At 35.4% G+C, this 127,406-nt stretch overlaps 5 protein-coding genes across 9 annotated transcripts; 2 read left to right on the forward strand and 3 right to left on the reverse strand.

Annotated features, from left to right (window-relative positions):
• Positions 1–4,235: 4,235 nt before the first annotated feature.
• On the reverse strand, positions 4,236–10,926 carry LOC146168295 (uncharacterized). Its single transcript, XM_083389071.1, has 5 exons — positions 10,472–10,926; positions 6,577–6,770; positions 6,413–6,498; positions 5,928–6,209; positions 4,236–5,171 (listed from the first exon to the last, which is right to left on the reverse strand). The coding sequence occupies exons 1-5, from the start codon at positions 10,764–10,766 to the stop codon at positions 5,129–5,131; spliced, it is 900 nt and encodes a 299-aa protein (XP_083245197.1). The 5' UTR covers positions 10,767–10,926; the 3' UTR covers positions 4,236–5,128.
• A 2,704-nt stretch (positions 10,927–13,630) lies between these two features.
• On the reverse strand, positions 13,631–65,824 carry LOC146168296 (uncharacterized). Of its 5 annotated transcripts, none has more exons than XM_083389226.1 (43): positions 65,698–65,824; positions 58,164–58,303; positions 57,725–57,788; positions 56,699–57,087; positions 55,553–55,682; positions 55,197–55,273; positions 52,694–52,823; positions 52,066–52,131; positions 51,620–51,816; positions 51,359–51,457; positions 51,199–51,268; positions 48,590–48,702; positions 48,069–48,189; positions 45,142–45,209; positions 44,702–44,786; positions 44,359–44,450; positions 42,794–42,911; positions 42,065–42,174; positions 41,808–41,930; positions 41,561–41,675; positions 41,407–41,492; positions 38,949–39,195; positions 38,302–38,408; positions 38,127–38,237; positions 37,865–38,045; positions 37,696–37,781; positions 37,527–37,637; positions 33,497–33,599; positions 31,510–31,616; positions 31,150–31,260; positions 30,888–31,068; positions 30,719–30,804; positions 30,548–30,658; positions 30,056–30,158; positions 24,839–24,927; positions 24,486–24,633; positions 21,107–21,200; positions 20,986–21,020; positions 20,801–20,896; positions 19,085–19,249; positions 18,679–18,737; positions 17,296–17,365; positions 13,631–15,972 (listed from the first exon to the last, which is right to left on the reverse strand). In XM_083389226.1, exons 5-43 carry the CDS (start codon positions 55,664–55,666, stop codon positions 15,793–15,795), a joined length of 4,365 nt encoding a protein of 1,454 aa, XP_083245352.1. In that variant the 5' UTR covers positions 55,667–55,682; positions 56,699–57,087; positions 57,725–57,788; positions 58,164–58,303; positions 65,698–65,824; the 3' UTR covers positions 13,631–15,792. The 5 variants fall into 5 exon arrangements, 4 of the variants coding, with proteins under 4 accessions (XP_083245352.1, XP_083245351.1, XP_083245353.1 ...); XM_083389225.1 differs by lacking the exon at positions 65,698–65,824 and adding an exon at positions 59,982–60,119; XM_083389227.1 differs by lacking the exons at positions 37,527–37,637; positions 65,698–65,824 and adding an exon at positions 59,982–60,119.
• Positions 61,396–98,145, forward strand: LOC146168297 (arrestin domain-containing protein 2-like). The gene is made up of 10 exons (XM_083386248.1): positions 61,396–61,401; positions 62,842–62,903; positions 73,391–73,470; positions 83,745–83,867; positions 88,344–88,436; positions 89,318–89,454; positions 93,854–94,008; positions 95,444–95,699; positions 95,822–95,942; positions 96,226–98,145. Exons 1-10 carry the CDS (start codon positions 61,396–61,398, stop codon positions 96,438–96,440), a joined length of 1,248 nt encoding a protein of 415 aa, XP_083242374.1. The 3' UTR covers positions 96,441–98,145.
• Positions 98,146–102,574: 4,429 nt separating this feature from the next.
• LOC146168298 (large ribosomal subunit protein eL34-like) lies at positions 102,575–106,809 on the reverse strand. Its single transcript, XM_083389016.1, has 2 exons — positions 106,699–106,809; positions 102,575–102,940 (listed from the first exon to the last, which is right to left on the reverse strand). The coding sequence occupies exons 1-2, from the start codon at positions 106,775–106,777 to the stop codon at positions 102,684–102,686; spliced, it is 336 nt and encodes a 111-aa protein (XP_083245142.1). The 5' UTR covers positions 106,778–106,809; the 3' UTR covers positions 102,575–102,683.
• Positions 106,810–109,685: 2,876 nt separating this feature from the next.
• LOC146168299 (lysophosphatidic acid phosphatase type 6-like) lies at positions 109,686–117,322 on the forward strand. The gene is made up of 7 exons (XM_083386249.1): positions 109,686–109,920; positions 111,346–111,531; positions 111,640–111,746; positions 112,377–112,564; positions 112,981–113,163; positions 116,965–117,050; positions 117,174–117,322. Exons 1-7 carry the CDS (start codon positions 109,686–109,688, stop codon positions 117,320–117,322), a joined length of 1,134 nt encoding a protein of 377 aa, XP_083242375.1.
• Positions 117,323–127,406: the final 10,084 nt, after the last annotated feature.

Raw genomic sequence — 127,406 nt, forward strand, 5'->3', positions numbered from 1 at the left:
CATACTGATCAGTAAAAATGAGCACATTTTAATTTAAATAACTGTGAAACCAAAAACAGGTTATTTCTCTAACCAATGTTTCTTCCTTTATCTAAGGACAAGTTTGCAGAAAGAAATGATGTTTCCAATAGTTGCAGTGCAAACCTCTTCTGCTCCTAAACAGGTTCTCAACCTGCAGCTGCCTTGACAAATCAGCCGCAGACGAACAACAAACAACCGCTAACAACGTTCGTAGTTCATTCTTCAAAACTCTTCAGCCTTTGTTAGATATCTCAAATGACGAATTTTTATCGACACAACCGACGTCTCGTCAACAAATCGAAATCTTATGATCTACTGCTAAGACTGTTCGAACTACTTTGGCGACATGCAACTTAAGTCAACCTATTTTCTAGAGGTACTTATAGTCTATATCTTTTTCATCTTGCCTTATCAATAATTGTATCATACGGTAGTTGATTTAAAACAGGGAGTCGAACCGGAACCGAACCGGAACTTTATGAACCGGTTTTGGGTCAATTTTTTCCGAACCGTAACCGAACCTGAACCGTTTTTTGTAAGATTTTAAGGAGCCGAACCGGAACTGAACCGAATAATTTGAAAGTACCTGAACCTTAACCGAACCCGATCCTGTAAATAAAAGCGGTTCGCTCCTGCATGACGTCACAACTTCTATTTTACAGAGTCAAGTTACGCCATATTCGAAATTTATGAAAAAAATATGAATATTGAATGAAAAAATCTTTTATTTTTTATTTTTTAGATATTTTTATAATGAGTTGCTGTTTTTTTAATACGTCACGTAACTTAGATTAAATGACTTACAATTCAAACATTATTCTCTACATTTATCGACCCACATTTTGAGATATAACGCAAATTATATTGTATCTGAACCGGAACTTTATGAACCGGTTTTGAAATAGCGATGGTCGAACCGGAGCTGAACCGGAACTTTTAAATTCCTCCGAACCGAAACCGGAACTGAACCGAATTTCGAAAAAATCCTTGAACCCGAACCGAACCTGAACCGGAAAAGTCAAACGGTTCGACTCCCTGATTTAAAACCGCATCCTACCTCTATTTCAACGTTCTGTAAGTTGCAAAATGGGGCCCCTTTTTGTTGAGTTTAAGGTGTAAATAAATTACTTAGGGGACTGTACAATACATCTCTCCTAAAAACTAATCGCTTTGCCAATAAACAGATAGAACTTATATCTCCTACTTACAGAAGTTGCGCCTTGCCTTTTTGCGGCTAACCTGTCCTCTGGTCGTATGGGTCACGGAAAATTGATCAAAGACATCACATCGAGGAGTGACCGTTTTGTTTAAACTCCGGGCAACGAACCCGATGATTTTATGAAGGTTACTCGATGCTTGTTTACCGTATAGATAGCTGAGATATCGTCACATGACCATGTTGAGTTACAAGCTTGCATTGTGTAACTTTTTTCATTTAACATTTTCAACAATGGTAAAAGGTTTGTCATTTTAGGGATTACTTCAATATGGAAGGCGTTGAATTTATCTATGCCCGACAACGATACACGTGCAAGGCTCGCCATACTTCTCGTCATAAAGCTACAACTAGACTTCTCTTGGAGGTCCGCAAGCAACGCGAGTAACGTGCTATTTTTGGAAGTCCAAATTAAGTATTACTATTTGTTAATTGTAATAAGTATTTCTGTTATAGTGGATTTTACAAACAAGTAAACCCGGCCTGTAAAAGAGTTGTCAAATTTTCTTTTTCTTTTTGACTGATCACTTTTTTATGTGTACTTTCAATGTTTGAGTGAAAGCAGCAAAACAGCAACAATGCAAATTTACAATATGAGGTAAACTAGTTAAATGCCAGTGTTATATCAAAAACACATTTTTGTCACAATGAAATTAATAAAAAAAACTAAACACCGCAAGAAAATTTACTGCTCGCATCAGGGTTACCATCTGCTCAGACCAAAAAATAAGCACGCTACAGATGACCATGGGAAGATCCAGGATTCCGGGGGTGGAAACCAAGCTTTTAAGAATAACGTCATAAAGTAAAATAAAAACTTAAAAAACACCTATTTTTGTATGCAAAAATCGTAGCCTAAAAAGCGCGAAAAAATGCGTTTATTTGATCGAAATTGTTAAAACCATTTATTTAAGAGACCCTGGCGCCTTTAGGCCATTTTGCTTGTAATAAACTTAGGCCAGAGACAATTTGCTTTTTAACAAAGTTTTGCTTGTAATAAAATTATTCATTGAATGATTTGCTGTAATGCTTCTAGCAAACTTTGTAACTTGTCGTAACATTGTGGGCACTAACTGAAATGCCCATCATTCAAAGTTGAATATTCATACAAAAGATTGCGCACATTGCTGGATAAAGTGACATTTATCAGTACTTTAAATGATTGTAAGGCCATTGCCCCCAAAGAATTATGACTCCACAGAAATTCTGTAAAGAGTTGGCGTGCCAGTGCGTTTATTTTTATAATCATTAGTTGGAAGGTGGTGCTAACGTTAGCATATTCTAAAGACGGTAAAATTGTATAATTATGCTAATACGTTGCACAGATTGCATTTTAAATGTGAATAAGGACGGACGGCATACCCTTGATGTTACGTCACATTTAACCGACGCAATGTACTTGCACATTTGCGGCAAAATACAGCCAAATATAGACTATATACGTCGGTGAAACTTTCATTGCTCAGAGTTTCGTAGTATGCGTGGCGCCTTTAGCCTGAAAAGATTTTCTACGCAATATACCAGAAAGTCAAGTAAGACTTTTTTCTTTGATATTCCAACTCAACTTGGTCAATTTATTGACGGTAAACGTTGACAATGCTGCTTAAAGTTTTATATTTCAAAGTTAAACAATTTTAAGCTAAACGTAATTTTTTTCGCTGCTCTAAAAGTAAGCAGGTCGCGAACCACATACTTATTTTCGCTCGGCGGGCCACATGTTGCACCCTGCTTTAATGGACCAACAATGCATCAAGTTTCTCACAGAAAAACGAAGTGCCTTGTTCATTTATCATTGGAAATCTAGCACCAACTTCTGGACTTCAGCGCGTACACGTGGATATCAGCGGCGTTCGTTTCCTATCGAAAGGAATTTCGGCAGCCAAGTAGCTCTACATAACCGGAGGCAGTTTAAATACCTCATCAGAAACTTGTGAACTTGAGTATGCTTTTTATTGCATTGTCCGTTTTGCGTTCATAAAAATATGCCTTAAAAGGACTAGAATTTTCGTCGCAACTGTTGGTCAAACTCACCCAGCTCGTTGGTGTTGTATATGAGCAGAACTTACACAAGCCAACGGTCTGTGGAGTGTATTCATTTAAAAAGTATTTAAATGGCACCAATAGACGGACTAAACCTAACAAAGGAATTGTCGTTAATTCTTCTAGAATTCGATCTCAGGCTAAACATGACTAAAAAGCGTCAACAAGGGGGTTAGTTTGCGGAAAAATTATTACCTTTCCTAGTGATTTTATTCCGCACACAATCGTCTGAGTTGAGTCAACAGAATTTCTAAAGTACTTTAAAATTCTTTATAACCCACTGTCTAGGAAGTGCAATGGTAATTTTGACATATAATTTGCCTGCTTAAATTGTGAATGTATATTTTGATTCGCAAAAATGTTTACGTATCCACGTAATCCTTCGTTTGAGCACTGGCAAATTAACTGCACGGCCACGCTAAGCATGCTGAAACGAAATTCAAGCTTGTCACTTCAGTGTTACCTACTCACGGTTTCTTTAGAGTGTTACTAAGGCTAAGTTTTGTACAACAACACTTTATTTGTTATTTCTGTGCAATACTTTATGGAGCTAGGATTAATGTGTGCCGCAGAAGCTACCACCAGTTGTAGATTCTATTGACATTTTAAAGGTCTATCTATAAAATGCGCATTCATAGCTTGCTAATCGACAGGCCTATCACGTTGAGCAGGCCTCGTAGAAAGGTCATCGTGCATTTGCCATAATGTTTTACGAATTAAATATCAACTTAGTATTGAGAGTATACCTTATTTACATTTAAAAAATGTACCCCATAACCAGGCAAACGAGGTTTTCGTATTCGTTTTCTGACCTAGTTTAGTGGCGTCAATCCTATAAATATTCTCAAAATAAATATCCTGGATATGTCCCTGATTCCTGGGCCGGTTCTCTTTATGACGGTGCTTGCGGCACTGCTGTACGTAGCCTACAAATCAAGTAAATACAATATTTTTTATGGAGACATATTTTCGATAAATGGAGACACAGAACAATAAATATTAAATAACATAGTAGTAGAGTTGTTCACAAAACAGCAAAAGATGGAACTTCCACATTATAAATATATTGAACACAAAACATAAATATCAAGAAAACATATTATATAAGAAAGGCAATATATGCAGTGTAGTGCTAAAAATGATTTATACATAATGTAACTACATCAAAACGTGTTGTGTCTTATGTGTACGAGGCAGGACTTCGGATTGTATCTTGTATGGAGCATTATGATTTACTGAATACAATGTGTACGATAAAGAAATAAGATTTATACTGGAAATTTGTTTGAAGCCATTTTCAGTTTTGTCCAAGTAACGTCAACATATTGTAGTTTGTATTTACAGCAAACATAGATTTATTTATAGCAAATATATGAATGCTGTTAATTGTTCGATTGACATTAAAACAATGCTATTATCAAGCGTCAAAACTCAAACAGGCTTTCGCTAGACCACCAACGATGACACTTATTTGGGGTTGACTAAAGGTTGTCAGGTGTATGTTAAGTGTTGACAAAAAGTATGCTGATACAATTCAATGAAAAATAGTACATAATTTTATACCAGAAGACAATTGTGGTGGTATTGTATAACTTTGCTTATTTCATACGTAACGTTTACCGTAATAATACGTAAAACGTCACTGCAATCAGAAGCAAACACAATTTCTTTTTATACAATTTGTCTTTTTCTCAGCTATTTAACAAAAGCTTAAACTTTTATGAAACAATATTTTGATTTTGTATACTCCGCATTGTGTAGATGTCCGCTTTTGCAGAAACTCGGCAGATGCAGCCTCTTACGACCTCTCTTTATCAAATTCGCATGAAAAGGTGGCATTTATATGGAACTTCAGCGACGCTTCCAACGCCGCCGATTGGACGAAGGTATGCACCTAACAATAGAAACAAAACAACTCGTTTATGTTTACAGCTAAACACATTTCCATATTTTGTTTATGTTAAACAGTAACATAAATAAATAAATTAGGATTTTGTAGAAAATAAACGTTATTGGTTTTTGTGATATTTCGTAATCCAAACATATTATTATTTTTGCATTCTTTTTTTGGAATTAAAACAATTAAAGTGTTGTTGAAACTTTTAGGCCTTAGCTGTCACGATATTCGTAATAAGTAGGCTAAAGTAGAAAGGGCTTAGTCAGAAAAGTGTTTTAATAAGGATTAAACTAAATTATCCCTTTTCACAATACGTTTTAAAAACCACGATGCCATATGCGTATTTACTCTGTTTTGTTTCGATGTTAAATGCACCCCATTGGCTTTTTACATAACATGTATGAGTATAGCATATATTCTATAGGCTGTATGGGAGTCCAGGCATTTTGTTGGTCGTTGAAAGGGTAAAGGAAAATAATAAAGCGAAGTTTACTTTAATCTAAACTAAAAACTATCGAATATTGTTCTGTAAAATAAATAAATATGCAAGTGATTTATAACTAGTTAACCAATTTGACCATCGTATATAAAATTTTAAAGTAACTTAAGTTCTAATGGTCCTACCTCGTAAATTACTCCCACTATAACGTTATAAAATTGAAAGAAGATTTTTACATCTATAGGTCTCGTTCAAAATCCAATTACAGAAACGATTTTCGTTTTTTTACAGAAAAAAGTAAGTAAAAAGCTTACGTGCAGCTCTTCGGATTGAATTCGGCACGTTTGCGTTTGCAAATGTTCCTGCTGTGGTGCGCCCTCCTGCACGCGCAGATACAAGTGCTGTGATCCTGTTCAAAGCGCACCAGTAACGTTCTATCGGGGTGACATTGCTTGCACTCGCATCGACATCTGTGGCGATTCCACCGTTGCATGGGACCGCATTCTTGTGGTATGCATCGTGACTCACAGCGACATCGATCAACGTTCCAACGTTCGTCGTGCGCACATATTCTCGGTATACATGGGTTGATTGGGCTGAAAGGTTAAACTCGCGCTCGAATAAAATGAAAAAGATGCTTCGGGCCAGGACACAAACTACTAATACAAACTATAGACTATTTTGTATTTTAAATTAACCATAGTTTATTGTTTTCGTCCAAGAATTAACTCTCCGTTAATTCCACCAATTAAAGTGTTGTTTTATCGCCGAAGTGCTACGAAGTAATTTATGTAACAACCTTAAACAAGCACACTGAGCATGTTCGGTGAAGTTCAACGTGATGTAATCAACGCGCAGCTTCCCCGTGGTATGCTGCCGGGACACCTTAAACAAGCAAAACACAATTGTGTAAATGCATGGTCAAACAGTATCATGAGAAAACAAATTAAAGACCGTACTCACATCTATTTCAGTGATGTATATTTCGATCGGCATACAAACGTGTCTGTCGTTGTCGCAACAGCCAGAGCATCGCTGTAGTTTGACACAAGGCGGTCGAAGTTTGACGTCCGATCTAATAGTTGGATGTATTTTTCTGATGTCTAGGATTTCCTCGCGAACCGCACATTTTGTATTGCTCAATGCTGTCTCGAGGTCTGTGACACACAAGAAATAACGATATTAATAAATATATCTACAACCACCGGACCACGTCACAAGCTGAATTCATAAAACGGTTCATTGGTTTGCATTTGGCTTTTTATCAGCAGGGAACCTGGAAATTATATGGATACGCGATTCTGAGTAAATGGAAGGGTTTAGTTAAACAGTGAACTAAAAACATTGAGTAATGCTATAATAACACTAGTATCATTTTAACCAGAGGATCACAATAGACTGTGGTATGAAGGTTGATTTAATTTTTCCACATGCAACAATTTAAATACTATAATTCATCGGCGTTTGATTTGATTTTAATCAACAAGTCTAAGGTTTTTAGTTAGGGTGTCCATCTTTTACATGTTGAAATAATAATATCCTAAGTGCGATAGGAAGAAATTGTAAATTAAATGCCTGAATTTGTCATTGTAAGAGGTTCAAAATTTGTATGCCAATTTCAAAGTATGAAAGGCAACGACTTAGCGATGTTTCTATTGTGTGTGATATGGCGGTTCATGGCGTCTAGACGACCATTTGTTTGGGCCTTAGGCGATTGCACGAACGAGTCGAAGTCAACATGTAGCAGATTTACAGTATTCTGCTACACATTGAGTTGGCTACCGCAGCAAGTCTTAACCGCAACATACGTACAAGATTAAACTCGTTGACGATTAACCCGGTACATTACGATAAGGACAACAACTACGTTCAGTTATAGCAAGTCGGAATAAATCCAAAATAACTAACAAAACAATATTAGATGCAATCCAAACGAATAAAATCGCCATAATCCAATAAAATATATATATATATATATATATATGTATATATATTTCGTCTGATACTCTTCTTTACATTCCATTTGCCTAAGCTGTAAAGAGGATATGACGAGAAAGGCGTTGAACCATAAAATTCTTACGACGGCGAGGGCACTCACGCTATTGTGTCAAGGTGTATGCGTTGTTGCTCTCATACATGACTAGGGTCGTAAGTAGGGCTTACAGCTACCAAGTTATGCATTTTTTAGATGTTACTTTACTTTATTCACGAAATCACATAGCCAGAAAAATACGACCAACCATCCGCCGTTTATTACAATTTTCGGATTTGCGTGAAATTCCATCATTATTTGACGCATGCGGCATAACAATCGCGTAATTGATAGGTGTAGTCCTGGTAATTTGTGACTTAAACTCTTGGCATAAGATACCTCTTCGCGGCAATCCTTAACCTTCTAAAGTTGAACGACATCATTCGAAAGAGTCTGACTGCGCAAACTCAAGCACTATAGCTATTACCCTATAATCGCTTAACACTATAAAAGTACCTAACATCTTAAACCGGGTGTGTAAAAGTATAATGTGATGGACAACATTAAATAATTTAACTGTATTTTTTAACACACTTATAATATTTGAATGGTTGGAAAAATAATGTTCAACCGAAATCAAAACAAATTTTTATTAACTATCAAAAAAATATATATTCTATCTTAATCTGATTGTTACGAACAGTAGTGTAATATATACAAAAATGTGACGCGCCCTTTAGTGATACACATAAAGAGATTGTGTCGTAATACACACGAGACTTCGATTACAAGGCAGCAAATAAAATTCTTTACAATCATCATCTTTTTGTTATGTACAATCAAATATATTAGCAGAAGTATTTTTTAGTAATTATAGTTTGGACCTGTTAAGTTAGATAACTCTTAAGTTGTTTCCAAGATATAACACATTAAACTAATAGTTTTTATTTTCTTAATATTAAGTCTTTGTCATTAAATTTACTTCTCAAAAGTTTATAGCAATCTTACGATAACACAAATAAAAAATGGCGTATACAAGTATAGTTTTCCAAACAAGGAAAAAGTCAACCCGTACCAAGAAACAATTTTTTTATTTAGGTTGAATATAGCACCATAAACAGGTAAGGATTCAATTTGCTTAATATGTATAATAAAGTTTTGACGTGTACAACAATATCTAAGAAAATCGTTTGATCAAATTCTCCCTATGTTTTACGTAATTTATCCAGTAATTTTCCACAAGAAAATTCGCAGATATTTGAATATCATTCGCTTTATGTAGTTAACTCCGCTATCGGCAATTTATTTGACTTATTACAGTATGCTAGATCAGATCAAGATAAAATAATAATGCCTTGCGCTACCTATGAAATGCAATTTTATAAGATGTAGCGTTTAATTACCACGCTTCTCAGCATAGAATTACATCAAAATGAGATATGGTTGTTGAAGTTTGTATTGAATGACATGGCGGTAAATACAACTGATACAATAACATTTTTGAGTAAGTATTAATTACTAGTATTCACTACAACGAGAGTTGCATAGACGGATCGACAGAAGGTTGACGCCTCACTTGAAATACATTGTAATCTCACGACTTGTGGTCAACGGACCTTCAGGAGAAAACTTAATCATACACCATAAAGATGTAATTTAAACTTTGTCGTTTAAAAGATGGAGAGTAAGAGTGTTAATTGTGTTGTGATATTAATTTGATCGGTAAAAAATAAATTATTGTTGATATTGAATCGTGTCGCCGTAATGTCGTCGCGGTATCAGCAATACTTATGATAAGGCATTACACCGGCGACAGATATATGTGCGTTGGCGACCCTTGGGGCCGTGTTGACATTTTGTCCTTGACAGCTATTTGCAACTTCGATGAGGGAAAATGACCTAAATGATATTTTCTGAAATGTGACAACAGTTTTCTAAGCTCAATGGTGAGAGAAGAAATGACGATCAAAAGGGGAATTTTATTTGAATTGAAGCTAATATAAGGAAGAGTTGATTTCTAAAACAGACCCTAACTTAGAATATATAATATGCTCACATCTGGTGCATCATAATGTTCTTTCATTATAATGTGTATCGAATGGTACACGTAATGTGTGAACAACAACGTTTCAGGAAGGAATACCCCAGCATGACTGATTACTTTGTATGATACTGGTTGCTTTGGCCATCTGTGTATTGCTATAGTTGCGAAACACTTTGGTAAAACTTTTAAAGGCACATGGTTATATAGCACGCACTTTACTTTTAATGGGTGACAATTTTAACAAAATTACAATATTGAAAAATTTTACCAAAATGTTAAAGGCGTTACAATATATTCGAAAGGTTGTAGAACTACAATGTTACAAACGCGCAAATTCAATAGTTACTTCTGGGATGTATAGCCTACATTGTTTTTATACGTATACCCACAAATTTTGGCTATTGACGATATGCATGAAAACTTATCGTAATAGACTATAACTACTGTTAGAAACACGAAAAATATTTAAAGTGTTAACGCAAGGTATAGTTTTCTTTTGTTGTAAAAGAGTTTCACTGCCAGTGTGTCGTCTACGGCGTGGAATGGGTACGCCTAAATTCGATGTTTACCTGATACACACACCCGCCAATGTCAGTAAACCAAGGGTCTTTTATGCGGTCTACGGAAACTGATCGACTTTCATGAGGCGCGTGGTTACACAAAAGCCTATAATATGTGGACAAAACAAGCGACGACAAATTCCTGGGTGGCAAAGGGGTCTGTATTTTGTGGCTATAAATATATTTTTACACTTTAAACAAAGTGTTATTACTTGTTACTACTAAGTTTACACTTTGACCTAATTAAAAAAAAATAATTTGCCAAAAAACGGTATTGTTTACCTTGTCGACTGTGGTTGTGTAGTGTCTTTCCTGATGCAAGAGGTATGCAAAACGCTGATATAACCAAAGTCATACTGATCAATGTTAAAAAGCCGACAGCATCCGAATAACTCCAAGATTTAGTGTATTGACATTCCACGGAGTTTGACCCCGACACAAGGCATCTTGACAATACGTTACTACACTTTGAAGATGAAAAGTGTAAATCCAACTTGAATATGTGAGGAATAATATCTTTCCATTGAGCGTCATAACTGTTCTTTCGTGCACCTTCAAATTGCTTTGACAAATCCATTGTCCCTGATAGGTTAATAAGTGAAGTACAATTTTTTCAAGAAGTACTCAGTTTTTACTTGGTAATCGTGCGTTGTTGTAGTAGTAATAATATTGTTTATGAGTTGTCTACGCCTGAACAAATGGATTAACTGTAATGATGAGTAACATTGATATATCAACTCAACAAACAATTCAATAATGAATTCTATAGGAGTCTTTAAATTTAAGGACTGGCGTAAGCGGTACCTTTCCCTTATCACTGTCCTAAGGCTGTCTCGCCATCCGAGTGGTGAAAAAATTCGCTGCGAGCGTTTTTTTATGATCGTAGGAAAAAGTACTCTCCAATGAGCTCGTCACAGACAAAATGGAAGTGACGCACGCCACCAACGTAACCTTGCTATATTACTATGGCGCGACTATTAGGTTACAATCTGCTGAATCTACTATAGACAATTGTTTTTAAAATCTGTATGGTAAAACAAAAATTACCAAACAACTTCCCAAATACCTTTTACTACAACGTTAAATAGCACAGTAAAATTGACCCTAGAATCTTACATATATTTAGAATGAAGGTTGCTTGTAATTCACTTATTTACTCTGCTCGTTTAAGGTATAACGCGTATTTTGTGAATTCTAGTTAGTTTAACTGCCTTCTTTTTTTAATAAACTAACTTACCTTACAAAACTGGGTATCACACAATGAGACGCCAAACATAAGGTGGTTGACACGTGCAAAGGGCACTGACCCACAGTAACCTGTAAGGATACAGCTGTGAATAACCCGTACCTAGCTATAAATTAAGCGAACGGGTAAGTCAGCTATATCGAAAAACGATGTGGTCACTCAGCCGTGTTACGTTTGTCACCATCCAGATTACTCGGATGGAAAGGTGTTTGAATTTTGTAACAGTTAGTGTGTAATAACTCTCCACTTCTACATACGTTTATCTCTATCTTTCTTACGGGTGTTTCACAGGTTTCGGTTAATATTACAAAAAGCCTTTGTTTAAGATTTAACGTCTGTCAGACAACAGACACGACTCAAGTGGTTTAAATTTATTTTCCACATAACAGCTTATCTGTCTGCAAACAAACAAAATATGATGTGCAAGAGCTAGACCACTGAGTTTTTTTAATTGTTTAACAACTATCCTTTATTACAGAAAAGCGTACATATTTTTCGTTTTTGTATTTTCCTTTTTTTATTCTTGGACCGAGAAAGAATTTTAACTATTATATATACTAAAACTTTTTTAAATCAATTCAATTGCGTTCAAACATCATTTAAGAATTTGTTAAAATAATTCCGAATTAACTATTGAAATATAGTTACTAATATCGTTCGACTGCTTTCGTACAAAAATATGATTTATCAATGCATGCAAATAATAATCTAAGTGAAGCGCATTGCGAATGTATGAAACATTAGTCGCGAAATGTTAAATCGAATAAATAATTTATGTTTAGAAGACAACAAATGGATTATTCCAAATCGAATTATTATCGAATATACGCTACGAAACAGATGCGTTTTATCGCCCTTTCCTTAAACATATTTGAAGTGACATGCGTTTACAAAAAAATACTTAAAATGAAAATATTTCGTTCCCTAATCCAGTTATGTATGGAGATTAGAGAATTGCACGAAGATCCCAAGGACTAAGTTATCAATTATGTCGATATAGCAATTGGGAGAAGGTAATACATTCTAGGTACCAATTGAAAGATTGTGGTTAGGCAAACTTCCGCAAAAAGCACTTCAAACGTGAATTTTAGTTGATCATAATAGGCATTCGTCGTTATTTCTCGATTATCACGTCTTTTTGGCGAGTTGTATTCCGTTTTATGTAATGTTCAAATCTGTATTTACGAAATTACTAGGGTTTGAGTTGTTGTAAAAGCCAAGTGTAAGCATAAATTAACAGCCGATGCAGAGAAATGGCGACTATGCAATTAGTCTACGAAGACGTGACAACGAGTAACCGCGCCAGAATGACTTGATCGCACGTGGGCGGCGGCAAGAAGAGACGTATACCATCCCCCATCACAGCAGAGGCAGACGGAGAGGGCGATCCCCAGTCTACACCAACCGAATCACGCCAGCAGATTGGGGCGTGACGGTTTCGTTACACGCGTAGGCTTACTGATCATGCCACGGGGTTAAAAGAAAGCCGCAGCCGAAATGCATTTCGATTCACTTTTCCTGTATTTCTGGTCGACATTTGCATGCCGTTTTTCGCTTCTCTTTCTACATTTCTATTCTTTTATAAATAACTTTTAGTATTTATAACTATAGTTGACCCTTTCTAGTAGAATGTTTGCTCACATCAATTACGTTTCGTGAAAATGCTCTCGACCATTATTTTCACGTATAATATTGTTTTAATCTTTTTTCGATTTCGTCAACAGTAGTAACTCCCGACAAACTGTTTCAATTTTACGGTAAATGTTGTTCGAAAATCAACAGATTAACTTGAGGAAGAGGTGTTACTGTGTAGTTCAGTTTTAACAACGTCAAACGCTTGACTGGCATCAAATCATAACAAACGCAGTGAAATACTACGAACGACCGTCTCGTGCCCTCGCCAACTTTCGCCGATCAATTGAACTTGATCAAACTTGCCCACTGAGGCGCGTCACTAAGTGCCCTAGCGTATTGTCAGTGCCGATTCGTTGACCCGCAGAGTGTAGGCAAGCCCAAACTTAACGTTCCCCTCGGAGATTAGGAATTTTGATTTCCCAACAAGGGGTGACGCAACATTGCAAGACGAAACGCGTTACCGGTTAAAATTAGATGCTTTGTGTTTGTTCATTTGATCGATAACTTTGATTATTTTGCTTGCAAAAAGATTTGTTAGTAATATTACTTTTACTCGCATTTCTGCATATTAGTGCAAAAAAATCAAGATTTTTAAAATAACACTCAGTTGACAGTAACTTTAAAAATGACGTCAATAAAATGACAAATGTTGAAAGGAAAGACATATTTTTACAAATTTGAGACATGTTAAAAATACATATATTTAAACAAAGTAAATTGTTGTTTAAACGAAAAGTTATTTTACCCTGAAGAATATGAAATGTCGAACTAAAAATAAAAGAAATTACCTAAAAGACATTTTCTTATAAATTTGAGACATGTTAAAAATGCATATATTTAAACAAAGTATGTAGGACTAAATAAGTGTGGGGTCGTCAGTCACGCTTTCGGTACAGCACAACTGTTTATTACATTTGTCAGAAAATTAAAGATATGCGACTACATAAGGCAACAACGAAATGACGAGCAGAACTTAAAAAGACTACGAACTAGTTGATAAAACAGACAAATACATACGGCGCAACGTAACCTTTATGTTACCACCAAAGAGAATTTCGTAAATAATTTTTACTTGAAATTGATTTAGACAACTTTTGACCTAGTTTGGCCTTTTTAAAGTTAAAAACAATTGTCTTGCTTGTTATATTTAGCATTATATTATTAGGAGCATGTTAAAAGCTGATGTTTTAAGATATCAGCCTACAGTACACCGTATGAGATTGTGCTTCGGTTCAAAGTCCAAGTATGTTCGAAATGGAAATACCAGGAAACGTTTTCGTTAACTGTAATCTCACATGACTTTAGTTTCGAAGCTTGGTAGGAAAATTTACTTAAACGCTTTCCATTGTTGAAAAATTCGGGGATTGCCAACTTCACGAAAATCTAGTAGTAGGCATATTTATGTTGCCCTAGAGGCCCAACCTAGTGAATTTCGAAGACATATCATATATACCTTAACTTAACCGATACGCTAATTGTTAACATCCCACGTATAATTTCGACCATGTTTTGTATTACTAAAAAAGACATAAGTTTCCATCTAATTGTGCAAAGAAACGCGTTATCGCTTCCGCCTTGATCAAAAGTAATGTGTGTTAACAAAAATCTGATTTAGAAAAATCCCTTTGTTAACGTTTCCCAAAAAGTATTAAAGTGGAATTAAAATGTCGTTGGTAAGTAGACTCCGCTTTAAATATCCATGTTCGTAAGAGAGCTTAAAACTAAAGTTTTAATCATTGGTGTTAGACATCGCTATAGTTTCTACTGCAATTTTGCTTTGATAGCCAGGGTTTAAAGATAAGATCATATGATGTATATCAAATTCATATGGGGAAGTTTAGATCGAAGAGATAATAGCAGACTTATTTATATGGCCTACTTTTTATGAAAAATACGCATTAATTTGTTAGGTACATCGTTTATCATTGGTATACTTTTATAAATGTGTAATTTATTACATGATATGGCCTACTTGAAATATGTTGCTTGATATATCTAGACGACTGTTTTCTAAAAAGGTTATAGTCACGCCTCTTGACACAGCCGACTGTTGTTAATTTCTGTATGTTTACGCCCCGGGCTATCAAACATCGTCGACAAAAACACAAACCACAACTAAAAATTTTCGTGTTATTTTCAATTTTACAAGTGGAATTAAATTCACTTGATGTTGGTACACCGCAAGTAGTTTTTCCAAGTCACGTAGCATTTTTTTCGATTTTGTCAACCCATACGGCCTGCCTGGCTGTGTAACATTGGGCCTAATTCCAAATTTAAGAAACCAATATAATGACATTTTGAAGGGTATTTTAAAATTTTTTCACACGTTATATCGTAAAGTCATAAAAAACTGAAGTAAACATGTTAAACACAGTTAATCTCGTGCGCGGACGATGGACGTGCAATTAATATGGTGTTCCTCAATACAATCGGAATATTTTTGCCGAAGGCCTTTAATGACAAAATTTATAGGAAGGAGATTTACGTTGTCAAATCTTCATGACGCATTGGGTACTATAGAGACTCGCTCATAGTCTAAACATGCCAGGAAGTATAAATGTTTTGCGATAAGTACAACAAAGCGATAAATTAGAAGACGACAAAATAAATAAAAACGATAGTTGTATAAAGTCTTTTACATTCGATTTTTTTCTGTTTTTTTAAGTTTAGAACTTTATATAAGCAAGCAGAACACATAAACAAGCAATTGCTTTAAATAAGATCACCCGGAATCCTCAATGGAAATATGTATTCCTGGCTGATAGAACGATTTAGTTAGGTTTTTCACGAAATGAATCTTTTGAGTGGATGTTTCGATGAGTTTCTTTTCTTCTACGAGCCTTGCGTTCTCACAACGTAATATTTTAACTTCCTTGGCAATTTGAACGCATGTTTCACAATTCTGAAACAGTTTAAACGTTGAACGTGTTAAATTACAGAATACATCCCATTTACAAATCTATACGTATTTTACGATATCGCAGGATACCCAGACCTAGTATATTCAGTTGACTAAAATTTATCAGGGGACCATATTCATGACATTTTATTTCGTCAGAGGTTTTACCTTTTAGACTATTGCTGTTATCATTATCAATATTGTCATCTAATGCGACTTTCGTTTGTATTTTGGTTCTTTTATTCGTGTAACCCGCTGTTTTAGTTTTCGGAACCCGACCCTTAATTTTCTACCAAAACAGATAATAATTTTCTTTCCGGAACCCATGAAAATATTCAGAGACTCTGATAAAACTGCTGGCGATGATCGGTCCTGGGCGCACATATGCAATTGAAACATTAGAGGTCAACATGCACAACCGGCAGACTGCGCTCCGTATATTTGGACCTCCCTCCCCCCAAATGTTTTAGAAAAGTAAAGAAAATGAATTTATCACAGGATGTTTTCCAGGAAATCTTAGCCCATTTTAAAGGATTTTTTAAAGGCCTTCTACATATCATAAGGCATATTTTTGCCCAGTTAAAAATATGATTGTTATGAAAAAGAGATAACTGTAATGTACTCCTTTGTATTCTCACATATTTACAGGTGTAAAAAAGTAGACATTAAGTTCAGTGTGCAATAAATTGTGAAGAAAATATATATTTTTGAAGCCTGGGACTCTAAATCTATGATTAAACGGTTAAATGCTTAACGGCAATCGATATAAACTGTTGCTACCAGCCAGAAAGTCAAACAAAAATAAATCTTCTGGTTATTGTATTTACGTATTGAAATTTTGACGTACTACAAGTGGTCCTCAACAGAATGTTACCATATACGGGTTAACAAAGGCACATATGAAAGGAGTCGAACTACGGCCGATCGTTTCATTGGTGAGGACACCACTTATAAGGTGGCTGCCTGAAACGTCTCATTTGTAATTCATTGCACATTGCATAACAGCCTAGTACGTTAAACATCAAAACGTTTTGCTTCAGCTTAAACCAATTATCGTCGTTAACAGTTTGGCTTAAAATTTATTGCTTAATGAGCAACTCTTTTTCTAAAATATGTTTTTCTGAAATCTCTTTTTTTCAAAATATACTTATATTCAAACCTAAAAGGTTAACCTACAATTGTTGTTAAGTTTGTTTAACACGTTGTACATAAAACGACAAAATTGCCAATTTTGCTTGGCAAATTACATCATTGCATCTTCCAAGAATGACTTTCTCAATTATTTAGGTAAAAAAGTAATTACTCGGTTCAAATTAAGGGACATACCTTATGTTTGTGTTTCTTCAAGTGTTCCTGGTGCGACGACAAATCTCTTTCCGAGATATCTGAAGTTGATCTTTAAAAATATATAATCCGGGACTAGATGAAATACGCACATCAGCATTAACAAAGTTTATCATAGACATTTATTTTTTGAACTTGGGATAATAAATTTTATCTGTGTTGTACCACAAAATGTAGAATACATGACCATGTCATATTTGGTCGAATGTGTGGTTAATGGCGTAATAAACCTGTGGCTACTAAAATTGTGGACACAACGAGGAAAATTACGACACTTTAATGTAGTTTTATGAACTGTACTGCAACACTTGATTTCTATGAAAATAATGTCCGAAATGGTGTGTATGCGTTCGAATTTTTTTTTTCGAAGGTTAAGTCTATAATCTTTAACAGTCACGGAAATAATGCAATGTTTTAAAATATCCCCATTTGCCACAACTTGGTAGGCTACTAAATAGATTTTAGTTAAACGAAGTGCCATACTGATCAGTGGATGTTGGTACTTAGTTAGTGAATCCCCCTTTTATATTGCTATTTATGTCAATGCTGATTGTTGTCGTCCGCCATATATTTCCCGTTTTGTATTGGTAAATAGAGTTTATCTTGATGCCTGTACATAACTAACAATAGAGGAAAGGAATTAAGCCTAAGTATAACACTTAGTCATGCCAAACATCGTCTTTTCGTACTGGTTGCCTTAAATCTGCAAGGCCTTGATTACTTGAGTAATTGACTTCACTTTAGTCTACTTAAAGTTACTGTTTTACCTCTTAAATTGACGTAAGTTTTTTAAGTAAGATGGCCGGACTTTATACAAATGACAGGACTTCGGCATAAGTATTTTAGTGTTTTAATTTAATTCATTTTTGCTAAAACGTAACGGTATTTAGTAAACTTTTACGCACAAAACAGTTTGGCTGATATTTATTTTGTTTTCAGTGATTGTATTGTGATGATATAATTCTAAAGGTGGAATGTGTTTATCAATTTATTAGATTAAAACATTTATTTTTATAATTAATGACCTGACCTAGGTTTGAGCTGCCATAGCAATGAATTAAAATGAGACTTGACTTGTGTTAGTTAACGTTTTGACTAGAACAGACGTGGTTTCGACCCCCAGGTTTGTAACCAGTGTTCTAGTATGATAGGTAAAATTAAGGCTTATTCAAATGTATAAATATTTAGAAATATTTAGAAATATTGCATTATAAAGCCAAATAAAAATGAGTCCGACAGCACAATAAAAAATGTTAATTAGTGTATGCTGAGAGGCGTTGGATTTGGGAGCAATTACTTGACATTTCTATAGGTAATCCTCACCCAATCTAGTTTTATATTTATCCAGCCTGTGCAAAACATTACCTCAAAACGCTTATCCGTTGTTGTAAGAAAGACGATTCCAGGCCGCTCTCGTCTATTTCCTAAAATAACGCTGTTATGAAACGCAATTTAAGGGTTTTTGAATTTCAATAAAAAGAAAACGGTAATAACATCGACTTTTTCTGTTTTCAAACATGTCAGCATCAGTGTTAAAGTGAATATAACACATGCGATTTGCAAGTTAACTCTACTCATACAATGGTGAACATTATATTCTTACCGATATATTCTATGCGTTTCGTTTAAAATGTGTTTCCGAGAGTTTGCTTTTTCCTAAAGCATGATATATATATATTCCGTATTCTAAATTCTCTAGCAAAGCTAAGCGGCTACAAGGTTTTTTAATTAAACCTATCGAGCAAAACAAAGAGTTTTGTTTGTTGCTTACTTTTGATTTCTCTTGTTTTTCTCGCAACTCTTTTTCTTTTGCGAATAAATCTAGTGCATTGGATTGATGGACTGCATCACTTTCATAAGTTTCGACTTGTTTTTTGTACGTTGTTACCAGCGCTTCATACGATGATACGCGTGTCTCGTATTCTTCTATTGCCTTCTGCATGGATATAATTGGTGACATGGTTTAAATATTGATGATGACCAGGGGCGCCGGCAAAAAAATTTCCACGGGGGGAAATCAGGTGGGTAACTAGAAAATCAAAAAGGGGAGTTCTGAGTTTTCAGCTTAGGGAATTTCCCTATTTTTCGTCTGACGTTAATGAATAATGACGTCATAAAATAGTGACAGTATGACGTCATAGAATGGTGATTGCAAGACGTGAGAAAAAAAAACTAATCAGAAACAGCCAAATACGTCCAGCAAAAGCGACCACGTGCGTCGTCGACAATCCTGCCAGGCGCCAGCTGCAAAATCACGCTGTACAATCGTTAACTTCAGGCAAAAAAACTACAAGCACGTCTTTCGCCATCTGCAATACTAAACAAAGAATGTTTTTCCCGGGTGTTATTAGATTAGCGCAACATCTGCGCCGAGCTGTGTGCCAAGTCAGCTAAATTACAAGCTGCGGTTGAGGGGAAATAAGTTGTGTTCATTGCACACTTAGCACGTGGTCTTAGAGCAGGGATGTCCAACCTTTTAGCAGGATAGGCCGCATTGTCACTTTAAAATTTCGATGGGCGGCAAAACCTTTCAAATTAAAGGGGTGACGTCATAAGTTACGTCATAAAACAACCTAACTTATAAACACCCGCTCTTCGAGAGTGAACTCATGCGCAAATATGCAAGTAATCTCGACCTTATTCATTTTTTTTGTTATGGCAAAGCGCGAAAATTTGAGTTTTTACATGTTTGGGCTGATATATTTCCTTAAAACGGTCCGGAAAAACACACATTTAGAAAAATGCACATCTTACTTAGCAATGATGGGTGCACAAAGTGTTCGATGGATGTTGAAATGCGAAATTAGACTCGGTTATAGTTTCAGAAAAAACATAAGATTAGGCCTACATCAAATACTGCGCGTTCTACACGTTTTGATGATAGTCAAAACAATTGTTTTTAATTAAGGCTACTGAAAGTAAGAATAAGTGGTGGGCCGCACGTAAATATCAGGCGGGCCGCAATGCGGCTTGCGGGCCGTAGGTTGGGCAGCCCTATCTTAGAGTATGCTTAAAGAGCATAATTTTGCGTTAACCATCATTACTTAGAAATGGAGACTTTGAAACGCGCACGACAGTCATCAGTATACCTCCTTTTAAGAATCTGCTTCTGTTAAACAAATGTCGCTGTTACACCAACATCGGATATTAGGGCAGAGACCGAATAGCGAGGAACATACTGCGTATAACTCGACGTTAAGAAAGAAAGGTTTGTTTGTTTGACTTAGCGTTGTTAATTGTCCAATGCACACTTGCTAATCAGTCAACTTAAATAAATAACGAAAGAGAAAAACTTCCAGCGTTTACGGTCGACCAAACAAAAGACGAAAAACGGCGTTTTGCGCTCGGCAATTTATGTAACATTTAAGTGTCGTTTTTCGGTGTTGAGGGTCAGTTGTAAGTATATATGACGATATGATTCTATTCTGACATACTTAAGGTAAATAACAAACAAATAAGGTACTAATTTTACGTATATTTTAGGTACCTTGTAATGAGCCAACTCTGTTTCGTGCTCAACTTTCATTTCTCTTACGTTGTTTATAAGGCGTACAACATATTCTTGTAGTTTGTATTTTGATTCCTGTAAGTTAAAATTGAAAACAAGAAAACATAATCTATAAAGGCTAAATAAAAAAGTTATTGTTACAATTTAATGTTTTACTTATTTACCTCAACGTTTTCAATATTCTCTTGATCGTTGGACTCTGTAAAAAACAATTTTTCTTTAGGGATTGATGCTTAGGCCTACTAACAGAAAAGCAAAATAAGAAAATGGGAAAACACTCATTACCTGTAGTTTGTAACTTTTCCAACATTTTTACGCGCTGTTCCAAGTCAGTCAAATGGTCTGAACGACGGTCCGTATTTTCATTGCAAATAAGCGCCTTAAAAAATTTTCACTGTATCAGGGGTTCCAAAGTTTTGAACTAAAGGGACGAATAAGTGTAAAAGCTGGCTATTGTTGGCCAAATTTAGTGTTTTGTTAAAATTTTATTGAGTTGATTATTGCACTGGATCAATAAGCAATGTTTTTATAAGGCACGGAATATGAGAGTCGTTTTTAGATATTCCATTGCCACTAATTTCGAAAAAGCACTTGGTTGTTTGAATTACCTCTAGGCAAAATTATTTCGCACTTTTCGCATCCAATACATTAAACGTCTCCTCGTTAATTGCATGGGCATATGGTGTGAATTGTAAAATAAGCTCCAGCACATTAATGAGAGATAAAATGACTGTAACTGTTTGGTTCTTCACAAACCATTTCCTCACAAAACATTTGTTGAACGTTTATTGACAAAAATGTAACCCTTAGAATATGACATGGCCTATAACTGAGTAACCTATAATAAAAGCGTTAATACGTCTGTTGAGTGTAAAAAACAGAAAAATAAAATTTTGTTACTGGAACCCTGCAGCAGCAACCCTGTGGTTCACGTGGCCCAAAGTCATGTATTTTGGTCAAGTGTTTGTAGTAATTTTCTGATTAATATGTTATTTTTTCGCGTTTTTCCCGATTTAAACGTTTTTTACAATATGGCCATTGTATCGTAACTAACACGGCTGCAACCTAAAACACGCAATGTAAGTTTTTTCCATGTTTTCCATGCAGCTTTCCAGCTGTTTGTACAATTGCCCTCAAAACGTGGTAAATGCAAATATATCGAGCAAGGTGGTAATCTCTTTTCGTGCTCAATGCGTAACGCCCCTTCGTGACTAAATTAAAGTTTTCAATTAAACCATAGCCGCATTTTTCCTTTTCTTTAAACTTCCCATATATCCCAACGAAATGACAGTTTTCTTACGCTTACTTGTTTTATAAAACCACATTATAACCACTTGTGAAAGTAATTTCTAAAATTGCTTTTCAACCAAAAATTCTAAATCCAATTAACTATAGGGCTACCATATCAAACAACACCGAAAAAGAGGACATTGTTTTGCCGGCAAGTAAAACGAATGAAGAATTGTTATGTTTGAGAAAAATGTGCAATATCCACAGGTATTGCATTCAGCTTCGAAATGAATACGTCCTTTTCTGAAACAAGGATACTTCTGGCGCAGCTCGTCAGTAACCAGAGTTTTCCTCTTTAGCATTACAATTTATAGCTCATTTTGCTTTATGGTTGTCTAAATTTAAAGAACAATAAAGAAAAATGAAAGCATCTGCCGAGAACCACCTGTATGCTATAGACCAGTGGTTCTTAACCTTTTTCCAGCCGCGCCTTGGTAATTTTTCTATGCCTTGCGCCCCCTCTCTACGAAAAGCAATTCGGCATTTTCAATTAAATGTCACTAAGACAACTTGTAAATAGTGAGGTTTGTTGTCGGTCGAAAAATTTTTAGTTTAATTGGTTGAATTGGCGCTAAACTGTAAATTCAGGAGGCTTTTCGCATTGTGCACACAACAAATTGCTCGTGCACGAGATGATTTTGACAAACGTTTTGTGAGGGCATTTAATCCACAGTTGGCTGTGATGTCGAGCGCAAATAAAAATGTCAAGCGCAAAAATTTAACGTTGCGTCATCGTGTTTCAAAATATGTGACGGCACACAACACAACGGCAATATTGCAAAAACATTTTTTCGCGCAAAAAGGTTTGAGGCCCCTGTTGCTAGCCTGTTGTCCAATTATATAAAATATGGATAAAAAATAGTTCGAATGGTGGATGACTTTTATCGTTTATCTATAAGTTAGTAAAAAAAATTATAATTAAATAGGGCCGTTATACCTTCGATGACATGAAAACATGCAATGGCACTCAAGAGACTTAGTGCTAAAAGTTAACAAAACTCGAAAACAGAAGATTCACGCGGAGCGCGAAAATTAGTTGCAGTTTTAATGTTAAAGTTGGCCAAAACAGATTTTGTACAGTGGTGTACAACAACCAAAACAAAACCATTCGAATCATTACAAAAAAATGTAAATATTAACTTAGAGCTCGCACCCCCCCAAGAATTGCTTGAAGCCCACCTAGGGGGGCTCGCCCCCGGTTAAGAACCGCTGCTATACACTAACTAGACAAGCTTCTGTAAGAAATAAGAACATAGCCTACCATATAGTTACACTGATAGTAGGCTAGGCCTACAAAACTCACACCTTTGCTTTATTAATGTGCCTTTTTAAATGTGAGGTTCTGTTGCGATTTTTCGGCCTAATGTTTGCAATAACAATCAAGAAGGTAGGGCTGCTAGGGCAATTTGTTGCAAAACCTGTTTTAAACCAGCAATTCAGCATGTTTTATAGCTACAGTATTTTTTTGAAATAAATACAACGTCTCGCCTAAAAGTCTTGTTAAAACTATAAGCAACTAACTCGAAATGCGAATAAAGAGGACATTTGGACATTTTTGAGCGTCCTCGGAGGACCATTCAGTTTCCTTGAGAAAAGAGGACAAATCCTCCTAAAAGAGGACATATGGTAGGCCTACAATTAACCCTTATTCTATTGTGTGTGTTTGAGATTATCGTATTGAACCGGCCCGCCATTTTGTAGCATTTTGTTTCTCGTGCGGCTCCGGATAAAAAACAATTGCTTACCCCTGATTTCAACCATGCACGCTTTTTAAATTGAACACACTTGGTTAAACAACCGTTATAAAGTTTTAGCTGGAGAGAACCGTATGTCTGAGCGCGTTTAAAGTCGTCCAGGTCAAACTACTTATGTTTTTTTAGTTCCCAGCTTTTTTAGTTTTGGACAGTGCTTGGTAATGAGGGTTTGCTTTGCTCTGATGAGCGATGACTGATATTGTAACTAATACTTGAACTAATTAATGTGTTAATTTGTATAAATTCAGGACGATGTGCTTAGTCTGTTTGGATAGATTGCGAGAATCTTCGTTCTTAAACTAAAATAATGTGTTGCGGTTAAAAAAAAAATTAAAAATTAAAAAAAGTAACTTTCTGTAGCCACGCTCCCACGCAACACTATTGTGACTGATAAGGTACAACATTTACATAATTGGCTTGGTGAATCGTTGTGGGTGTGCATTTGTGTTACTTGTAACACGTGTTGACTTTTTAGATGCTCCGTTTTTTCTAGTAATCTGCTCTACACGAGAAGGCGCGGGACCGCTGATCTGTCACTCGCCTTTTTATTTGCTGAGCTTCTACTTTGAGCCGTTAAATTTCGGACGAAGTAACAATCTGAATGGGGCGCCTGTTCTTACCTTGGTCACCGAAGTAGAATTTAAACGATTGTCTATGATTTTCTCTTCCAACATTTTTATTTCATTGATTAGCATTTTTTGTTGATTGCCAAAATCTTGTTTTTGTTTGATTGATGAGGTGATCATCTTCTCAATTTCATCTTTGAGTCTTATTTGAAAAGATATACATATATGTTTAGTGTTAAGTAATTAAGTTAGATTTGAAACGCAAGTCGCCTTCGCTGGAAATTGTCCATCGATTGAAGCTAAAACATGACTGATTTCTTGCGGGGAATGTTGGATTATAAATTTTTATACAATTAAATAATATTGAAACTTATAATTATTGCACACATACGTTTGCACACACTTACCGCGCCACCTCCGAACGACAAACGGAATATTGAGTCTTTAAATTAGCGTTTTCCATTTCTACAATTCGGAACAGTTGTGATTCTTTTCCCTATAAAAAAGAGATGTAAACAATGCCTCCAAAACATTTTGTGAGCCCTAACTATGCCAATGAACCTGACGTAACGATTATTTTTTATGCTGTGACCTCAATTTGAACACTAATAAATTTACGGTTACAGGAGTCATAACATTTACGAGTATCCCACGCAATGTGCTTCAAATCAAAAGTGAAATCTTTACCCTAAACTTTACAACACTTCATTGCACCATCCATCTATAAAATCTTAACACATTTTTGTGCGTCAAAAACTTTGTACAAGCGTTGAATGCATACCCTTCACCGTATCGAAATTGATCAAGCAAATTTAGTGATCATAAAATTGGTATCGGCTTTTCTTTTGTTATTAATTTAAACTATAGATGTCCACAGATAGAAATCGCGCTTTTGGTGTAAACGAAGTATAAACCTAAAAATAGAGTTATTTCTATCTATTGATATGTTGCCTGGTCGAGCTAACTCTATTTATAGATGTCCACGTTAAGCATTAATTATTTCAAGCTGGAAGAAAATTAAAAGACAGTTTGCGAGTTGAGAACCTTTGTTAGATCAAGTTGTACTTTTGGAAGAACACATAATATACAGTAATGTATACAACATGATGCTAAAGCCACATTGGTGTTGCGTTTTAACACAAAAATGGTGTGAAAGATGTCGTAAATGGGCACTTTGATGTATCAGCAGTTGAAGGTCGTTGCTGTTTTTGGCGCAGCAACAGTATTTATCAAAAAATGTTTTATAGCACTGGTACCAATATTTTGGGTGCAAACATGACTTATCGACCTAAATCGGATATCTAAATAATTTTCACCATCCGGATAACTAAAAAATATGATTTAAACAACTACATGCTTTTTGTTTGATATTTGTATGGGCCGAAAATTTATTTTCGGGAAATGTCTTTTTTTTTGGTTTTGTAGCGCACGGCTATTGATCGACTAAGAGATTTTGTGTTTATTGTGCAATTTACGCTGTAACGGCTTATGCCCCAGATTTATTGTCTACTCGCACCAAAGTGTAAATGCTAAATGTGCTGTTCCGCGATTATCTCGGCGGTCAGCAGTTCGATTGTCTGTGGCTACTTAGGCCGCTGTCCGCTTGTAAATGAGACCTCTTCTCAGTTAACGTGTTGTGCGGTTGACAGCGCTGTGCTGTTCACAGCGCTGTGTTGTTAACAGTGTTGATTGTCCGCCTTCTATAGTTTCAACTGGGTGTTTCGCTTATCAGATAATACAATTAATAATCACCAGAGGTATTGTGGTTGGCTAACGAGTTATACGCACGCAACCTTCAAGCAACCTTAAAACGAGAGTCAGAAACTTCAACTTAACAATTAAACTTCGTGCCCCACAACTGGCGACCCGACGTGTCTCCGAACACCAGTTACTGTAGCAATTTTTCGCTACCTTTAAGCGTTAAATTGAGGGTCAAACCGCGTTTATCTGGGTTACCCTAAGGCGGAAAGAAGAGTTCAAGAACATCTGTTTTGCGATTTAGCCGTTTGGTTATGCTCGCAGTACCTTGAACGAGTTGTTTCTTGGCAATTTTCTTAAAACCTGTTCGAATAAGGTTAAGAATTGTCAGAAAAACTACGTCCTGGTATCATCCGCCACGACTACCATTCCAACGCTCGTTGACATCAACTTAAGGACGATACATTTGGTTGGACAAACGAAGTCTTGGACCATAACAAACTTTCCTTTGCACTTGCTGTCATGATTGCGACCTGCAAGGAGCTAGCTTTTGGAGGAACTGATCTCGTCGAAAAATACGTCACGAGACGCTCCATAGCATCGACAAAGCATTTGCTTGAAATACGGAACCCCATTGATGAAGTACGGTGCAAGCTAAAGAAAGCGCCGCCGATGGAGGACAAATCACCACGCGGAATCATGGAGAACGCAATTGCCGTTGAACATGTTTTTCACAAAACTGATTCTGTCGTGTCAACCAGGTGAAAATACTTTTAAAAATATTAAAAAAATATATAAGTTAATATGCCGACCTAAAGGTCCGTAAATATTTTTTTTTTGTGTACGAATTTGAGTTGAAACGCCGATCGCAAGATCTGTTGATAAATTTAAAAAAAAGCTTACTCTTTTGTACTTGGAGCTCAATAGTTTGAAATCAACGCGTTAAACATGTGAATCACGTTTTATTTTTGTTGTGCACGAAATAATTTTGTGTCAAAATTCCAAATTATTTTAAACATTTGGTACGATTTGGGTTTTTAGTTAGGGAAGTCTGAATCAAAGTACGCACAACGCGTCTAGTTAGGTAGATTACAAAAACACGAGACGTCACATTCCTCGTAAAAGCATAATGATTTATCCACGCGCGACACATATGCCTCAATTCGTGCAAGTCCAAACACGAATTTAGGGATAAGCCCATTACCTGCCTTTGTTAAAAGCAATAGTGAATAAGCAGCAATTTTAAATGTATTTTCTTGTGATGCGTCGTTTGTTTAAAAAACTTACGTTGAACGAATTGTGCAAACTAAAAAATTTGTAAATTATAAGGTGATGTTGTTCAATGTTAATAATTAATAGAATGGATTCACGAACAATTTACTGCTCCTTTCTCTTTTATGTTTTCACAGTTCACGTTTTTCATAATGAATGACGGAAGGACGTGGACGAGACAAAGACACCTGTCGTTTGTTGGCTAATCGACAGAAGAATAACATCTTGTTGTTGAACGTGTTGCTAAAAGCTGCAACTCGTGTGACTCATTGCCTTGTTCATGTTCATTTCGTTCTAATTGTCCAAAGCACAAATCTTAATGGGTTGGATAGATATATGTAGCGCACGGCTATTGACCGACTAAGAGATTTTGTGTTTATTGTGCAATTTACGCTGTAACGGCTTATGCCCCAGATTTATTGTCTACTCGCACCAAAGTGTAAATGCTAAATGTGCTGTTCCGCGATTATCTCGGCGGTCAGCAGTTCGATTGTCTGTGGCTACTTAGGCCGCTGTCCGCTTGTAAATGAGACCTCTTCTCAGTTAACGTGTTGTGCGGTTGACAGCGCTGTGCTGTTCACAGCGCTGTGTTGTTAACAGTGTTGATTGTCCGCCTTCTGTAGTTTCAACTGGGTGTTTCGCTTATCAGATAATACAATTAATAATCACCAGAGGTATTGTGGTTGGCTAACGAGTTATACGCACGCAACCTTCAAGCAACCTTAAAACGAGAGTCAGAAGTTCAACCAAACTAATCTCGTGCCCCACAGTTTGCCATGGTTTTCTATTATATGTTTGAAACCGTTATTGTTTTAGAATTTTCAAAATTTCAGTCATAGCGTAGAATGGTATTTAGGTGCATAAAATAGGTTTATGAGACTCTGCACCCCTAGGCGATTGAGGGACATAAAACTAATAGTGTGACGTCATCGTTTTAGTTTTTTACAGCTATCTACTCCTATCTAGCGGTGGCAATATTTCGAATGAGAGATTCTTTCATATTTCCTTATTTATTCTGCTGGCGAAGCAAGGAAGCGACTTGCATCACGCTGAATTTTTTTGTCCCTGGGGAAACAGACGCGGTCATTTCCCAAATACCTCGCCGTATTTGAACCCCTTTCGCATCTAAGCCATAAGTTAAGTGGGGAAATTTTTGGCCCATATCTGTTTTTGCTTGCAGAAACAAGTTAAGGAAACTATAGAACGGGGTGCGCCAAACAATTCTTAGGGGGGTAGCTCTACTCCAATATTGCACTATTTTTAACGATTTTATTGGTTCCACGTTGCGTTTGTTTGTTGTTAATTCTGCTTTAAAGCTGTGCAATACTATACATAAAAATTACACATGGGTAAATAAATACCTGAAGAAAAATAGTCCATGATTTGGGGACTTTTTTGGGCTACTATGTTTTAATAGTTTCTTGAGTTTGGACAATATTTGTTACTTATTACGACCGACTTTGACTGTTTAGTCAGAACAGTATGCTATGGTTGAAGGTGATTTAAATTGTGCACACAGGGTTTGGGCATCCCATCCCCCTCTCCACAAACTGTTTTTTTGCCAACTTTAACAACAAAACTGCGAAAATCTAGCGCGAAGCTATCTTTCATTTATCATAATTGGTTTTTCGCCGGGAAACTTTTTTGCGCGAATTTTTAAGTTATTCGCAGTATGGCCAACGTATTGCGTGTCACACCTTATAAACATTATTAACGTAATGTTCAATTTTTATGTTTATGGTAAGTCTATATGTCACATATAATTTGGTAAACTGCTATTGTAGAACAGATAGTTAGGTTGAGCAGAGCAAGCAGCGTTTTGAATTCGCGTTACGAGATAATTACAAAACGTGATACTTGTAGCCTACCTCGAAAACGTATATTAAATAATGTAAAACAAGAATATTTAAATAAGTTATAACTGGGATGATTTGCCTGTAACTGATTAACACAATACTTAAATAAAAAATAGAGTTAATTTTATTTTAATGCATACGTAGGTAAAAAATTGTCAAAATAATTTAATTGTCAAAATATTTTACAAAATCCTTTTTAGTCGTTTTGCCTAAGTTGCATTCCCGCGTCTGTGATGTCCTTGTTACAAAATAGTTTATAGTTTATCCGGGGTCACCAATTTTTTATAAGGGGTTTACGATTGCGGACAGGGTATAAAATTTTGTATCGAATTGTATTAGTTTGAATATCAAGCAATATAACGCACTATTTAACAAAAACTGTTTCTGTTGGTCAGTTTAGATTTTATCAAAATTTATTCTGGCTGTATCTGGCGCGCGGGCGGTATAGTGTGATGGCAACTGGATTATCGAATTTCTTTCAACTATTATTTTTGTTTTGGTTTACTTTAGATAGTTGGATATACTTAATTTAGACAAAATATCGAACAGTCCTTGCAGTGTACTTTTACGTGTTTATTTGCAATTGGGCGATTTTTTATTTCAAAATATGCTAGGTTAGTATTTTTTGGCGATCATGTAACCCTGTATTTTAACTAAACTGTTGTTTTCTCAGATTTTTTTTAAATGGCACATTTTTTACTAAAAAAACAGTTCCATACAGTAGCTGTTTGTCATTTGCATTATCAACTAAGCACGACAAAAACTAATTTTGTTTTTGCTTAACCTTATACGTTGTACCTTTTGCAATTGTTGCAATTCTTCGTTTTGCTGGCTCAGTTCAAATTTTAACTTAGAAATCTGATTTTGAAATTCCACTATTGCGATTTTGTCGCTTTCCGGTCTACAAAAAAATCAGTTATAGATATTATAAGAAAACTGGTGGTTTTTAATTTTTTCTATTTTATGGCGATTTAATACACAACACCTAAATATCTACCTAAAAAATAAAACAGTACCAACATGGGAAAAACAAAATTAGAGTTGGTGGTAATGGTAGGCTGTGTTGAGGACGTTGCGTTAAAAGTTAGAGAAAAAAAAACTAATTGTTTATCTTTGTTTCAAACAATAAAAATATTCTGTTTTATGCGGATTAGTGAACCCAAATCTTTGCATATTCGTTTTTTTCGGTAAAGTGTATATAGTGTCGCGTCTTCGACCTTGAATTAGGGATCCCTTAGTTGACTTGTTTCTCGAACGCCCACACATAAAACAAAAGTCATCTACCGGTACCTGGTTTCTTTCGCCACAGATTTACATTGTTCCTTGGTTTCTTTGTTCTGTTTGATTTCATTTTCAAGTTCATTGTTAATAGCTTTAAGTTGGTTCACTTCATTTATGTATCTGCAAATTTTATAATATTCGATAGCTCTCTGCATACTAAAAAGTTATATATTGTTTTACCTTGTTTCAGTGTTCGATAACTCTGTTTTGAGACTTTGCTCTGTTCTGTTAAATTGTTCCAATTGTTGTTTCGCTTTATTAAGAGACTAAAATAATTTGTAAAAATTATAGATTTGGGAATAAGTTAAGGTAAAAAAGCGAGATATTCCAATAATTATTAATTTCTTACCAGAACGGCTTGATCCTTATCGAGCATGACAGCATCTTTAATTCGCTCAAGGGCCGCCAAATCTTTTACCAGCTGTGCGTTTTCGTTTTGCATCGCAGTTGTATGGTTTTCATTTTCTTCTAACAAAACTTCAAGGCGCGTTAACTTCGCTTGGCATTTTTGCATGTCTTCCAACTTTGATCTAATAATAATTGTGGTTTGTTGCAATTCAATTAACCATCCAATTAGGATTTGTGCTAAAAGCAAAACAGTATTGTCAAACCTATTCATTTCTGCATCTCTTATTGATTCAGCGGTTTGTTCGTTCATCGCTTCAATTTCTTTTTTTAAAGATATGTTGGAAGCGGTAAGTTGTTTGATTTCGATGATTAATCTGTAACATCAACTTTACGTTTAATGTATTTTTGCGATGGCATTAAACAATGATATAGTTATGCGTAATGAGAACATCAAAGCCCATTCAGAAGTATTATTTTGAACGTTTGGAATAACTCTTTATTAATGTTTAACATAGAGCTCATTTTAACGTTTCGAATAACTCTTTATTCATTTTTAACATAGAGCATATTCGTATAACATCTTACTACAACTTTCAACCATTATACTTCAAAGATATCGTTACATTTTTTCGCGATCCATGAATTCTTTTTGGATTAACGCCAACGAATCTTCAAGAAGCTTTTCTCTTTCAAGACTTTCTTCTAAACTTTTTTGACATGCAGACTGCCTCTAAAACAGTTAAATATATATAAACAGCAGCATTTTTTCAAAACATCCAATGTCTTTTAAAAACTAAAAAAAAAATCAAGCTGTGCAGTTCATAGTATGTTTTTTATGTTAAAGTTAAATATATGCGACAATTAATTTGCCAAGCTGCTGTAAGCCGGTTTAAAATACAATAATTAATTTTACGGTTTTAGGATATTTTGTAGTACAGATAGATAGGTTAGTTGAGCAGAGGAAATAGCGGCCCGGATATAAAATTTTGTGTAGAACTATGTTAATTTGATTACTAAGCAATAAACAAAATCATTTAATATAGTTAGCCTTATGATGTTATTGTTGTTCAATTTAAATTTATTGTTGTAGTTTAATTCAAATTTGATCAAATTTATTCTGGCTTATCAATTGCAATTAATAAGCTAACGAGAATTTTAGTTAAATAACAAAAGAATCAAAATTTTTTTTTTTACCGAAAAAAAAAAAAAAATTTACCGAAATGTGTCCTTTATAATAAAATATATTTAAGAAAATGTAATCACGTGATTACATACTGAAGTTTGGTGAAATTAAAAATTATTTTGAATTGATCGGTTAATTCAACTTATTGTATTACATTTGAAGCGTTATTTTTTCCAAAAAAAAACAAGTAATTTTTTCTACTGTCTTGCATTGTTTTATGGTTTATTTTTTATTTTTATTCAATAAAGGATAAAAAATAAAGGAATGTTTGAAAATAAAAAACGGAAATTCATAACTTTAAAATTACCTAAAAAGTGTGTAAAATTACAGCATATTACTGTAAATTTTACAAGAAGAACTTGTAAATTTTATCACCGTTTTAACAGTAAAATATTTACAATGCTTTCCTGCAAAACTGCTGCACGTGAAAATACTGTAATTTTACAAAATCGTTTTAGGAGTGTTGCCCGCGGGCCTCTTTATGATGGCCACTGGTTTATCGTATTAGTTTTAACTTTAAGCTTGCTTTGGATAGTTGTGTTTATTTAATTAAGACAAATGTTTTGGATAGTTTTCGCCGGTCGTTATTTGGTGTTTATTTGTATTTTTTGTAATTCTTTTAACCCTGTATTTTAACCGGACTGTTTTCTTAGTATTTTGTTAGGACAGCTGGCACATTAAAAAAAAAGTTTTATACAGTAGTTGTTTGTTATTTTTCAAATGATAAAAATATTAACTAAGCACGACAACAAAACCGATTTGCATTCCACCGGTCGTCGGCAAATCACCAAAAAAATATTTTAATAACGTACACTGACGATGCCTAGGCAATAATTCTGTTAATTTCTTACAGAATAATGTGTTGTAAAATCATTGTTTTCTTAATATGTCTAAATTTTGTAAAAAAATATGCCATATTTTTTTAGTCTTCAGGTCAAAATGTTTCATTTTACAATTTAAAATTAACGCCCTATAGTTATAACGATCTATAATCGAATTCTGAACCTAGTACTATTGAATTAATTCGTTTATTACTATAAAAGAACGTTTGTGTTCTATTTACTCGAACTTTTTATTGATTGCTGTGTCACATCATGCGATGCGAATATACAGAAGAATTGGCTATTGAATAGTTCAAGAAGCAAGGTAAATTCATTAAGATTCAAGGCAAATTGATTAAACTATTTATATGGAGTGTCTATAACAGTCTAACTAAGTCTCGTGTTTAAAACAGGCAGTAATATATTTTTCCATTAGGACCTGCGGGTAAGGGTAAGAACCACTGATTTATATATAATAAAGAATTATTCATCCATGTTTGAGAAAACTTTTCGCTAAGAGTCAGTCTAGATAACAAGTAGGTTACCATATTAAATAATACGAATTTCATCCTAAATTTTATTCATGCTGAACCTTATACTTTATACCTTTTGCATTTGTTGCAATTCCTCATTTTGCTGGCTCAGTTTAAGTTTAAACTTAGAAATCTGATTTTCAAATTCCTTTATTGCGATTTTGTCGCTTTCCGATCTACGAAATAAAATCAATTATATAGATGCTAAGAGCAAACTGGTGTTTTTTAATTAATTCTATTACATTGTGATCTTATACCTATTAGATGGTTATTTACTAGAAAAACAATTAGTGTTGATGTTAATCGTGATTACAAAAATTAAACCAACACGTGTGCTATCAAAAGCCCGTTTATATGCACGTTTAAGCCGGATTCGAATCTATTTCGTTAATTCATTCTCTCTCGTTTTGCGCTGGAATGAATTAAGTTCTCTCGTTTCCTAATCGGTCAAAAGGAGTGGTTTTCAATCCGTTCGCCGCTTAATCTGTTCGTTTCGCTTACGGCCAAAATCGAGCGACAAGTTTAATTATTTTTAACTGTTACAACCCGTTTATATGCACCTTTCGCGGGCAGATTAGATTAAGGTTCAATCCGGATTGAAAAGTAATCCGTTCCAGTGTCGTAATTACATGGCGTGAAATTCAAGCCAGCTTGTGTGTACAAACTGCACTGATATGCATTATTACGTAATATTCCAGTAAACCTTTGACGCACAACCAATTTTTCGGCTTAGGCTACTCCTTGCGATAGCAATCTATTGCTGCTTGTTCGTTTTTAAATACCTAAAATGGAAAAAAAACAAGAATTACTTGAGTTTGGTTTGCCGAAGTATGTTTTTGACTGTAAAGTGCTTCAGTTTACCTGGCACACAGAATATAAGTGCAGGAAAGTTAAGCTTATGTGTGCTGGTCAACGCAGAGTGGACAAAAGAAGGTGATGAGATGTACCAAACATGACTAATGAAAACTGTATTTGGCGCTGGCTTAAAATCCTACCACGGCGTTGTGATAATTATTAAAGCAATGTACAATATTTGGGTGAGGGTGGGCCAAGTATTACTATTTAAACCTACCCAAACCCGCATCCTAACACAAATAATGTTTGACTTTGTGGATTCTAGACCAGCCCCTCTGTCACGAATTAGTATCTAACGCAGTGGTTTTCAAACTTTTGTTAAAAAATTACGCAACGGTCCCCAAGCAAATTTTTAATTGCTCACGGTCCTTAAAAATATGCACAAATAAACTCAAAATAACACGTTGTTTTTAATTGTATCAATGGGCGGGTGCACTTGCTTCTCTGCTATCAGTTATGTTAACCTCTAATTAACGAATCACTTTATTTGAGTCTAGCAATCACGAACAGTTTTAAAACCGTGCCCACAGTGGCAGCGCAGCAAGCTGTAAAAACGTAATTCTCACTAGCACAACGCAACACTATGACGTTACAATGGACAATTTAACTTTAAGTGTGCGATAATATTAATGAACAACTAATGAGCTTGGTTTGGAAAAGTAAGTTGCCTGAAAATTTTTTTGCACAAAGATTTTTCTTTTTCAGGAGCGTCGTATTGATTTTTTTTGTTAGGTGTTTCGCGGTCCCAGAAAATTGTCTCGCGGACCCCAGAAGGACCGCGGACCCCAGTTTGAGAACCATTGATCTAACGAGTGTATGTAATATTCTTTCCTTATGCGCTAAACTTGTTGTTTTGTTTACGACTAGCCGTTCGCGTTACTTAATGTAGAATGGAAAAGAATATTACATACACTCGTTAGATACTAACTTGTGAGAGAGAGACGCTGGTCTAGAATCCACAAAATCGAACATTATTTGGGTTAGGATGCGAGTTTGGGTAGGTTTAAATAGTAATACTTGGCCCGCCCTCACCCAAATATTGTGCATTGCTTTAATAATTGTCTCAACGCTGTGGTAGGATTCTAGGCCAGCGCCAAATACATTTTTCATTAGTCATGTTTGGTACATCTTTCAATTTCACCTTCTTTTTTCCACTCTGTCTTGTATAGAGCGTTGACCAGATCACATAAGCCTAACTTTCCTGCACTTACATTCTGCGTGCCAGGTAAACTGTAGCACTATACAGTCAAAAACGTACTTAATCGGCAAACCCAACTCAAGTAATTCTTGTTTTTTTTTAATTTTAGGTTAATATAAACGAAAAATCAGCAATAGATTGCTACCGCAAGGAGTAGCCTAAGCTGAAAAATCGGTTGTGCGTCATAAGTTTACTGGAATATTACGTAATAATGCATATCAGTGCAGCTTTTACACTCAAGCTGGCTTGAATTTTGCGCCATGTAATTACGACGCTGGAACGGATTACTTTTCAATCCGGATTGAACCTTAATCTAATCTGCCCACAAAAGGTGCATATAAACGGGCTTAAAGTTTACAATGACCTAAAGTAGTGCTCCGCAACCGGTATTAGGCTACGCGAAACAATATTGTCAGGTGTGCCGCGACGTCGTCGGAGGTGTGGTATTGTGTTTTTAAGGGAAATTTTAAATCATTAATCAGTCCAATTAACGAGAAAAAGTGTAAATCCCATCAAGGTAGATGTTTTACCTTATGCAATAATCCAGGTGTATTTTTATAAACTTTGTTAAAGCCTATGTTACATTCTATTGCCTAAATAAAATGTAAAAAAATAGTTATTTTAACTGACTTAAATACCAGGAATATAAACATGCAACAATGGTTTGTAAAACTTTACACCAAAGTGGAAAGGAAGATTAGCCATACGCACGAAACACATAAAATACAATTGGGAATATAATATTGTCATTTTGTGATTGTTTAATTAATCTTGGCAGTTGTTTCGAAAACAATTGAGCGAAAAAGTAAAAAGGACTAATGTCAAGTGGACTCCAGCCAAGTGACCGAGATGAGAACAACAAAAACACAGTTCGGAATAAGACCAAAATAGGACTAATATATTATAGTCGAACTACCGTCTAAATCAGAACAAGGCCCACCCCTAAGTACATCACTAACCCCCCTAATAATTTTAACCCTAACCCATTTTCTATCCCCACCCATTACCCAGCAATACCCACAAATAGGGGCAAAACAGCGGTGCGCCTAACGGTGCCGGTCGAACTAGGGCGTCCAAACGTCGACACCAAAAGGGCCGATGCCAGAGCGATGGCGATCGTCCCACACCTTTTACGTATAGCTCCAGACATTTGTTTTAGCTCTGTTGGTGACTTGTTGGTGTGCCGTAAGTGGAAAAAGGTTGCGCAGCACTGATCTAAAGTGATAATCTAACGGCAGGAGCTAATTGTACAGTGCCATAGACTTTGCGTTAAAAGTTAGAGGAAAATTATAAAATAACTAATTGTTTAACTTGGTTTTAAACCAGTGGTTCTCAACCGGGGGTCCGCAAAACGTTTTCAGGGGGTCCGCAAAAACTTATAAATATACCTTTAGTAAAATAATTAACGCTGGGAAACATGCTTAATCACAATTTTGGTAAGTGATAAAATCACACTGTAAAATGTTGTAAATCGCATTGTGACGTAACAAATCGCATTGAGTGTGACGTCACACTGCCATTGTCACGTAACAAAAATAGATTGTTAAATGAATCGCAGGATTATTACAGTTTCCATGTACTGGATTTGGAAAAGCTGACATGTGGGGATCTATTTTAGCATTATCGAAAACACAACCACGCATTTAAAGACTGCCTCGGAGATGCAGCAGCAGAAATCACATTAAAATAAACGTGTAATAAAGTAATTTGGTATTGTCTGTTAATTTATTCAACATAAGGTACACTATAGGCAGATATACTGAATTAATAAAAAGAACTATAAACGCAGATATTCCACTAGAAAAATGCAAGTGGTCCGCGACCATTTGAAAGCATCAAAAAGGGGCCACGGGTACAAAAAGGTTGAGAACCACTGATTTAAACTATAAAATATTTTGTTACACGCGAATTAGTGAACCCAAATCTTTGCATATTCGTTTTTTTTCGGTAAAGTGTATATAGTGCCGTGTCTTCGACCTTATGCTAGGGATCACTTAGTTGGCTTGTTTCTCTAACGCCCACAAATAAAACAAAAGTCATCTACCGGTACCTGGTTTCTTTCGCCACAGATTTACATTGTTTTTTGGTTTCTTTGTTCTGTTTTATTTCATTTTCAAGTTCATTGTTAATAGCTTTAAGTTGGTTCACTTCTTTTATGTATCTGCAAATTTTATACTATTCGATAGCTTTGCATACTAAAAAGTTATATATTGTTTTACCTTCTTTCAGTGTTCGATAACTCTTTTTTGAGACTTTGCTCTGTTCTGTTAAATTGTTCCAATTGTTGTTTCGCTTTATTAAAAGACTGAAATAATTTGTTAAAATTATAGATTTGTGAATAAGTTAAGGTAAAAAAGCGAGATATTCCATTAATTATTAATTTCTTACCAGAACGGCTTGATCCTTATCGAGCATGACAGCATCTTTAATTCGCTCAAGGGCCACCAAATCTTTTACCAGCTGTGCGTTTTCGTTTTGCATCACAGTTGTATGGTTCTCATTTTCTTCTAACAAAACTTCAAGGCGCGTTAACTTTGCTTGGCATTTTTGCATGTCTTCCAACTTTGATCTAATAATAATTGTGGTTTGTTGCAATTCAATTAACCATCCAATTAGGATTTGTGCTAAAAGCAAAACAGTATTGTCAAACCTATTCATTTCTGCATCTCTTATTGATTCAGTGGTTTGTTCGTTCATCGCTTCAATTTCTTTTTTTAAAGATATGTTGGAAGCATTAAGTTTTTTGATTTCGATGATTAATCTGTAACATCAACTCTACGTTTAAAGGTTTTTTTTGCCATGGCATTAAACAATCATATAATTACAGTTTTTCGCGATCTTTGAATTCTTTTTGGATTAACGCCAACGAATCTTCAAGAATCTTTTCTCTTTTAAGACTTTCTTCTAAACTTCTTCCGCATGCAGACAACCGCTAAAATAGTTAAATATATATGAACCGTACTTTCATTGGTAGTCAGATTGAATTAAATTTCATTGGTAGTCAGATTGAATTCAAACCATAAGTAAAAGTTTATTGGGTCCTCGGCCCAGAAGTCATACTAACTCTTTCATGTTTAACGTTAACACTTGTTTTTTTAGTTTCGCTTTTATATTTTCTAACAAGTATCTCCCTATTTACATATATTGAAGGAAAGTCATTTTTGAAGAGTTGAGTGTACCTGAAGTTCGCGATGCTATATTAGCAACGCGTTTAATCGATTTCGAAGAGGACACCAAAAAGCTATTGCAAATAAAAGATGTATTTATCCAATTAGTTAAAATGTGGTTGGAGGAATATTAAGGTGACAGTACTTAGTTAAGTGGTGAAATAATAACCTAAAAATATTGTCGACGGAAAAACGAAAGTAGATTTTTAAAATTAAGTTATTATTATTAACTTAATATGCGTTTTATGTTCGCCAATTTCACTGCCATTTATTTAAAGTTGGCCAGAAAACGCCAAAAATCTCACCAAAGCCTCATCATTTTGTTCCACTTTCATCGATTTATTTCCAATGTTTATACCAATTTGTGTTTCATGATTCATAGCTGTGTGATTTGAAGTTACCGATTCGGATCCCATAAACATTGTCGTGATATTTTCCTGTTTTGTATCTTTTGTCGAAGTATTGACATTTTGAGTTTGCTCCAATACATTTCTTTGGGGTAATTTATTAATTGGTAATGTTTTCTGCCATCTGTTTGCATTTGATGAATTTCTGCCGAAAAATACACGCATGTGAATGGCTCGTATACCAATCAAAAACTCTCAAAATTTCTGTTACGGTAAACTTATACAACGAAAGTTTATATAAAATTCTACTGCATTAGGAAAAAGTCGAAATGATGGAAAAATGCTAGACTACTGGCGATGTCCGGCGATGTAAAGTATCGACTATTGAAATAAACGCGTTATTTTTCGGGGTTAAATGAAATGTAAAAAGGTATGAAGCTGTTGCCTCACTATTATAAGTTTACGTTGAGTTATCCACGTGTAATTAAGTTTGCTTAAGCCTCGTGTTACAAGCGATGATATAAAATGATTGTGCCAAATTAGCGTGTAACTAAAAATTTTATTGGTAGGGTAACATATATGAGCTAAATAATGCGAAAATGTTGTTTAAAATGACAAAACACTATAGTTCGGTAAATATAAATTTTATATCGTGTGATTTTGCGCATTTTGCAGTAATCGACAAACATAAAGCCTATATTATGTAGAACAACATAGGCCGGTCGTTCCGTGACTGTTAGCCGTCGTATGTGTCTGAAATCAGCCAACTAACTACCTCCACACAATAAGAGCAAACCTCTATGAGAATACGGTCCTCGTGGGATCAATCGTGGAATCCAAAAAAACAAATTCATTCGTAATTTGACAATCAATGTTCTCTGTTTTTTCGCAGCGTTAAAACTGTATTACATTCTGAAGCCCATACTTGACATTTGGCAACATGTATTTTGGCCTAAAACTAAATAAAAATGCGTTTATCACAAAATATCTACTGCTATAAAATGATTCGCAATTGACAAACAGACCTTTCTTTAGTTTCACGGTGCTTAACTAAACAGCGTTCAGCCTTACTTTGCCGCCAAAAAAGTTTAGATTAAAAAAGTTCACAAAAGATTTTTTCGTATTACAAAAAAAAGCTTCCTAGTGTTTAGCCATCAAATTAAGGAATATTTTTCTTTATTCTTAGTTTGTATAAATTATACAATAAGCCTTCCTCAGACTAACCGAATTAGTGAACCAATAACAGAAAAAACAAAATAAAACCATGACACCGTTGCTTGCTGAATCTTGTCATTACAAACAACAATCGATCACAGACGAGCGATATCAAAAGCATCGTTTTCGTGTGTTTTTTGCACTTAGCGGTCGAATACGTAAAAGTCCTATACATTTTGGCGTAACAGCGTAACGTTTTTTTTCAAAATTATTTGAATAATCTGCGTGAACGTAGCGTCGTATTAGCGTGGCACACAATGCTCGTCCATGTTAACCGCTAGAAACTGACAAAACCGGCTAGCGTACATTAGCAACAACTTTGTTGGCGATACGGCCGTAGACCGCTAGCATGGAGTAGCCGCAGCTATTTTTCTAAAAAAGGCGTTTTTCCCGTTTGACGCTCTAAACGTGAAGTTGCGACTTTTAAACACACTGTTTTGTTAAAATGTTTTTTAATCCAAATAAACATGTAACCAAATATATAATGTTGTTTAGCGTGTTTGAAATCGACTGGATAAACCGGCTGTAGCGCGCTACAATATAAGCTATAGCTAAGCATGTCGCACATTACCACGTCACACGTACTACCAACTATCCTTTTTTGTCTGAAAAAACTCTCTTCTTGGTTTTTGAATCAAGCCATAATGCTTTTTCCTTCCGTTATAAACATATACATTTGGCGCAATACCTTATTTATTCTGTCAATCTGTTCATCTGTTAAATCACTATTAATTGACCGGGGCTCCTATGGACACAACCATCGGCGAATATCATAAAAACGATAAACACCTTTACTGTTTGCCAACATAGATATACATGTTTTCGAAATAGCATAAATAAAAATTCACATTACACAAAATTCATTTTGGCGAACGTGTAGCGTAATACATTTTAATTAACCACGCAACATTTTGTTTAAGCTTGCAAAAAACGCAGGTATTGCAAAGGTAAAAACTTACTTGGAATAACGTGGCCTACTCCAGTCCATGCAAAATTTAGTTAGATTTGCAACGACCGTTTTTATTGTAACGGAAAATACTTACATCGCCGGAGCAATGTGATTAGGCAATTTTACGACCTGGGCAACTTCGGGTATATTATGAAAAATAACTGTGATGTGATGTGTGCTAAATACGGTTTTCTTAGTTTGACCTTATATGGATAGTAAATAATGCTACAGAAGCGTTTTTCAATACTATACCGTGATATGTTAGGCCTTTCTTCTTGCAATTGTGATCCAACATTCAAATTCGTTTGAGTACTTTTGTTAACTTTTTTCTCAAATAACTAAAGAAGCGTTGTTTAGCATTATTAACCTAATTTAACAGACTTAGAAAAATGAACTAAATATTTACCACTTCGTTTTGCAGTTTTACCATGGTAGTTTCATTAACACTAATTTTGTTTTTTAGTTTCGTGATGACATCTTCCAAGTTTTCAATTGTTTCCCTTGCATTTAGAATATTTTTTCTTGATTCATAAAAAGTATAATAAACAGAAAATATGAATCATTTATATTTTGTTTCAACCTGCACCTTCTATACAATTCATTTATAACACAGATTATATATGTTGTTGTTATGCTTCGTAGATATATGATACCTGTAAGATACCCGTTCGTCCTCCATTTTAATTTGTAAGTTTTTAAAGTTTTCTGTCATATGTTCCAGATGCCTTTGTAGCTCGGTGTTCTCCTTCAAGTGATTATTCATTTCAAGATTCATTCTAAAATCATAGGTATTTTGTTCGAAAAAAACGCAAAAACCTTTCCATTTATTACAGGAGGTTTATATTTTAAATTGGAATATTTATATGGGCCGAAAATTTATTTTCGGGAAATAATCAAACATAACATATACCTTTCTTCAGCAATATCTGCATTTTTCTTCAGGAGATGAATTTCGTCGGTTAACTTCATTTGAAGCGCTTGGTATTCGTTTCTCATATTTAACAAATTGCTGTCTTTTTGCTACATTAAAATTTGGATAAAAATCTCTCAGAGTATGTTTAAGGTAGTAACCTTTTAGGCCGAAGAAAACAAAATGATTATTAACTTTTGATTTTAGTATACAGTATAATTTAATTCAACTGTAATTCTAAGCAGGGCTGCGAAGTCGGTCTGAACGACCCGAGTAGAACTCCGGGCCAACAAAATCAAGTTATGTTCTACTTCCGAGCCCCTAGTCCGCCTTAAGCCAAATTTGCCGACTCCTTCAAAGTCCATTGTCTGGCTCCGACCCCAAACCACTGTATTCTACATCCTCATAAAGCGTAACCAAAAGTGGATATATGTACGATTCCGCATATCAAAGCCAAATTAACAAGGTCTCGTATTTGGCCGACGGGCCGTAATACATTTTTACTATCATTTTTTTATTAAAACGTAGTACAGATCAACATACTAATTTGACGTAGTAGAAAGACGCAATTAATCTATTTTGCGTTATAATTGTTTAGAATGGTCGTGATTCGAGCATGAACGATGATTCTCTTAATTAGCCTGCTGCTATAATGTTGCCACAGCTGCTACATTCGGGAAACCCTGGTCTTATTAAAGTCACTCTAGAAGTCTAGAAGCATCTACTTACCTTAGAGGCATTTTCAAGTTGTTTGATGTATTTTCGTTGGTTTTTCGTTTCCATCTTTAAAGCATTTATCGTTTCTTGTAGAATATTGTTCTTCCCTTCAAGTTGTTCTAACAATACTCTAAAACAAAATTTCCCTTAATTCAATTTACAATGCCAAAGGCTACATTTTCTCCTAACTTATCTGTACGCAGAAAGATGGTGCGTTAATATCATATGATAAGTGTAGGTAACCCGAAAAGCATATACCTTAAATTTGATTTCCTTTCGCAAAATGTGATTTTGTCAAAATGGCAAAAATGTTGGCTTTCCCTGAAAACTTGTTAAGGATTAAATTAATATAGACATTATTGTAGGAAAGACAAAAAATAATTTATTGTTTAGAAAAGGTAAATAAGTTAGTTGGACATAACCTCATGACCCCTCCGTATTAGCCCTCAAAAAGTTATTGTTTTAAACACTCAAAAATGAAAATGATAAAAAAAAAAAAAAAAATCCTCTTTGCTTAATATTCGCCATTGGTGTACTGTAGGTGTAGGTTGTGTTAGATGGAAAGTTTAAAGACAGCGCGATTTTATCAATATAAGGCCTACTAAATGTTTGATTGAAGGCTCACAACAACAATTTCGCTAGGGAAGTAAAACGAACATGTAGGCAACATCACAATGATGCTTTAATAATCGTTATTTCCTAGCAAAATTTTGTAAACTTTTTTTAATGTAACAGATGAAATTGAAGTTGTTTTTAATGTCTATGGCAGCGGTTTCACAACTTTTTTGTTTACGGCGCCCTTTGAAAACCTATCAAATCTCAAGGCGTCGTGATTAATTCAAAATTTGCACAATTCAAGATATATTAAAATAATATTTTAAAATTATGTTTGTTCAAAGCAGGGCTGCGGAGTCGGAGTCGGAATCGGAACCAGTTGGCGACCCTATTAGTTTTTTTTTTGGTACTGCGCATGAGCATGTCGGACTCGGGACTCGAGTAAGACTACGTAAAACTATACCCGAGTCCCGAGTCCGACATGCTCATGCGCAGTAGCCTACCAAAAAACTGATATGGCCGCCAACTGTAAATTGTAAAGGTGGAATAGCATATGGTGGAATATTTTCAAACCATGTATTGTGAGTGAATGAAACGATGTTACGTAAATTGGCGGAATACAGGCTGTAGAGTCAGGGCCGGACTCTGGACTCGACGAAATCCCTCATTTTGCCGGAGTCAGACTCGGGTTTATTTGTTTGGCCGGAGTCGGACTCTGGTGTTTTAACCGACTCCGCAAAACTGGTTCAAAGTGCAAAACAATGAAACGATTGAATGCCTAAGCTAAAAAAAATGCAATCGATAAAAACAAAACACTTTATACGCGAGAGAGGAGAACCGCGAAACACGTAACAATTTTTATATACTTTCACGGCATCCCTGACACAATGTTTTGCGGTGCACAAAACCAAGTTATAATACTGGACAAAACTTAGCGATATCTACATTTTACAAATTTTGAATTCGTTTATCATATTTAATAGCATAAAATATTTAAACGTAACTATCTCTCCTAACACCACCTTTGTTCATTGATCAAACCCTCTTGTCGGGTATACTGAAATTCTTGTTGTTGATATCCTTCAATTTCTTGTTTCAACTGTAATATTGTTTCCTAAACATTAAAAACAATAACATAACAGTAAAAAATATGAAAGCGTGATATATAGAAGTTCTCTATTTTTCAAGTTTGTGACGAGCAATCTGTTAGTAACTAACTCAAAACCAATGTACCTTACGTAAATCTGTATCAGGATTGAATTAAATTTCATTAAATAGGGTTTCCCTAATGGAATTTAATTAAGGAAGTTGTGTATTCATTCATTAACACAAGTTATAGGAACATCTTGCAATTTGGTTACGCACCCGTAAGGATTCGTTCGATGCGTTTTGGTGGTCCAATTCACGATTCAGTCGAGTCAATTCTGATTTTATTTCTGTAATATTTTCCCTAAAAACGCATTTATGTTTGTTTTAAAATATAACCATTACAAGGCGTTGACTAAACATAAACCGAATCGATTAATCTTAAATCTTTTTTTTAGATTATTTAAAAATTTATATGTTTGTATATATGGAATGGTATGATTAAGTCAAATGATTAATTTCGTTTCATCTTCAAGCAGTATCGTAAAACGGACTAATTTAATTAAGTTTAAATTCAGTTTAAATATCAAAAGTATTATTATTTTTTATTGATACCATTTATTTTGTAATTATGAAAAGGGTTATATGCTTTTAGACCAATTACCTTTATCTATAACTTTCTGGTAAAACAAATAATTTGACATTTATAACATTCTTACGATTCTTTTTTCTCTTGGTGATACGAAAGGCTTGAGATTGTTGTATTTTCTTCTTTTACGTTAAGTATCTGTAAAGACGGAGTCGTAATACAAAGAATTGCCTAAACACCTGTTGAAAACTTATAAACACTTAAGGAACCCTAAGCAAACCAAATCAATACTCTTTTGAGTTTTTTAAAAAGGTTTTAAATTATCTTTAATGCCAAAAACTGATTTTCATAAACACTTGAAAAAACATGTAATGCCAACTGTGAGCATTCTGCTCCAAAGATACTTTATCAAATCATTGTAGATGTTGACATTAGCTTACAGCTTTGAGCTTTAAACAGAAGGAAGCGGAAATCGTAATCGACGAACCAGATAAGGGTAACGCCGTGGTGTTATTGAATCGCAGTACGTAGATGTCTAAAATGCTACAAATTATCTTTGATAACAATAAATTTGTTCCTCGAATGATAACATTACAAATATCAAAAGCAGCTTCGACACAAACAAGTGCAGCTTCGACACAAACCATCTTAAGAGGCTTTCAATCCATAAAAGTATGAGTTATTTTACTAAACAATCGCTCGATGACTGATTGTAAAAGGCGTTTAACTTTAATGAGTTCCAAGTGTGATGGACGAATGCATGTCGTGGGAAGGAAAAATATGAACAACAGTAATAAAACCAACGTTTTGGAACTTGGTCTAAATTTTGCCACTGTCCTGCGGTTCGTTCCGAAAGAGCAAATCATTGCTGCATTCGAAAAAGGTATCTCCTCTGTCCGGTGAAGAGGTGATGGTATTGTATGACGTCGTGTCACTTTTTAATAGTGTAAAGTGGAATGGGCGGTGAATATCGCGTCATCCAGAATTTTGGCCGTCTACAGCCTCAAAGACAGGACTTCATGGCTCCAGGTTGATATTGTGACTGGCTTGCGGAATTGCTTACAAGCCTTATTACCATTATTCAGAGGGAAATTTTACCAGCAAGTACAGAGAACAGTTATTTGTTCTCCAGTCTCTGTGGAGGTTGCTAACATGGCCACAGAAGCCCTGGAAGAAAAAGCCCTGACAACAATTGCCAACCCACCATGATCCTGGCGGCGTTATGATAAAGACATATTTGCTGTTATTTCAGGGACTAATGACTTTTGTGCTCACGAGTTTACCGTTGTGTATTCCATCCCCTGTGCGGAATTGCAGACCGGAAGGTCGTTCAAGTTTCGCCGAAAAGAACACCAAAGTGATGTTCTGAACAACGACGCGAAAAAGTCAGCACTTTCGAACCATGCAATTTACAAAAGCCACCATATTTATTTTGATGTCGCATCGATAATAGCACGAGAGTCGGAATACAGAAAAAAACAATTTGGAATCATTCACAAGAAGGGTATCACCATTAACATAAAAACAGACGTAATGTTCTCGGAATGCTACAAACACTTGTTGAAGGACCAGAGGCTACACGTTATCGCTACAAGCTTATCAAACTACAAGCTTTTGATATCATTCACCCTGATGAAGGCGACTTGCATGGGTTGTCGAAACGTTGATTAAAAAAATGTCTCCGCTACGTGAAGAATGTAAAGGCCATAGCGAAGAAGATTATCATCGAGTACATCCAGGCGCTGTTTGTAAGAGCACAGGCCCGAGCTTCTATTTACTTACGTCGACAATATGTTCTTGTGGATTTCTAGCAACGAATTGGAATTGTTTTGGCCGAAACATTTCAATACCTGGACAGCTTTTTGCAATAAACCGCAAAGAACTAAATTATTTTTTGACATGTATGCCTAATAGATCTGTATTATGGCTTGCCGAAAGAGAAGAAATCGAGTCTTAAGATATTTAATTTGATCGCTACAAAGGATTCGCGCGAAGCTATTACATGGCGAAATGTTTATGCTCAACACACCTTCATTTTACGCAATTACCTGTTTCGACTTTACTACAAACGTGATCTAGTCAAAACGCGTCTATCTAAAACAATAGAGAAAAACAAGATTTGATCAGCGTCTGCTTCTTCTCCTACATTATCTTCCTCTTTTTTCGCCCTTCAACTGTTCTGAAGATCTTTTGCCAATGATACAAATTATGTTTTATTTAGTCACAGTGAGTCGAATCGCTTTTTTCAGTGTAGCTTTAGAAATTTATTCAAAATTAGGTTCAGATTGGATTTTAGTTCGGAGCATTCTATCAGACGTCCTGGGTCAGCTCAGGTTAGAGTGAAAAGCGTTTTATATGTTCTGGTAAAATGTTGATAAAAAAAATATAATTGTTGTTACTTGTCACCTAACATGCAGCCTAATAGGTTTGTTTTTGGGGCCAGTGGAGGTTAAATAATACATTAATTTATCCCCAAAAAGATGTTGATATCCCTTTAATTAATCTGAAGGTATTTAGCAAATTTATTCTAGCTAAAGTACATTACGATCTGTTTGTTAATCGTTGTTAAAATTTAGCTCCAAACAGTGCATTTTGTATGTAGAAAGAAGTCTTGGCAAACAATTATTTAAATACCGGTACGGTATATTAAAACAATTTTCTAATAATATATTAATATGCTATAATAACAAAAGTAATCCAAACAAATTCACGAAATATTACATTAGTTAGACAAAACTAACATTAACAAAGTAGAAAATGACATTTTGCAGTTTTACAAAAATGCAGTCAAACATTTTGATGCACTACGTCGGGAGAATTTCAAATTTATTAACGAGTCACTTGTATAGGTTCAATACCAGTATTTCAAATGAGACTCTAGCATTAATTAGTTTCGTTTGGTTGTAAAACAAATGGTTACAACTGACAACGATATTTTAACTTCGTTCACAAGCCGACAAAGATTGTGAGTATATATTCAGAAGATAAAGAAATTTAGTATGAAATAGCATAATCATAAGTAATCAACGCGAACAAATAATAAAAGTAAAGGCTAACTTGTTTTGTGAATTTCTGGTTCTCCATTTGTAGTTTGGCTACGAGTGCAACGGATCGCGAATTGTCGGTTGATAATTTGCGAATTTCTGATTTTGCCCATTCCAATCGATCAGACATGCATCTATCAATTTTAGCATAATAAATGAAATACAACCCAAACAAAAAGCTAATGATTATTTACTTTGTATAAGATTAAACAATTTAGCGCAAAATGTTACTATAAGAATGGCACATTTTCTTCTTGTGAGGTAGGTTATTATATATATTTGTTTAAAAATAAAAACATTTTTGTACATTTTACTAGATTACAACGGAAGGCCGTTTATATTTTAAATTCTTGTTGGTTAATTTTTAAATTCTTGTTTGGTTAATTTCAGGATAGGTTTGTACTCAAAATGCAAAGGTATTAGGGATTTATTCTAAAGTATATAGGTTACTATACCAGCTAAAATTAAACTAACAGACGAGACAAATTAGCATAATCAAGTGACAAACGAAACAATCATATAAACCAAACTTACTTGTAGGTTTCGGTCATAGGAGAAAGGTTAGATGACTGCATTTTTTTTATTTTTATAACTTTATTTCCTTTTTGTTGAGCCGAAAAATGTTTAGCCTCGCTATTCCTGTAAATCTGAAAAGTGTGATAGCAAGTTAGGTTTATGCAGTTAACAAATGTCCTTGTTTCGGGTATTTTGCAGTAATGAAATGACCTTAGAACGCCTTAAACTGACTTTACATGGAGTTAAGTTCTATTGCAGATGACTTAACTGGGAGTGACGTTATCTCAAAATTATACTTGTTTGCAACACAATTTATGTACAAATACTAACGTTAACAACCGGGCGATACAAAAACTAATTTTTACCCCTGAATGCATAATGTTTTTGTGTAATATTTAAAAAAATCTTGAACTATGATTAAACTTCTGTGAATTCTAAATCCCGACATAAAAGTAAAGTATGACTACCCCATGCCCTTAAAACATCTACCTATTAGTACAGGTGTTTCCTTTTAAAAGGTTTATGTTTAACTTATTATGACTTTTGCTTGTGGCATATGAACAAGTGTCATTCCAAAAATAGATTTAACAAATCATCGACAAAATGAATTTCTCTCGTTAAAAGTTTTATTTATCCGAAACATTAAGTGTTATTTATATTATATTTTAAACGCAAGTAAATCTTTAATTTGTAGAACAATTCCAGGAAAATAAATAAGTTTATTAGTTTTCAAAATGCAACATTAAAATAGTTCTTGAATAGATCATTTTTTAAGCGTGCGCTATTTCTTATGACAAAAAGATGAAATTGTAGCTGTCCCTTATGTTTATCGACACACACTTTATTATTGCACCGAACTGGACAGACTAAACGCCCGAGCAAAGGTACAGTGCTTTTGACAAGGAATTACTTGCATTACATCTTTCCATACGACACTTTCGTTAATTTTTAGAGGGTCGGGTGTTTACAGCTTATACAGACCATCACCAGCTAACATCAAAGGTTTCAGCTTCGTGGGCTGCACGTCAGCAGCGTCATTTATTCGTTATCTCTGAGTTTATAGCAGACATTCGTCACATCGAAGGCAAGCTAAATCACGTCGACGATGCGCTCTTCCATCAGTACCGTACGTTACTACTCGACATGGACTACACCGCACTCAAACTGGAAGACATCCAACTGAACCAGTCAGGAACAACGATCATGATTTACGTATCCACCGGACTCCGCGCCGAAGTCGTGACAACGAAAAGTTTTCTACATACAGTTCGCGGACTTTCGCATCCTTCAGTTGGGGCTCCGCGCAAACTAATTGCATCGAAGTTTGTATGGCACGGCCTGCGCCGTCAAGTTGGTTTATGGACAAACAAAGAACCCAGTGTCGTGTATAGGCAGTGGCTGGGCTGCATCATACATAAGAGTGAAAACACCGTAGTGACAGATGTTAAGGCGGTGGCTTGTACACATTCACGTAGTTGCCATGGAAGTTTGTACAAAGCCACTCAATATCCAATGCTGAGGTGGACTTGCCCTCGTGCGTTCAGGCAAGGTTTTTCCGAACAAACGTGGCGAGGTCGTGAGTAATGCTTGGTAAACACAGTTAGCACGTTTTGTAAAAAATGAATTTCCAAGAGTGGGATGATCGAGGCTTTGCTGTTATTGGTAAGCTTCTCGGTGATGTAAGGCTTGCTTGAGATAAGATTTTCCATGACAAGCTCTACCATGTTAAACCTTGCCATCGTCACAATAGTATATTACCGTGAAGTCCGTGCCATCCTGCAAAAGGTTTCTCCAAATGTTGAACTAGGTGTCCTTGCCGATGCTTTAGCCTAGCACTTTACAACCATGCGCGATTGCGCGGTTAACAAGAGGTGCGACGTCTAAGTTGTATCGTTCCCTCCCGAAACGGTCCCCCAAATTTCTCCAGCGGTTTCCCAAATTTTGGACTTGCAACTTTTTGGTATTTAAATGAAACACTTGCGGTCTCTTAAAACTACTTAGCGGTCACCCAAACCAAACCTTAAAAAAAACCCTGAAGCTAACCGAAACAAGTCGATTGACAAAGAAGTGTGTGCAAGCTGTACACATTGGCCCCTAGAAACGGCAGTTTAACGAAGCAACCCGGTGCTTTAATAATATATTGTTGTCGAGGCAGGATATGTTTATACAAAAATACTCTGGCTAACATCAAGTTTTTGCATTGGTGACAACAAAAAAACTTTAAGAGACCGTAACGAACTTCTTATAAATAAACACTACAACTGCTAATTGTTGAGAAAATTTAAAAGCCATTCTAGTTCCCAAAACACCTTAAAACGCAACTGGTTGGTATAAAATATACAGTGGATTTTAGGTTAAATTTAAATATTTAACAAATGTAGGCAAAATAAAGTTAGTATGTACCCATTGTACCGGTCTGTCAAAATAATTTCAAACGATATATTATTTGAAACGTTGCGACGATATATTATTTGAAACGTTGCATTTCAAGCAATGCCATACTGTTAAAACATAGTTTGTGACAGATTGATAACACTTTGGGAATGTACATATCTTACGATTTTTAGAAAAAAGAAATGTTTGTCTACTTTATCAAAAATTAATACTTTTACTTTATTAAAAATTACCTTGTTTTGTACAGCTAATAATTCCTTGTTTAGCATTGCGTTTTCGTTTGAGATTGTTTCTAATTCACCTCTGTGTAATTTGTTAAAATCGTTTAGAGATAAATATCTTATTTTACGTAAGATCACATAAATTGTAAGCATAAAGAAATTTACTACTTACTTTGCCTGGACAAAAAGGATAAGTTCTTTTTCAAGTTTAGTAACTTTGATTTTTAACTGAGAACATTCCGATTTGTAGTGCAGATTTTCCGTATAAAGACTACATTTAAAAATTATCAGAAAGGTTTGCTTCATTTTATAAGTTTGGTGTAAAAATAATATTACTCCATACTCCATTAATTAATACAAATAATCTTTAAAATTGGGTATTAACCTATGTTATTTGTACCGAACGCGAATTTTACAAAAATGAAATACTTACATTTTATTCCTTTCCAATCGTTCGCGACACGTTGTTTCTAACTGCTGGATTTTAAATCGCAGTTCTGATTCATTTCTCTGCGCAAATTCAGTCTGTTTGTCAAGCTCAGTCTTCATTCGTTTTTTCTCTTCTTCTAGACACTCTTTACTTTTGCTCTCCAGGTCGGAGATCCCAGACTTGATGTTTTCCATCTTCATCTGAAACAATACCATTTTTAGTAAAACATATGATTAGCAATGTTGTAAACAAGACTTTTGAAATGTTTTATTTCCTAGTCTACGGCAAGTCAGTTTCAAATTAAGGTATTAGCATACAAATTAAAAGAGTTAAACAAACAAAAATAGAACTCATGCCATCATTAGCACAATTTTTCAAACTAATGTGTAAAAATCGTTAGGAAAACTGCTTTTTATTATATAATACGAACTAAATAACATATAGCCTACCAAAGTAATTTGGAGAAGTCCCTGGTCATTTTCCGATTTTAGAAGTTTCTGTTTTATTTGCTCCTTCTGAATTAAATTATTGCGTTATGTATCAATTTAAAGAGCACATAATCACACAAATGTAAAAGCCAATCTTCACAAAATAACAATTGGCGAAACTTATGATATGTGTCGGTTTCGTCAGCAAAAATATTAAAAAAACTAAAATACATTAAAACAAATTGCTTTTTAAACGGCTGTACTAATACCTATTTTATAATATGTAATATATGTACGTTTACAGAAGTACCTGTTGAAATTAAAACAATTATTATCAATATTTTACAGAACCTAAAAATAAACCTCTTTTGCGATAAATTGTAAAATAGGTTATATTAAAAAAACATAACACAAGTCTTTTTAACACAATAGAGTTTATAATTAACCGCAATCGGGGTTAAGCTTGTCCTGCAACTTCTCCACTAAAATATTCACAAAGGGTATAGGCCTACAATTGTAATATATACACAGCATTAAAAAATATTATAAGGTCGCAGTGTACAATTATTTTTTGTTTTTTACATATGTTGTGAATTTATACAAAAGCCTATAACATAAAATATTTCTTCACAACTTTATTATAAGTTACCTCTTCCTGCAATAAAACGACAGTTTGCTTAAGATCATTAACTTGTGATAGACTCAACTGATATTTTCCCTCTCTTTGTTTAGATATTCGCATCCTCGACTTGTGCCTGGAGAGAGTTTCCTCATATTCTCTTAAAAAAAATTTATCAGATGCAACAATTTTTTTTAAGAGGATTTTTCTACAAGGTGAGGCTATTACAAATCTGATGAACTATCATCTGGGGTGCGTTATTTTTACTTGCTCAAATCGACAAACATAAAAAATTGTGGATCTCCCATTTCTCATGTTTAAAAGTACACTATTTTCTATATATTTTGAAGTGTTTGGTCTTGGCACGATGGCCCTATCGCTCTGCTCTTCCGTTAATAACAGGAAGTCTTGTCAACAAGCGTCTCCCTTCAAAATTAGTTTAGATGCACCTTTTGCGCCGGATTTCTGAATTAAGGTTGTCGATTTGGAGTAAATTCGACTATCATTTGCATTTTATTTTTATCGCCGGCCTCTTCAGAGTGCTCGCAGCAAAGCTTATGGTTTAAGTAGCCCTAATTTCCACTGAAAGTTTATTTTTGAAACGATTGTTTTTACTAGTATCTCAACATCAAGGACGGATCCAGAATATAAAATAACTTGCGCACATTTCCCGGTAAAAGCATTTATTAAGACGATTTCGGCAACACAAAAAACTTGGCTTAAGATTATTGTACCCCACAGACCTATTGCTGCACAGAAATGCAATTATTTTATAAAATATCTTAGTTATAAATGTGTTACGGTACTTTACAATGGCCATATTGTGAAGAGACGTTAAAAGTGCATTAAGTGCTGTTATTTCGCAGAAATGCCATTTTTAAGTTTTTCTATGCCCGTGGATCCATGGTCAAAGAGAAACATTGTATTAAATATACTCGCGGGAAGCGCCATGAATTTATTGGATCCATTTTTGGCGTAACTTGAATAGGGACGTTATACTCTCAATTATGTTTATACTTAAAAAAGTGATGCACAGTAGAACCCGTTGGTGAAACTTTTATTGATGACAGTTCTTGGGTATGCCTGGCATCTTTACACTGGAAAGATTTCATCAAAACGCAAACACATCAGAAAGTCAAATGAAATTCTCGCAAGGGGATCATATGTTTGATAGGCTAATATACCAAAAATATATAGGGCACTGTGTGGAAAAAATAGGCGTTTGCGGGCCGTAGGTTGCCGACCCTTGTGGTATACCAACGATATTTCGCTATATTATAAATAGTCTACTGCTTATAATATTAACCCATGCCACTGAAAAATCGCAAGGCATAAAGATTTGATGAACTGCCCAAAATAACGGTTTATTTTATTATTATAGGCTAAGCCTAGAGATGTTAATGTGACAGTATGGTATATCGTACCGTAAAAAAATTGTTGCTGTATATATTGGGTATTGGAAGCCTTTGAAGTTTCTTGGAGTTTTACCTCAGGAGATACGTTATTTAAATATACGCAAATGGAAGTGTAATAACTGGTTGATTCCAGTTTGTACACGTGCTACTGGGCCGATATGTCTCTCTCACACACACACGTTTGTACCTTATCGTTGGATCTAAACTGGCCTTAAATATGCTCGTCGGATCTAAACTGACTTTAAATATGCTGATGCTCGTCATAGTGTATGATATTCTGAAAATAATTTCTTCTGGTATTTATTTATTTTCGGTAAACAAATAAATACCAGAAGAACTTATTTTCAGTCTATATTTTTCACTAAAATATAAACCATTGCTTAGGAGTGAGACTACACGATTTCATTAGGAGCCGGAGTTTGTGTACCGCTGTTCTGGCCTTACCGGTTTTAGTTTAAAGCAACCGTTTCGTTATTACTGTTTTTCCTTATTTGAGGAGACGAGTGGGAAATGGGTGGGGTGAGAATATGGGGTTAGGATTGAAATTATTGTTGGAGTTTAAAATTAAGATATTTTTCTGGGCGCGTTTAAGTCTGATTTTAATAAGTTAGGTCCTATTACGATTTGGGATGTTTTATTAAGTTCGGAACGAGAAATCTTACCAAAACGGTGTTTCAGCATTTGAGGGTCTTCTGTTATTTTTATTATGCATCTTGTCAGTTATGTATTCCAATATCTGCCGAATGGCGTCAAGCAGTCATGAAATTTAAACTTTTTCACTTTTGTTTTTCTCTATTATTTCCCTTTTGCCAATTATACTACTCCCAAAGTGCTTTAAAACATTGATCTGCTAAAAAAATTATACAAAATAAAGTTCCCGGGTTGGATGTTGTCGATTAGTTACCGGCGCTAAGACTTTGAACCACATATAACTTGAAATTGATTTAGAGGTTATAGCTTGACAGTTGCTATTAAAATATAAATGGCAACTAATTACTTTCCCTGAAAATGAAAGTAGTCTAAGTTGTATTTTTTTTTCATGCAATCTTTTAAGGAAAAACACGTGTAGTATATTCTTTTAGAAAACGCAAGTGGTAAATGTTTGCCGAGAAACTTACTTGTTTTTTTGTATTTGAGATTTGTAGTCTTTTTGAAGTTCTCGCAGTTGACTGTCCATAAAGGTTAATCTTGTATTCTGTAATACACACAAAGTAAACTATTTCGTGATTGAAATAGTTCAAACATTTTTAGTAATATCTTATACTTGCATTTAAAAAACGTTTTACATACTTGTCAGTTGTCAATTGTCAATAGGCTTGCCCGGTTAGTTTAAGCTTTACCAAAGGCTTAGCCATATGACTATGTTAGCGTGAAACAACATTTTTTTGCTTTAAATGCTTGCTTAGACTAGTTTTTAATACGCCGTCCGATTATCGTAAATCCGATGTACAAATTACGTTAGCATAGCCAGAACCTCTTTGCGAAGTAATTCCAAATTTTGCTGTAAAGATGTAACAGTCAATTCACTTTTCCTCAATTTCTGTTCCAAAAGTTTACATTGTTCAAGCTGACTTTCAACAGATGACATCGAGTGTCGGAACTTCCTAAGGACGCAACATACAACATGTAAACGCGGGCATGATGAACATGCTTATCTTGCATCATGTGTTGTCTTTAATTTTACATTCAATTTTCCACTTTTTTTTAGATTCACGTGCATTACAACAGTCGCCATTTTGTCGAAAATTTTAAACGTAATTGGTTTTCAAAGAAATAGGTATAGCCTATTTTTGTTACCCAAATTTTGCGAAAAGTGGACTTGTAAAGCAGCAAACGGGGTGTTATTTGTTTCAATTGCATGGATTTACTTTGAATTTAGTGGTAGTTATGTCATAACGTTTTTGTAGAATCCCGGGAGAACTCGTACGCAATTTTTTTAACGCGAAAACCCTTTTATAGCAGTCATATGATACGAGGATTTGCATCAGTATTTTGCAAGATCTCATTTCAGGAAGACTTTATTGTAATCATTCTAGGGCCACATTAAGATCGTAACAAATGGATTTGCTTAAAGAGAGTTAGAATATTAAAGAAATCCCAATTAGATAGAGATCTTTCCAAATCCACAATCCATATGAGCTTCGGCGCTCATTCACGATGTAACTATCCATATGTCGGTTTAGAAAACATGCTATCAACGCATATCCCAATTTGCCATGCGAAACATATTTATTTGCTATTTAAAAGTGATGTAACTCCAATTAAATAATCCTAATTTTAACACTTCGCATAATTTAAGACAAATAGACACATATATAAACTGTTGCTACCAGGCATGGTAATATAAATCAAAAAACAGCTCCTCTGGTAAGTGTAATTGTTAACCAACGTTTCGGCAACCTATACAAGCCGCCGTCGTCAGGGTGATTGACACTGAACGCTTTTATTGTACGAGCGTTGGTTAACAATTACACTTACCAGAGGAGCTGTTTTTTGATTTATAAATAGACACATGTTTTAAAAAGGGTTCCTACAATCAAAAAACTTAGAGGATACCATAATGTGCAAGACTTTTTTCGGAGCTATTATTTCTCTTAAATTTCTCTAAATTTAGTCATACCTTGATGAAACCTCAAATTGGGAAATCAAAACATCTTTGTCGCTTGTTTCTTTTTTAATAATCTCCAACTGCTTTAGTAGATTGTTACTTTGTACTTCTTTATCATCCAATTGTTTGCGGATACTAAATCGTTGTAACTTTACTTAAATGACATTTAGCATTTATAGATGTAATACAAAAATCATAATATGCTATGTTTTATGCACATTATAAGTTTTACAAACAACAGTAAATTCTGTGTGTTATTACTGGGCCATTTCGTTTTCTTTTTCTTCCAGGAGTTCGCACCAGATTTCAAACATTTTGCGTAATTCTTCGTCGCTTTCTTTTTGACGAACCGTGTTTTCCTTGATTGACTTGATACTTTCTTCAACCTCGTGCACGTGTTCCTATATACATTTCCGTTAACGTGAGTTTTCTTTCGAAACGTTTACAAACAATATAAATTCCATTTAAATAAGTATAATAAGTTCAGGGAATTTCTCGATTTTTTGGCAAAATGCGATTTATTTCGCATTTCACGCAAACCGTTGCAAAGAAATCTTTTCAGCCTTAAAGTGTTATGTATCCTGGATTTATCCTGGATTTCCTGGATTCAAACTATCCACAATGAAAGTTTTGCCAACTTATGCACCCGCCTAGGGCCTACGATATATCCTAATAACATTTTCGGTTAATTATATTTTTAATCAGTGGACTTGCTTGTGTATTGGGTGAATTTGGGGTGATACATAATTGTTTAGCCAAAAAAACAAACAAAGCGCATAGTTTAGTTATGCGCATAATAGTTGATATGACTGTTGGCGTATAATAGTTAAGTGAAATAAAGACCTATCCAAGCGTTGGCAAACATTTCAGCTAGCGAGTCGCATTTTAAACTCAGAAAAACAAGAGTCGCAGTCGCATAGAGTAAATCAGCGTGTGTATAATTGTTGCCACGCCAGTAGGTGAAATTCTGCTGTGGTGGCCACAACATAGATTTTGTAAAAACGTGGTCACAAAGAGACACTTTCATCGAAAACTTGCCTCTTGGTCTTTCTTCAAAAAGTTTTCGAACATTGAACGTGTCATGTCGAGCTTGTCTTTGGACCTGCAGTTATCAACAGAAAGTTTTTTTAACTGCAACCTAAATCCTAGTAAACCTTCATGTTGCAGTATAGACCTGAAAATTGGATAACGATAAACAGCGAACTGTTGTTAGACCCGAAAATTGTCGGAAGGAGAAAAATGCACATTTTAAACAATTAACTGTTTATGTATCCCGCAATACTTTGTAATAAAACAAACTGCAACCATAAATGTATAACACAAACAACTTGATATGTCAGGTAGCAAGCGTACATACGTAGGCCTATACGTAACGAAAGTGGCAGATTTTGGTATTCAACCGGACAGAAAAAAATGTATACTTAAAAAACGCCATCATTAACTATTCTGCGTGTTTGTTCTATCCACACAGTCTCACCCTTTATTCCTGCTAATAAAAATTGGTTTCTTTTTCCGTTGGCTTCCTGACTGTAGCAGTTGATCAAACATTCCTTGCATTTCTTTAATTTGAGCTTGGCGTTGAGAAGGATAGGAACTGTTAAACGACATTCTTCGTAACTTTAAAACAATAAAGGAGTTCGTTATATAATTATTTAAAAAAACTCAAAAATACATAAAACAGGTATATAAAACAACATAAGTATGAAAAGTTCTCCGTGTAAATATGACATCTATTCGGACGAGCTTATACTTCTGTCGTCGCTCTGTTTGCCATCATATTTTTATCGCTGGTCGCATGAAGCTTGCGAGTAGCCAGAAATTTGATTTCCTGGCGCGAGTCAAGGATTTTTGTTTGGCGGGCATGACATTTTTTGAGAAATGATATCACAGGGTTGTGTAAAAACGTGACGTAACAAAAGTAAATCAAAACCTTACGTCCTATAGAAGTAATTCAGTTCGTTTATTTTGTAAAAGTTTTTTGGGGTGGGCCAAACGATTTTATCAAAATGGCATAAGACATACTATACAAACACAATTAAAGTTTGACATTTTCATATTTTTTTAATTTTCATAGTTAACATAGGCAGAAATACAGTTTGGGATAGCAATGGACACTTAGCCTCCTTGACCCGCCCCCTGGTGTTTGATTTTATAATTAGATCAGGAATTGTAAACGCTATAATTTTTTTAAACGAGTCATTTTTCCAGGTTTTAGTCTTATGTTTACTCTCAACTTAAGTAAGAAGGTATGTGCTTCATCGCACAATTTACAATATCGTATAATATAGGGCCCACGGCAAAAGTTTGGCCTCGGTCGGTTGCCGGCATGTATTCAATTAAAGAGACAAACAGAACAACATTGCTCACACTGCGCCCTCTTTTCTTTGAGAGAAAAACGGAACAACAAGCGCGTCTCAAGCAAGCGCCGTCGCATAAATTTTAAACACGGTCATAGCAATTTTCACATTTAAACGGTCAAGGATTGAAACTTTATTTTACTTCTTACAGTACAGTATCACGTAAAATGTAATAAATTTGGAAATATGGCGCTTATTGCAGAAGATTAACAATTTTCATTTTAAACACGAGATGTATTTTTCTTACATTGGACGCCGTTTTCAACCGGAATTACGTGTTTGCGTGAATAGCACACAAGTAGACCAAATACTGCTACCACACGGGTACCCGAAACATATTTTGATTAAATATTAGAAAACCTACACGCATATCGTACAACAAACCCTCCCAAGAATAATTTTATAGTGATTGAGGCTAAAGACTAATGGCTTTTTAAAGTGTTTTAGACACGCAAAATTTAGGCAGATATCACCAAATAATAATGCAGCAGTTCACCTTTTAGTAATTTGAATTTTCAATGGGAATTCCTTACGTTTGACGCAGTTTAGCACTGGGATTACGTATTTCCTTGAACGCGCTTGCATGCCAGTCTAAACCATTCCTGCTACAACCTTTTTTACGTCCGAAAGTTATTCCAGATCGATAAATGTTCTGCGTTTTCGTTACTTAAACGATGTTTGGCACGCTTAGGCCAGTGCTGCGTGCTATTTTCGATTATTTAGTACATCACACAACATTCCACTTTTGTTGCATGTTAATTTGTCAAAATCGTTTTTTAAACCATCGGCTGTAACATGTGACTTGAAACGTTTACCACGTCAGTTGATCAGATGCCGCTTCCGCACAGGTCGTATCATTTAAGTTGCGATTTATATATTTTAGCTATTATATTTTTCACCTAAACAACGCATTGCTGTAAAAAGTACCGCATTAGTACCTTGGCGTTGTCAACCACTCGTTGTTGATTAGGCTACTGATGAATAGTCCAACACAAATCAGTTATTTGTTCGAGTTTATGCAAAACTCTTGAAAATGATTAGTTAATATTTTAGTCATTTCTAAAAGATAAACAGCTGTACAAATGCCATAATAAAACAAGACGCTGGTTATTAGGAAAAATGATGTTGGAAACGGTTGAAATACAAAGTAAAAATAATTTCAGAAAAATTAAGACCTAGCATATTATCGAAATAGGAAATGGCATAAAGGCAAATCACAAGCGAAAAACGACAGGGCAAATACAGTTCAATACGTTTGTCTAAATCAGAGATACACAACTACCCGAAGCAAAAACAGATCGAGCTGAAACTAATGCGAAAAACCAGGTCTGCGTGGTTATTTCTGCCTGCTCGCTAATACTGTATTATAGCTCCAAAGAAGATATAATGCTGTTAAAATGTTGTTGAATGTAATTTAAAACAAAATAGTGATAAAATTGTAACTGCACGACAATTTCAAAAAGCTGACTATTGTTTTTGTTAACCTTCTAAACGATTTTTGTTCATTGTGTTAAACTTAGTTAAAGCATTTAGTTAAACCCTTCCCGACACAATCAGGGGCAAACAGTCATCGCCATTTCTGTTTTACAGTGTATTTAGGCTACATGTTTTCCGATCAACGCGAAATGCAAAAACACATCAGATGTTAAAAAATATGTATTTACCGAATGTGTATAACCATGTAGTGCAGTGGTTCTCAACCTTTTATGGCTTGCGGCATCTCGCAGAAATAATAAATAGATTGCGGCACCCCTACAAGATTTTCCGTAGGTAGATTAACTATAGTTACTAGAATGTCACAATAAACGGAACTGGAACAACACACATCAACTCTAAACAACGTAGGAAGTTATAATTGGATTTATTCCACTGTAATCTTACACAAAAAGTTGTAAGAGTTGAGCAAAAATCAGATTCTTAAAAATTCTCAAATATTTCGCGTCACCCTTGAGCTTTAGAAATGGCACCCAAGAATGCCGCGGCACCCCGGTTATGAACCACTGATGTAGTGCAACGTTTAGGCATAAATAAAACTGTTATGTTATTTAACAATATATTTTCGCTTTGTTTAGTTCTCTGACGAAGCCGTAACAAAACTTTTGGTTATGTGTGAATGGTCACATTTTCATGGTCTAACCACGAGGCAAACAAATTTTTATGAGGCTAGCAAAATTACACGGACATGGCAGTAGTGGTAAAAAGCCTTTTTTTTTTGTATAACCACGCAAAATTTAGATAGATTTTGCAACCATCGCGCTTATTGCAGTTCTAATTGTTTACTTTGTATAACCACGCAAAATTTAGATATATTATGCAAACTATTGCGCTTATTGCAGTGGTAATTGATTTACAATGCCGGTAGACGCTATAGTAGTGTTTACCAGGTAGAAGTAAACAGGAAAATAATGCGTTTATTGCAGCGGTTATAACAGAAGGCGATTTTCATTTTCAAACGGGATTATTTTTACGTTGGGTGCAGTTTGGTAACACACAACATTAGTTGACGAAGAATTGAATTTTTTCAGTTATGTAGATAATTGCGTTAATATACCCGCACGCCAGTCGATTCAATTGTATTTTCGTATTATCCCGTTTGGGAAATTTCTATCTCTTAACGTCCAAAAGGCCTTGTCCTTTTAACGGAACTCCGTAATCAAAGTTGTGCAAACTTAGCTAATTTATTTTTGTGCATAGCATGTTCTGTCCTTGAAATGAGAACAAAATAAATGGCCCTACTCAATTTATTATTTTTTGCCAACCTATAACTAGATGTTAAAAAAGTGTTATTTGGCCCTGATGGCAATACAACCAAGAATATTTGGCTTTATGGCTCATTTGGCTAAAGAATTTCCTAACCCTTGTTATAAGGTGATAGTCTTATTGTGAGGAAGCATTAGTTTAACCCATTTCAGTAATCAGTAAATTTGCGTATTTGTTTTTTTAGTTTTTTAAAGGCTTATATTACGTGCCTTTACAAAACTTAATTATGTTAAATTTCTATTTACCGAACGCGTATCGCTATGTAGGGAAACTTTAAAGGCGATATATGCTGAAGGCCTTAATAATATGCAATAGTGATAAAGTGCCACAACATGAGAAAAGATTGCTTCATTTTATCTAAATATGCAAATTTTCACTATTGTAAAACTGCTATTAGGAAAGTTGTCACAATTTTACCATATTTTATTATAACGTAGTTTCTAATGCATGATATCTTTAACAAAAACCCCAGTATTCAACGAATAACCGATATGACAACGCAGGCATTGTAATTTGCGATCATATGTACTGACAGACCTAGGTTTTTAATTACTAAAGTCTTAAACGTGCGTTTCAAACAAATCAATCACTGAAACCTTTTACCAGTAAGATAAAGCATTTCGGTAAATAGGCCATCATATATTTTTTCTAGAGACTCATTCTGCTAATCTTAAATAAAAACAAATGGTTAAACTACTAGTTTCTCTATCAGCCTTTGATTGAAAAGTGTTCATAGTTTCTTGGTATCAGTTACGCTTGTCTGCCAAAGAAAATACTGAGCCTACTCGTCGACATAATACAATTGTAAAGAGTCGCGTACGAGTTCCATGTGTTGTTGAAAAACTTTTGATTCCTTTGTGACGATCACAAAGCCTTTTCAATATTCTGCGCAAAGAATCCTCACCACTCTGCCATTACAAATTAGCGATAGCGCCGTTTCCTTGAAGTAAAATGTTTCTAAAATCGACATTTAAACTAGCACGGTTTTATGTTTTACTTTTGTTCTAATCTTTTTGTCTTCGTAACGATATTATTAAGTTTTCAGAAACCCCAAAGACACCCCAATTTTCGCGGGAACCTACATACTCTACGAACGAAAGGTATGTGTTTTTACTTTTATTCGTCAAATATAGACCATTATTGGACGCGATGTTGCGCATGGCATATTTAGGCTAAATTCCTCTAAATGGGATATAGGCGCCGAATTTCAGATTCCCATTTTTACATGTGTTTTCATTGAAGCAGTGCGTCGTGTAATTCGTAGTAACACATTGCAAATTGTCGCTCTAAAACAATAAAGGACAACATAGTGGCGTTCTACCCTTATAAAAACAAAAAAATGGCCTAAGCGCTATCTGTCAGTGAACAATATAATACTTCCGCGATACACGAATATTACTCAAACGTCAAAATTAGGGCAATTTTTTGGCACAACATTTACACGTCAGGTCAAAATTATTTGTCAAAATCGTTTACACAATGGACAGACATGGTTAACAAACTTAAAAACTGTAGTAAGTTATTTGCAATCAGTTTAATATTCTATCAAAATAAGTTTTGAATTAAATTCAACAACATTTTAATTGTAGGCATATTACATCTCATCAGAGAAATATTCTGTATACGACAACAGAATCAATATCGAAGCCTGGTTTATCGCGAATTTCGTTCTTGCTTAAGATAGTTGTGATTTCGACAAAAGTATCGAACAGTATTTACTGCGTTTTTTTGGTGGTAATTTGTAACTAATTTCTATTTCGATCAAAAAGCTAGGCCAGGGTGGTCCAAGGTTTACTGTATCGCGGGCCCCAATATTTCTTGCATATTCTTTGCGGGCCAAATAAAGGAAGCTGCATGCGTACCAGGACGTCGCAAGGCATCGTCAAAGACATATAACCTTCAGAAACGTTCTGCTATAGTCAAACTTGTGCGCAAATGAAACCAAGTGAAATTTGCGTATTTGCCAAAACTTTTAATTTAGAAGACTGCTTTTTTTATTAGAATGTTCGCAGAAACCGTGCGCGTATCTTACTAAAATTTTAAGAGAAATGTTGCATACAATTCAATCTCTAAATTAAAAAAAACTTTTCGTTTCGCGCAGAAAGATTTTAATAACCAGAGCAATTTGGATAAAATTGCATCTTGGCAAGGGTCAGGGCGTTTAGCCTACAGTTACAATGAAAACCTGTAAAACAATACTTTCTAGCAGCGCGATATACTTTATCGCACATTTACTTTAAAACGCAAATATAACTTAGAAGTTCGCAAAACAGCATTTTACAAAGTTTCATAAAGGACGCACTGCGGATTCTCTCAAACTGGTCTAACACATACCAAAAATTAGGCGTTCTTGCAACCCCCTGGGTCCCAATTTGGTTGGAAACTGTTTTTTTTTTATGTTATAAGCGGAGAAATGTAATCATAACCAAACATTTGCAGTATGCTTACTGTTCGTTGGTCACTTAGATTTATTTTAATAAACCTGAAAGGTACGCATTGCAATAATTCAACAGTGCTTCGCGGGCCACGAACAACGATGTCGGGCCTGGGTTTGGACCACCCTGAGCTATAGGCCTTCAATTTTTAGCAATTATTTTTACGATGTGTAATACTTTTTTACAACCAAACTGTGCTTAAAAATTTTCTAAAATAACCAACATATTGTTTTTATTTTGCCTATTAATAGTTGTTTGTCTTTTTGACATGTTTAAAATATATATAGACTGACGACGCCGAAACGCTAATGCCATAACGTACTTTTATACAACAAAGCAGGGTTTAAATCTATGCATTCCTAATAGGTCAAAATTTTGTCAAAATAAATTACTTTTAAGTCAAAATTTTAATTGTTCAGGTCAAAATTTCTTAATTGTTAGGTCAAAAATTCATCGCTCTACTCATAATACTCAATTGTAACGGCGTTTGGGTTATGTTACTGACAATGTCGTAGCATACCTGAAGACCTGGTTAGCAAAGCGATGTGTGTTTAGATTATACCAGATGTGTTTTAGATTATACCAGAAGTGGTTGTATTGCTATTCCATCTTTACGATTTCCAGTTGGCGGCCATATAAGTTTTAAAATTTGGTACTGCGCATGCGCATGCGCATGTCGGACTCGGGACTCGGGTAGTTTTACGTGGTCTTACTCGATTCCCGAGTCCGACTCCGCAGCCCTGGTGCGTGAAGTGCCATGAAATGCAGACTGGGTAGCAAACAACAGGCCCCTGTGTTTCATTGTGTCCACACGAGTCAAATAATAGATATTGCCGAACAGTTGCCCTGCGCTAAACGACAACGACCGACGACAGTATATAATTAATATGTATTATATATATATATATGTATATATATATATAGGCAGTGGTTGGATGCAGCCGGTTTGCACCGGTTCTATAGAATCGTCTCACGGAATTTTATGAGATCAGCGAACCGGTTAGCATTGCTGGTCAGTGGTTACTGTCAGTGGATTTTTGTATCTTATTCCATACCGCACATTGGTTTTTGAGATGCAAGTAGTTCGCAGTTCGCAACATTCGCTGTAACCTAGGGTTGCACCCTGTTCTTGCAACCACTTCAATTATTTCCCGGAAAATATACCTTTTTGTAACATTACCGGTTGAAATATATGACTTTTGTGATAGAACCAGCTAACAAAACAAATTTGAATCCCACCACAGGCTGTACCTCAAACATAGAATTGCTAAGAATGCGGTTAAATGCATTAAAATATACGAAGTTGGCAAACTTTAACTGTTTAAAGTTTCAGGGTTTGTATGGCGCATTTAGGGTGAAAAAATCCTTAAAACGACTTACTGGATATGTAGAGCGCGACGCATGTCTGTTTGTGCTTGTAATTATAGCGTGTTGATGGGTAAAGTGTTAAATATTTCACCTCAATACTTTTTTTCTTGCTTGGTCGGTCTGGCAAATCCAGTCGACGCTTGACTTAGCTAATCCCCAAAACAGTCTGCTGGAAAACAGGCAAACTTATAAACGAAATACACGTCTTAGTGGCGATCGTGACGTGTTTGTTTTTAAGATATTTTACTGAAAGCGAGTTATACGGAATTTGTCGAATGTACAATAAATTTATAAGCCACCTGATAGTATGCCTGTTTAAATGCAATGGCAGTTTGTTTGAATTTCGACATAGTGGAGTTCATGTAGCACGGTGGTTATCTCACTGTTGAAATATTCAGATGCATAAATAAGATTCGCGCGATACGCAATGCATTTACGACTTACGTGTTCAACTGGCGACGTATCTTTACTACATTTAGAGATTTTGTATACACTTATTGCCAGTGTAACTTGGTCAAATTCCAGGGCGTTTTGACACCCTGCAAAAAATTCAGGGCGTCTAAAATCGCTCTGCACACAAATGTTCGGCGGATATAACTCATTACAAAGTCAAGCAGGATTTGCGTATATCACCAATTTATTTTTGCACCAGATGGAATAAATCTGGGGGATCATGACCCCAGACCCCGATCGCAAAAAATACGAGTGCATTTTTTAACAGTTTATCAAAAACAATTTTAGGAATCACCACAAAATTTAAACACATTTGCTATTTAATATTAATTTAGCCTTGATTATATTATTGTTCATAAGAGGCGAAACGAAATAGATTAGAATGACTTAATTGCCACGGGTAATGATGCTGTCTCTTGGGATTCGACCACCCTGAATTAGAATAAGTCCACTTTTAGGACCACTGAAGTAAACTGTGGCCTGTAGTTATTTCGCTGTAACAATATATACATTCTACTATGTAAAACCCCCCCAAAAAATCGTAAACTTCTTCCCATTTTTCTATATATATGGCTCTTTTGTGACGCCATATGGCTTTATGATAAAATAATCTTGCTTGCAGATAAATCTAAGCTATCGTTTCTCACAATGAACTGAATAAAACCGCACGCGGACATGACCGCTTTCCTTACTTTATTTTCCTTTTTTATTACACTTAGAAGCAACATTTTCGGCGATTCGCGCGAATCCTATTACTAGTATTTTCAATATTATATGGCTCTCATGGTAATACAACTAAGAATACTTGGCTTTTTTGGCTCCATTTGCTAAAACGGCCCCCGACGCCTAAATTATAGAACAGCAACCCCATTATTTCGTGCAATATGCGAATTTCGTTAAGGAGCTTAATGCGTCACATGTTCTTTAAAATTTAGCCAATTTGAACCAAATATAGGCAATTTTTTCACACACTTTGATCAATTAAATATTTCAGCTAAAATTGTAGAGACTATCATGTTGGAAAGAAACTTGTGTGGTGCAATCTATTTGACTTGTTGTCGAACACATATTTCAGCCAAAAGTCTTTAACAACAAACCCGACGCCTTTAAAAAGTTAGCGTTCTGCTTTAATATTTGTCCATTAGAAACAATAACGAGAGTATCAATAGACTCAGTCGGTACTATCTCTGTAGTGACAAATATAAGTTGTCGGTAAAGCTATACAATTCGGTGTATATAAAGCAGCTTTTGGTTACGTGTAAATTAAGACATTAATACTTTATAGTCATGGTCTATCCACGATGCAGTTCCCACGTATCTCCCGCAACCCCGGTTGGGAAACACTGGGTTACTCTACAGCAACTCGTTGTACGCTGACGCAATTATTAGCCTAACCGAGTGGTTCTCTACCGGGGTGCCGCGGCACTTTGGGGTTCCATTTTTACGATCAAGTGTACCGAGAGATATTTTAAATTATTTATGTTTCCAATTTTTGCTCTATTGTTGAGCTACTTGATCTAATTTTTGTGTACGACTAACGTGTCAATATTTAAAAACGTTTCATCAACCTTGTTGCACATAGTTAATGTGTTGTTTTAATCTGGTTTATTTTAACGTTACACTTAACCACTCAGCAAAAATGCGAGCTAGGGTGCCGCTAATTATTTATAACTTTTATGTGAGGTGCCACAAGCCAAAAAGGTTGTGAAACACTGCATTAACCAGACGACGTTGGGATACCAATGTGTGGTTTTATCATATTATATACTAGGTAGGCTACTTATTTGTCGTGTTCAGATAATATTTTATGCCTTACAGGCCTGTTTTAATTGTGTTTTCACGAAACTCGGTAAGTAAAGTTTGACACCAAATTTAAATATAACTTTTAACCCGTCAAAAATGTCGCACCTTAATATCTATTTTAAGCTGGTTGCGCTATAATTTTAGCTTACCAACATGCAAGTCAAGGCCAGTTGGTTTTGTTTTTACTATTATGCACTATAGCGGAACGATGTCGAAAGTGAAACAATGGGTTACGTCAGGGGTGGGCAAACTTTTTGGCTCGAGAGCCGCATTCAAAATCTGAATTTGTTCGAGGGCCGCACCATAGTATAATTGAAATTATAAGCCAAAGCATAAAATCTAAAATGGTAAAACCACTGAAAATCAGTACTTGCCGTTGATAAGCGTCAACCATACAATGTTTAATAAATTCCGCTTCTGCAAATGGCTTGCTGTGTTTGCAATTTTATTGGCTAATATAAAACTTGCCTTTGCCACGTTCCTTTGTAAAGACGAACTTTTGGTAAAAATCATTTGCTGTTGTCCCAACATTTTATTTTCATTCAGTTGCTTTATTTTGCAACTCATGATTTGATAAATTGTGCCAAGATTAGGATGCTTGGTTTTAAAGTGACGTTTCAAATTGTAATCTGTAAATACAGCAACGCTTTCATGACAAATCAAACATATTGCTTTACCTCCAACGTGAGAAAATAAATACTTTTCCGTCCATTCTTTGTTGAATGCACGGCCATTCATCTTTAACTTTCCGCTTTTTATTTTGTTTTGAGCAACTCATTATGGGTGAGTTTTTAAACTAAATACATCACTCATACAATAACAACTTGCTAAACAATAGTTGCTAATATAAGATAACACTTGTGATGCGACAGGCCGAACTCAGAAATTTCCATTGTGGCGTAATGGCTGTTTATCAACCCACAGCCTGGTACACACATGTATCGTACGGCAGCAAAGACATTGCGGGCGGGAAATTGAAAATTGTTTTACTTGATCGCACTTCCGGCAGGGCTGCAATGAATGTAATTAAACTATTTAAGCAATTTTATTAAAATATTTTTTTTTATTATTGCTTCAGGCTTCCGTCGGCCGCACATGAAATTGTCGCGGGCCGTAGTTTGCCCACCTCTGTGTTACGTCCAGTGGTGGGATTCAAATTTTTTGTCAGCCGGTTTCACCATAAAAGTCACATTTTTCAGCCGGCTCTGTTACAAAACGTCATTTTTTGGCAAAAATAAAAGTAGTTCCAAGAACAGGATACCGTACACCATAGGCGTAGCCAGGGTGGCCTGAGGGGCCATGCCTCCCCCCCAAAAAAATAATATTTTACTCTTAATAATTTGTTTTTTAACATTTATGAGCAGTACCACAACAGTCGTATATAACGTTTGCTATACATTAATGTAGTTTTACTACTTTTAGACAGTTTTTGCTCATGGAATGGTTTTTGAGTATTGCGTTAACACTCAGTCAGTTGCTGCTCGAAACGGTTAGCTGACATTGTTATTTGTGTTCGTTACGGCAGTTTATACAATGGTAAAAGCTAAACTAAAAATTACAACATTTTGGCCCCCCCCCAAATTTTCGGCTGGCTACGCCACTGCCGTACAACCCAGGTTCTAGCGAATGGTGCGAACCAGCCGGACCCCATCACTGCTAACTGCCACACTAAAAAGCAGCAGTGTGGTTTTCTCATGACTCGTTGTATTTATGACGTGTAGCGTTATAAGTAATAATTAGTGGATAATTTGAAATTTATTGTATTGTGTATTTATCAAATATGTTGCGATTTATGATTTGTCACTTTTTCACGCCTTTTACCAAACACTCGCTGTCATTCTGAGAACAGAGCATTCGGCTGTTTCACACATGAATAATGTTATATCGTGACACATATTTCCGTTATAGATAAAAGTATTTCCCCTGTGTGAACGCGTTATTGTTGCAGTTCCCGGCTGCCAAAAAGGCTTCGGGTTATAAATCATTTCCGCTTTCTCGTGTCGCCTTCTCTCTTTCATGCAAACTACTTGTATATGCGAAACTTATATCAATATATAACCAGTCTTGTCCAGTTAATAAACAGAATGGTTGCTGTTGCAAGGTCGAGTGATTGTTTTCTGAGCTAAGATTTAATACGAAGCATATTAGAAGTATGAAGCAGAAGTTGAACAACAATTTTAATGCAGTATCTACATTGTAGTTGTGAGTTTGGTACATCGAGGCACAAAAGACAATTAAATGAGAACTCATTATCAACCACATCCACAGACGCAACAGTTTAATTTTCAGATAAAAAATCAAAAAAGAAAATTACTACAATTATAAAAAATTAACACAATGGATGACTGTTACCTGCAAACTTGTCCATTGCACATTTTAACGAAAAAACACGTGAGCTACTTGGATCTCAAAAATCGGTGTACATCAGATGAGATGCAAAAATGCATTGACAGTAATCAGTAATGCCAACCGGTTCGCTGATGTCGTAAAGTTTCGTAAGTCGGTTCTCTACCACCGTAGCGAACCGGCTGAATCCCACCACTGGTACGTCACAGTTTGTCCTCAAGTCTCTTTGCTTGAAGTTTACGATTGTTTGTCCTCATAATCTCTTTGCTTGAAGTTAACGATTGCGTCTTAAAGGTTCGCTTTTGCTGGACGTTAATTGGCTATGTCTGATTATTTTTTTAGGACGCCATTACAATTAACATTTATGACGAAATTCCCGTCATGTTTTAAGACGTCATTATTCATTAACGTCAGAAAAAGATAGGGGAATTCCCGAAGTTGAAATATCGGGGACATCCCTTTTAATTTTCTTGATATTACCCTGATTTAGGCCTTCTTGTGAATTAGTAATTATTATGAATATTAAGTATTAGTAGGGTTGGGCATTTGATCGGTCAAATAAAATCCAGTCAATTGACCGGTCAAATACTCGTCAAATTGGTCAAATATTGGTCAAATACTATACACACTATCATAATGCAATTGAAGTTCAAATTAAACCTTGATTTTAACTTTAAATAAATATATGAACGTTTTGGCTCAAGTACAATGGTTTGTAAAACAAAAACAATTATTTTTCGACTATCATTAAGAATTTTAACAAAACCATGCCCTTCTTGCAAGCAATGCTATAGCAGTATTGTAGTATTTTTTACCATTACTACATCAACCACCAAGTTAAGCCAACAAGTTTATTAACGAAATTTAACAACCACTAAATGCATAAGTAAAAAAATATTTTTACTCCTCGTCACAACTTTTGTCACTATCTGAAATTTCTAAATCATTACCAGGGTCCACTGGAGACAAGGGATTTGGTTCTTCTAAATTACTAAGTAGCCTAAAATTGTGGTATACCCCAACTAGTGTTTCCGTGTTTCCTTTTATGACAAACGCGATTCATCATATATGAGCATTTATTTTAAACAAAATAAATGTACTTTGCTATTACAAACACTTTGTAATTACCACAGGACATGTGTTTGCATCATCAAAAAATTTACAACACTTGAATCCAATATGAGTATTTGACCGGTTAAATAAAGTGCAGTTAATTGACCGTATTTGGCCGGTCAATTGACAAGCTTGCCAACCCTAGGTATTACTACAATTTACGCCCTATTCCTAACTGCCTTTTATTACGAATTTGATGTTGTCCTAATATCTGTCTTACGGCTGGAGTTCATTGCCTTTCCCTAAAATATTTACAGTAACTGTCACCTTTTTATTGTGATCGTGCATGGGCCGCATGTAGGGATGTTCAAAGTAGAATCCCAAGGTATTCTAGAATACTAGGTTTCGAATCCAGAATAACGAATCCAGAATAGCGAATCCTAGTATGTTTATGAAATTATTTTAATTATTTAACCTTGATTTTGTTTGGGGAAGAGATTAATCTTAATCTACCCTACAGGGCCCACAATCACAGCAATAAATCGCCCAAACAATTTTCTAACATGTGTACATTATAATAAAAAAAATCTCCCAAATGTTTAACATTCTTAACAACTGTCATTTGAAGCAGTTGTGTAAACTGTAATATGTCAACTGTCCAGGTTTGCCAAAACTTATATTTTTGCCAATAGTGAGACTGCACACAAAATGCACACTGCACACAAAAGTCGTAAGCAATTCGGTCCTGTTTTTTCAAGCATTGTTGGGTCTTGGGGCTTATTTTTTTACTAACATAATCTGTTATGCCGTCAAATAATGTACCGCAAAGAATACAAAGTTTCTATTGACAAAACGAATACTTGACAATTACGTTGTGCATAACTGCGTAACCTCGCTGAATATTGGCCTAAAGTTGACCTTAAGTAACCCTATAGCGCATTTTTGCACGTTTTACAACGTAATGTTACTTTTGCAACTTAACGCATTTAGGAAAATTGCGAACACCAGACATTACACGTTGATCGCTCGCCCAATAACGCTTGATTGACACTTAATTATTAGACGAACGTTATCACGAGACGCGGTAATTGGTGGCCCGAAAAAAATGCTGACACTGCACTACCAGGTTGCATTTAAAGCAAGCACTCTAAATTGGTCGCCGCAGCGACGTGCCAACTTACCGCAGGCGTTTGTACAATTAGGCGCAACAATCGGCGGTAAAACATTAAATTATATCGGTTCCAATTACCCGAAATAAACGGCAGAATTGGATTTGAATCTCATTTGGATTCGAATCCAAGGATTCGATATTCTACTTTGAACATCCCTAGCCGCATGGACTTAATTTTAAACCAAAGAAACCCTTTTTGTCTCCTTAAATGTAATGAGACCCATTTTCAATTATAAAAAAATTTCTGTGGGCCCCAAATCGCCTAAAAATGCAAAAAAATCGCCTAAAAATGCGTTTTAATACAAACAAGTTATCAGTTAAATTTAAGTACAGGCCACCGACCTTTCTGAGTTTGACTTTTGCCCACGACTAGAAAAAGATTGCCGGACTCTGATTTTAAATAAGCACTATAAATGTTTCACCACTGCAACAGGCCTTAATCCTACTTGCTTCTTATTGTGCATAATATGGTGGAACGTTTATGAGTTAACCAAATGAATTATTAAGGTTTTAATTATGGCTGAATTGTTTTTGTATAACTGTGAATTTAAATCTCAACATTGAATATTTTACATTATTCATATCTATTTTGATTTAAACAAGGAAATTTCCCCTTACTTGTCTGTTAAACAGCCATTTTTTGTGTATTGGTGTCTGATGATTTGTAAGTTATAATATATACTTTGTTGGTGCTAGTCTAAAATCCTACCACAATTATTTAATCAAGGCACAATATTTGGGTTAGGGTGCAAGTTAGCGTTTGGGTATGGGTGGATCAAGTATTGTTATATTCATTATTTTAATAATAATACTTGACCTCCCTAACCAAAATTATGTGGCATTGTGGTAGGATTCTAGACCAGCACCACTTTGTTACCTATTAATGCATTTGTATAGATTTTAGAATATGTTTCTCTGCTATGGGGAAAATTAGCAACATCACTATTGTGTACAACAGGGACCAGGAAACATTTCAACCCGGTAGCTCAATTGCTGGCGAAGTCAAAATTCAAGTTCATAAGGCAGTAAGAGTTACAGGTATAAATGTAAATATTGGGTGTTGATTTGTAAAATTTTAATATTGGGGTTCCATTTGCCCAATTGGGGTTCCATTGTAAAAGAGCTTTGCCTCCTTCTCCAGCTCTGGAGCAACCAAACAAATACAACGTCCGGCTGTTTAAGGGTAATTTTTTTAAATTGGCTAAATCAAGTTACATTTTTATATTGTATTGGGACATTGGACACAGCCAGTGTTCCCGCTAATTTTTTACCGTGTGCGCAGGTGCCCAAAATTTTGCGCACAAGCCGAAAATAAGTGCACAAAGTGCCCAAAATTTTCAATATGCTGGAGACCTTTTTTTTTGGTCTTCACTATTTTCAGTCTGTTAATATCCACGAAGTTGCCAATTTACTGGAAGTCCTTAATAATTATAATCTGTAATTTATTTGTTTCGTTGCAATGGAGAGGAGCAATATGAGGAGCAATATGCGAGAGGCGTCGCAATAATCTTAATTAATTTCTCCCAGACATAAAAATATGTCTCTTTATTTGGAGAATTGCGTTCGCTTGAGACGGGATTTCGCTTGGACTTAGTCAAGCGTAGCGCGGTGTAACCGCCTAATGGTCGTCGTAATTATCGCGCATAGTGCAGCGGTTTTAGCAGTAGTATTTTTAACTTTTAAACGGGTTACGCATTTTTTTAAAGTGATAACTTTGATTAGAAACAAATTTGGCCTTCACGCCTTTCCTGTTCATATAGACATAAATTTAACCTACTCCTTTAGTTGACACAACACGCAACTTTGCTTTTTCGGGGTATATTGCAATTTGCATTGTACACTGTTTTACCAAAAAAATGAGCTTAAAAGTTTTATCTTCGGAAAGTCCCAACCTTTTAAGCTTTAAAAAACAGCATGAAAAGTTCATTTTTGCAAATAAAAGCATATCGCAGGTAATTGTAATAATCATGTTTAAAAACGTTTAAAGCTATTACAACGCAAGGTTTTTTATATAAAGCAACTACTTTCCTATAACACAAAACATACAGTGCAAAACACAGATACCTTGAACTAAAAATATTTCCAAATTAGGAATAAAATAAAGTTGTAAAACGAAAGATTCGCGCGTATCGCAAAAAAATTCCAGTTACTGAGAACCATGGCCTGGTGCCTAACCTCTATGCAAAACTTAGATTCCAGTCAACTGCACTACCTTGTTCAGACAAAGTAAGCCCAAATCCGTCGTAAAATATTTAAATATGAGTTCAGTGAGCCTATTAGAGACACCGAGAACTAAAATTAGTAGTTCAAAAACTTGCCAATCACAAAACCACGAACCAAATTTTACTGTTATTAAACTACCACCCGATCCGTCAGGAATTAGTGCAGTTTTAAGTAAAGGTATATGGCAATTAGGGCATCCAAAGGATGGAAAAGTCTGACTTTTAGACTTTGAAGTCTTGGGACAATGTACTAATTTGACTTAATAAATATGCTGAAGTCATACCAGGCGTAACATGTAACCATAAAAATTACTGCACAAAATATAAAATATTTATAGCTAGGGATGTTCAAAGTAGAATATTGAATCCTTGGATTCGAATCCAGATGAGATTTGAATCCAATTCTGCCGTTTATTTCGGGTAATTGGAACCGATATAATTTAATGTTTTGCCGCGGATTGTTGCGCCTAATTGCACAAACGTGTGTGGTAAGTTGGTCTGTCGCTGCGGCGACCAATTTATAGTGCTTGCTTTAAATGTAACCTGGTAGTGCAGTGTCAGCGTTTTTTCGGGCGGCCAATTACCGCGTCTCGCGATAACGTTTGTCTTATAATTAAGTGTCAATTAAGCGTTTTTGGGCGAGCGATCAACGTGTAAAGTCTGGTGTGGAGTTTGCAATTTCCTTAAATGCGTTAAGTTGCAAAAGAAACATTACGTTGTAAAACGTGCTGTGGCCGTCCACAAAATGCGCTATAGGGTAACTTAAGGTCAACTTTAGGCCAATATTCAGCGAGGTTATGCAGTTATGCGCAGTGTAATTGTCAAGAATTCGTTAAGTCAATAGTAACTTTGTATTCTTTGCAGTACATTATTTGACTGCATAACAGATCACGTTAGTAAAAAATAAGCCCTAAGACCCAACAATGCTTGAATAAACAGGACCGAATTGCTTACGACTTCTGTGTGCAGTGTTGCATTGTACTCACTATTGGCAAAAATATAAGTTTTGGCAACAACCTGGACAGTTGACATATTACAGTTTACACAACTGCTTCAAATGACAGTTGTTAAGAATGTTAAACATGTGGGAGATTTTTTTTTATTATAATGTACACATGTTAGAAAATTGTTTGGGCGATTTATTGCTGTGATTGTGGGCCCTGTAGGGAAGATTAAGATTAATCCCTTCCCCAAACAAAATCGAGGTTAAATAATTTAATAAAAATATACTAGGATTCGCTATTCTGGATTCGTTATTCTAGATTCCAAACCTATTATTCTAGAATACCTTGGGATTCTACTTTGAACATCCCTATTTATAGCAGAACTTGCGACACCCTGAGAATTTGCCGGCGCTCTATTTGGGTGTGAGCGCCTTCTCTAGTTAAGAAACACTTTTTTCGCACGTATATCTCAAAGCAAACTAATTAGGACACTTTTTTGGTTGTACATAGCTTGAAAAAAACAAATTTAGGCCTTTTTTTGGTTGTATGTAGCTCAAATAATACTAATTTGGGCACTTTTTTGGTCGTACAAAGCTCAAACAAAACTAATGTGGGCACTTTTTTGTGCCGTACGTAGCTCGAATAAAACTAATTTGGGCACTTTTTGGTCCGTATATAGCTCGAATAAAATTAATTTGGGCACTTTTTTGTCCATACCTAGCTTAAATAAAACTAATTTGGGCACTTTTCTGTCCGTACGTAGCTTAAATAAAACTGATTTGGGCACTTTTTGTTCCGTACATAGCTCAAATAAAATTAATTTGGGCACTTTTTTGTCCATACCTAGCTTAAATAAAACTGATTTGGGCACTTTTTGTCCGTACGTAGTTTGAATAAAACTAATTTGGTCACTTTTCTGTCCGTACGTAGTTCGAATAAAACTAATTTGGGCACTTTTCTGTCCGTATATAGTTCAAATAAAACTAATTTGGGCACTTTTTGTTCCGTACGTAGCTCGGATAAAACTAATTTGGGCACTTTTCTGTCTGTACGTAGCTTAAATAAAACTGATTTGGGCACTTTTTGTTCCGTGCGTAGATCGAATAAAATTAATTTGGGCACTTTTTTGTCCATACCTAACTTAAATAAAACTGATTTGGGCACTTTTTTGTCCATACCTAGCTTAAATAAAACTGATTTGGGCAATTTTTGTCCCGTACGTAGCTCAAATAAAACTAATTTGGGCACTTTTTTGTTCACTTTTTGTTCTCCATACGTAGCTCGAATAAAACTAATTTGGGCACTTTTTTGAAACTTTCGTGAAGCAAAAATGGGCTACATACGGTATTATATGTAATAATCTTTGCAAAATAGTGATAATGTGGGCTTCAGGAGACGACTGGAGGTCGATTTTAAGTAAAAAAAAACAACTTTTAATTTTTTTTGCTTGCGCACTTCCGTGAAAAAAAGTGCGCAAGTGCCCAAAATTTTGCGCAAAAATAGTGCGCTTAACGGGAACACTGGACACAGCCCAGTAGAAAGTAAGCCCTAATAAATCCTGTGCCCAGTTTGCCGCTCGGCTGTGATCATAGCCGCGCATTTCATGTAAAACCAACATAAAAATGCAGTCAGCTACAAAAAGTTGCTCAAACGCGCAAAACTCACTTCACGTTAAACGGTTTACAGTATAGTACTCTATTTTAAGACATGCAAATTCTACAAAACTACATCTGCGCAAATTTGGGCGGAAATGTTATTACAGCTGCTTGTCTCCTCTGCGCAAAATCCAATGTTTCCATTTTGGGGCATAGCTAATGGCGTACACTACACGGGGTGCTGCACGGTTCTATTTTCCACCTACTTTAATTAAGCGGCCATTTGATGTGCAGAACTTTATCCGCAAGGCAGTGTACCAAAAGCCGCAGCGACAAACTGCTTGGTGCACATTTTAATAAAAAATTGCACAATGTAAAACACCTTAGGATCTTGGTAATTCAAAAATTACACCATGACACCTACAAGTGGCTGCATTGAAACAACATATTAAAAAAAGTTTAATGTCATTAATGCCAGACTAAAATGTGATTTTGGTTTCATGACACAATACAACATTTAACATGCATCCATACATTCAACCAACAGCTGCTCTGCATGCTGTTGCCTCAGTCATGGTGTCAGCGCAACTGCACCTTAGGATCTGTTTGCCTGTCTATCTTTTATCTGCTTTTACTCTATGTGCTTTTACCTTTACTTTGCTGATGAAGCGCGGTCATGTAAAAGCAAATTGTCAACAGTTTACAATTTGTCAACAGTGCCATATGTTTTCAGTTTTTTGAAAAGACAAATATGGCTATCACCCAGTTAAAATTTTGTCACACTAAACTATTATGTGGGTTTCATTTTAGTAATTTAAAATTCTTTCAAAGCGGAGCAGATAAAAAATCATAAAAAATGACTACAACTACACAAAAATAATAAAACAGGCTCCAGCTCTTGCTTCACAAATGTAATACAAATAGCTTTAGAAAAATTGCTTAACTCAGAAGCCTCTGGCTCCGTCTCCAAAGCCCTGTCTGCAACACTTTTAGAAAAGTACCTACGTACAAGCACTTTTCCTTATTTTTTTGGAACTAGCATATTGTTTTGTTTCTTGTAACAGGTAATTACCTTATAAATGTCAATCCCAAATAATTTTTTATTTAATTTAAAAATAATGTCTTAACTGTACGTCCACAAGTAAAGTTGTCTTATAATAATATTAAAGTCAAAGTCAAGTGGGAGTATCAGAACTAGTCATATAGGCTAGTAGGTATTTTTTATTTGTATATCAAAAACCAATATTTTTGGCAAAAACTACAGCAATACAATACCAAATAACATAATTAGTTTGGTCAAAACAGCAAAATTGTAAGTGCAATAGTAATTATTTTTCTGGTTGTTAGGTGGAAATTTATTTTACGCATGAACTGTTACAACAACAAAAAGAAGAAACGAAATATATTCAGCTAAATTCTGTGGAGATTGTTAAACTATTTGCCCAAAGACATAAAAAATGCGTTTCTGTTTTTAGGCCCTGCGAAAATGCACAAAGCGTTGGTTTAAATTGGCGAAACTTTCAGTTTAAAGCATAAGTGAAGCAATAGGCATACAAAAACTCCAATATTGCTCAAAATAAACTACCAAAAACAGAAAAAAAGAAAAGGCAGTTAAAAATTGCATTTACATAATAAAAGTTTACAAAATATATAGTGTGGGATGGCCATTGCCTGGTGCCCCCACCCTGTCATTTGAGTTATTTGATGTAAAGAAGCTCTGATTTGTTACAAGATTACTAGTCACACACATAATAGATAAGGCTTTGTCTGTTGTTTTTCCAAAAAGTTACTCAAAACTAATTTCAGACAGCTAAAAGTTGTTAAAACAGTTTCAATCATTTCATTTAGGGTGCCTTTTTAAAGGGACTATAAAGCTAGTTCTTTAGTCATACCAAAATACAGGGTCAAAATAGATAATTAAATGTAGTATAATTAACATCGAAGGTGAGTGAATAAAATGTCCCCATCTTTTGATACAAGGCTCTTAATAATTTAAATCCTAACTTTTAGATCCCTAACTCTTGGATGCGATGCACACTGCTTCGCCTAAAAAGAGTTATTTTATATATTTATCGCCATTCCAAGTAGCTGCCTCTTTTTGCCATTAATGCTGTCATATAATAACTAATTTTGTTGCAAAAAACAGATTCTTGTTGATGGAAAATTTGTTAAAAATATCTGTTGTCAAACAGCCCTCTTTTCAGGTTTGCAAATTTTCCACTTTATGATATTGAATGCATAGTACTTTTCACCATGTGCGATGTGTTTGGTCAATTTCTTGTTGTAGTTTTGCAAAAAGTTTATGGTTAGCGATTAAACGCAATAAGTGTGTTATATTTGTTGAAGTTACATTATTTGTTATAGATAAATAAATCAAGAAAGGTCTGAAAACAACCAATTTTTGCTTAGAACAGTTGCCACTCATTCGGGCGAGTGGGTGTCAATCAGTACTAGCCTCTAGCGAAGTGAGTGGGCCAGTGCGAAATCCCAACCATGGATGGACAGTGTAGCCTACAGCAATCCTCCGCAACAAGTGTGCAAGAGGTGTATTATTGCGTTTTTAAGGTTATTTTTTATCACAGTCAAATTAACAGGGAAATGTATATCTTATCAAGGCAGGTAATTTGATCTTCTGCAATAATCCATGTGTAATTTCATTGATTTTACACAATAATCCTTATGTGTAATCTTAGGATGACTGCAAAAAGCGCGCAATCAGAATATCAACAAAGGAATTTATTACCTAAAATTTTTGTCGTCTTCGGCGCGTTTCATTATACCAATGTCAGGTTTGATTTTTCAAATATGCTATTAAAAGCCCCCAGTGTTCACTAATTGGCTACTTCAATGGGTTGCAATTTTTAGGATTTCAACCAAGATTTAGGAAGTCTGCAAAATCACGAAATAAGAATATAGTTCAAACAAATGTAATACATACAATTTTTGTCTGCTTCGGTGTGTTTTATTATAAATTGCCCTTCTTCTCTAAGCTGCCTAGGATATTTGTTGATGGTGTCTAATGTCGATTGACATTTTTCATAGGTTTGCCACCGAATCATTTTAATTTGGTTTATGTCAGTGGTTCTCAACCTAAGGGCTGTCTGGGGGGTTGCCATGTACAATTTCATTAAGGAAATAATCATAAGAATTAGACAATATGAACTAACAGTTTAGCAGTATAGAAGGTGCATAAGAACCGCCGGTCTAACATTTGTCTTTATGTGACTTTTGCTGCAGTGAACCTGTCGCGTTTATGACGTCACCATTACACTTCCAATTAATGAATCAAGCCTAGCTTCAGTCAAACGATGTCTAATAAAGGAATGGACGCTCAAACCAGGATTGCCAGAAGGCCTAAAATTTGAACCAAAAACAATAAATTGTCCTAATTTAACTGCTGTGTCCGACGGTTTGCAAATCAGTAGGACAGTAAGCTTGCTGTCCTAATTTGGCTGAATTTATTTTAAACATTGCGGGATGAAGTAAAACCACAGGCTCATGAGGCCTACAAACTTTGTTTATGCAAACTTTAACAACGTTAATTGAAAAAATGTTCGCGCTTCGCGCCATTTTGATGCTTGTTTCTGCAATAATTTTCTGCAGTACTAAAGCGTCAGGTGTAGTATAGGGCGCTTTAGTTCCAAATTGAAATTTAGGGCCAACTTACAATAAAATTTGTGCTAGGTTTACAATAGGTTACAGGCAAAATATTTCTACTTTTCAGCGGTATCATAACATTTTAAATAGCCTTTTCCAAAACATCCACAGAATACTGGTAATAAAATTTTGGTCTTGCTGTTTTGGCAAAGAGAAATAGAATTTACAGACAGCTTTATTACACTGGTTTACAAATTTAAACTCATTAAAAGCTCCAGCCACCCTATTAGGCGTTTCCCCCTATTTTGAGGTCACTGATTCCGAAAATGGCAGTAATTTTTCTCTATCACGTCAGGTTTTTTCTGTACAGAATTTCAAAATTTTATGAAAAAGCAGCAATTTATGTTTTTTTGATGTAAGTCTGCCCTGTTTTTGAGAACATATTTTAACATGTTACGACACTATTATGTAGTCTGAAAAAGAATTAGTGAAATTTTAAACAAAATAGCTTGTTTAGAATCAGTATATTTTTGCAATGCGGTTAATACAGCCTGTCTTTCAGAATAGTTGGAAGCATAATATAGTAGGGGTAGGGGGGGTCGCGAAATCACTTTTATTTCAACTCTACCTGCCTCGTATGGATTTTGATAGATAGACACCTAAAACCATTGTATACAAAATTTCAGCTCATTTGAATATGTATTGGTGTGAGGAAATCGAGTTGAATTTTTGCCGAAATTCGCAAAATCGAAAAAAAAAAAACAAAAAAAACTTGATGCAAATAACTATTTTATTTAAAATGTTTTTTTAAATACTTGATTTTGTATCTTTTGCGATATAATTTATAAATCCCTCATAGTTGTTTTAGCACAAAGTCAATTTTCTATTTTGGCAGCCCCTTACCAATGTTACAATTGCCCCCCGGTAGGCTACTCTATCCTTCTTTTTATATAAAAAAGGCAAAGTGTGCATGATTTGGCGGAATTACAGTGGAAAGTTCATCTTACTGCAAAAGTTAAATCTCTAATAAGACTGTATTCAAATTTTTATAAATTATGATTTAAGTCCCCTTTTTACATGATCAACGAAATATTCGTTTTTTGCCCTTAATTGAAAAAAATTCATAACTCAAAATCCTGACGTGATGGACAAAAATGAATGCACGATCTCATCCTCAAGTTAGTCAAAAAAGGTTGCCACCTTGGCTGGAGCAAATTTGCTGTAAACCAGTGTTATTGCAAGGCTGTTAACGGCTATAACCGTTTTGTAAATTTGTAGGGAATTTTGGCTGCTCACCAAGAACAGTTAAGCCCGTTTACACTACAGCTGCACTGAGCTGAGCAAAGCGTAATTTGCATTTAAATTCTATTGTGACGAGAGTTTCAAGCTTTGCTAAACTCAAGCCCCGTGCAGCAGCTGCAGCTAGCTGAAAAATACGCTTTGGAGCGATTTTCACGCTTTGCTAATCTCAAGCCCAGTGCAGCTATGGAAACACATTACGTTTGGAGCGATTTTTACGCCCAGCGCAGCTCACTGCAGCTGAAGTGAAAACAATTTCACGCCCAGTGCAGCTCAGTGCAGCTGTAGTGTAAACGGGCCTTTACCTTTAGTCTCGCACTAGGTTCATGCTAAATATTATTTGACCTAAAATGTCAATCTCTGGCAACCCTGGCTCAAACCGTAACTTAGGTTGTTGTGCATTTTAGCCAAAATTTTGATACAATCCTAAACTAGATTTTTTCCCTTTTGAATTTTGCCAATTTTAAAATGTGTTTTTCATTTATTCAGGTTTATTTATCATGCAATTGTGGGGTCGCGCAAGTTATCAAAAACTTAAAGGGGGTCGCGAAAACAAAAAGGTTGAAAACCACTGGTTTATGTGCCACAAAAGGTTGGCTGAGCACTGGGCTACAATGCACACTACACACATAAGTTGTCACCAATTGGATTAGTGCTTGTGTGTGGTAGATTTTGGTGGTTAACGCACAAAGTTGAAAACAACTGGCTTGCAGTGAGGTTCGAACTCACGACCTCCGGTCAAGCCGGGACCGTCGCTCTACCAACTGAGCTATGCAGGCTCAGAGAGGAGCGAGTCGAGAAACAACCATGCGCCAATACTTGCACATTTTGTTAGTACAAGCAACACTGGGGATCATCAGTCCGTATACGGGCTTGCTTTGTTTGCATCACGGGCTTGCTCTGCTTGCATCATAGATCGACAGATTCGGCGAGTCTGCGATGGCTTTTCGGTGTACTATTGATACGGAAGCCGTAATCGTTGGTCGTAAAGCAACTTCCGAGGGGCTAGATCACAGATGTTATTAAACACATATGTTTGTGTGTGTCTTTCATTTCATTATACACTTTTAAGTAATATATATTCATATTGGTTGTTATAAAAGCATGAGATTAAGTTGCATATTCAGTAGGTTTCTACTTAAATGTGGAGCCACTGTGAGTCTGATACTTGACTTAAAATAACTGAAAGATAAAAAATAGTGAATTGGGTCATGATTTCATTATGCTGAAGTGCTCAAGGTATTCCAAAAAATCAGCAATGTTCAAAAAACATTATTCTAAACTTAATAATAAAAAGTGTTTATTTGTTATGTATTTACAAAGAGCAATCATATAAAACAAGAGCAATTTTAATTGCACAAAAAATCATTAAATGATTGTTTGTTTTTCTGCAAAGGGTTGTTTTTAAATTCTGAAAAACAATCACCTGTGTTCTATAACCACTTACAGAAGGCCAAAAAGTGAACATTTGTTGACCAGTGTTATTATTCATTAAATTACTTTTCCCCTTCATTTTATATACAAATATTTCCTGACTTTGCAAACAGATATGTGCCCCCACACTAGTCATATTGTAATGAGATTCTTTAGCAATTAATTTGAAATAATGAAATCACTTTAAATATATTAAACCTATATTGATATATGTTTAACAGCAATCAAGATTCAAGTTATAGGTAGTTGCAAGACCAAGTGGAAAACTGGATCTGGAGACAATGAAAAGACTTACAAGGCAAAAGAGCAATATTGTTGTTTTGAAACAATTTTATGGGGTGGAGGTAAGCTGTTATCATTATTTAACTTAAAAACAAGCCAAGAACAATTTTTCAAAGAAAAGTATAGTTTTTCAGAAGTTTATTTGCAATTAGCGGAACAAATATGTTTCTTGAAAGTGGGTAACTATGTATGCTGTATAGGGAAACACATACTTTGTTTTGAATTCCTTGGGTAATGTTTAAGAGAAAAAATAAAACATTTTAAAAATAATTTTTCAAAGGGTTTGTAATGTTTTTTGTCAAATCACTTTCTAATGATGATTTCCTTGACATATATGATAATATGGGTAGACAGGAACTTTAACAATTTCAGTAATAATCATGATACATCTGATTAAACGTTTTAAAGGAGGGCAGTATGGCAGAATGTTGGGGAATTGGCGATTATGTCGGCTGAGGAATCAGCCAGAAAAACAAAAACTTGATGCAAATAACTATTTTATTTAAAATGTTTTTTTGAATACTTGATTTTGTATCTTTTGCGTTATAATTTATAAATCCCTCATAGTTGTTTTAGCACAAAGTCAATTTTCTATTTTGCGACAACACATAATTATATGGGTGATCATTTCATACTAAAATCAAGAATTAGTTTTGTTGTGCCTTTCTGATTAACTTACGTAAGTGCGAAGCGCTGTGTTTAGTGGGAAATATATATATGTAGTGCTAGACATATAAAATGTTTAATATTTAAAAACTTCCCAAATTCAGTCATATTGTTGTTCTGTGTTGGTTTAGCGATAAACAATTAAGAAGTACATAAGTGTACAAAAAGTTGCAGCAAAGGCGCTAAATTTTTTGTGACATAAACAAATACATAAGGGGTATGCTAAAGTACAACCTGGGGCATGGGGATGCACATGTGCTTTTTTACTGTTACATAGATATGCTATTTTGGGACGAAATTATGCACAAACATGTACCTCAAAATCAGATTGAAAACATGTGCACTTTGCCGCAACTCTTAGATACTATTGCTTGATTATTCTCTTGTTCATCGCCAGAACATAGCAAGGTTTATACATTCGTTAGGTGAGTTAACTTTGGAATGCGCCTAAACAAAACAAAAAACTTGGGCTTCAAATGCTTGTCACCAGAGAGGTGGCGAGATTCTTCCAGTATGTAGGAAGTTAAAGCCCTTTACTGAAGGTTAGCAACCTAGTAAGATATTTAACTTTGGCAAAAAATAGCTAAAATCTTGGCTTAAGGTTAAAATTAGTATACATGGTATTTGTGACTCAAAATTGCACTGTGCATTAACTGAACAGAAAGTCTGGGCAATAACTTGTTAGAAAAACAACTTTAAAACGATATACAAGTATTAACTTGTTACAGCAATGGGTGCCCGCCAATATCAAATAATGATTAGTGTTTGATGTTTGAAGTATTTCATGCTAAACAATGGCAACAAATACAGTTTTGTCCCAACTGTTAGTTATCCTACAGGAATACTATTTAAACATGAAAATGTTTTTGCACGCCCTATCCCACAACTAAACACTATTGATTTATATGAGTTTGATTAAAAATGAGAAACTTTATGTTTGGCCAGCAAAGTAGTGTAGTTATCTGGTCCCCATGATTTCCCTATCAGTAGGATCTAGTCTAGGACTCGCCAACCTACGGCCCTCGGGCCAGAACTATGTTCAGGTTGTTGCCAAAACTTATTTTTTGCCAATATAGTGAGTACAATTCAACACTAAACGATGAACTCCTTTCAGCTCTCGGTCCTGTTTTCTAATCAAATAATGAAATGCAAAGAATGCACTGTTACTATTGCCTTAATCAATACTTGACAACTACGCTGTGCATAACCTTGCTGAATGTTGGCCTAAAGTTGACCGTAAGTAACCCTGTAGCGCATTTTTCCAAGACCAGCCTGTTTCACAAGTAATTTTACTTTTGCAACTTAACACAGAATTCAGGAAATTGTGAACTCCACACCTGGCATTACTTGTTAGTCGCACGCACAATAACACTTGATTGACAGTTAATCATTAGGTGAAGGTTATCGTAAGACGCAAAGTAATTGGTCGCTCGACACTGATACTGCACTACCAGGCTACATTTAAGGCAAGCACTATAAGTGTGACGAAAGTGTAAAATATTCTAATAAAAAAAATATTAATGAGACTGGGGAAAATTGTGCGCACAATCCGCAAAACAATTGAATATTTTTGCAGGCTAAAAGAAACCATGCTCTTATTTCTGTCATAACGACCTTAACCTAAAGTCAAATGTGCTGTGCTTTTATGACTTAACAATGATTACAACACCACTGGTTTATTGAAGTAAATAATATAAACACAGCTGGAGCTTGTTCCTTCTATACAGCCAAGTTTTTAGGTTATATCAGTGGTTTTCAACCCTTTTCATGACGCGACCCATTTTAACAACCCAATATAACTAACGACCCCCTTTCAGGCATATGCTTTGTGTATGCGTAATACCACAAAAATGGCACAAACATTTATTTAAGTGACACAGTATTAAGATTTAAGATACCATGTTTGATTTGTGACAACATAACCAAATATTTCTGTGATAATAATCATTATTGTGATGTAATAATAATCTGTATTTGTGATAACTAATCTCGTCACAACGTTAATATTTTTTTTGCAGTACAGTAAACACTTGTTAGGTTTGTGAACAGGGGTGCCCGCAGAAAATTTTCCAGAGAGGGGGCAATCAGGGGGGTAACCAGAAAATCAAAAAGCGGGGTTCCTGAATTTTCAACTTAGGGAATTACCCTATTTTTCGTCTGACGTTAATGAATAATGACGTCATAAAACAGTGACAATATGACGTCACAGATTGATGATTGCAAAACGTGATAAAAAAAAACTAATTAGAAACAGCCAAATATGTCCAGCAAAAGCGACCACGTGCGTCTTCGACAATCCTGTCAGGCGCCAGCTGCGAAACCACAGTGTGCAATCGTTAACTTCAGGCGAAAAAACAAACCAAGATCGTGAAATTTGTGTTATTAATTCTGGTAGAATCACACGTCTTTCACCACCTGCAATACTAAACGAAGATCGTTTTTTTCCGGGTGTTATTATACCATGATTAGCACAACATCTTCGCCGATCTGTGTGCCAATTCAGCTAAATTACAAGCTGCGGTTGAGGGGAAATAAGTTGTGTCCATTGCACACTTAGCACTTGGTCTTGGAATATGCTTAAAGAGCATAATTTTGCGTTAACCATCATTACTTAAAAATGGGGACTTTGGTCACCATTTTACCTCCTTTTAAGAATCTGCTTCAGTTTAACAAATGTTGATGTTACACCAACATCGGATATTAGCGCAGAGACCGAACAGCGAGGAACATACTGCGTATAACTCGACATTTTTAGCGAGAAAAAAAGAAAGAAGGGCGGGCGCCCATGCTTGTGAATTATGTCTTTAAAAGTGTGTACTGTTCAAAAAGGTCTATCTCGCAGCTTGCCTTCTGGCTGCTCAGTGTTTGAATATTCAACTTTTATTCAACTGTTTAAACATTCACTAATATCATTACAGTTATTTTTTATCTTAATTAGTTCGCATTCTAGCAATAGTGGTTTGTATTTTAGATTGTTGTCTTCGCAACGGCCTAAACTTTAAAAACACACATTGGAAGACTTTATAAATAGATGATGAACTTCAAAGATGTTTACCAATAAAAAATAAGTTTTTTTTTTTCGGTCATCTTATTATAGCTTGAAGAAAATTGATTTACTGTATGCAAAATATATATTAAAATGTCCTACTGCCCATGTAGGAAATAATGGTTAATAGATGATTGACCTAATTCATACCAAAATAGGTACCCGAATTGTATGCATCAACAGAAATGTACAGAATTTTACTGCTAGAATTATCTTAAGATTTGGGTTCACCTAAGCACCCTCAAATTGACCTGAAAATAGATAAACGTTGCTAAACCACTCATTGGACCGTTGTAACTTATGGTAGAACTGAGTTCTTACATGTTAACTATTTTTTGTAAACATTGATTGGTTATAGTGTATACTATGATTTGTTGTAATGATGTTCGACTAATTGATGGTTTGCTTCAGTGATATTGCAACAAATGTGGGGTTTTATATTAGGGCTGTGAAGTAAATTCGAACACATTTAGCTTTTTTGTCTCATAATGAAATGAAAGGCTTTGCCAGACCACATAGTTCAAGTTTTACAAAGCTACAATCATGCATTTGCAAGCCTACAATATAAAGAAAGTTTGTAATTACAGCAGATGTGCAAATGACAAACATTTACAGATTTTTTTAGGTGTAGTATGAGTGAAAGCTTTGCAATATCGTTTCAAAAAAATCTGTGCTTTGAACTTATCCTGAATCCCTTTTAGTAAATATATTTGTACTAATTTGAAATCCTATTATATATTAACTTAAGCCCAATATATTTATACTTGCTATTTAAAACACTTTAATCACAACAGCCAAAAGTAAAATTCATTTTTGTTTTGTTTAGTATCTGGGGACCAAGGAACTTCAATAATAGCTGGAGCACACAAAAAACAATTTGTATTTCAACTACCTCTGACATGCCCCTCTTCTTTCCAAAGTAAGTACTATCTATCAATTTTCACAATCAATTTATGCTTAACTGTCCCCAGCTGTTACTATGATGATGTTAATCTCCTCGAAAGGATTTTTATTTTTTGTATTAACTTCATTAGCCGGGTCCCAGACTCAATGAAGTCAGTTTAGTTTACCAGGTCAGACTCTGGCCTCCAGTAAGACTGCAGAGTTTGTTTGAAACACCTATAATCACACTTCACAGTCAAATCAATTGACTGCTGGTGTTTATATTTTGATACTACTATGAGTTGATTGCTTATATTCAACCTATTTTAGTTACTCAGATTGGTTAAATACAGGGGGATTACTTGGTTATAATATAATGTGCTAAACTAATGTTGTTTTTTTGAATCCCTGAGTGTCGACTGGGTCCAGGCTGCAACAATAAGTTTATAAATTTCAATTTCTGTTCTAACTTGTATGATATGTAACTGGTCTCCAAAACATGTATTTCAACATTAAAAATGTGTAACAATACCGCAAAATTAGCATGCGCAAATGTAAATTTTCTGTTTCTATCATTGGTTGTTTGAAACTGCTAAAACTTCTTTCAAACTGCACCAATTAAAGGCGGAAGGTTTCTCTTGAATTGAATATTCGCGATTAGCGGTAAGTTAGTTTCCATCCTTTGATGAAACACTTTATAGTGCTTGCTTGAAAATCCTTCATTAAGATTTCAGGTTTTTTAGGAAATAATATCACTCATGGTGTTTTATATTGTTTTTATGGTATTGGGTAAGTGTAGAGATTTGCAGTATTTCAAAGCAGAGATTTAGAGCCAATGTCCCTCAGTATTCATATGCATAGGATATTTTATTCTTTGTTGAACATTGCGACTTCAATATTATCTCCTTACTTTACCAGGCAAGCATGGAAATGTTTTGTACACATCGCAAGTAGTTTGTCATTATCCCGGAATGATGTCAAGCGATCAAACTATTACCAGACCATTTCTGGTATATGACCTTGTAGATCTCTCTTTGGACGCACAGACTGCTGAGGTAAAAAAAATAAAGGAAAATAAAGTAAACTTTGTAAAACCGAAGTTAAAAATTATTCACCTTTTAAGTATTGCAACCTCCAGAAGGGTCTGATTAATAACAATTACTCTGTTTTCATATAATAATGTTGTATCAATCAATTGATTAATAAAACAAAACAAAAAACTAGACGGGGTTGCAGCTGTTGTATATTTTGTCAGGGGGTATTTTTCAGGGCCTTATTTTAAGGGTGGTTTGTAGTTGGTGCATTAAAAATAGGGTTGTTGGTTTTTATATATATTAAGTTGTACTTTCTTCATGATTTGTTTCTGCAAGCCAAACAGATGGGCTTATAGTTTTCTGCCTACACCTATAATGTTACAAATGCAAAGGGGGTACTCAGCCAAGGGCAGTGTTCCCTATAATGTTTTACCATGTGCGCAGGTGCCAGAAATTTTGCGCAAGAGCTTAAAAATCAGTGCACAAAATACCGAAATTATTAAACATAAACATGCCCAACCCAAATCAGTCTTTTTTTTTGTCTTTACTTTGTACATAACCCGTTGTTGTCACAAGTATTTTAATATATTTACAGAGCCATACGCACGGGATTGCACAAGAGGTACAAAATATTCCTAATTAAAAAGCCAGTCATTTTCTCTATGGCATAAATTCGAGTCACTTTATTTTGAGTATTGCGCTCACTGGAGATGCAAATTCGCTTAGTAGCTTGTGTGGCGGACTTAGCCAAGTGTAGCGCGATTAACCGGCCAATGGTCAAGATAATATCATGCGATTTGCAGTGGTTTTAGCAGTAAGCAATTTTTATTTTTTAACAGGTTACGATTTTTCTTTTGGTAATAACTTTTGATTAAAATGAGATTTTGCCCTTGCATTATTTCAGTTTATAATGACATAATTTCAGGCTGGTCATTTTGTAACACACAACATTTTTTTTTTTTGGTTATATTATAATTTTATGAAGTATTATTTTCACAAAGTCCTATCTTGTTTGGCTTTAAGAAAAGCGTTTGAAAGCCCTTCATTACAAATAAATGCCTTTTGCAGATAATTGCAATAATTTTGCACTTCTTTGGTCATACGTAGCTCAATTTAAACAAATAATTTTTTTTTTTTTTTTGTCGACGTAGCTCTGACAAAACCATTTGGGCACTTTCTTGTCCGTATGTAGCTCAGATAAAAACAAATTTGGGCACTTTTTTGGTTGTACATTGTTTAGATAAAGCTATCTTGGATATAAAAAATAGGCAAAAATGGGGTAATGTATTATATGTAATAATTCTTGAAAATAGCGATACTGCAGGAGACGACTGGAGTTCAAATTTTACTAAAAAAACAGCATTTTTTTTTACTTGACCTCTGTGCAAGTGCCCAAAAATTTGTGCAAAAATAATGCGCTTAGCGGGGACACATGGCCAATAAATACATTTTCTGTTTTTTTTTTTTTCGAAGACTATGCAAAAATCATTTGTTTCAGTCTTACCAACCTCACTCCTAAAAAGCTCATTTAATAGACAAATACATACCCCAAAGCTTTTCCCTTGTTTCTGCTAGTAAAAACAAATATTGGCCAAAATTTTCAGCTTTTTTACCATGACTTTAGTGATGTGAAGGAGGCTGTTTGCTAACTGATACATTTTAAGTAATGGTCTTTAGGTAAAAAGGTAAGCATAAATATGTAATAGTAACAATGATATAAATAAGTAACAAAAGAATATTATTATCAAGTGCTTATTGGAATACAAACCCACTACACTACTACAAAATTGCCAGAACAAATCCTGTTTATGAGATATTGCTACCACTCGATAAGCCAAAAGCGCTTCTACGATGACACACCACACTTGTTTTACGATTTTTCCAAAAAATATTTTCTAACATTCAAAGTAAAAACAACCCTAGGCTACATTTTTAAACTTTTTTTTATTTTTTTCAAACAATTAATTGACTTTACCTATTTTGCCTATGCTGATTCCGAATTTGCAGTCAGAATTCACCCATCACGTCACACTTTTTTGCAAAAATTAAATGAAAATTTTGCTTAAAAACGGTTGAGTGAAGGGCGTTTGTGCCCTATTACTGGTCAAAAGCTCCGTACGTGAAACAAAACACAGCCTACAAGGCGCTTAACTCACTTAATTGGATTTGAGCTTTTGTTAGCTTAAACCTTAACCCTGTAAACCTAAACCCTAGACCCCAATAGCACATGATTATGTTCGTTCACTCAATAAACTTTTGATTCAAACAACTTTTCTTCTTTTAGCTTTTCTCGCAGCCTCACTATTCTCACAGTTGCGTTTCAGGCATCAACAGTAGTCCGCCATCATCGTTACATCCCATCGCCAAGGATACCATCTTTTCATACGTTCACCATGCTCCCCACTCATGTCACCCAAGTTTTTAGGAAACTGGTCCAAATGTGCGTGTAGAAAATGAACCAATATTTTCATTAGACATAAAAACATCCAAGTTCTTGTTGATAAGAAACCAACATGTTACAATATTTTGGTAATGCGGATCTTTAGTATTTCCAAGAAATTTAGATACAACTTCGGTGAAAGAGAGCCATGCTTTTTTTTTCACATCCGTCATGCTAGTAAGAAATTGGGGGTTTTTGGTGAGAGTTCTGATTTCAGGTCCAACAAATATACCCTCTTTAACTTTCTCGGCACTGAAGTGAGGAACTTTTCCCGGATGTATTTAAAACCTGCACCTGCTTTGTTAAGAGCTTTTACAAACTGTTTCATGAGACCCAGTTTGATATGTAATGGTTGAAGTATAACATTATATCTGTTGATAAGAGCAGGCTGTAAAACATTTTATAGCCTGATGTAAGATGCTCCCATAACGGCCACTCTCGTTTAATCCAATGATTTCTCCTGTACCGACTGTCCAATTCACACATAAAACAAGGGTACTTTGTAAATTGATCCTGACAATATTCTTGCATCCAGGCTTAAAATATTATTTATTTGAATGTCTGCTGCAAGCAACAAACAAAATCAGGCGAGATGCAAAACTAAACAAAAATCTTCGCTGGCTACCTCTCCAGAGGAATACTGAAATTGCTAAAATAACAATTCTAGTAGAAACGAGAGTAAACCTTGCCTATATATACGCACAAGCTGGTATAATGTACTGTTCATGTGCTGCTATTTTGCCAACTTGTGCTTGTATGTAGCCCCTGATATACTCACAATAAAATTATTATGACGCCACAATGATGTATAATGGCTATGACAATAGTAACTATGACCCAACAGCAAGGAATAGTTCATAGAACAGGCGGTTATTAGTAGTGAAATGCAAAATTTTAAATCACAAATTATAAAAAATCTTAATGTGATAGAAAAAAGGCGACTTTATATTCGTAATCAGCGTACGCGAATTATCTTAGAAGTCACCATTTTCGCCAGAAAATAAAAATCATGTCGACCAGTGCAATCCATCTTAAAAATTATTATTTTTCTACCCCCTAAAAAACAAAAAAACTTCCCTCAAAAATATAGTTCCCAGCACCCGGGTAATATCGATTTAAATATTTTTACCCACCACATACAAAAAAGAAACTAATCCCAGAAACCACACCCCTAGAAATATTTATTTTAATATCACACTATTTTGGGTTCCCCCCCTATTTGAAGGCCTCTAGGAGGCAGACTCCTCAACCACATACATAGCATTCTACTTCATGTCTGAAAAAAGCTCCAGTTAAAAAATCTGTCTGAAACATAACAAAATAATCCAAGCAAACCAAAAAAGACTAGCCTCAAAAACAAGATATGTCCGAAGATAAATTTTTATCCCATTTAATTTGGCACTATTCACACTCAATTGATTAGGGGAGGAAGATTTAAAAACTTGAAACCATATGTTTAGATAATTGTTTTAAAGGCCATCCCAAAAGTCTCCAATATCTTTTCGTAAAAGCCGATTTTGAGATTTCTGACATCTTACAAGCCTAAATGCCACCAAAATACTCAGTTTAACCTTACCTACTTTAAATATCAACAGACTATTTTGTAACAGAACAAATGGTGTTTGGCCAAATGAAGTGAATTGTAAACACTTGAAAATCTATATGTTTACTGTGTTTAAATTGTGTTTGTGGAACAAAACCAGAAACAAATAATCAATAAAAAATAAAAGTCAAATTATCCCTTATGGGTAGATATCCCCAAATGGCAAACTAACTCCCCACCAGGCGATTTATGTTTTGACTGTTTTCAAGATACCTGACAAAAATATTTATAGCTAAAATACAATATATACATGGATAACTGATATTGGCGGAGAGCAATTAAAGTCATTCTAACATAGACCTAAATTATTTTGTTTTCACTGCAGTCAATTGTATCCATGCCTTTCCTAAGATAATGTTGTGGAGATTTCTTTCCAGCTTTTGTTACGGCCACTGCAACTACAAGATCAGGCTTCAGATGAATGTTGTTGCTGCTGTGACAAAGTTTCAGTTAAAGTGGATATCACATTGGACAAATGTGCTTATGCTCCAGGAGACCACATTACTTTGAATGGATATATTGATAATGGATGGTACAATTAATATTAATCACTATATTAGTTGTTAACTGTTTTTAAAGCCACTGATGCTAAATCCTGTGTTATTTTTATATAACGTTAAATGTGTAGGGCCTGCAAAAGTCAGTAAAGTCAAAATTTTTTAAGGAGCTTGTCTGTCCACGAATCAAAGAATAAAGTTGTTTTCAGCACCTAGGGGACTGTTTCTAAGAAGTTTATAGGTTAAAATAAAGTTAAATTTACAATTAAGTCAAAATTTTCAATAAAGTCAAAAATAGTTTTCCAGCGAACTAGTTTTAAAATATGCACCAAAATTGCCATTGTTGAATTTATAGGTTTGTACGGCACAACATACATACCTTTGGACTGCATTCCCTATAAATTTTCCCTAAAATTCGTTCCCTAAAATTATTGTTTTGGGGAACTTATTAACAAATAAAAACAAATAAATTTCCCCTTTGCTTGCATGTTTATTTTTTTATTATTCTTTATATCACCTTAGGGAATATTTTAACCCAAACGCACCATGCGTAGTCTGACATATCTGCTGTACAGCAGGGGTGTTTATCCTGTTGTGGCAAAGCGAAAGCATATTGCCTATGACAGACTTTGCTTTTACCAACCGGACAATTTTTTTGACAAATAGTTTTGTGGCCTATTTAAAGCAAAAATCTGTTAGATTTGTATATTCCAATTTTAAATTGCTGCATTTTAAGGCCTAGCGAATCTGGTGGCTGTTAATGTCTCTTTGTTTAACATAGTGGGTTAGCGTTTATTTTAAAATAGGGTTCATAAAATAACTTTATCAGCTGATACAGAGTGAATTCTTTCGGTTGCCAACACTTTAGATACGGTGAACTGGCCAATGATATGTGTTTTGACAATGATTTAATTTGGGTAGAGGATACACTAATTTGGCTTGTGGTCTAATCCTAATTCACATATTTGGCTCATCATTACAAAATTCTGTATATGGTCCTACTAAAATTTATTTTTGTAAACTTAAACCTAATAAACGACAGCTTCATGAACAGAGAAATTTTTGGCTGGCAAATTGTTGGCATCCGTTTTTTATTTTTTTAAACACAGTTGTTCACAACCGGGGTTCCATTTCTAATGCTCAAGGGTGCCGAGAGATATTTGACAAATTTTAAGAACCTGATTTTTGCTCAACTCTTACAACTTTTTATGTAAAGATTACAGTGAAATAAATTCAATTAAAACTTCCTGTACGTTGTGTAGAGTTAATGTGTGTTGCCCCAATCTATTTGTTATTTCTGAGGGGTGCCGCAAGCCATAAAAGGTTGAGAACCACTGTTTTAACATTACCTAACTTTATTCTCATATGTGATGTGAGAAGCAATGCTTTGCAATAAAACATTACCACATTATGTCAAATACAACGCATCAAAAAGCCAGCCATTAATCTAATTAATGTTTTTTGTTGCAGTGATTCAGAAATGCCTTATAGTATTGTACTCAAGCAATACATAGCATGTTATGCTCGTCGTTCTGACTTTTCCTTTACATCATCTGGCAATCTTAAAAGCAAAGAAAAAACTGTTGAAGTTGTCAAATGGCTCGGTCAACCTATACCTCGCAGATCCAGAAAAGTTTTCCAAAATGAACAAAGCCTTCAAATTCCTAATGTTGTATCTTCCCAGTTGAGGAATTGTTCTTTAATTAATGTATCTTACTACATAAAAGTAAGTATTATTTAGGTTTATGTTCTGTTATAAGTAAATTTGAAGTTAAGCCTAATAGCATATACTCATGAATCATGATACTTTTTGACATTTTTGTTTACGAATTTTATCGAATATTCTAGATAAAGGGTGTATTTCCCGGTTTTTGTGAGGCAGCATTTGAGCTAAAGAAAGTTAACATCATGATTGGAGGCCGTTCTGGAACAATGGAGTCAGTTTTAACTCCTTCTGCACCACCTAATGGTAACAAAAAATATAATAATGAATAATGATACTATGCCCAATCGATTTACACAACTTTCAGTTAAACCTTTTACACATATAGGACCTCTTTTCTTACATATCTTTGTATAAAAAAGTAAGTGCTAACTGTATTTGAGATATATCATCATTTGTTTAATTACTAAGGCGTAACATAAAGCCGAAGCATAAAAAATTGACATGTCACTTATTGAACTTTCTGTCATCCACATGATCTCAGTTTACTAATTGTGTTATTTTTAGGTCGCTTATTTTTCTTCTTTAGATCTTCCTTTATACAATACGTTGGCCCCCACTACTACTTCCTCTATTTTACCATTGGACATTGTTGATGTGAAGATTGAAGGGACTGAACCGCCTCCCCCGACATATGACGAGTCGGTCATGTTGCAGCCCCCTAGTGACCCTTTATCTACTCAGGCCCCTGCCACCCAAACAACATATTATGATTGGAGTCAGTCTGCATTTTCCTACAATTAAATTGCATATTGCTTTATTTCGGAACTTTATAACTGTTAATTGAGTTGGTAACTATAAATGTTTTTATTGAATTTTTACAATTGTTGCATTATATTTATTTTTATTAATAAGGGCACAACGAAACGAATGCGATAGGTCAAAAGGCGAGATAAAACACATGCCAGAAAGCGACGCGTTATTAGAGAGACATTAAAAGACAGCTGGGGGTTCAGGCTTACCACTTGCAGAGAAAGTTATTCATTTTATTATTCTTAGTGTCGACAAGACTTTCCGATTTCCGGACCGATTTGACCATACTTAGGAACGGAACGGCTTCGTCATACTTATATCGGTAAATAACAAAACGCGTATACAGTAACAAATAATTCAACAGGGTTTCAGATTGACCCACTAGAATACCAAACAACATACTGAGGATTATTGACTACATATATCACAAGTTTCGCCGAGATCCAGGCAGTTACTTCTTCCCAGAAACTGACTGCTTGGCTGCAAAAATAAAACATGTGCGTTACAGTTTCCAATCCATCGCAACAGAAAATACATTTATCCAAATCTTTTATTCCAAATGAACACATATGTGAATGGATTTTATTAATTGTGTCAAGTTCATTCAAATCCCATACGCCAGTGTATTTCAAATTTTTGGGCTTGTTTAGAGTAATCCCTACGCGTAAACTGACCTCTAGTGTAAATTAAGTTTTGCTTACGAATTTTTCTGATAGTGTTTATCAATTATGTTATATATTGTTTCTCCATTTTGGCATAATGTGTTATGCTTCGCCATATTTATAATTCATTTCAACGTACAACGTACTTTTTATTATAGGTTTTAAATATTGCAAAAATACAAAAAGTGTTACCTATCATCATAATTATTGGCGGTTAACCCCAAAACACTTTGTAGCACACGCAAACCACATATAATAGGCAACCACAGCCAGTGGCATGCAAATAGCTGGTGTTCAACGGGCGGTGCGCAGTTTTCCCGTTGTCCATCCTAACGGTAAAGATAATTTGTCTGTTCGTAGCTTGCTGTGATGACGACATTAATTCTGTCACAATAAACACCATGAGAGAAAATAGTACAACTTATACAATACATCCCGACAAAAAATACACAGTCTTGTTTTATTGTTTTTCTTCTTTTTAAATGTGATTTTATGTCCGATATCCCGAGTACTAGAATGCTGTTGTATTAACTCTTGGTATTTTAAAATATATGGTACATTTTTAGTCGTTGATTGTTTCCAATCATAAATCACTACATTTTTATACATTGTTTATTTTATGCCAATACATTTATTGTATAACCTTTATTTTTTAGCGCATGTCATTTTACTTCTGGATGCTTTCATTAACTTTTGTCTTAAACAATATGTCGAATGTCTATACTACGTCTTCTTAATAAATGCATGTTTGTTTGTTCTATTACACACCTACGTTAATTTAAAGACAGTTGGACCGATAACATTTGTAAAAGGCAAAATTTTTACAAGATGTGAAATGGGTTCAGAGTAAACATACCACGACGGATCACTTTATGACGTACCTTTGTAATGTTACGTTTAAAATAAATCCATGGCCCCTACCAAACAAAAATCGTTGATACCAGTTGGTTGTCTTATACTTTGAATAGTATAAAATACTTGTACTACTTGTCCCAGAAATAAAAAATAATTTTATCGTTGCGATAAGCGTGACACTTTGCATTACATGTCCCGGAAAGGGAAAATAATAACCGTTGCCACAAACGCGAGATTTGCATTGTTAAACATAATCTAAGAAAGGTTTAACAAAGACGCTTCCTAATCAATATTACATATTATGTTGTGCAATGTCCGTGTAATTAATTTTTTGAAACGTGATTGCCAAAATGATTGTGAACGTGTTGGAAGTTTATTACAACTTTAATTCAAAACAAGGTGATAACCCGAGATTTTTGCCTTAACGAGAAGCCCCCACATACAGGAAGTATGGAACTTATTGATACCCGCTATAAAAGGTGTTCCTCACGTCCAGTCCGTTTTGCTGTTTCTTTTTTGTTTCTGTCGAAATGGCAGCTTTCTGACAAGTTTTTAATGCTTTAAATGCAATGCAGTGTCAGGGTATTTTAGCACAGCTGTCCAAAACATTGGTAGATTAGTTCTATAAAAAATACACTTCAGGCAAGTCGCGCTGTTAGGATCGATTTACCTGGTTCGAAAATTACGGATCCAATATAATCTGCAATTCAAGGGTGTTTAGCGATTGGACTCTACTAAAAAACGACCAAGTGACTGCTGATATGGTAAAGGCGTATTGCATGGCTTGTTGTCTTTCAATGGTTTTGTTATTGTTTGAAACATGTCAAATGCCCTTTGGTTTACGCGTTGCTTCAAGGTTTTAAGTTTTATTGACATGACGTGAAAGATTTAGTTCGTTTAGCAAATGGGTTCTATAACGTTTTTAACACTTTTTAATCACTACACATGTATGGCTCATCCCTTAGAAAACAAAATTACAAACACATGTTTTTAAGGGATGGAAGCCAAAATTTGGTCTATGATCAATAAATTGTAATTTTTTAGCCCATAACAACCGAATTTATCATATAATCTTGTGACTTCAAGGATGAGAAAATAATATCAAAACAAATCGTTGGTTATGGTGAAAAAATGGACCCCATAAAAACAACATTAACGTCGGAAACAGGGTTTTTTAATAAGACTTGCAAAATTGCAAATTTTAAACCTTTGCATCAGACGACTGATCAAAAAAATAACACGCAACTTTCAAAGAGATTGGTTAAAAAGGAGTAGATGTGTAGCTGTCATAGGCGTGGCCAGGGGGGCCATGGCCACCAAAAAATTTATAAATATTGTACTCTTTATAATAATTTGTTTTGTAGCTTTTATGAGCAGTAACCTACCACAACAGTCGATCACAGGCGTGCCACACCTTCAATTGTTATGCACTGTTACGTCATAAACGATGTAGTCATTAATACGTTTGCTATATTCATGTATATCGTTTTACTACCTTTAAGTCATTTGGTTTTTGAGTTTATTTAGTTTTTTATTAGTACGATACCGTTTGTGTGGTTGTTAAAGAAAAACGTGACTCGAAAAAATGTGTGCCTCACCATCTAGGAACCTCACCGCACGTCACTGCTTAGGACTCATTCCGATTTAGACGATACTACGAGTATTAGGTATTAGTCTTACTTTGGTCGTATTCTGACGTTGATGTTGTTCTTATCTCGGTCTTATGGCTGAAGTCCACTAGTACGTATAATAGCCGTAGACTAACAACTTCTAAATCGGAATGTCCTAAAAACTTCGAAATCGGAAAGTCCTAAATCCATAGGAATAAGACATTAAATGGTCAAAACCAGGCCTTCACAACCTTTTACTTAACCCCAAACCCAACCCCTAACTTCATCACTAACTTCCTTAATAATTTCAACCCCAACCTAATTTCTAACCTCACCCATTATCAAACAGGGCCATCACTAACCGCTAACAGGGCGAAACAATCCGGTGCCAAAACAGCGGCGTTTTACCACTTTGAAGTTATAGGGGTATTAGTAAGAACTGTAGGCTAATTATGTAAATTGTTTATCGTCGGTAATAAATTAATGATGCAAAAACGTTTTTATATTCTGTTAGCCTACATATTTTTAGGGCAAGCAGGATTCTCTGCGTTTTCACGCATTTCGTTTCGCTCGCCTTGCAGTCTACCTCATTGTTTCTCAACCTTTATTCCGTGGTAGGCTACCCCAAATCAGAGGCGTAGCGAGACTTTTTTGCGCCCGGGGCAAACTATAAATTTGGCGCCCCTCCTCAATGTTTTATCACATTTTTTATTAAATTAACATAATATACCCTACTTCATACGCAAAACAATTCAAATTTTAGTAGAACAATGTACCGGTACCGTATTTAAAGAAGAAGCGTTATGCAAACTACAGCATATGACTCACTCAGTCATGGTCAAACATGAAATGATTTACATAGTCTACAATAGATAGATTTATTGTTCTTTATTACACTGGCGCAAACTGGTGATTTACGTCATCGAAATCTGTTGTTTTCAATGTTTCTCGTTCAACGCTAAGAATAGCAAGATCACGGAGACAATCCTGTCCCATTAATGCACGCAGATACAACAAAATAAGTTTTAATTTGCTGAACGACCGCTCACAACTTACAATTGAAATTGCTATATTGTTAACAGAATTTGTAGTGAAATTCGCAGATTCGGAAATACGTCATCCCCATAAAACACAATAAAGCCAAGAAACTCTAAAGGACTCCAAAAGGAGTTTCTGGTAGAATTTCAGTTCGATTACTAATAAGCATTCGGCAATCACTAATTTGAATAAAAAGATCGTTGCCATTAATGCTCGTGTGGTAGAAATTCGCAAAATCTGCACAATTTCGACGCATATTGCATCCTCGTCTGTGTCAGATAGAAGTCTTTACGTCCAGCAAATATCCAAATTTATTGTTCAAGTCTTTTAGTCGTGAAAAACTTGTTGACATCTCATGTTGAAACCGATCAAATAGATTCTTTAAATCGCGCACAATTTCTTCTTCTGATGAAGGTCCTACATCTTTTGCCAGTTCTCCAGGCATTCTCTTACGTCGCCGAGTCTTGGCTTTTGGGCCGATGTGTCTATTGCAGTTTTACGTATTTTCATTAATCTTGTCGACTATTTTCCATCTAGGTTTGTTTTTTTGTCAGCGGAGTACATCGAAGTAAACAAAAATATATAATACTTTGTGTTTTTCTATGGTGAGGAATTGACAGTGTTTGTGCCTGTAAGGGTACCAAGCAATTCTTAGGGGGGCGCGAGCTCTTAATTCAATATTTAACTCTATGTAGTGATTTTAATGGTTTAGTTTGGTGTTCATTCTGTTTTTTTATGATATCCTATACTGTAGGCTACATTAAAATTACACGTGTAGATGACTAAAGACATTGTTCATGGATTTGGGATTTGCGAGCTTCGCTACTTATTTTTAAGTTTTTCAGTTGCTGAACTATGAATGCTACATTTTACGACCAATTACGGCTATGTTTAGTCGGAACAATTATGGTATAGTTGTAAGTTGCGCAATTGGGTTGGGCACCACTACTACGCCTGTACAAACTCTTATTGCTCAAACTTTACGATTAAAACTTCAAAAAAGGTCTCTTATTTACTTGTTTTTTTCCTGTTTCGTTGACAATTGTTTTTAGCACAAAGTCGCTGTGAGCACCTTTGCATGTTTTGCGAAGATATAACGGTCCAATGCAAATTATAGTTTGGCTAACTTATAGGTAAACGATAAAAGTTATGCCCTTTTCCAACTATTTATGTATGATAACAGGCTAAAAACATGCACGGAGACACGAACCTGTTTTTAGCTAATGCAACCAAATAAACTGAGCATTTTTCGCGCTACGTGCGACCAACGTTAACTAATATCTAATTAAAAAATACCCAATTGGTTGTTGTAGGGGGGCGCAAAGCGCGGGGACATATGTACTCCCCTAGCTACGCTTCAGTCCCAAATTCTAACTTGTAAATTACAGGTTTGGCGATCTATTTTTTCCTGAACTAGACTTTCATAAGTGAACACAATGAAATATAGGGTAATTAAATTCGGATTAAACTAAGAGCCATGCAGTCGTATTTCTTCCGCAGCTTTCTTCAATTTTAAAAATATCTTGGTCGGAACAATATTTCAAAAAAACTAACCATGCAAGCTATTGCAGTCGGCGACCCAACGAAATAAAAGACCGACCACGACAATTGCGGGCCTTCTACAAAATCTTATGTCAAAATTTCGTAACTTAATTTTTCGTTAAAAGAAAGGTAATTGATTGTGGAACAAAACTGTTTAAAGCGTTATGAATTGTCGTGGAGCTTCAATATTCCCAATATTTTGGTGAGTTCTTGGGGCTCACTTAAAAATTCAAGCAGTGCAGGTATTTTTCGCACCCTAGCAAAAACTGTTTCTCCTTACCGTTTTATCATATTGAGCTATTTGTTTATGTTAGTTACCAAGGCTATAACGTTTAGATTATACTGTCAGTCAGCAAAATGGATTTCTAACAATTTGGTACTAATATATCGGCTACAAACAACTATACGTCATTATAAATCTGTTAACTCGTAGTTTGTATGGTATATTTTAATCTTACTTCGAGCACATCAGTGGTGCAAAAATAAGATAACAGGACGATTTATGCCCCAAAATTTATTGCCAAGACTTATTTTTTCGCTTGTGCCTTGAGAACTTTGACCACAATTTTCTGTTCTTCGACGAGGAATGCCCTGATGATTCGGTTTCGCACAGCTCCAGATGACAGGCACCCGCCATAAGCACGGGTTACTCGTTTCTGTCGCTTCGACATCGACATGAGCTCCTTAGGTCGCGCTGGCTTGATGCCAAACAGCTTGCGTTTGGTGTCCCCACATATCGGAATTGCGCCGATTTTTTTTGTTTTCAGGTACACCAGCCGACCTCCTAAAAATAACATAATATGCCATGTTTATGTTTAAGATGAACTGTAAATTAAGTTCTACAGTAGTTCCTTCAAAATATTTGTCTAAAATTGATATTTTTTTCATTGTACGTTCTGCAAATTCGACAACGCAGAGTCGTTTAGTATAAGCTACATCAGTAGTCTATCTCAAAACCGGTTTAAATGCGTAAAGCAGAAAAATAGCATTTATTTGGTTGAATTGGCAAAGAAATTAAATGTAAAAGAATACGTGACGCATTAGGCACATGAGATTCGCATATTGCTCTAAATAACAGCATTTACAGCCCAATTTAATGAAAATCGTTTAGCGAGGTTAGGAGTCACACAGAGCATCATGTCATAGTATGCACAACTCCTTTGGGCTAAATAGATTTGCTGGAGACACAACACAAACATAGAAAAATTGTTTCAAAGTTAGCGGACAGGCGAAATTTTTTTGTACTTCTGTAAATGAAACTGACAAAAATATAATTTAGGCATCATCAGTGTTTCCCACATTCTTTTGTTACGCAGTCTGAATATTTTTATAAAACGGTTTGTGGGCCATCATGCGCCATAAACCTTTTTTGCACTCAATTTATTTAGCAAATTATCCAAAGTAAGATATCAACGTGGTTGATATACATTATAGCAAACATGACCTTATATAATCTACCACTAATTTCTCGATAGATGCAAGAGTCGCCAGCATTCTGCTATACTTGCCAGGGAGGTAGGATGCAAACCTGGGCTATTGAAATTTTTAACTTATAACTACTCAAACGCAAAATAACTTTCAGATTTGTAGGATGTTTTAGCCATTTTAAGGAAATTCTCTAAGTCCTGTGCGAACTGCCCCCCAAAATGATAATTAATGGATATATTTCAAAGTAGCTGCAATTATATTACACCTGCAGTTAGTGTTCCCCCACCAAGCACATTTTTCCCTGATGCATTTTTCAAGTAAACATGCAAGCAAAAAAACATATATATATTATATATATATTTTTTTTTAACTTTAAATGCCATTCATCTCATGTAGCCCACAAAATATTCACTTCCTGTGTTTAATCTACCAAACAAAACTTCTTTACATTTAAGCTATGTAGGAACAAAGAACAAAAAAGGTACGTAACTAATTTCTTCATGGTGCGGCTAAGTGCCTAAATTAGTATTTTTCATGAATATAATAAAAGGGAACACTTCAGTGTGGATCCCCTGAAACTTGCTGATCAATAATAACACAGAAATCCTTACTCTGACTGGTCACCAGAATTTTGGATTCTATAGTATACAACTGGGGCTACTAATAAAAAAAACAAAGGAATATAGAATTTTACAGGGTTTATTTATATAAATTAAGTAATTAGGTCGCCCGAAAAAACGCTGTCACTGCACTACATTGCTACATTTGAAGCAATAAAAGCAACACTATAAATGTCGCTGCAGAGACAGACCTTAATCCAAATTTGACACTCGCGTTCATACAATCAGGGGTAACAATTGGCGGTAAAAACTTAATTATATCGGTTTCAATTACCTGAAATAAATGGCAGAATCGGATTCGAATCCCATCTGGTTTTGAATCTAAATTCAATATTCTACTTTGAAGATTCTTAATATCTACATAGGTTGAGTTGACTAAAAAAACATAGTTTGCCAACCGTGGTACAGTTTAGACCAGTAAGCAAAGCTTAGAGGGGCGCGAGTCTAATTTAACAACAAAACTATGACATACTTTTTGCGCATATTTGTAATGTTATTTGCAGTAAATAGCCTGTGCATAGTCCGATCTGGAAAGTATGGCAGATTTCGACAAGATCTTGTGGGTGCACGGCTGAAAAAATTGGGGGGACAGGGTGCAACTGAGATGAAGTGCACCCTGCTATTATAACATATAGGAAAACTGGGTGCATATTCATTTTCTAGGGATGCAGGTCTGGTCTGTTAAAAAAAATCGCGGGTGCACTTGCCATACGTTCCATAGTGTGTAATCACACCTTTTGAAACATGATTAACACAATTAAGGACACACACACATATGTGTTTTTTTAATAACAACTGTGATCTAGCCCCTCGGAAGCTAATACATTTTTTGTGTGTCTCCTAGATTAAAGTTCACCCATTACAAACAAAATAACTAAATTTTTTCAGGCTTCGCAGGATACAGGTTTTTTTTTGTCTGATTAATTTGTAATCTAAAGAGACACAATATTTTTTATATAAATTTTGTTTAATGTCCAAGGGGGCGCAAGGTACAGGACAATTACCAAAGAGGGGCGCAGTAGAAAAAAGTTACAAACCACTGGTTTGTTCTAGGGTTCCCCTCCAGGAATGTTTCGACGGGAAATTCCCGGGATTTCCCTGTGAGATCCCGGCTATTGGCAACAAAGCAAAACTTAAAAAAATGTCATTTTTGACCAATATGAACAAAAAAAATATTACCAAACCTAATAAAGTCGTTGCCTGAGTTGCTTTATTTGCGCTTAGCCGCTTACCAGCGGAAAAATCCTAATTAAATTTATTTTACCGATAAAAATGAGCCTTGCATGCGCGTGCTTTCTAAATAAAAGCAAATAAGGGTCCACCTTTTAAAATGAGAAGGTCTTGCAAGATTGCAGACACAATAATACAATACTACAGAACATAAATGAGCTTTAATTAAATGTTTAGAGCTAATATAAAGTAAATTTAAACATCATAATGACGTAATTAGGACACAAAAATGTCGTCAAGATTCCCGGGAGTTTTAATTTTTCAATCCTGTTTCCCGGGAGAGAAAAAATGTGGGAAAAAGAGGAACCCTAGTTTGTACAGTTGCATACTCAGATAAGGAGGTATCCATGACAAAATTTGTCATGAAAGTCACCCAGGTGCAAAAAAATTAAGTTCAACAACACAAAAATCCTGGAGAAATAGTCAGCAAGTGACCTGTCTCAAAAGTATGGCGTATGTCGGTGGGATGCACAGCAGAAAAAAAATTGGGTGACTGGTTGCAACTAAGTTCAATAGTGCAGCCGCCAGGGAAAACCCGAGGCATAGTTTATTTAATTATTATTTTAACGCTGTGGTAGGATTCTAGACCAGCGCCCTTTATTCTCTCATATTTATTTCAGCACTCCATCGATTTGGTATGTAGAAAGTAATGCAAAAAAGGTCTACAAATAGTGCATACCTCAATGCACAGTATTTAGGTTAGGGTGCTGGTTAGTGTTGGGTGGGTCAAGTAACAGACCCAAACCCAAATAATGTGCGGTATTTATTTTTGTGTTACTTTCTAGGTATCAAATTGATGGGAGTGCCTTCATTTGCATTACGGCGCTGGTCTAGAATCCTACCACAGTTCTAAAATCAACGCACAAAATTTGAGTTAGCATGCGGGTTAGCGTTTGGGTGTGGGTGGGTCAAGTATTATTGTATTCCAAACTTAATAATAATACTTGACCTACCTTAACCCAAACGCTAACCTGTACCCTAACCCAAATGGTGTTTCGTTGTGGTAGGATTCTAGACCAGCGCCTGCATTTCTCCCATGCAATTTTAATTCTGACAAGTTTCGTTACTGTAAAAAAGGTAGGATTTTCGAACAGCGCCCCTTTTTCTATAGTAATTCATTTACAGCCGGTGAGTTAAATCATTTTGAGGAAAGTAAATAAATCATATGAGAAGGTAAAAAAATAACTCCTGAAAAACAATTTGGCCCGTAACGAAAGTTCTATATATTTTAATTTCCGAGCCTGTAAGGTGATAAGACTTTTACCTGGTGTTTTTGATATCCGCCTTCGGTTTGAAGACGTATTATAAGATAATCTTCTTCGATAAGTAAGACGTTGAACCATGATGTCTCCTCGTTACACTCTTCACCAAAAAGAAGTACCAGCAATAAAACGGATGATACGTTAGAACATGTAATTTAATTTTATTTAAAAGGGGTCTTAGGCGGCCAGCTGAAGTAGAAAAAAATTGCACAATAAAATATCCGTTATTACTGGTATGTTTTAGGAGAAATACATTTTTTTAACCAAGTAGCAATTTTTTAAATATCATTTTCTATTTTAATAGTAGTTTCTTGAATTTTATCGTTCTCGGTGTGTTTATTTGAACTCCAACCATAAGGCCCAAATTAGGAGAACAATACCAAAAAATTGAACGTAAAAACAAATACATAGGATTAGGAATAATATCGAATATTCGGAATAAGTACTGTAGCAGCTTGGAAAATAGGTCCCAATCCTGTTCGCACAGTCTGGCTGGTGTGACGTCACGCCTGCTTTTGCATTTATCAAACTGTCAGCTCGCTGCTGTAAGCGCATTGTCAATTGCTCAGAATTTCTTGTTTTTCGTTGTGTCTCTAAAACCGCGCTGTTACGAAATTTAATTCTTGCCAGATCGATTCGTTATTTAAGTGATGGCATTTGAAGCCAAAACGAGCAGTCCTTTACTGTTCACTTGTGGAGTTCAGATCGCGCACGTTTGGAGGTAAATTTATTATAGCTATTGTAAGTACCTCTAGGTACCGATTATCGTTTGTTCATTTGTAATAAATATTATTCCATTGTGATTCGCACGCATCCACAGTGCTAGATTGGAAAGGGGCCTATAACCAGTAAATATAAGTAGGCTACTTAAACAACCCACCTAAGACTCAAACCAAGAATGTGCACCAGCGGCCCTCAGAGAGAAAACATGTGGCCCGCGGTAGGCTTTAGTTTTAGTCCATGAATATTGTGAAGTTTTAGTCCATGAATATTGTGGCTTGGTCCGAGCAATCACAGTTATAACAAACTTTAAATCTGAAATTTCAAACAATATGAAAAACACTATATGTGCCTAATACGCAAACTATTAAATCGAAAGTTTTGCTAGTTGTTTAGGCCTGATTTTCGTATGTTGGTTGGAGCAACGTGCACAACAGGTGCTAACAGAGAGGCGTACACTGCCTCAAAATTTCGCATTTAAATTTGCGGTGGTAAATACACCCTATTGACACTTAAGTATTAGGCGAAGCTTATCGCGAAGTAATTGGTCGCCCGAAAAAACGGTGACGCCGCATTTAAAGCAAGCATTATAAATGAGTCGCCGATATTCAGCTTTGAACATCCCTACTTGTAATGCTTCCCTGCGTTAATTGTACGGTGGGTGAAAGTTTATTCACGGCCTTACCTCTTTGTGTATTACCGCGACAATAAAATGAAATACGATTTGAAGAATATTTGAAAAATGGTATTTGGAGAATATTTGCTATTTGCACCTGTCTCGTATGTTACTCGATTCCAACATATCAATACACAATTTTAAGTCGTGTAGGCCTGGTGTTGATATGTTGGATTGTAGAAACAAGCGAAACAGGTGCAAATAGAGAGCTGTATATTGCCACCAGATTTGATTGCCAGCAGATCATTACCACCAGATTTCGCATTTATATTTGCGGCAGTAAAATATGTTGTTTTGTAAGAGCATTAAGTAATTTTACTAAAGAGAAGCCTCTTTTTAAAATGCATGTCGCACGCGCCCAGTGTTGGATGAGTCACAATGAAAGTCTCACGCGCGGGACAATAAAGCGCAGCAGGCGGTCAGCGGTCAGTCGCTTCGTCACTTCAGAACCTGGACAAAGCAAGCGAATATGAACGAATTCTGTATGGGAGTTTTTCTGCTGCTAGATGGCAGTCGTTAGCTAAAGAGAGCTAAAACGCAATATTTCAGGTTTTTTGCCCCCCAAACCAAAAAAGAATAACGGCAAAAACAAGATATGTCCCGAAAATACATTTTCGGCCCATATAATAGCGGCAAAAACAAGATATGTCCCGAAAAAAACTTTTCGGCCCATATAACTAACTCAAAATTTTTTAGGGTTTTTGGACGACCATTCATTTTTCTTGAGAAAAAAGGGTAAATCCCTCTAAAGGAGGACGTGTGGTAGGCCTACTGAAAAGGAGCATTGCTCTTACTGCTCATGTAGCATATCGTAATAAATCTCATGACAAGCCGTCATTTGGTTTTAGTAACTCTACGTAATCGTAAATTACTTCCGTCGCAACACAACAAACAGCACGTCACTTGTCAACCAGAAAATATCATTTCCTGCTGTAGGGTAGTCAGAATTGTAGTGTAGGCGTGTTTGCTCTTATTGTGAGTATAATTTACACAGTAATTTGTTTTATGAAAGCTCGTTTAGAAACAGAGATAGATCAGTAAAATAAATTTTAATAGCACAGCATAAAGCGTACAGTCAACATAAAAGCATGTGTAAACTCACCATCTTTATAACATATTACTCTGTAGACAACATAAAGGCTACAAGTTTAAGTTTTGACATGACGGAGGTCGCAGCATAGTAATTTGGATTTCACAATAGTAAATTTAAAAACTTTGTTGAGAATAGTTTACGCTTGACCAACGACGTGCGTCATTTAGTATGAGCAATGAAGCAACTGACAAGTGGTCAATAAATCAAAATGCTGCAATGCTTCTTAACCAACTAAATAGCACGTTTTTGCCTGAATAATTTGCATTGCATTACAGATACATTATTGCAAATATAGTATTACAGTCGCATACGTTGTGAAAAGTAGATTGACCTGAGGGCACTAATTTGTGCGCTTTATTATTGTAAACTTTGTGACCTGGCCATTCAGCTGTTTGCAATGTAAACTTTATGTTTGCCGCGGTTAACAGATTGAGCGAATTCGTAGAAACGAGACTGATTAAAGTGGACTGTACGTGTTCTTCTAATAGACAGAAATAAAAATGACACAGACAGCAAATGTTGGCGACCTTAAGGCGACTTTTGTTATTGTCAGACATGGGCTTAGAACACCATGTTGGACAAAGGAAACAAACTTGTTGAACGTTGAGTTTAACGATGAACTTTTAACTCATCATAACCGCACTATCGTTCCAGTTGAAATCCGGAATCTAAATGGTGGATTTCTTCCGCACAGTAAAAGTGATGAATCTTCAAAGTTACAAGGATTTCTACGAGGTAAATTAGTCAGCATCTTAAAAGCAATATTTTAAATCATTACCACAGTACCTATGGACTCTTCAATGTATTATAGTTTAGCTTTGTTTTTGTATTTATTGGCGACAAAGGGGTACAAAACAACCACAACCGATTAACAGGTAGAAATAAAATAAATTAAGAGAACGACATAAAAAAAGTTCTCACCATTTTGTGAAATGTTTCTGACTTTGTTAAATGGAAGATTAACTAGAGACAAATTCGGCGCAATTACTATAGCGCAAAGGGACGTGTAAAAATCTACGTTTTATTTCACACCTAATGCATTAACCAGCATTAATCTGCCTCACCAGCCTTCCCTTGATGTGTTCGCAGACTCTTCAAGAACCCATGATATTGAAATGTAATCTCATAAAGAACACACATAAAATAATGTGGCTAAAACCGGTTTGCAGGATTGTTTGAATGTTCCTCTTACCGCGGTAATTGCTTTTATGTAATATTTTAGCGTCCACAGAGTGCGTATGTCAATACCATTTGGCCTAGCAGTATTTTTTTTTTATGTTAGGCATTCTTGAAATCAATAGCTTACAGCTATCAACCATATTTACTAAACGTGGCGTAAATGCAAAGCTCGTCTATAATGTTTTGCCTACCGTAAAGTGAGTAAATGCACAATGTGCACTAGTGTTGCTGTAAGTCAACAGATTACTATTAAATTCAATATAACTTTAGTATCCCAACAATGTATCGTAGATTTTGAGTAATACTAAATGTTTTTATCATACGCTATCATTCTGTATTTATCACGGATTGTTGAACACCTTTTGTCCGATAATGCCCTATTTTTACTCATGGAGGAGTGGTCCTAAAACATTGTCTACCGGTAACTCTAAATACAACGCGATGCCGACAATAGTTTTACTCTAAGCGCGAAATGAAAGTAAAAATCAAAGGCATGAAACATTTTATTCAGGGAGGTGGCATATTTAGCACACAAAAAATTAAACATGGCCCCACATACTTATGTTAAGAGGAACGAGAAAAAATAAACCAATCGGCAATGATCGATTTTAGTATTTAACCAATCGTTGTCATGTGATTCCAGTATACATGTTTTGTGCTGATTTTACATCATGTTACCAACATACACTTCCACTCCCCAAAAATAAATTTTGGTTGTTTTGAGGATAACGAAATGGGGTGTTCTAATGTGTGTGGATAAGAAAAGTTTATCTTCGCTCAACTTGGATAGTATTTGTTTCAACCTATTAGTTGCCTTAAATCCTTGTTTTTTAATTGATGCAGAACCTTTTTTGACCAGTGCGTCTTATATACGTTGGCTAATAGAAAAACATATTAAGCGATAGTTATTGATAACAAATTAAATTTTTGTAACACCACATTTCCGAATGCTAAATTGCAGTATATTGATATTCTTTAAAGGCGGGAATTGTTTAACTGGTCAACTGACAAGCCAAGGAGCTGATGATTTGTTTCGGGTCGGACAGCAGATTCGCAGGCGATATGTTGACGACCTTCACTTTCTGTCTGAAAACTGCAGAGAAGAAATTTTTATTCGCTCAAGCAACATGCGGAGGACTGTGCTCTCAGCACGAAGCATATTAGCAGGTATAGAATTTCTTCAGTTTTACAGTTGACTGTAAATAATACTGATATTTTCACATTAAAATTTCATCAGTATTGCGTAAAAATATAAAATTTGTTTTCCATTTAAAGGCATATTTCCCAATCATAATTGGAAAGTACCATTCCCAGTGCACGTTACAAACGACGATGAAGAAATCATTCACCCTTGCACCAGCTATGCTAATTCATTATCAAACGTTAGACAGCTGGTGTCAAAAAATTCAGCCTCAATACAATTGGTAATGTGATGGTGACTTTTTCGTATAATTGCACTTTTAAAATTACCGAAAAGGGGCATTTCATTTAATAATTCTGTAAGACTCGCACGTGAATTTCTCCGCGCAAATATTGTAAGAGTTTGCTTTTAGTGGGCAAGGCGATAGGCGCAGTACATACTAAATAAATATGATTACCTTTTTTGGGGAAGTATTTTAGTTTGGATGGTGTCAAGCAAAAGAGACACGTTAATAAGTAACAAAAATACGGAACGTGCGCAGTAGGCCTAATTGTTAAAACGAACTAAATATTCATGTAACCTTCAGAAAAATGTTTGATCGAAACCAGTATATTGTAAAGTCTTGGACACTGGTTTGGATATCGTTACATCTATATCAAAACTTAAGATTGGCATTTCTTCTGCATATGTTTGTGTATGTCAGTTCTGAGGGGTGGCCATAGCGTTAAACACCAAATATTGGTAATTAGATACATAATTAGGCAACTTTTTAATTAATTGGATTGGCACGTTTTTATTTGGGCGCTCCACCGCGGTTATGCAAAACATAAAACCTACCTTATAAGAAGTATTTAACTAACTTTTTTCATAGTTGGAAAAAATTAAACAGATGATTGAAGTTCCAAGCGACGGTATTGACCTGTTTTCGCTGTACGATTCAGTTGTAACAATCAGTAAGTTGGGCCGCTCCACGCCAAACACACAGGAGATACTTTCAGAATTCGATGGGTTGGCAGAGGAAATGTTGGTAGTTCGCGCGATTGGAAAACATGAAAACAGGTATACCAAAAACCCAAATTCACTAGTACTGCTACAGACATTAAAATATATACAAAAACTTTAAAAAGTTAATTGCTCGATATAATAGAGATAACTAAATGGCAACAAACGTGAAGGACATCGACTCCTCTTTTATAAGACTTTATAGACAAAATTGGCAAAAACCCTTCATTAAAACGTTCCATGTGACCACGGCGCTTGAACCCAAAACGATTTCCGCAAAAAACATACTAAAAAGGCAAATAAGATTTTTGATAATGACGAAAATGTCTTGCATTTATTTTAGTAAAACAGGCAAAATATATTGTTTTGAATGACATGTACTTGTGCAACACGAGATCCGTCGCTGTAAAATTACCAATTGGCCAGAAATAATCAAATGTATAATAATTCATTAATCAAGTAATGTTTTTCAGGAAGGAATCCATTAAAGCTCTATGTGGACCGCTATTGAATTTCATTCTAAGAGAAATTGAGTTAGTACTAACTAAAAAATCAAAAATAAAGCTTCACTTGATTTGCGGTCATGACTATACACTGATGCGTTTGTTGCATGTTTTCGGAATTACTTCTTTTCATGCCATACCTCCTGGTTCCAAGTTAGTCTTAGAAATTTATGAAATTGAAAGCGAATATTTTGTGCAAGTGTATTTTAATGATGTCTTGCAACCCCTTTGGAACATGGCACAAGGCGGTAAATATAGTTTCGATGCATGGAAATCACGTTTAGACAAGTTTCGACTATCGTTGAATGAGTACAAATTTTTGTGTACACAGTTTAACAAGTCAGTCTAAGTTTTTCTACAAAGAACAAGGATGTATCTGTTGTAAACGCACATTTGACCGGAGTCGGACTCGGGACTCGGGAGTCGGACTCGGGTTTATTTTTTTGGCCCGAGTCGGACTCGGGACTCGGGAGTCGGACTCGGGTTTATTTTTTTGGCCCGAGTCGGACTCGGGAGTCGGACTCGAGAGTCGGACTCGGGTTATTTTTAACCGACTCCGCAGCCCTGGTGCAAATTATCGTTTTTTTTTTATAATATATAAACAGGGAAAATATAAAATACCTTCATGATTAAGATATTATAGAACAATAACTTCTACGTAAACGAGATAAAAACTTGTTATCTTTAACCATTGTTATCACAGTGAGTGTTCAATTATTTCAAATTGCATTATATTTTTGATATTTAAATACGTTTGTTTGCTTTTACACATTTTTTGTGTTGTATTTTTTTGATGTAATATCAGCCAACTTTGATGCAAAATGACAAAAACGGATACGGCTACAGCTTCTCCATATAGCATCTGTCCACTTTTCTTAAAAGGCTAATCGTCTATTATAGTCCCACATAGTGTGACCCGAATCTGGGCAACATTTAACGTTATGCAATTCTGGTCAACCTATTAAATTGTACCGTAAATGAAATTATCGTAGAAGTACTGCATTTTCAGTTTTGAATAACAATTTTGTGCTTTCCGTAGCAAACAATTGTATTAATTAGAACTAGATCACCAGGTCAGGCCAACAAACGGACCCTCTCGTTAACGAAAATTTCCAGCGTCAATATTTCTTTTCTGAGGTGACTATCGGTCGAAAAAACCTTTGAAGCCGAAAGTCAGGCAGAGTCGAGTTTACATAAACCAGGGATGGGAGAAAATGTGTTTGGGGAATGTTGATATAAAGATATTACAGTCAAATTATGTGTTGGCTGGTACTAAAGCTCAGATAAAGGCGAAGTTGTTTTTTTTGCTAAATAAATTATAGGGAAAGGTCTGTTTATTAATCCGAGACAGTAGGGTTGAATGCGATGCATATGGTTGGGGCAAAGCGGACCCCTAAACGGGACAAAACGGTCCCCACACAAGGTAGTCCGTTATTACGAGTGTAATTAAACTCAACACTTTACTGTTTGTTTGATTGGCAATTCAGTAAAACATTTTAAAACTGTAATAAAATTACTACTCATTATTTTATGTTTAGGTCAGTTTTCCAGGAAGGCTAGACAATTGGAAATTTTAACTAGATCTCCTGCAAAAAGGTTGATTGATATTTGTTTTAATGTTAATGAATTGATAGCATATAAGAGAAATATAAATCAGTTTATGTACGACCTATTATGACCGTCTACGATAAAATGCTACTTTTGTTGTACGATGTTTTGGTCTACTTTTTTAAATTATTTAAACACATTGTGACACCTAACTTGTGACACTATGTCTGACACTTTTTATGCGCTCTTTAAACAAAAATCCTTAATCCTACATTTTAACACAACGAAGCAATTAAATGAGCTTTTATTAGTGGAGTCCGTTTTGCCCCGTCCACAAATCAGCAAAAACGTTTATTAATTCAGAAGTTATGCTTCGTTCCGCTGTTCTTTTCAGCATTTAAGTAACCCTGCAGTAGGACTTTTTGGGTGCTAAATCAAAAAAGATTATGCAAAACTAAAAATAAGTTCTCTTTCTTAAGGGGTCCGTTGTCGCCTTTTCGTATGGTAGCCTACAAGCCATGTAGTGAAATTCTAAAATCACTTATTAAATGAATGCAATTACAGTAAAATTGGGACTTCACAACAATAATAAAAAATTTAAAAAAAAACAAAAAAAAACTAAGTTACAAACGATTTAATAATTAAGCAGAAATACAAAAGAAAAACAAGTATAGGTAAATATTTACTGGACTAATGAGCCCCGGATTATTGCTGTGGTTAACTTTTAAGTAGCCCTAGACCAGAGTTTCCAATATTTTTGCACACGCGACCCCCTTTGCGGTTTTACGAAACTTGACCCGATTTTTGTTATATTACGAATAAACCATAGCCGATTTGAATCATAATAATCGATTTGAATCATTATCTAATATTTGACAAAAATGTCAGAAGTTACAGCAAAAGTATGTACAACTACGACTTAAGTCAATTACTTGACCGAAAAATAAGGTATATGGCACAAATTTAATACGTCATCTGTAGAAAATTTCCTTGCCCCATTCAAACAACAGTTTAAATGGTTGCGATAGAGGGTTGACAGATTTCAGCCAAACCATCTAAAGGTTATACCACACTACAAAGGTTGGAAACCACTGTACTGGAAACACACAATACGTTAAAACCAACAATATCTAGGCTTTTATTTTAAACTTAGTACCGTTATATAGAACTTTTTTAATACGCGATAAAGTTGCACAGGGCAAGAAAACGATACACGATAGCACCTATGAAGACTGGTCCATTTAACTTAAAAAACTGCAAAATTCCTATTTCTCAGCGCAATATGGTATTATGATTTTTTCACTGTAAGGAAGGCTAAGTTTTAATTGGCTTAGCCTATATTTACATCGATAAATCACAAAGCGAGCACAAATCAGTAAACAGTTTAGCACAGTGGTTCTCAACCTTTTTCATACTGCGACCCATTTCAACAGCCCAATGTAACTATAACGACCCCCTTCCAAAAAAATTGATCCAAGCACATAGACGTAGCCAGGGTGGCCACAGGGACCACGTCCCACAAAAAATGTACAAATATTGCACTCTTATTAAATGTAGTCCTAATACTTTTTAGTCATTTTGTTTTTGCTCTTTTAATGTGTTTTATTGCGAAAAAAACTCAGTCAGTTGACTTGCGTTAGAACTCAGTCAGTTGATGCTCGAAACTAGGATATTTATTTGTGTTTGATACGGTAGTTCATACAATGGTAAAAGCTAAACAAAAAATTTCAAACTTTTTGCGCACCCAAAAAAATTTTCGGCTCGCATATCTAATACATTTAGGTACGCGCAATAGCACAAAAAAGGCACAACATGCATTTCAGTGCATATAACTTGTAAGATATTATACTTTATTTGTGACATCATACCCAAATATTTCCTGTGGTAGGCCTGAAGAAACAAAACTTGTTATAAGACGTAATGGAACACTAAGGAATATCCTCAGAGCCAAGAATGTCTCTGTCAAGACCTTGCCTTCAATAGATGTTGGAGTATGACTTGATCGCCACACGAACACGTCTCCTGGTTCGTTGTTGACTTGCAGAGAATGCACAGCCACAATTCCAAGATTGTCTATAATATATGCCGAAATTCGCTGATGCTAGGAATAGCAAAATGGTCAAAAGCCGTCCTCTTTATAATAGCCTCAAAAGATCCGTTTTGAAGTCTGATCTGTTAAGTAGTTACTGCACGAGCTTTGAAATAAGAATCGACAAGGGGGCAAGATTCCTGATTTTCAAGTAGCCGATCGGAAGCAATTTGCTCTCTTGATGTGCCTGCACTGAACGGGACGTGGATTCGCCACGAAGGTCTTGGAGCTGGCGGGAGATACAGTTCGTAAGAATCTTCGGATTCCGGAGAACGTTCGTGGCTATTTCTTCTGTAATTGCTTCTTCTTTCCGATAGATATCTTCTCCTTGGTGGTGATCTTCTGCTTGGTGGTGATCTAGATCTTTTGGGCGATCTGGATCCTGAAATTCGTCTGATCAAGGGTGGTGTTCTTGGACCTCGAGATGGCTTCCTCAATTGTTATTTCGCTGTATAATTAGCAGCTGCTGAAGTAGATGCTTGAAGTCTATCAAGATTAACGAAGGGTTTACGTATCTTCTTGACAGGAGAATTTCTGCTTGAGTCTGAGCTTGCAGAACTGATTGGCGAGAACTCTGACTCTCGCCGTACAAAGCCTGTTCTTTCCGCTTGCAGCGGCTGGGGCGAATATCCCCTATCTGGTTCAGTCACAAAAGCACTCGAGTTTGCTGTCTGAGTAAAAGCCGTAAAAGCCATTTTATATTGATTGAACACGCTATTTATAGACGAAAATCAATTTCTGCGAATAAAGAAGGATTTACGTCATTAATTCTTATAATACTTAACAAATTATCACGTGACAAAAAAGGCGTAACTCAGCCTTGACGCATAAAAATTGGTGTCAAAAATTGAATTTTTGCAAATTCGCTGCAAGGATATCGCAAACATTGAGAATGTGGTTGCAAGAAATCTAGGTAACGGAATTTTACCGAAAACTTTCCGTTTATCGTTTGCACATTGGCTGCAAGAAATAACGCAAACATTGAAAGGGATTGCAAAGAATTTAGGCCATACATTTTTACTGAAAATTTTCCGTTACGACACAGCGATTAAAACAAAAATTCTCTGTGTAAACAACAACATGACGAAGTGCTGCTATAGGCCTAATAAACGTTATTGTGAAGTTGTAGCATCTGGGGTCATTTCAGATGTTTAATTGAGTATTTCAAATGTTTATTGGGTGTGCAGTATGTTGATACTTTTTCACGCTTTTATTGAAAACTTTCGCTGTCACTCTGAGAACAAAGCTTTGGCTGTTTTCACACATGACAAGTAGTATTTCACCTGTGTGAACACGTTGCTGTCACAGTTCCTGGCTGCCAAAAAGGCTTCGGGTTATAAAACATTTCCGCTTTTTCCTTTCTTTTTCATGCAAATTTTCAACTCTTATATGCGAGAGCGTTATATGAATATATACACCAGTTGGTCGCCGGTCAATAAACAGAACGGTTGTTGCTTGTCGGCTTGCTGGCAGGCTTGCTAAACACCGGCCAACAAAAAACTGTGGATTTTGTAATTAGACTCTACAATAGGCTACGGTACCCATTGTAGAAGTTAGGTGATTGATCGGGGCAACAAAGGCATTAATGAGACTCATAATCAACCGACTTCTACAAAGTAATAACTAGTCCTGTCACAAACCTTAATAGTTTTTATTGCAGTCCAGCAAACACTTGTTTAGCTTGTGATTTCTGTTTTGCGTCTGAGGATAAACGTAGGGCAATATAAATAATTGCAACTTGAATAACAGTTTATAGTTACTTAATTGTTTGACAAATTGTGAGGACTAGTTTGTAAAAGTTCTTCAGTAAATGTAGAAGTGTTGACTGTTCCAAAAAAAGGTTGAGCAGTGCCGTAGGTACCTCTGAACTCAAAAGTAAGCCTACAAAAAAATAGTCTGTCACGCAACTTGCTTCCTGGCTGCTCACTGTTTGAACATTCAACATTTATTCCAACTGTTTGAACATTCACTATTATCATTTCAATTAGTTTTTATGCTAATTAATTGACATTCTCGTAAAAGTGATTGGTATTTAATTGTCGTCTTCGCGACCCCCAGAGAAAGGGCAAACGAATCACACGGGGGTCGCGACCCCCAGGTTGAAAACCACTGGTTTAGCAAATCATTCTCATTTACAGCACCAAACAAAACAGTTAACGGAACTGGAATGGCTTGTAGGGATATAAAAAGTTTGGACGAAATGCAAGCTGTGACTTCTTCCCAAAACTTTGCAACATGTTCACAAAAGAAAAACACGTGAGAAATTATTTTTGGTTTCACTTATATTAAATGAGAATAGTGCATCATTGGTCAAAATCGCACAAAGATAAGGTTGATTTGAAAGGATGGCGTTTAGTTTAAATTATGGCTTTACAAGGGTTTTTATATCACCTGTCCCAAGGAGTTGTGTATGTTTCTATCCCGTTGTATAAGGCGTTTGTTGAGTTTGAAGCATGCGTGTTGATTACAAGTCTCATTAAACTAATTTGCCTCGACCAATCAACCTCACTATTACTTCAAGGTATTGTTGTAGTTTGATTACAAATCCACAGTTTTTGTTGGCTGGTATGGGCAAGCCGGTCAGGCCGGCAAGCAACACAACCTTTTTATATTTAACTGGCGACCAACTGGTATATCGAAACGCCGACACATAAATATATTTACACTTCGCATGGCGGAAACAGGTTACGTTTCATGGCACGAAAAACCTTTTTTAGGGCAGCGGAAATGTGTGTCATCACATAACGGCGCGTTTTGCTGGGAATGTTTTGGTTAGCAAGTTCTTACGAGCGGCAAAATAACGGTAAATTTCAATTACGTCATAGCGATAAAAGACAGGTTTTATGTGAAAACAAACGAGGTAAAAATATGCAATACGATAAATTCCAAATTATCCACTAATTATTACTTATGACGCGACAAGTTTAGCACTTGAAATACCGTAACTGTCTTAAGGGGAAAAAGCATCGACCATTTTAATACAGGTTTAAAACCTATATTGTTAACTGCCAATTGGTTAAAGGTAGCCTTGCCATACCGTCCTTATTTTGAAGGGCCCGGTCTTAAAAAACCTAAATTAGGGTTGCCATACGTCCGGATTTCCCCGGACATGTCCGGAATTTTAGTGTTCAAACTGCGTCCGGGGGAAATGCCAAAATATGCTTAAATGTCCGGAATTTTTGAAAATTGTTTGTTGCGTTGCAGGTAATTATTTCATTGTTACGTCAAATACGACAATACAGCGCTCTATTTGGGATACACGGATGAGTGGAGCTGGGCTAGTAGCTGAAGGCCTTATATCTTGGTCCATATTGCAAAATTTAGAACATGTCTGAAACATTAAGAGCGTATGTTCACTTAAAAAAATTATAAAGCAGTAGAAAAATAGCGCAACAAGAAGTCTGTTACAGACCAAATGAGAATACCAAGGAAATTGTCGTTTTGTTTAATGCTTAATGGGAACTTGCATTCGTGTATTGCACTACAACATTTCTTTTCTGTTTGTGTATAGTTTCGTGTTTATCCTTCTTTCACAAAAAAAACAATGGCGGTAAAGTACTTTGGTAATATTTATATGGGCCGAAAATTTATTTTCGGGACATATCTTGTTTTTGCCGTTATTATATGGGCCGAAAATTTATTTTCGGGACATATCTTGTTTTTGCCGTTATTATATGGGCCGAAAATTTATTTTCGGGACATATCTTGTTTTTGCCGTTATTATATGGGCCGAAAATTTATTTTCGGGACATATCTTGTTTTTGCCGCTATTCTTTTTTGGTTTCCTATGGTATGTTTCAGACCGAGTTTTGTCCGAAGCTTTATAGAAAAAGTAGACATCGTAGAACCTTCAAATTTTCAGACATGGCGTAGAGTGGTATGTAGGTGCTTTGTAAAAGTTTATGAGGCTGCACTCCCAGGGGCCTTTGCTTGGGGGGTAAAAACCTGAAATATTGCGTTTTAGCACTTTGTAGCTAACGACAGCCATCTAGCAGCAGAAAAACTTTCATACAGAATTCGTTCATATTCGCTTGCTTTGTCCAGCTCGCGTCGCGACGAGGCGGCTGCTGGCATCCCTGCTGCGCCCTATTGTCCCGCGCAAACATTTGTGCAACATTTGTGTTGGAAGTGGCTTGCCTAGTAAAACTATGCACATGCGACTTGCCTTTCATAAAGAGGCCTCTCTAAGTAAAAAAAACCTATTGCTCTTACAACACAAAATATTTTACCACCGCAAATTTAAATGCGAATCCTACAGGCAGTGTACACATCTCTGTTAGCACATGTTGTAATTGTTGCACCATTCAAACATATCAACACCAGGTCTAAGCAAATATAATTATACAAGGGCCGCAACAACAAAAAGCTTAAGTTTAACGCATTCTTAACGACGACGTTACAAAGCTACGTCATAACATGGCGTCATAAATAAATAAATCTTGCGTTTATTGGATTTAAATTGGCAAAACTTTCAATATAAAACGTGGCTTATTAGGCACATAAACGTGTTTGCATATTGCTCAAAACTACAGATTTAAACTCTGTTTCAACAGTGATTGCTCAGACCAAGGCATGGTAAAAATTTACACAGTAAAAGTTGGAAAAAGTATAGCAAACCATAGACGTTAAATCATTTAGAGAGAATGAAAAATAACCATAAGTTATTATATTATTATACACAACTTATAATTGTGTGTAGATATGTTGGATTGGAGTAACATACAGAACAGGTGCAAATAGCAAATATTCTCCAAATCGTATTTCATCGTATTGTCGCGGTGATACACAAAGAGGTAAGGCCGTGAATAAAGTTTCACCCACCGTACAATTAACGGAGGGAAGCATTTCGAGAAGGGATGTTCGAGGCAGAATATCGGCGACACATTTATAATGCTTGCTTTAAATGCGGCGTCAGCATTTTTTGGGGCGACCAATTACTTCGCGATAAGCTTCGCCTAATAATTAAGTGTCAATAGGGTGTATTTACCGCCGCAAGTTTAAATGCGAAATCTTAAGGCAGTCTACGCCTCTCTGTTAGCACCTGTTGTGCATCTTGCTCCAACCAGCATACCAACATCAGGCCTAAACTTATCTAGCAAAACTTTCGATTTAATAGTTTGCGTATTAGGCACGTAATAGTGTTTTTCATATTGTTTGAAACGACAGATTTAAAGCCTGTTTTAACAGTGATTGCTCGGACCAAGCTATGGTAAAAAATTACCTAGTGAAAGTTTGCAAAAGTATAGCAAACCATAGGCGTTAAACCATTTTTAGTCTTTAAGAGAATGATAATATTTGATTTTCAAACACGTAAGCTGGCCAAAATTTAATAAAATAGCCATATGCATTATCTAAGTAAATTCTATTTATCAAATATATGTTTCGATCATTCCCCAAATTCTACGCCATATTTGAACCCCTTTCGCATCAAAGGCATATTTTAAGTGGGGAAGTTTTCGGCCCATATCTGTTTTTGCTTGCAGAAACAAGTTAAGGAAAATGAAAAACAAAATATATAATATAAAGTACACAATACAAAATATTAAAAAAAAAAATTAAAAAAAAAAAATTAAAATAAAGTAAAAATTGAAAATAAACACTAAGCCCTGAAAATATATCCCCTGACAAAATATACAACAACCGCACCCCCGTCTAGTTCTTTTTTGGTTTCCTATGGTTTCCTATGGTTTCCTATGGTTTCCTATGGTTTCCTATGGTTTCCTATGGTATGTTTCAGACCGAGTTTTGTCCGAAGCTTTATAGAAAAAGTAGACATCGTAGAACCTTCAAATTTTCAGACATGGCGTAGAGTGGTATGTAGGTGCTTTGTAAAAGTTTATGAGGCTGCACTCCCAGGGGCCTTTGCTTGGGGGGTAAAAACCTGAAATATTGCGTTTTAGCACTTTGTAGCTAACGACAGCCATCTAGCAGCAGAAAAACTTTTATACAGAATTCGTTCATATTCGCTTGCTTTGTCCAGCTCGCGTCGCGACGAGGCGGCTGCTGGCATCCCTGCTGCGCCCTATTGTCCCGCGCGTGCAACATTTGTGTTGGAAGTGGCTTGCCTAGTAAAACTATGCACATGCGACTTGCCTTTCATAACGAGGCCTCTCTAAGTAAAAAAACCTATTGCTCTTTCAACACAAAATATTTTACCACCGCAAATTTAAATGCGAATCCTACAGGCAGTGTACACATCTCTGTTAGCACATATTGTAATTGTTGCACCATTCAAACATATCAACACCAGGTCTAAGCAAATATAATTATACAAGGGCCGCAACAACAAAAAGCTTAAGTTTAACGCATTCTTAACGACGACGTTACAAAGCTACGTCATAACATGGCGTCATAAATAAATAAATCTTGCGTTTATTGGATTTAAATTGGCAAAACTTTCAATATAAAACGTGGCTTATTAGGCACATAAACGTGTTTGCATATTGCTCAAAACTACAGATTTAAACTCTGTTTCAACAGTGATTGCTCAGACCAAGGCATGGTAAAAATTTACACAGTAAAAGTTGGAAAAAGTATAGCAAACCATAGACGTTAAATCATTTAGAGAGAATGAAAATATTGACTTTTTAAACATGCTAGCTGACCAAAATGTAATAACATGGCCGTAAGCATTATCTACGTAAATTTTTATTGATCAAATGTATGTTTCGATCATTTGCCAAAATCTACGCCATATTTGAACCCCCTTCGCTTCAAAGCCATAAGTTATTATATTATTATACACAACTTATAATTGTGTGTAGATATGTTGGATTGGAGTAACATACAGAGCAGGTGCAAATAGCAAATATTCTCCAAATACGATGTTTCCAATATTCTCCAAATCGTATTTCATCGTATTGTCGCGGTAATACACAAAGAGGTAAGGCCGTGAATAAAGTTTCACCCAGCGTACAATTAACGGAGGGAAGCATTGCGAGTAGAGATGTTCAAAGCAGAATATCGGCGACACATTTATAATGCTTGCTTTAGATGCAGCGTCAGCATTTTTTCGGGCGACCAATTACTTTGCGATAAGCTTCGCCTAATAATCAAGTGTCCGCTGCAAATTTAAATGCGAAATCTTAAGGCAGTGTACGCCTCTCTGTTAGCACCTGTTGTGCATGTTGCTCCAACCAACCTACCAACATCAGGCCTAAACAACTAGCAAAACTTTCGATTTAATAGGTTGCGTATTGAGAACATAATAGTGTGTTTCATATTGTTTAAAACTACAGATTTAAAGTCTGTTTTAACAGTGATTGCTCGGACCAAGCCATGGTAAAAATTTACCGAGTAAAAGTTTGCAAAAGTATAGCAAACCATAGGCGTTAAACCATTTTAAGTCTTTGGGAGAATGATAATATTTGTTTTTCAAACACGTAAGCTGGCCAAAATGTAATAAAATGGCCATACACACTATCTACGTAAATTCTATTTATCAAATATATGTTTCGATCATTTCCCAAAATCTACGCCATATTTGAATCCCTTTCGCATCAAAGGCTTAAGTGGGGAATTTTTCGGCCCATATCTGTTTTTGCTTGCAGAAACAAGTTAAGGAAAATGAAAAACAAAATATATAATATAAAATACACAATACAAAATATTAAAAAATAAAAAGTATTAAATAAAAAAAAAAATGAAAATAAAAATCAAACATAAAAAATGAAAAATTAAAACAAAAATCAAAAAAAACTAAATCAAAAAAATAAATAATAAAAATAAAGATTAAAAAATAAAAATATTGAAAAATAACAATAAATAATTAAGTCAATCAAAAATCTTAAAAAAAAAATTGAAAAAAAAAAAAAATTAAAAATTAAAAAAAAATAACACTAAACCTTGAAAGTATACCCCCTGACAAAATAAACAACAACCGCACCCCCGTCTAGTTCTTTTTTGGTTTCCTATGGTTTCCTATGGTTTCCTATGGTATGTTTCAGACCGAGTTTTGTCCGAAGCTTTATAGAAAAAGTAGACATCGTAGAACCTTCAAATTTTCAGACATGGCGTAAAGTGGTATGTAGGTGCTTTGTAAAAGTTTATGAGGCTGCACTCCCAGGGGCCTTTGCTTGGGGGGTAAAAACCTGAAATATTGCGTTTTAGCACTTTGTAGCTAACGACAGTCATCTAGCAGCAGAAAAACTTTTATACAGAATTCGTTCATATTCGCTTGCTTTGTCCAGCTCGCGTCGCGACGAGGCGGCTGCTGGCATCCCTGCTGCGCCCTATTGTCCCGCGCGTGCAACATTTGTGTTGGAAGTGGCTTGCCTAGTAAAACTATGCACATGCGACTTGCCTTTCATAACGAGGCCTCTCTAAGTAAAAAAACCTATTGCTCTTACAACACAAAATATTTTACCACCGCAAATTTAAATGCGAATCCTACAGGCAGTGTACACATCTCTGTTAGCACATGTTGTAATTGTTGCACCATTCAAACATATCAACACCAGGTCTAAGCAAATATAATTATACAAGGGCCGCAACAACAAAAAGCTTAAGTTTAACGCATTCTTAACGACGACGTTACAAAGCTACGTCATAACATGGCGTCATAAATAAATAAATCTTGCGTTTATTGGATTTAAATTGGCAAAACTTTCAATATAAAACGTGGCTTATTAGGCACATAAACGTGTTTGCATATTGCTCAAAACTACAGATTTAAACTCTGTTTCAACAGTGATTGCTCAGACCAAGGCATGGTAAAAATTTACACAGTAAAAGTTGGAAAAAGTATAGCAAACCATAGACGTTAAATCATTTAGAGAGAATGAAAATATTGACTTTTTAAACATGCTAGCTGACCAAAATGTAATAACATGGCCGTAAGCATTATCTACGTAAATTTTTATTGATCAAATGTATGTTTCGATCATTTGCCAAAATCTACGCCATATTTGAACCCCCTTCGCTTCAAAGCCATAAGTTATTATATTATTATACACAACTTATAATTGTGTGTAGATATGTTGGATTGGAGTAACATACAGAACAGGTGCAAATAGCAAATATTCTCCAAATACGATGTTTCCAATCTTCTCCAAATCGTATTTCATCGTATTGTCGCGGTATTACACAAAGAGGTAAGGCCGTGAATAAAGTTTCACCCAGCGTACAATTAACGGAGGGAAGCATTTCGAGTAGGGATGTTCAAGGCAGAATATCGGCGACACATTTATAATGCTTGCTTTAAATGCGGCGTCAGCATTTTTTGGGGCGACCAATTACTTCGCGATAAGCTTCGCCTAATAATTAAGTGTCAATAGGGTGTATTTACCGCCGCAAGTTTAAATGCGAAATCTTAAGGCAGTCTACGCCTCTCTGTTAGCACCTGTTGTGCATCTTGCTCCAACCAGCATACCAACATCAGGCCTAAACTTATCTAGCAAAACTTTCGATTTAATAGTTTGCGTATTAGGCACGTAATAGTGTTTTTCATATTGTTTGAAACGACAGATTTAAAGCCTGTTTTAACAGTGATTGCTCGGACCAAGCTATGGTAAAAAATTACCTAGTGAAAGTTTGCAAAAGTATAGCAAACCATAGGCGTTAAACCATTTTTAGTCTTTAAGAGAATGATAATATTTGATTTTCAAACACGTAAGCTGGTCAAAATTTAATAAAATAGCCATATGCATTATCTAAGTAAATTCTATTTATCAAATATATGTTTCGATCATTCCCCAAATTCTACGCCATATTTGAACCCCTTTCGCATCAAAGGCATATTTTAAGTGGGGAAGTTTTCGGCCCATATCTGTTTTTGCTTGCAGAAACAAGTTAAGGAAAATGAAAAACAAAATATATAATATAAAGTACACAATACAAAATATTAAAAAAAAAATTAAAAAAAAAAAAAATTAAAATAAAATAAAAATTGAAAATAAACACTAAGCCCTGAAAATATATCCCCTGACAAAATATACAACAACCGCACCCCCGTCTAGTTATATGGTCCGAAAATTTATTTTCGGGACATATCTTGTTTTTGCCGTTATTCTTTTTTGGTTTCCTATGGTTTCCTATGGTTTCCTATGGTTTCCTATGGTTTCCTATGGTTTCCTATGGTTTCCTATGGTTTCCTATGGTATGTTTCAGAACGAGTTTTGTCCGAAGCTTTATAGAAAAAGTAGACATCGTAGAACCTTCAAATTTTCAGACATGGCGTAGAGTGGTATGTAGGTGCTTTGTAAAAGTTTATGAGGCTGCACTCCCAGGGGCCTTTGCTTGGGGGTTAAAAACCTGAAATATTACGTTTTAGCACTTTGTAGCTAACGACAGCCATCTAGCAGCAGAAAAACTTTCATACAGAATTCGTTCATATTCGCTTGCTTTGTCCAGCTTGTGAAGTGACGAAGCGACTTACCGCCTGCTGGGCTTTATTGTCCCGCGCGTGAGACTTTCATTGTGCGAAGTGGCACGTTCTAAACTGGGCTCGTGCGACTTGCATTTTAAAACGAGGCTTCTCTTTAGTAAAATTACTTAATGCTGTTAAGAAACAACTTATTTTACCGCCGCAAATTTAAATACAAAATCTGGTGGCAACTCCAATCCAACACATCAACACCAGGCCTGCACAACTTAAAATTGTGTATAAACTGTTGCTACCAGGCATGGTAATGTAAATCAAAAAACAGCTCCTCTGGTAAGTGTAATTGTTAACCAACGTTTAACGTTCAATAATAGCACGAGAATCAGACTACAGGAAAAGATTATTTTTGGAATCGTGGAATATTTATAAGAAGGGTAA

The sequence above is a fragment of the Ascidiella aspersa genome, chromosome 1 (assembly GCF_963924565.1).
Source record: "Ascidiella aspersa chromosome 1, kaAscAspe10.2, whole genome shotgun sequence".
Classification (NCBI taxonomy): domain Eukaryota; kingdom Metazoa; phylum Chordata; class Ascidiacea; order Phlebobranchia; family Ascidiidae; genus Ascidiella; species Ascidiella aspersa.

Excerpts from the sequence above, each read along its gene's own strand:
- LOC146168299 (XM_083386249.1), top strand. The coding sequence starts at position 109,686 with ATGACACAGACAGCAAATGTTGGCGACCTTAAGGCGACTTTTGTTATT. Across the intron at positions 111,747-112,376 it reads ATGCTAATTCATTATCAAAC|TTGGAAAAAATTAAACAGAT; the intron begins GTTAGACAGCTG and ends CTTTTTTCATAG. Across the intron at positions 112,565-112,980 it reads ATTGGAAAACATGAAAACAG|GAAGGAATCCATTAAAGCTC; the intron begins GTATACCAAAAA and ends AATGTTTTTCAG.
- LOC146168297 (XM_083386248.1), top strand. Across the intron at positions 83,868-88,343 it reads AACAATTTTATGGGGTGGAG|TATCTGGGGACCAAGGAACT; the intron begins GTAAGCTGTTAT and ends TGTTTTGTTTAG. Across the intron at positions 95,943-96,225 it reads TCCTTCTGCACCACCTAATG|ATCTTCCTTTATACAATACG; the intron begins GTAACAAAAAAT and ends TTTCTTCTTTAG.
- LOC146168296 (XM_083389226.1), bottom strand. The coding sequence starts at position 55,666 with ATGTCATCTGTTGAAAGTCAGCTTGAACAATGTAAACTTTTGGAACAG. Across the intron at positions 52,132-52,693 it reads TCGTTTTATTGCAGGAAGAG|AAGGAGCAAATAAAACAGAA; the intron begins GTAACTTATAAT and ends AATTTAATTCAG. Across the intron at positions 24,928-30,055 it reads AATTGCAACAATTGCAAAAG|GGAAAAGAATCACAACTGTT; the intron begins GTACAACGTATA and ends TCTTTTTTATAG.
- LOC146168295 (XM_083389071.1), bottom strand. The coding sequence starts at position 10,766 with ATGGATTTGTCAAAGCAATTTGAAGGTGCACGAAAGAACAGTTATGAC. Across the intron at positions 6,210-6,412 it reads GCTCAGTGTGCTTGTTTAAG|CCCAATCAACCCATGTATAC; the intron begins GTTGTTACATAA and ends TTAACCTTTCAG. Across the intron at positions 5,172-5,927 it reads TTCAATCCGAAGAGCTGCAC|GTGCATACCTTCGTCCAATC; the intron begins GTAAGCTTTTTA and ends TTCTATTGTTAG.
- LOC146168298 (XM_083389016.1), bottom strand. The coding sequence starts at position 106,777 with ATGGTTCAACGTCTTACTTATCGAAGAAGATTATCTTATAATACGTCT. Across the intron at positions 102,941-106,698 it reads GCGGATATCAAAAACACCAG|GAGGTCGGCTGGTGTACCTG; the intron begins GTAAAAGTCTTA and ends TGTTATTTTTAG.